Source organism: Culex pipiens, unplaced genomic scaffold (assembly GCF_016801865.2).
Source record: "Culex pipiens pallens isolate TS unplaced genomic scaffold, TS_CPP_V2 Cpp_Un0001, whole genome shotgun sequence".
In the NCBI taxonomy this organism is placed as follows: domain Eukaryota; kingdom Metazoa; phylum Arthropoda; class Insecta; order Diptera; family Culicidae; genus Culex; species Culex pipiens.
Genome location: NW_026292818.1, coordinates 1,414,465 through 1,558,643, shown reverse-complemented (window position 1 = coordinate 1,558,643; position 144,179 = coordinate 1,414,465). Strand labels below are relative to the sequence as shown.

The following is a 144,179-nucleotide window of genomic DNA, read 5'->3' as shown; positions in this document are numbered from 1 at the left end:
GAGTGTGGAAAAATCGGACAAGTGGATATTGGATTTCGCCAAGAAGGTGTGCCCGGACTCGGTGCCGACACAACCATCATTCGACGTTGTTGATGGGAGCGATTCTAATCCTCCCTTCTCGATGGTAGAGCTCTCCATAGCACTATTGACGGGCAACAACACTGCTCCTGGTCCGGACAAGATCAAGTTCAGCTTGCTGAAGAATCTTCCGGACATCGCCAAGCAGCGTCTGTTGAATCTGTTCAACACGTTCGTGGAGCAGAACGTAATTCCACACGAATGGCGACAGGTCCGGGTGGTTGCCATTCAAAAGCCCGGTAAGCCGGCGTCCGACCACAACTCGTATCGTCCAATCAGCTTGCTGTCATGTCTACGAAAGTTGCTGGAGAAGATGATCCTCGACCGCCTCGAACCATGGATGGAACGAGAGCACTTGCTGTCAGACACGCAGTATGGCTTCCGGAGAGGCAAGGGAACAAGCGACTGTCTAGCCTTGCTGGCCACAGGAATCGACATAGCCCGTGGTAAAAAACAGCAAATGGCTTCTGTCTTCCTAGACATCAAGGGTGCATTCGATTCAGTCTCCATCGAGGTGTTGGGAGTAAAGCTGCGGCGGAGCGGTCTCAATCCGACGATGTGCAACTTCCTCATCAACCTGTTGTCTGAAAAACACATGCACTTTGTGCAAGGTGATCTGGCAATCACCCGGATAAGTTACATGGGTTTGGCACAAGGCTCACGCCTTAGTCCATCCATGTATAACTTCTACGTCAGCGATATCGATGATTGCTTGACCGGAGACTGCACCCTTATACAGTACGCAGATGACGCAGTGGTTTCAATCGCTGCCAAGAAAGAAGTCGATCTGCTAGAACCCTTGCAAGATACTCTGAACAACTTGGCCCATTGGGCAGTGGGAAAGGGTATTGAATTCTCTCCGGAGAAGACGGAACTGGTCGTTTTTACGGGGAAGCATGAACCGCCGCAGCTCAATCTTTCTCTTTCGGGAAAGACTATCGAGCAGTCGGACCACTTCATGTACATGGGTACCATCTTTGATCAAAAGGGAACATGGGGGAAGCACATTAACTACCTGAAGCAAAAGTGCCTGCAAAGAACTAATTTTCTGCGCAGCGTCTCTGGCAACCGGTGGGGTGCTCATCCTTCTGACCTGCTTCGACTGTACAAGACAACGATACTCTCGGTGCTGGAATATGGCAATTTCTGCTTCCAAACAGCTGCGAAATCACGCTTGTTGGTTCTCCAGCGGATACAGTACCGAAGTCTTCGTATTGTCTTGGGATGCATGCACTCAACTCACAACATGACCCTCGAGGTCTTGGCGGGAGTGTTGCCTCTGCGAACTCGTTACTACGAACTGTCTTACCGGTTCCTGATCCGGTGTGATTACAGGAATAAACTGGTAATTGACAATTTTGAAACGTTGCTAAACCTTCACGTTGAGTCTCGGCGCATGCTTCTATATTATGACTTTATGTCATCGTGGGAGCGGAACCCGAGCACAACGGTACAGCGCACGCCTCCGTTAACCAGCAGCACCCTGATTGGCTTTGACACGTCCATGAAAGCCGATACTCGCGGTATCCCAAACCATCTTCTGCGGGGAGTTGTACCGTCGATCTTCGCATCAAAGTACAACCATGTTCCTCCAAACAACAGATTCTTCACCGATGGCTCCAAGCTTGACGGCTGTACGGGCTTCGGTGTATATCATGAATCTTATCAGCTGTTCTTTAAGCTGAAGGACCCGAGTTCGGTTTACGTCGCAGAGTTAGCCGCGGTTTACTGCGCACTGCGAATCATCGAGACCATGCCACCTGACCACTACTTCATCTTCACCGATAGCTTTAGCTCTGTTGAGGCTATCCGGTCTCTGAAGCCGACCAGGGAGTCTTCGTTTTTCCTCACGGAAATACGTAAGACTTTAAACAACCTGGCGGCTCAGTCCTTCAGCATCACGGTGGTGTGGGTCCGCGCTCATTGCTCGATTCCGGGTAATGAGAAAGCGGACTTGCTCGCTAAGAAGGGTGCTGAGAGTGGAGACATTTTTGAAAGGCCAATTAGCCTACAAGAATGCTACGGTTTTCCGAGGCAGCGTGCGCTTCTGGATTGGCAAACACAATGGGACGGCGACACCAAGGGACGTTGGATGTATTCCATACGTCCTAAGGTGCAAAGAAAAGCCTGGTTCAAGGGGATGGACTTGACGCGTGGATTCATCAGAACGATGTCCCGCCTTATGTCGAACCATTACTCGTGCAAGGCTCATCTTTACCGTATCAACATGAGTGATACGAACCTTTGCGACTGTGGGCAGGGTTATCAGGACATCGACCATCTCGTATGGGCGTGTCCAGATCACCAGGCTCACAGAATTAAGTTGAAAGATACCCTCAGGGCCCGAGGAAGACCACCAGAAATTCCGATGCGAGACGCGCTATCTCAACTAGACCTTGATGTTCTCTATCCTATCTATCAGTTCCTCTCAGATTCCAAAATATCAGTTTAGTTTTCTTCCAGTTAGTTTTCTTTCAGTTAGTTTTCCTTCAGTTAGAATAACTCGCCTTCACACAAAGCCGTCGTTTCTGGTTTGCACCGGATGCAAAGCAAGATCGCCCCAGCAGCTGGACACCGAGTTGCGGCTGAGGACAAAACGCAAAGGCCAGCAGAGCCAACCAAGACCCCTACACAATCCCCCCTCCCTTCCCACGCCTTGTCTTTAACATCAATCCCTTCCCTACTAACCCCGAGTAGGCCGCGGGTAATCGGCTCCCCTCCCACTAACATTTACACACAAGATCCTCTGTAATTATTAAGTCAAATGTAATTACAAAAGCCGACTCGGTCCTAACCAGGTCCCAGTACCGAAAAGGACCTAATAAAAATAATTTTATGAAAAAAAAAAAAAAAAAAAAAAAAAAAAAAAAAAAAAAAAAAAATATCGAAAAAATGAACCTCATATTCGTGATGGGGGCCAAAATTACCCCTTAGGACATGTTTCACACATATCAAAGAGGATTCGGAGGAACTAGGTACTGAGATTTACCCAATACGAGTTTGTATTGGATTAATTTAATTATTTATAGATAAAAGCTTTCCTAAGAATACGGCATCAAAGGAAAGCTTCATTGCTCCGGCAGAAGTCTCAGCGGTAAGTCGTGTTTTTTCGCGGTGTGTTTGGCGCGTTTTTCACGGCGATTCCGAGGCGTGTGCGAGCGGACAAGCCCGTTCCGGTGGTCAGAGAGGCCACAATCTGGTCGTCGTGGACACGGCGGCGGTGCAGCAGCGGAAGAGGAACGAGTTCCTGCATCCGAGCAGCAGCAGCAGGAGGAGTGAGCAGCAGCGGCCGCGGAGGCAGCTGAGGCGAGAGACGGTCGTTGGTCGGTGGAATCGGCCCCGGAGAGTCGACTGCGGTCGGCGGACCAGTTTTCGGCCAGGCCAGGTCGGAGACAACCCCGTTGTTTACGTGGCTGGCAGCAGGCAGCACAACAACAACAACAAGCGCGCGAAAACGAGCTTCCCGCGCATCCCGCTGCGGGCGGCAGCCAGTGCGGCCAATTCGGCGGTGAGTGCGAAAGGCGAGTTTTTTGTTAGCGTTTAGTTTTTTTTTTTTTTTTTTTTCTCATAGTTTTTTTTTTCGGTTAGTTTTTTTTTCTTTCTCCTTTTTTATTTTTGCGATTAGTTTCATCACTTTCATTTTCGTTTAGTTTATCGCGTTTCTTCGCAAACATGGATCCGACCGAGTCGGACCATGAGGAATTCGACTCCGATTCAACCCTTGAGGGTGACGAGGACGTGGAAATGGAGGACTCTGTTTTGGGAGTTCCTTCAAACACCACCAACAGGGACCTCTTCCTGAAGGATAAGGATCCTGGCGGTAAAGGGGGATCCTCGGACGGGTCTAAGAGGACGAAGCGAAAGCGTTCTAAATCAGATCCGAATCCGGTTCCCCCTCAACCACCGATTCCTCCCTTTAATCCAGACCCGATTCCTCCCAATCCAGATCCAATTCCTCCCAATCCAGATCCAATTCCTCCTAAAACACCGGTGCCGAATCCGGATCCAAATCCCCCCCCGCCCCTGAATCCTCATTCCCAAAAACCGATTCCTCGTCCTCGTCAGTATCAAGAGGGATCGCAAACGGAATGGGTGGTCTTCTTCCGGCCCAAACAGAAGCCGTTAAACTTTGTACAGATCACCAAGGATTTGCAGAAGCACTATCCTGGGGTGGTCGAATGTACCAAGCTGAACAAGAGCAAGCTCCGCGTGATCGTGAACTCCGCGGTGCAAGCTAATCAGATCGTAACTGATCTGCGGTTCAGCATTGAGTACCGTGTTTGGATTCCGGCCCACAAAGTCGAGATCGACGGCGTGGTGACCGATGACAGTCTGTCGCTTGTCGACCTCTCAAGGGCGGTGGGACGCTTCAAGAACCCTAAACTTCCAGCTGTGGAGGTACTCGAGTGCCGGCAACTGGGCAACGTCACCACCGAGGGTGGCCAGAAGAAGTTCATTCCTTCTGCCTCGTTCCGGGTGACTTTTGCAGGGTCAGCTCTGCCGGACTACATTGAGCTGTACAAGCTTCGGCTTCCAGTTCGATTGTACGTTCCGCGAGTGATGAGCTGCGAAAACTGCCAGCAGTTGGGACACACCAAGACCTACTGCAGCAACAAGAGCAAGTGCTCAAAGTGCGCCGGCCCCCACAAGGACGTGGATTGCCAAAAGCAGGCTGAAAAATGCCTGCTTTGTGGCGGGGAACCGCACAAAACTCGACAGTGCCCAAAGTACAAGGAGCGCGAGGACAAGATGAAGCGATCCTTGAGGGAACGCTCCAAGAAGTCCTTCGCGGAAATCCTTAGTCAGGTGACCCACCCCAATCGCTTCGCTCCTTTGGCGGACGAAGATTCGGGGGACGAAGATTCCGATGTGGAGGTCCTCTTCCAGAGAGACGAGGAAAGTGACTCTTCCGGGCCAAACCCGAAGCGCAACAAGGCTTCCAAGTCCAAAAAAGCCGCTGGCGTCAAGGGTAAGGAAAGTGACTCGTTGAACTTCGAGGAGGATTTTCCTTTCGGTCCGTCGGGTAAGCCCGCTCCGAAGCCGGCACCGAAGCCCGTTCCCAAGCCGCTGAAGCCCGTTCCCAAGCTGCCAAAGATCCCCCTGAAACCGGTTCCTCAACCGAATCCGATCACCGATGCCTTCAAAGGAGTCCTTCCTTTTTCCACAATCGTGGAATGGCTGTGCTCTTTTGTGAGTGAACCGACACGTTTAATCATAAAGCGGTTTGAGCCTCTCGCTAGACACATCGGGAAACAGCTTGCTAGCACGATGCCCCTCTTGTCGTTCATTTCCTTTGATGGGTAATACACCAAAAACGAAAAACGGCATCTCCTTTCTACAATGGAATTGTAGAAGTTTAACCCCCAAGTTAAACGATTTTCAACAATTCGCATTCGAACGGGACTGTGATGTGTTTGCGCTGAGCGAAACGTTTCTTATCGGAGATGAGACGCCAGCTTTCCGGGGGTACAACATCATCACAGAGAGCAGGGCAGGACCAAATAGAGGTGGAGGCGTACTGATTGGGATCAGGAAATGCCACACTTTTAGAAAGGTCACGCTCCCGAAGCTAGGAGGAATCGAAGCAGTCGCAGTACAGGCCAGGATCAGAGGACTGGACATTTGCATTGTGTCCGTCTACGTTCCTCCACAGGTGTCGTTAACTCGACAAAAGTTGTGGGGTATGCTTGAGCTGTTGCAGGCACCGCGACTGGTTCTGGGTGACTTTAATCTTCACAGCACCGAGTGGGGAAGTCACAAGACAGACCCTCAAGCATACCTGATTCATGAACTGTGCGACGACTTCCAGATGACCCTCCTAAACAGGGACAAGCAAGTTACGCGCATTGCAACACCACCAACGCCAACCACGTCCGGTACGAAGGCGAGTGCCATCGACTTGTCGCTCTGTTCCAACAGTCTGGCAGTTCTCTGTGACTGGAACGTGCTCCAAGATCCTCGTGGCAGTGATCATTTGCCGATCGCTATTCTGGTTAGCCATGGCCCACAGCATTCGACAACGGTGGAGATGCCTTACGATCTGACGCGAAATATCGACTGGAAACAGTACGCGGAGGCAGTCTCCATTGGAGTTGAGTTGCGAGCAGGGTTGGCACCGCTTGAAGAATATGCGTTTTTGGCTAATTTGATCTATGACAGTGCGTTACAAGCTCAGACAAAACCCGTCCCGGGACCATACATCCGAACGCGCCCTCCACTTCCCTGGTGGGACAAGGAGTGTACGGATCTCTCGGCGGCCAGGTCAGAAGCTTATGTGGACTTCTGCAAGTGTGGAATCCGAGCGAACTTCCAAAAGTACAGAGCTCTTGATCGCAGGTACAGTAATACTCTGAAGCGGAAGAAGCGAATGTACTGGCGGGAGTTCGTTGAAGGATTACCAGGAGATACGTCCATGAGCACTCTGTGGCGCGTTGCGAGGGCCATGCGTAGAGGTTCCGTTCCGAACGAGAGTGTGGAAAAATCGGACAAGTGGATATTGGATTTCGCCAAGAAGGTGTGCCCGGACTCGGTGCCGACACAACCATCATTCGACGTTGTTGATGGGAGCGATTCTAATCCTCCCTTCTCGATGGTAGAGCTCTCCATAGCACTATTGACGGGCAACAACACTGCTCCTGGTCCGGACAAGATCAAGTTCAGCTTGCTGAAGAATCTTCCGGACATCGCCAAGCAGCGTCTGTTGAATCTGTTCAACACGTTCGTGGAGCAGAACGTAATTCCACACGAATGGCGACAGGTCCGGGTGGTTGCCATTCAAAAGCCCGGTAAGCCGGCGTCCGACCACAACTCGTATCGTCCAATCAGCTTGCTGTCATGTCTACGAAAGTTGCTGGAGAAGATGATCCTCGACCGCCTCGAACCATGGATGGAACGAGAGCACTTGCTGTCAGACACGCAGTATGGCTTCCGGAGAGGCAAGGGAACAAGCGACTGTCTAGCCTTGCTGGCCACAGGAATCGACATAGCCCGTGGTAAAAAACAGCAAATGGCTTCTGTCTTCCTAGACATCAAGGGTGCATTCGATTCAGTCTCCATCGAGGTGTTGGGAGTAAAGCTGCGGCGGAGCGGTCTCAATCCGACGATGTGCAACTTCCTCATCAACCTGTTGTCTGAAAAACACATGCACTTTGTGCAAGGTGATCTGGCAATCACCCGGATAAGTTACATGGGTTTGGCACAAGGCTCACGCCTTAGTCCATCCATGTATAACTTCTACGTCAGCGATATCGATGATTGCTTGACCGGAGACTGCACCCTTATACAGTACGCAGATGACGCAGTGGTTTCAATCGCTGCCAAGAAGGAAGCCGATCTGCTAGAACCCTTGCAAGATACCCTGAACAACTTGGCCCATTGGGCAGTTGAAAAGGGTATTGAATTCTCTCCGGAGAAGACGGAACTGGTCGTTTTTACGGGGAAGCATGAACCGCCGCAGCTCAATCTTTCTCTTTCGGGAAAGACTATCGAGCAGTCGGACCACTTCATGTACATGGGTACCATCTTTGATCAAAAGGGAACATGGGGGAAGCACATTAACTACCTGAAGCAAAAGTGCCTGCAAAGAACTAATTTTCTGCGCAGCGTCTCTGGCAACCGGTGGGGTGCTCATCCTTCTGACCTGCTTCGACTGTACAAGACAACGATACTCTCGGTGCTGGAATATGGCAATTTCTGCTTCCAAACAGCTGCGAAATCACGCTTGTTGGTTCTCCAGCGGATACAGTACCGAAGTCTTCGCATTGTCTTGGGATGCATGCACTCAACTCACAACATGACCCTCGAGGTCTTGGCGGGAGTGTTGCCTCTGCGAACTCGTTACTACGAACTGTCTTACCGGTTCCTGATCCGGTGTGATTACAGGAATAAACTGGTAATTGACAATTTTGAAACGTTGCTAAACCTTCACGTTGAGTCTCGGCGCATGCTTCTATATTATGACTTTATGTCATCGTGGGAGCGGAACCCGAGCACAACGGTACAGCGCACGCCTCCGTTAACCAGCAGCACCCTGATTGGCTTTGACACGTCCATGAAAGCCGATACTCGCGGTATCCCAAACCATCTTCTGCGGGGAGTTGTACCGTCGATCTTCGCATCAAAGTACAACCATGTTCCTCCAAACAACAGATTCTTCACCGATGGCTCCAAGCTTGACGGCTGTACGGGCTTCGGTGTATATCATGAATCTTATCAGCTGTTCTTTAAGCTGAAGGACCCGAGTTCGGTTTACGTCGCAGAGTTAGCCGCGGTTTACTGCGCACTGCGAATCATCGAGACCATGCCACCTGACCACTACTTCATCTTCACCGATAGCTTTAGCTCTGTTGAGGCTATCCGGACTCTGAAGCCGACCAGGGAGTCTACGTTTTTCCTCACGGAAATACGCAAGACTTTAAACAACCTGGCGGCTCAGTCCTTCAGCATCACGGTGGTATGGGTCCGCGCTCATTGCTCGATTCCGGGTAATGAGAAAGCGGACTTGCTCGCTAAGAAGGGTGCTGAGAGTGGAGACATTTTTGAAAGGCCAATTAGCATACAAGAATGCTACGGTTTTCCGAGGCAGCGTGCGCTTCTGGATTGGCAAACACAATGGGACGGCGACACCAAGGGACGTTGGATGTATTCCATACGTCCTAAGGTGCAAAGAAAAGCCTGGTTCAAGGGGATGGACTTGACGCGTGGATTCATCAGAACGATGTCCCGCCTTATGTCGAACCATTACTCGTGCAAGGCTCATCTTTACCGTATCAACATGAGTGATACGAACCTTTGCGACTGTGGGCAGGGTTATCAGGACATCGACCATCTCGTATGGGCGTGTCCAGATCACCAGGCTCACAGAATTAAGTTGAAAGATACCCTCAGGGCCCGAGGAAGACCACCAGAAATCCCGATGCGAGACGCGCTATCTCAACTAGACCTTGATGTTCTCTATCCTATCTATCAGTTCCTCTCAGATTCCAAAATATCAGTTTAGTTTTCTTCCAGTTAGTTTTCTTTCAGTTAGTTTTCCTTCAGTTAGAATAACTCGCCTTCACACAAAGCCGTCGTTTCTGGTTTGCACCGGATGCAAAGCAAGATCGCCCCAGCAGCTGGACACCGAGTTGCGGCTGAGGACAAAACGCAAAGGCCAGCAGAGCCAACCAAGACCCCTACACAATCCCCCTTCCCTTCCCACGCCTTGTCTTTAACATCAATCCCTTCCCTACTAACCCCGAGTAGGCCGCGGGTAATCGGCTCCCCTCCCACTAACATTTACACACAAGATCCTCTGTAATTATTAAGTCAAATGTAATTACAAAAGCCGACTCGGTCCTAACCAGGTCCCAGTACCGAAAAGGACCTAATAAAAATAATTTTATGAAAAAAAAAAAAAAAAAAAAAGGAAAGCTTACCAAAAAAATGTGCTTATGGTAGCACGTGGACCAGATTACCTAAATGAACAGCATTAATTCAAAGATAGGTGGTCTGCCTTAAACACGTTCCGTTAGCAATACTTAAAAACTTCTTGAAAGATCGTAGGGGAATTAGGAAAACTTTTTCATATTTTAATTTTGACATCGGTATTCTTACATCAAATGAAAACTTAAAACCGATTGTGTCAACATGACATGTTAAGTTAATTTATTACATCAAAATGGACTATGGTACAAAATCAATGATTGAATGAAATTACGAAGCTCTATCAGGTATAACAATTACGAAACTGTGATTTTTTAAAATATTTTTTGATAATATGAACTGAATTAAAATCAAATTATTCTAGTAAAATGTGCACGAGTAAATAGTGTAATAATGTTACATGGATTTCCATTTTTAAAAGCATGAGTAAAACTAATAAACTTATTTCATGATGCCATTTCAAAACGGACGAACTGTAAAGCAATCAAAGCAAGCAAAACGTTCTCTTCAAACGACTTGTACTGATGCCATAAAAATTGCCATACAATTATTCTCATCAGGCAACACTTCAAACCCCGACGTCAACGCTATCGTGCAGAGAGGTAACGTCCATTGCCGACTTCTCCACAGCCGTACAGCTAGTCGTTCGTTTCAGTTCTACACCCAAACGAACGATATCGGTCGGTCAATGTGACTTCCAAATGAAAGCATTCACTGAGAGTAGGTTCGCCATTAAAGGGCTGCGTTTTGAGTCTGACATTCGATGTTTGCGGATTTCGCTCTTCTCGTTTGGGTGTACTCTTCCAGCGCCTACTAGATGTTACGAGGCGTTTGCGTAGACCACCACATGCGGGGTGGCTTTTCCTGGTCACCTTTCGCAAAGCCTACTATTTTGCACTGCGTTGCACTGTCAAAACATTTGACAGAAAGGCTGATTGTGCAGGGAAGAGCTGCTCTTTTTTCTCCAAATGATTGGATGATTGTTAATCTATCTGTGCACTTTTTCGCCCGTCGCCTTCTACGATAATTAGTAGTAGCAGTGTGATATCGTAGCAATATATCACAAAGGTGCAAACGTAGGATCAAACTCTTTTTCGCGGGTGGAGTGCGTGTTTGTGATATCTTGATTGATATTTTTTCCAGAGGCTTGAACCAGGAGGAGTTTTTTGTTTTTGCGTTTGGTTTTAGTTGGTCAGTGTCGCGTAGTTGCAGAGAGGGTAGTGGAGTGACTAGGTGTCAACGAAAGCAATCTAGTAGGCCCGCGAGCAAAAGTGAAAACCGGAAGCAGCAGCACCAGCACAGAATGGCCGCGGAGATAAAGCCAGCGCCGCGCAGTGCCAACGATCGGTTTAGTACGACGAAGAAACCGGAGTTGCTGAACAAGTTGGAGGGATGCAATGACGACGTGAACGCGGCACTTTTGATACCCGGGGAGGAAGGTGTTATCAGCGTTTGTGATGACAAGTATGTTAATTGAATTTTGCCTCTTGTTTATCGTCATAGTCTTCGCCTACTTTGGTTCATCGTTTGGAGGAGGTTACTCATTGCGCCGACGATAAAGAAATCATTGTTTCGAGAATCATTCTTTGCGTTGACCTACGCGAACTTGGTTCGCGATTTAAAAAAAAGTGAATTGAGATGTGCCAGATATCGGGACGAAATAAATGCAATAACAAGCACACACAACCTTGTGTTGTGTGAGGGTGTGTGTGCCTGTATTAAATATGATTCTTTTTGGGTGGTAGAAGCTTACTTGTCATGTCAGCAAAAGTATCTTTTCTCACTTTCTAAATATGTTGTCACGATTTTTTTGGTCTTTCATGTGACCAAACCTCGTCTGAGGATTGTTGCTCGATTTAATCAACTATGTGATTCTTCATTATTTTTAATATATTAATATTATATGTGTTTTTATATTCACTAAACTTAAATAAGTAGAATTTATGACTTGTTTGTAGTCAATAAGTACATATTAAGGCCGTTGCAAATATTTTGTGAAGTGAGGGGGAGAATACATGAAAATAGTGTTTTAAAATGCATTTCAAACCTGCCCAGTTGTTTTGCAATCAATAATTTTCAAACTATCTAAGAATTCACGATTTTTTTTCCCTCGAAATTTTTTTTAGTGGTTTTTTACAAAGGAACTTTACAAAAAATCAAAATATTTTTGATCGATGCCAGACATGCTAAATCTGATTCAAATGCAGGAAAATGCAATTCAATTTTTTTTTAAGTTGATTAGACTTCTTTTTCCATTTAAATATTAAAGTTAGTGAAAAACATATTTTTGCCCTTTGATTTTTCTGACCGATTTTAAAGTGGCGTTAACCACAATTGTTTAGTGGTTCATGAGTCTTTTGTCATCAATTTTAGAGTTCTTTTCAAAACAAACAGTGTGCCATGGATTTTTTTTTACATACGACCACTAATAAAAAATGCAATACAAATCTGAAACAAAAAAATCGGCTAAAATAATAATCCATACCGACATCTTGCAAAAGTTAATGTTTTTTTCTATCGCTCAGATCTCTTTAAAAAAATGTTAGAAAACTTATAATTAATTGCATATTTTGGAAGGTTAAAGATTAGCTAATATTGACGAGATTGTAATGGTATCATTCTATAGTATATAGTCAACAAGTCAAACTTCCAACCCCATTTTTTCAAATTATAAGAGTTCTCCTCTCCAATGGAAAAATGGTTTTAGGCAATGTTTGTGAAAAACAAGCAAAAAAAATATTAAAAAGTGAAATTGAAAAAACCAAAATGGCAAAAGGTAATGATAGGAGGAGGTAGAACAAGCCTAATAATATCAGAAACACACATAAACTAAACTTGAAAAATGCAAAAAATACTAAAATTGTAACAAGAAAGAGAAGTTTTTTTGTAGAATAAAAGTTTGCTCAAATAAACCAGAGAAAAATAAAAAAAAATCAAAACATCAAAATTGCGTCCTAAAATCAAGCTTAAATTTGTGATATCATTGCTCACAACGATAAAGCTTATTTTTCTGAGGGTCATTCCCTTTGTACGACCACAAAGAGTTTAAAATGGATTTTTAAATCAATTTTGAAAAATTAACCTCGTGGTTCTTCTTGACAGAAAAGTTCCTACTTGACAGCTCGTTCCAAGGGGACCATAGTTGATTCATCGAAAAAATGTTGTCTTGTCATTATATTTTTTTTTTGCATTAAAATGAAAAAAAGTGATCAGAAATGGTTTTTGATCGTGTTTTTTTACCGTTGTACATAAAAATTGACATAGGGCTTTAGTACCCAATTGACGTTAAGCATCAAATAACAATTTAGTGACCATGAAAGTTACTTTAGATTTAGAGAACACAGAAAAAAAGTTTAATTTTGGAATGTTGAAAATTTGGTAGGTTACCTGTTTGTTTGAATAATATTACATTAAAAATGTGTAAAAATGTGAACCTGATGAATATTTATCAAAACTGATGAAAATTCATCATTTTCTGGGGTAAAATTAATCATTTTTTGACACAAAATCTGTCACCATTTCCGGATGAATTTTACCATTTATCTTTAAATTTGATGACTTTTTATAATCAAGTATGCAAAAATGTCATAAACTATTAGAGAATTTAATTGGTTCAACAGCAGTTACCCAACTTTTCTTCAATTTTTGAAATCTTTGATCTATGGGGTAATTTTGATCACTGAACGAATCAGTGGTTCATTTTTTAAATCTCGTGAGGGTCTGTTCGGTATGACATCATTTTGCCACGAGATTAAAAAAAATGGAACTCATATTCGTGATCATGATCCAATCAAAACTAATACCTTCAAAATATTTTGACTATGATTTTATGATTTCAGAATGTTAGATTTGTTTTTTTTTACTATTTGCTCAAGTATATTTAAAGTCATACTAAAACAATTTAATTATTTTAAAATATATCAATGTCAACGTTGTTTTTGTAAATGACGTGTAATAATTTCAATCGAAACAATGACTTCTGAAGTTATACCGCACTTCATAAATAGACTTTCCTATTTATATCGATTATCTAAGAACTCGCGTCATCGCTTCTAATCAGATAACATGGACTTTTCATGCCGTCGATTCTACTTACAAGTTTGCAATTCTTTCCCCCCTCTTCTCTGCAGAACCATTCGCGTCTGGTTGCGCCGCGACTCGGGCCAGTACTGGCCGTCCATCTGTCAGTACATGCCGTCCGGGTGTACGTCGCTGTGCTACACGCCGGAAACGCGAACCCTGTTCATCGGGCAGGAAAACGGAACCATTTCGCAGTTTACCCTGTCGGACGATTGCAACCGGCTGACGCCGATTCGGGAGTACCTGGCGCATCAGGCGCGCATCACGAACGTTCACTTTGCCAAGCACACGGGATGGATACTGTCGGCGGGTCGGGACAAGTTCTTCGCGTACCACAGCACCGAAACCGGCGAACGGCTGGGCTGCTTCACGTTCGAAGCCATGTGCACCTCGATGCAGTGAGTTGTTGCTTGGTTGTAGTTTGGTTTGATTTTCGACTAATTCTTGATGGGTTTCTTCCTCAGATATGATGCCCTTTCGAAGTACGCTTTCGTGGGTGATTACAGTGGCCAAATTACGATGCTGAAGCTGAGTGCCACCGGAGCTACGGTGGTGACGACCATGAAGGGTCACGCCGGATCGGTACGGGCTCTGTATTGGGCCGAAGGGCCTCAACTGCTGTTCAGCGGATCGTACGATCAAACGGTGATCGTTTGGGACGTGGGCGGAAAACGTGGCACGACCTACGAACTCCACGGACACAAGTAAGTCATTAATAACATAATCATCTTCAAGATCATCAACTAACCACCAACTTTCAGCAACAAAGTGTCCGCGCTGGTGTACGCGAGCAACACCCAACAGCTGGTGTCCGCGGGGGAAGATTCGGTGATCGTGTTCTGGGAGATGAACGCCATGCGCAAGGTCGCTCCCGAGTGGGTCGAGTCGGACACGTGTCAGCTGTGTACGCGGGCGTTTTTCTGGAATTTGCGTGCGATGATTGACCAGAAGCAGATTGGCATCCGGCAGCACCATTGCCGTTACTGCGGCAAGGCCGTGTGCGACAAGTGCTCCACGAACCGGATCAACATCCCGATCATGGGCTTTGAGTTCGATGTGCGCGTGTGCGAGGGATGCTTCCAGCGGTTGAAGAGTGAAGAGTGAGTATTTTTTGAGAGTATTTAAATTTATGTTTTTATTGAAACATAGTGTGTGTATGCGTGTTTTTCAATCGAATGCCAGAGGGCTGGCAGCGAAAGGCATGGTTCTTTCTTATGCACAGAAAACAAAAACAAACAAAGGTTATGTCTTCTCCAGTTTTTTTCCGTGTAAAGGTGTATTTATACCTTATTGATAAGTACTTTTCAAAAAAAAAATATGCACAAGGATGTTTCTGGCGCCTTTTTTTTTTAAATTATTTTTCACAAAAAACTGTTACAAAAAATTGGATTTCATATTTTTTTTTATTTTTTTATTTTTTAGGGGACAAAAACCCGCAACTTTTGACCCACCTGAGAAGTGAAAATAACTGGATAAGTTTAAGTTTTGTTATTATCAGGAGTTTAGAACTTGTTATTAAATCACCCAAATTAGCTTTTATAATAACACAAGATAGTAATAGAGATCGAAAAATAACTCATTCTGTTATCAAAAAATATTGGAAGAAAATTCGATAACACAGAAAAAAGTTGTTCCCAATAACTAAATTTGGTATTGGTGAGATATGTGTTTTTGCGCTAGTAAATAACTGATTATGATATTGATTTTTTATTATTAGCTAATTATAAAGTTTAATATTATTGCTGACATTGGAGACAACTTACAATTTTTTTTCAACATTTGAAAAAATAAAATATTAAATAGAGAACAGACAAAATATCCAAGTGAGGATATCAATAATTAAAAATCATCTTTAAAATTTTCCAAAAAAATGTTTTGAGCCTGTTTTGGGAAGTTATAACCATTTTTAAATGCTTTTGAGCCTATTTTCAAGTTGCTATGTTTTCAAAATGGCGCATTTTGGCGCAAAACCGAACAAAGCACCTGAAAGTACACAACTATATTTCCTGAAAATATCTCCGTGTCTATCGGTGTCTATTTTCAGATATCTCAATTTGAATGTGACGGTTTCTAATCAATTTATTTATAATTTTTAAGCGGAATCTTATTGAAAACGTGGTAATGATCGGTAAATTGAAGGGTGAATTGATCAATTTTTATGAAAATAGCCCTTATCAAGTACAATGACTCATCCGAAGACAACATTTGGCTAGGACGTTAAATAAAGGAGTTATCAATTTATTCCACTTAATTTTGCCATTCCGAACACTGTGCATTGCCATTAAAAATGACAAATTGAGTTGTGGGCACATCGAAAATTTTCGAACAAATTGTTGATTTTCTTAGGAGGTATACATATCAACAATTTAGAATATCAACTATATTTTTTTTTAAATGTTTCGATATAAAGACCACATTTCATGATCAAAATAATATCCATGACAAAATTGGTACAAATTTTACCATACCTAGTTCTGGCCATATTAAGCAAAAAAAAAAAAAATAATATAAAAAATTGGGTAATGAAAAATGGTGAAAATTTCCCCATAGTTAAAGTAACATTCAACAATAAACAATAATAATGACTGATGATTGTTGATGATAATGTTTAAATATCAAATGAATAACACGATCAATGATTGAATGATTTTCCAAATTCCATACTTTGAGTTGTTATTGTCTTACTCTTTCATAAGATCTGTTCAATAACAATTTTTAGACCAAGTGTAGGGAATGTTATAATTTTTTCTTCTCACTACCGATGATCGTGACTTTCTAATGACAAAATAAGATATTTTAATAGGACTTGTTATTGAAATTACCTCCGTTTTGTTATTCCCACCTGCATACAGAGTCAGGGGCAAATTTTTTGCAAACATCGAAGATTGGCTCTCTGATTGCTGATTACAGCGGATAATAGAAAAACATCCAGCAAAATTGAATTTTTCAAAAACTTTGAAAATCCTGTTTGTTCCTTTTCGATTGCAAATACGATTTTGAATTGAAAGGTGTAGTCAAAAACGTGTTTTTCTATTTTCTCCAAAAATAATTTTAATTCCACCGAAATTTCAATCACTTGGCTCATGACTGCATTCAAATGATTGCTGTTGCCACACTTACCCACACCAGCAAGGAAAAGATAGGGAAGGGAGAAAGAAAAAGAGCATGTGTCGTCGTGTCGCCCGGCTGCTTGATTGTTGATCTCGGCATTCTCTTGTGTCAACTTCGTGTGTGTCAACAGATGGCCGCATCCAATTGAATTTGTCTATATTGAAGATGAAATATTTCTATTTTTTAATGAAGTTATTGTAATCTCTGTTTTTTTTTAATTTCAATGTTCTGAGAAATTTGGTTAAAAAAACAATCAACTTAATACCAAAATAACATGAAAACGTTTTTCCCATTCTCAGACGACCCTCGCTGGCGACCTTCCACGACGCCAAGCACAGCATCGTGGCGATGGACCTGGACGAGCCGCGGAAACGGCTGCTGACCGTCGGCCAGGACCGCATCATCAAAATCTGGGACCTGTCATCGATCTGGACGGCCTAATTTGGCGAATGGTTAGAAAAGGAGATTGTGTGTGTGTGATTGGGAGGGGGAAACGCTTCCAAGATCGAATCGGGAGTTTTACGCGTTTATTTTTTGTTGTCTTTTTGGTAGAGAAAAAGAAAAAGCAAACAACTTTGGTGGTTTCGACGGTACCGACCTAAAATCGCTGTCTCACTGTACTATTTACACACACACTGAAAAAAATAAATAAAACACACGCATATGCATTCGTTTGGGATTTCTTTGAATTCGTAATTCTGTAAACGTAACTCGCGTAGGAAGTGCTCGGCAAATAATTGACTTTTTTACAGTAACTGATTGAACTAATTGAAGTACTAAGTGAAATCGATTGGAACAATATGTTATAGGCATGATTGCATTATAAATGAATTACAAAAACAATATGTAGCTAATCAAACCTATAAAAGTAAAACAAAAAAACTCGTATTAAGGGAGAGAACGTGAGAGGTCTAAGGGTGGGTACAGTAATTATACCAAAATTTCGCAAGCAAGTTTGTTGTTTAGCCTAATCCAGCTGTAAACAGAGAAGAGTAAGTAACCTACAATTAGTACTATAGATAAGGGCTTGATTCGTAGCAGGAGATACGTATGTATGCTTAATTTACAAACGCATGCTAGCAATCGAAGTTAAGTTTATTATTTTTCCGTCTAACAAATGTTATTTTTTCCGTGAATAAAGAAAATATATGTCTATCTTGTTGAACATTTCATTTGCTTGATTTTATTACCTGTTTATGAGATTGGTTGCGATTGATTTTTTGCATTTATACACCGCAGTTTAGAGCTTCGATAATTTACTGTATAAATTTTCCAAACACGCAAAAATTTAAGCAAATTAAGAAATAACCTATGATCGGTGCTTTTAATGTTCATTGTAGAAAAAAGACGTCGTGAAATTCATACTTAGTAAAAATTACTACCAAAACTAGTAACGATCTTGCAGCAAACAAAATTGATTTATTAAGGTGTATAATAATGCAAGCTAAAAACTCCGAAAAAAGAAGAGCATGTATGATAACGAAGAATATATTGTTATTAATAACTAATAAAAATGAAACAAACCACTTTTCCGTCTTTTAGTTTATTAAATCTCCTTCATAACTAAGGCTACCAACTCTTGCTGAGCCAAAATCCGTATACTTTACCGATATGACACCATGGTATAACAAAAACGGTCAAGGAATTATGTAGATAAGTTTGGAATTTGGGAATTAAAAATATTTTTGTTAAACGTTTAAAATCTTACGAAATGTCAAGTTTGCTTTTACAAATACTATCGTTGTTAGTGTTTTCACGAAAACATTTCTAGAGGTCCTATAAATACAAGCACAACACAAGGTTTTCACAAGCCAAAATTTGATCTTTTATTTAATAAATATGTGTATGGATTTTCAAAAGAACAATCATTGACAATCATGTTTGAACTGAGGAAAACCCGGAAAATTATGCAAGTAATCCCTTTAAAATCAAACTGACAGTTAAATAAAAATATCTAATTAGAGATAGCTTTGGTCCAATCAAAAAAGCAATGAAATTTTTAAAAAGTTGTTAAAGTTCCGTACAAATCCGTATTATGCGAAAAATTCCGTACAAAAATTCCGGCCTGTTAAAAATCCACGGAGAAGGTCGAAAATCCGTACGGTAAGGAAAAAATCCGTACAGTTGGTAGCCTTATTCATAACTACTTTACAAATTCTAATTCTCCTCCTCCTCGGCAACCTTCACGACCTTCACAATCTTGGTGGTCCCGTCGAGCAGCGTCGCTTCCTTGGCCGCCAGGAACGACTTGACCTTGCGCAGTTCATCGCCCAGCTGCAGCACGGACACCTCGAGCAGGCCAATCTGCTCCTCGCATGCGCACTTGGAGTCAAGGAACGTTCGCGAATCTGCCTCCACCGGCTCAGAACGCACCTCCGAGGGATCCGACCGAGACTCCGGGAAGAACACCTGGTCCAGGACGTCCTTCACCTTGTGCACGGATTTGTCCTTGAGGGCGTGGATCGCCTCCAGTTTGTCCTGAATGAGTTCGACCTTCTTGTCCCACAGGGCCTTGTCCGGGATGAGCACCGGGTGGTGAAGAGGCTTGTGGTGCTGGAGGTGGTGGTGGTGTGGCTTTGGGGTCGTAGTTGTGGTTGTCGTGGTCGTTGGGTGGTGCTTCTTGCATGGGGGCTTCTGGTGGTAGGTTGGGGGTGGATAGTACGCCGGAGGTTGGTAGTGGTCGTAATACGCCGGCTGGATGTAGTCGTACTGGACTTCCGGCAGAGGTTGCTGGTAGTAGCCGGCTTGACGCTTCTGCTTCCGGGCGACGCCATGGTCGTGGTCTTGCTCGTAACTGTCGTGATTCTCATGACTGTCCGGGTTGTGGTGTTTGTGCACTGCAATACGATTAAATGATTAGTCAAAAATCTTCAACAAAGTTTAGTTGAACTTCAATACTCACAATCATTTGACTCCAAGCTGGCAGCGCTAATGGCTAGTGAACACACCAGAGCCACACTTAAGTTCCACATTTTGTACATTCTTTCTACCAAACAGAGAGATCCTTCTCTAAACGATGCTGCTTCAGAACTGACCTTCTGTGTGTTTCCAGGCTGACGAAGACGGTTTTCTGTGGGAACCAGGCAGCAGTGGATGTTGGTTTAGGTAGGGATTTAGAATTGGCTATCCTTCGAAAAGCGGAATTTCCAATGCAAACAGGTAAAATGATGAGGAAATACGGAATTGAATAAGAAAACACTGTGAACTAGAGCAAATTTGTACACATTCTGAATTAAATTGCTTCTAAATAGCAGCGTAAAACAATCAATGCAAATCAAATAATCTATCTCTCCAGAAAATATAATTAATTTTACATAAGATGCATATCTCGAGATATCTCGAGCCCAGGAGAACCAAATTGGATAAAATCCAAATTGAATATTACCCCAAAGCCGGATCTTATGCGCTCGTTAAATCGCACGAAGGCTTCATCCATAAAGTACGTCACGCTAAAATCAGCCAAAGAAGATACAGCGTCCTCAAAACTCGTCTAAAACGTGATTTTCGAGCAAAAAACACGTTTTAGACGAGTTTTGAACACGCTTTTTTTTATAGGAGCAAGTTAGCACCATACTCTCTTCGGGAAAGTTGTAGAGCACCTTCCAGAGCATCCGAATATGAATCCGGTTTTAGTACAGCGTGAAACGTGGATTTTATAAATATCAAAATAAAAAAAAAAAGTTTTTCCCATACAAATTTTTTATGGAAAATTGAATCGCTTTGCGCAAAGTGAGGACTAAACCAATCGTTCCCAAACTTTGGGGAGTTGTTTAGGACCCCAAAAGGAACTGAAAAATTGCTGTGTTGGAAAATCGATTTTGATATTACACCCTAATACAGCATACAACTGATACTTGATGCCACTTAAAATTTTGTTTTTTTTTCGCACCTACTTCTCCTCGATTCGCCAAGTAATAGAGGAAAAAAGTGATCCACCTAAAATAATTCTAAAATAACCATCGCAATAGCTCAATTTGTTAGAATTACATAAAATTTCAAAATGTTTATAATTTCAATAATTCAGGATACCAATTTACTATCAAAGTAAATTTTTCGAAGTAATAAGCAAAAAAGTTCAAATTCTCTTTTTCTTATTTCTTGAGCTGCTCGCTAACTTTTATTCAAGCTTTTTACTTGCGCCGCTAATTTTGTTCCCTTCAAAAAATATTACTGAAATCTCAAATTTTCATTTAAAAATCTTGTACAATTGATTGTAAACTATTTCAAATAGGGGAAATAAACCCATTTTAAGCCTAATAAGCGGTCTTGTTTGAATGATGCTGGATAATCTGGAGTGTTCCTTGAAATTCAGTAAAACCAAGTACACCAACGAGTAGAGCAACTTTTTGTGAACATTTCTGTTTATTTTCACTTTTATTAAAAGTTATGCTATTCCTTTTACAAGCATTTTAAAAAAAATATTTCAAAAACGCATTCTAATCAGTCGTGTGCATTGGGCCACGGCCATTTTTTTATTTTCAGCTTAGTTCTTTTTTTCTTCCAACGCTCGTTTGGGTCTGCTTCGTGCTGCCAAAATTGATGAAATTTTGAGCGAACACTCACGAAAAGTAGCATTTATAGAGAAAGTTTCCTGGCAACACCACAAGCGCTGCTGGTGGTGTTGGTGGCCACCCTTTGTTCTTTATTTGCCTTCGCTTCTCGCTCGGTTTTCTTCAGCCTTCGATTAGAATGGATGGTCGAAATTGAAACGTCAAAAGACTTAGCGCGTTTGTTTTTTTGATGGCGCTTGCTAATTATTTACATGTTTCGGGATTATTTTTCAAGTGAGTGACTAAGTAACGGTCAAAAGCTCATGTAGCCGGTAGTTGGAAGCAATTTTATATCTTAAGCGCTTTGAAATCGTTAGCGCAAGTGAAAAGATATTGATGGCGACTTTCGTTAACATTCCAACGCCCAAGGCTCCAAAAAAGTTGGAACGGTAACTTCAACTCAATGGATCTCGGGCATAACTCAACCAATCAAGATGATTCTTCTTTCCAGTGATTTGTTAGGATGTCTAGATGATTCTAGAACTTTGCAGAACTTAATTTGATCAAATCTGTAATTTTTGCGATCAAAAACATCGTTCCAACTTTTTTTTTCGCGTACAAAAAAAAAATCGCCAAAAATTCCGCGGAGGCAGTCGTTTTGAAAAAAGGTGGAACGATGTTTTCGGTCGCAGAAATTACAGAGTTGATCAAATTAAGTTCTGCAAAGTTCAAGGATCATCTAGACATTCTTACAAATTACTGGAAACAAGAATCGTCCCGATTGGTTGAGTTATGCCCGAGAACCAGCGAGTTGAAGTTACCGTTCCAACTTTTTTGGGAGGCTTGGGCGTCCGTGTAAGTTGGACATGCGTTGGGCGTTCCAGTGTTAAGCAGTTAACCTCTGATTTTGCGTGTGGATGTGTGTGCCACCAAAATGATGAGAAATGGTCTCGCAAAATAGAAATTATGATCAAAAGTGCATTAAATTTGATCTTTTTGGCCAGTAAGTGGCATACATTTGCGTGCTTACTCGAGGCGGTGCTGTTGCTGGTAAGTTTACAGCCTAAATAGTATTTTTGGAGCTTTAATCGAGCACCAAACTCTCCATATGACGAAGATAGGTGTTTGATTAGAAAGGGTATATTTCCCCTACATTGCCTAATTTTATTTTTGAATTTTCAATCAAATAGGACACTTTTAGACTTTTTGCAAATTTTGGGTTTTGAGACCACAAAATAGTCCGGAAAGGACACAAAACTGTGTTAAATATATTTTTTTTAATTTATTGCTATTTTGCAAATTATTGGTAGTAGCATAACTGTAATAATGTATAATAGTAGTTTATGCAACAAGTTGCAAAAAGAGGATTTCGAGTTGGATAAATACGAAGAGTGCTGAAAAAATCAAGTTTTGCAGCGAGTTCCATACAACATTTTTTGCAATTCCGAAAAACATCCATTAAGTGCAATTTTAAGTCAAATTTTCATGTATTTTGTCAATAAATCGTTTAAATCAAAAAAATGCTGAAAAGTGTTACTTTTCGAAACAAGTGCTGAAAAGTGTTTCTATTCGATTCTGTTATTTTTGGTACAAAAAAGTAGGCTATTTCGTCGTTCAAGAATGACAGGAAAAGTAAGTAGTTTAACAACGGAATTGCAAAAAGAAATTTATGATACTTTTTGCTTCAACATTTTGAAAGTTGGGCTTGAGCCGAGGGACAGAAACTTCAGATAAAATTTGTGCCAGTTTTATTTGAGACATACAAAAACACCTGTTGAAAAATATAATTCTATAATTCAAAGTGCTTATAAACCAAAAATATAAATTAAGAAACAGAAAAAAAAGAAAAGGGTAATTTTCCGATCGACTATTCTTTATATATTTTTTGAATTTGGACGGTTTTTTCATGTATTACTTTTTTGAAAAGAAGTCATTTTGAACTTTCTTAAAAAATTATACGCAAAAATAATTCTTGATTTTTAGCAATTCTAATCAAAATCAAATCAAATATCATTAAAAGTGTAAAAGTTGCTAATATTTTCCAAAATTTATGTCCCTTCCTTTTCGATACAAGCCCAACAATCAGGGGACAAAAAAAGCAAAACTTCAAAGAAAATAGAATAGCCTGCATTCCACTGAGTACTGCTTAAAATGCATTTTCCTGCGTTATTATTCATTTTTAGTTAAAACATATTTGGAGGATTTAAGAAATTTGTATCGAGGTTTCTCATAAATATATTGGCCCGCTTAACATTCCAACGCCCAAGGCTCCGAAAAAGTTGGAACGGTAACTTCAACTCAATGGTTCTCGGGCATAACTCAACCAATCAAGATGATTCTTCTTTCCAGTGATTAGTTAGAATGTCTAGATGATTTTAGAACTTTGCAGAACTTAATTTGGTCAAATCTGTAATTTTTGCGAACAGAAACATCGTTCCAACTTTTTTTTTGCGTGTAAAAAAAAATCGCCGAAAAATCCGCGGAGGCAGTCTTTTTAAAAAAGGTGGAACGCTGTTTTCGGTTGCAGAAATTACATATTTGTTCAAATCAAGTTTTGCAAAATTTTAGGATCTTCTGGACATTCTTACAAATCACTGGAAACAAGAATCGTCATGATTGGTTGAGTAATGCCCGAGAACCAGCGAGTTGAAGTTACCGTTCCACCTTTTTTGGGAGGCGTGTAAGTTGGACATGCGTTGGGCGTTCCAGTGTTAAACTTATATTTTTTAGAAAACTATTGATTATAATTTAACTTTACTGAAGTACAACAATAGTGAATTTAAATTTAATTTTTATTTGCGAAAAAATATGCTGTTTTCAAGTTTATGATTCAAATTTTCAAATATTTTTGTTTCATGAATATTAATAAAAAAAATCTAATATTTTTGAAGAGTTTAGAAAATTTAGTTACATAAATCAAAGTGGAAAGGATGTTGAATGATTTCTTTTTATTTAAAAATGTGACATAAAATCTTAAGTTTTTTTTTAAGAGGTCCAATATTTTTTTTTAATGTTTTGCTTTTAGAGTGACTTAAGGCAGTTTCAAAACACTCATAAAATAATTCCTGTAATTATCATGGGCTTAGTGTTTAGAACCCCTAATTTCTACTTCTATTTCTACGTTCCCAAAAAGGATCTGTGATTGAATTGAAAGTCAAAGCAATGTTGAATAATACGTTTGATATATTTGTTTGTCAAAAAATAAATTAAGAACATAAATTATTGCAAGCCTACTGCATACAAAACATTGATTTAGCATACCGTTTACAGATCTGGATTAATTTTCAATGTTATTTGTAATCGACTGTACGATTGATGTTTGAAAACTGGCTCTCAAAATTATTCTAAATATTAGATTACTGCCCTACAGGTATTGAGTATTGTAAATGCATCAAGTTTGAACATCATTAGGCGCACCTTCAAAGATTACTTCCCCAGCAGTATGCAACCTACCCTAGCCCCAGACCGTTAAGTTTGACGTAAAAATCGCCATTACCAACTACAATGAGCCCATGTCTCGGCTCATTTTGCTTTAACTTTTTCAGCTTCCTCAGCCTGCCTCTTCTCTCAATAAATAAATCTTAATCCGAAAAGGTTTATGAATCCAGGTAAGCACTAATTGCACGCTACCGTCGCATCGCAGTACTTTGGACATGGAAACTTGTCGGCGTGCACGCAGATTTCCCCATTGAAAACTTGGCCATCGGAGCAGGATAGCGTCGTCTTCTTGCCGTCGATGCAGAAGAAGTAATCCCGACAACCGCTGTCGTAATCGTTTTGGAAGCCATTTTTGCTGCAGTCCTGCTCGCAGGGACGCGGTATGCAGTTCAGCAGCGGGTCGGCTGCGATGGCCGCTTCGTGGGGACACGTGTACGCGTCCTGGGAGACGCAGCTGTGGCCGTTGAAGAGACGACTACCTCGGCAGGTTAGGGTTTGCAGCTTTTCCCCCTGCTGGCAGTAGAAGTAGCTGCGACAGTTGGAGGTCAGATCTTGGTAGTAGCCGTCGGATCTACCCGCACATACGAGGTCTTCACTGCAGATGTCATCGGCGAGGCGGTCTACGCAGTGACCAGCGCTGAAGATTTGACCTGCGTTGCAGAGGTAGGACGTCTTGGTGCCATCGGTGGAGCAGTAGAAGTAGGATCGACAGCCACCGCTAGGGTCGCGGTAGTATCCGCTGGGTTTGTTGACGCAAGAGTCCGATGCTGTGCTGGGACAGGAGTACGAGGAGGATGGGACGCAGTTTTCACCGTCGAAGACTTGGCCGGGTGGGCAACGGAGCGCGGTTTTGTTGCCGTTGAAGCAGTAGAAGTAGTACGAGCACTTGGACGCCTCAGAAAAGTCCTGGTAGAATCCGGCTGATCGTTGCGTGCAATCGCTGGAGTAGCCGACTTCGTGGCAGATCTCGCTGGATCGGCTACGATCTACGCACATGTTGTCCTCTGGGTTGTAGTGGAAGCTCGATCGACACGAAAAGCTGTCGATGGTTCTGTGATTGTTGCATCGAACGTAAAACGCACATCCCTTGCGGGGATCAATGTGCAGTCCGTCGAGCTTCCTCTCGCAGATATCTCCAGGCAGGGCCAACCTCGGACAATGGTACAGAAACTGAGGCACGCACTGAACTCCGTTGAAAACGCTGCCTTTTGGACAGTCGTGTTGGGACTCTAGCCTTCCGTTGGCACACTTGATGTAACTCGTGCAACTCTTTGACGTTGGATCTAGGTGAAATCCTCCTGGAAGTCTCGCACAGGCATCGTCCACTTCGTCCATGTAGTTGGTCATACATCCGGAAGATTCGATTCCACCGGTGAATACGCACCGCATGGTCAGCTCGTCGTACACGTACCCGTACGGACACTCCAACACTTCAATCACGCTGTTATCCTGACAAATCATAAACTTCTTACAGTGATCGTCGTCGATGATGTGGTTTCCGTTCTGAAGCCCGTAACACCGGTTATCTCCGTCAAACGGAATCGCTATCGCTGAAGTGGCCGGGCTGTCACAGCTTCCCGCCTCATGAGGTGGCACGCAGCTGCCTCCGCTGAACCGAAACCCGTGGGGACAATTTTCCACAGCTATCAACACACCTCCCTGGCACTCGTAGGACCTTCGACATCCCTGCGTAGTGTCGGGGTACAGCCCGTTGGTGCGTCCCGTGCAGACCGGTTCGTAGCAGGTCGCTGGAATAAAATCGTCAAATTAGTCTCAAAACCACTCAAAATTATAACATTGACCAACCTTCACTTCGGACGCACTTTTGCTGATAAAAGTCAAAGACGGACTTCTCGTTGCATCGGTGCCGGAACACGGTCCGTTGGTAGCACCGGTAATAGGACGAACAACCAGAGTTGGGGATCGCGTACAGCAGATTATCGTGATGTGAGCACCGGATCTCGGCTGGAAGGGCAGGTTCTGTAACGAATGTTGAATTCAGATATCTTGAGATCTTATTTATATATTTAAAATATTGGGATTCAATTATTCAAATTTTGAGTGCTATTGTGCAATTACTAATTGTGCAGAACGTGAGTCAGATCTTCTAATCACTCACCGTACTGTTTAGCATCTCTACGTAAGAATTTGAAAATTACTCGTCCATTAGCTTGAAGTTTGCGTTCTGAAAATCATTGTAGAATTTCATCATTTTAGTTAAAAAAAAGACATTCTACTCTAGATGACTCAATCTTAAATCCCTCCCCTGCGGGTGCATCTACCTCACTTCTAGTCGCGTGCAGCTGATGGCGATCTTAGCTTTTATTCCTTTTTTTGCGTGGCGCGTGAATATTATTTATATTCTTATCCCGGACTTGGCAGAGTCATTAACTTTTAATATGCGCTAAAACTGTGCGCGCCTCGCGTTCGATCGATCTCTATCAATATGGTCGTAAATTGAATCACAGTTATGATTATCAGATTAGGGGAAGGACTTTGAAGTCTTTGTTTGCTTTTGAGCGAAGGTTTCGACATTTTCTTATCACTTTTGAGGTTTTACACAATTCTCTTAGAACGTTTTTTTTTTCTATTTTAGATTAAGCTGTAATGTTAACAGTACTTTGTCTTTGAGAGGACATAACAAATAGGACATTTTGCATCATTAGTTTGTCCTTATTAGAGGTGGGCAAAAAAAGAGCGAGCCGCTCAAAGAGCCGGTTCACTGAAAAGAGCGAAAGAACCGTGGCTCACAAAAAAAGAACCGCGGTTCTTTTTTAAACTTCAGTTTTGTTAAAGAACTGGTCCAAGATGGCATGTTTGTTGTTATAAATATAATTTATTGAATTTCCAAAAACAATGTAGTATTAAATTTGTTTTTGAGAATTGAAAATGCAATTTCAAATATTTCAATGCTATTTAAACATGAAAAAAACTTTTCACTTTACAACTGATTGTACATTAAAGTATTACCGGAATACAAATTTAAGCATTTCAAATTGCATAATTTTTAAAACATTACCAAAAATCTTCTGAATTGTTTAGAAATTTTGGAAAAAAATCCTTTTGTCCGATTAAACTTTAACGTTTATAGACTTTATCGATTAAATCAGAATGTAGAAAAGAGTTCACAGAATGTTTTCTCCAAATAAAATATCAGCATTAGTTCAATTCTTGCAGAAATAAACGCAATTTTAAAATTAATAGCATTTTTTCCAATCCTAGATTGAAGTTCAGATGCCATTCAATTACTCTAATGTTTAGGTTCGAGTAGAAATCTTGACATTGAGACCGCCTTGACCTATGGTTTTCAAGGGCATCTTCTCGTTTTCAGTTTTAATTTTTTTTATCAAATAATTTGTAAAAGTCTTATGTGAAATAACTTTATAATCACACGATTCTTTAAAAAAAACCATTTCATCCAAATTTTGAAAAAGAGCGAAAGAGCCGTTCAAAAGAGCGGCTCTTTTTAATGAGCGAACGAAAATGAGTGGCTCCTAAAAAAGAGCGGTTTTGCCCACCTCTAGTCCTTATCGACTTCAGACAAATTTGGTAGCAAAGCAATTATCAAAGAAATCGTCCAATTTATTCGAAAATCTCAAGGAAAATCGGCATATTTTTAAATTTCGTGATCGCTAAAATTAGGTTCAAGATAAAAATGTCCAGAGATTTTGAGTTAGAGTTATAATTTTCAAAAAACACCTACTTACAGAAAGCTTGATTTTTTTTGCGAAAAAAAAAAACAGTTTTTCGATTTTTTAAGGTAGTGCCCATGAGTGACTATTTTTAGTTATTTTTAAAAAAAATTCCAAATAATTTCCTGAAATTTCCTATAAGAAACATTTAAAAATAGCCCTCTGGTTGCTGAGATCCAGCAAATAATTGAATACTAACAAGGAAATTGATGTTTTCAAAGTCCCACCCCCAAAGTGGGAAAATTTAATTTGTTCCAAAAAGTCATGACTTGGTTATTTGACCGTATTTCTCTTAACCCTCTACAACCTAACCCTTCGATCTAAAAAATCGCCAAAATCAATTTTCCAATCGATTTTTGATCTTTAAAAAGCATTGGAAAGAAGAACTCTTAAAATTTTAGAAAATTTTAGGGGTTGGAAGTTTTACTTGTTTTATGTGACTGTGCCAATGTTTATAAAAATGTAATTTTTTTTGGGTTCAACTTTGGCTGTGTTTTTTACTAACATTTCCTATATTTTCAGTAAAAAGAAGTATGTAGTATTTTTTGTAGTGTCCCAGACTATGCCTCTACGCATTTTTTTTTGCAATTTAAATGATGATGGTGCGATTCTATAGTAAAAAATGTGAAAAACATGCAAAAAATTGAAAAAGTGGCTGTAAAAACAGGAAAAAATTAGATAGGCGAAATGCAATTATATTAGGTGGTAGAGTAGGCCAAATACTACCAAAAACAAACATAAACTAAACAAGATAAATGCAAATTAAAATACTAAAAATGAAAAGAGAAAAACATAAAACAAGAGAAGTAAAGCTTTTCGTAGAACAAAAGTTGCTCAAAATGACCTCCTGAACACGGGAAAAATAAATATTTTAGAAAAAAAAATTTGGGCAGTAGAGGGTTAAGCTAAAGTTGCCAGTTTTGGTTCCCTAAAACCTATCGCAAAATTTCAAAAAATTCTCGTCAAGCAGGAGATATCTTAATCTAAAGTGCTCCGATTTGGCTCAAATTTGGCATAAGTGTTCCTTGGCCAAAATAATTGGACCCGTATTATTTTGTTTGACGATTAGAGTGCTTCAATCCAAAATAGGGTCCAAAAAATTGCCTTTTTCGTCGATTTTCGCAAAAACCACATTTTCAGAGCTCCTCGTTTTAAAAAGAAAGGCTATTAGATTTTAAGGAAAAAAATATGTTGAGGTCCAAAAACTAGCTGAATATCTGAGAAGGTCCTATGAATATTTTATTTGCTGATTTGAAGGTCTGGGACCAAAGAGCTCATGTCTAAAAAAAATGTTTTCCTGATTCCTTGTATAATTTTACATAACATTGCAGATATCCAATAACAGTAATCGGGAAAATGACAAAAGGGGAAAAAATCTACGTTTTTCACTAAAACTGCAATAACTTGAAAATTTAAGCGATGACCTATACTTTTGTGGGCACTGTATTTTCGTAATTGAAAGACGTATTTCGGACATCACTAATAAAATTTCCTATGAAACGTGGCTCTCTTAAATTGGTTCAGCAGTTCCGGAGATAAGATTTTTTTTTTAATTTGGTTTTTGCGAAAATCGGCGAAAAACGCAATTTTTTGGACAACCCTATTTCGGATCCCTAATTGCCAAACGAAAATATACAGGTCTAATTATTTCGGTCAAGGAACTTCCGTGCCAAATTTTAGCCAAATCGGAGCACTTCAGATTTGGATACACTCTGTTTGACGTGGAATGGCTGGTAAACAAAAGTTAATTAAAAAATCAGCATTTTTTCTTGAATGGTCTTTATCAAAACCGTAAATTTCATAGGAAATAGTTTTTCGAATATTTACGTACCATACGGTCATAGGGAATACCACCACAAAGTTTGAGCAAAATAAAATTAAAAATAAATCCCCTGTTCATACAAAAATATCACCAACAAGATGCCAAAGTCTGTGTCAAAGTTGCAGGTATTGTGAGAAGAAATTCACGCAAATGATAGATTTGCCGAAATAGTTAAAAAAATAACTTATGATTTTAACTGAACACAAGATGGTCAAAGGCTCAGCAATGTTCTTGGGAAAATGAATCATTTGAAATTTTCCGTTCTTTTCGATATTAAAATAACGAACTTATTGGACAAAAATGGCAAAAAATGCAAAAAAAATAAAATGTTTTGGTTCGAAGTCTCAGAAAACAGCTATCACGTTCATGATGTACATTTTTTTTAAATCGTAATCCACACTTGAAAACGGGGGAAAAATCACGTTTCCATTGATATTTCGATTAGTGAACATTTGAAGTCGTCTCCAAAAATGAAATAAATGAACTTTTATCATAACCTGTACACAATTTTTTATGCAACTTTTTGCAAAATTCTTAAAACTTGATCTTGATGAATGAATCTCTTATTCCGCTCACCTGCAGCTAGAACTCCCATCGCTGCCGTCGCTGCAGCCGCCGTGACCAGTATGAACAAGTGGTTCCTGAACTTTAGCGTCTGATGTTGCAGTTGATGCTGGCGCCGATGACGACGACGGTGACTCCTCCTATCCAGCTGTCGCTGAACTTCCGATATCTGTCTTGGCGAGCAAAGTTCAACGGTTTCCACTGGCGTCGATTCACTCTGCCTCCTCATTTTTGCTCTTCCACTAATCACGTTTTATTTGCTATAAATTCCCGCCAGCGGATTCTATAATTAGCACTACTGCTGCTGCGTGTCAAGTCTGTGCGAGTTCCTCGGGGCGATCGAAATTCTCAGATTAAATACTTCGGCCCTCTCCAGGGCAGGGGCGCACACCAACGAGAGTTGTTCCAGTTCACGAACTAATTGCAGTTTAGCATGATTTTTCTGCTACACTCCACTTTTTAATGATTATTTTGTTTTTCATCACCTTCCTGTAGTAAGAGTATTTGTTTGTGTTATCGCGCGGTTGTTGTTTTTTCACACCTGAGTGATTTAAAAGTTTAAAATTCACGTGTACTTATGTGGCAATTGCGAACGACTTGTTATTCTAACTATTTTTAGCGGAACTGAGACTTGAGCTTGAGCTTTCAATATGCCAAGGACGTTTGTACGTTCTGAAGCAAGGTAAGAGCTTCGGCGGTGGCGGATGTGACCTTTGCTGGAACGAACCGGTAAAAACCGGCAACTAACGGTCACGTTTTCTGTCCTGACACGTTTTGTTCTGAAAGATCAGCATCTCAGCTGTGAACTCTTCGGCGCACAGGACGTCAGAAGGCGGACTTGGCAGATGATTTGGGGCTATTTGTTGTGTGCGGTTTGATGATCGGCAAGGTCAACCGTCATCGGTGAAGAAGCTGCGGCGGCCCCGGCATTGATTGTCTAGTCATGTTTACTCGCATAATAACGGTGGAGCCGGATATTGGTGCTGGAAAGGCGATCGGTTTTGCTCGGGGTTGATATATAATAGAAAGGCTGCCGCCGGGTGGATTTAGGGTGTGTGCTGCGACATCCACCCAAATTTTCTTGAAATAGTTTTAAATTTAAAATAAATATAGAATTCAAATAATTTCCATAATTCAATTCAAAAATTACAATCCAACTAAACAAACAATTACTCCAACCATGCTCACTTGAAATTGTCTGCTCGACTGGAGTTTCGGTCTCGGTCATGCAAAGTCCACTCTTAGCTATGAGGCTGAGGGGGAGATTGTTTGGACCTATGACGCACAGTCGGCGGAGATTCCTGCTGGTGCAATTAGTGAGTTGAGGAATTTGAGGCAGAAACATGCCACATTTACAGTTTTTTGTTTAATTTGATTCCTGATTTAAAGAACAAAGTTTCAACCAGCAAAAAAAAAACAGTTAAAAAAGAGTTCAACACTGAAAATAAGGAACTGACTTAATAAGGAAAGGAATTTCAGTGAACATCATTTTTTTATTTTACAATAAGGCCGTTGCAAATATTTTTTGAAGTTTATGTCCCTCGACTCTGACCAAAGTCGAGAGGGGGGGGGGGGGGGGGTGGGGCAAAAAAATAAAAAAGTATTAAAATTGAAATTACGAGCCATAGTTTCAACATTTTGATGAAAAAAGTGTTTTAAAATGCATTATACACCTGTCCAGTTGTTTTGCCATCATTAGTTTCCAAAATATCTAAGTATTGACGAAAATTTTATTTTTTGCGAAAAATAAAATTTTTGCTGTGCTGTACATTGGAATTTCAAAACATTTTTAAACAAGACCAAACATGCTAAAAATGATTATCAATGCAGAAAAATGCATTTTAGATTGGTTTCAGTTGATTAGACTTCTATTTTCATGGAAATTTTGAAGTTTTTTTGAAAAATATTTTTTTTTGCCCCCTGATTTTTCAGACCAATTTTGAAGGGCGGGGCGACATAAACTTTGAAAAATCTTTGCAACGGCCTAAATTGTCAAATAAAACAATATATTCCTGAAAAACATATTTTTTAAACGTATCTTGTTTGTGAGCTTGGACAAATTGGTACATACACCCAAAGTAAAAATATATCTCAAAATCTGCAACATTGGATTTGCTGCAGAAAATGTCATATTTTATAACATTTTTTTCAGCAAGCCCGTAGATCATTTTTGCCCGCGTGTAAAAAAATCAGAGATCTGCAGTTCTTACCAACACATATAATGCTGGCCCGGCTCCGAGCAACACTCCAAAGAGAAGCATATGTTGGTGCTCTTTAACTCTATTTTCATCAAGCGTCCATGGCGCGGTGGTAGCGTGTCGGATCAATAACCAAGAAGTTGGTGGTTCAATCCTCGTTCTGCCAAGTGTTTTTTTTTTGTGAAATACAACCAAAAAGCCGTCGGTAATGTCGATAATTGTCGGTAACGGGCAAAAATGTCATACTCCTATATCGCAAAAAATGCATGAGGACAGATTTCATGCAGATTCTGATATACTTTCATGCCGCCATGCATCACAATCATGCGACTGCCAGTTGGGTGTATAACAAGAATTGCCATGAATTTTGTTTTTTTTTATGGTTCTGGTAAGAACAGATAAGATTTTTTGATTGAACCATTTGAACGTATCGAAAAACTTAATTTTATTGACTTTACTTTTTGGTATTGGTACACAAATTATTGGTAGAAATTTATCGATTCATAAATAATGATTTATAAATAATAAGATTAGGAACATTTTTTCAACAAGTTTTATGTTCAAGTTCATAAAAAATGTTTGGTAAATACTTATTTTGAATTCCAATGGCGAAATCATTCATCAATTTATAATCATTTTTTTATATATGTTCAATATTCTGGCCAAAAACAGCTATTTGTTTAAATGGATCTTCAAGAAAGTCCCAACTTTGGCAGCTATCCTTACCATATATTATGTTAATACTTTAAATTATTTTAAAATCAATACTTTAGGAAGAGTCGAGAACAGAACACTGATGAAGTCTGCAAGTAGTAGACGAAATACGTATCTGTCAAGATATTAAAATATATAGCGGAATTAAAAGGAACAACTCGTCTCTTTGTATTCATAGATTTTCGGATCGATCAATTTGTCTTCAGCAATGTTAAAATATACTCATTCTAAATAATGACTTTTTTTTTATTAAATATGTATTATTAAATGGAAAATTTCTAAATTTGATTTTTTTAAATAAAAAGAGCTTTTTTTTTCTCTGTCGTAAAAAATTGAAGTAAATTTGGAAGGTGTTATTTTGGAAGGTTGAATATTACCTTTTAAATGTTGTAATTGAGACTAAAAAAGTTGTATTACACCAGAAAAGTGGTCAAATTACACATTTTCAGAGGTAAAGTTACACATTTTTTCTGATATAAAAGATGTTTCTCTTTCTAGATGTAATATTACCATGATTTTTTTTACTGTGTAGCATTGCCAATTCACGCAAAACAATCCAATTGTTTTTAGCGATTGATAAAATTTGGAATTGAGACGGACTCATTTTAATTAATTTTAAATTAAACAATATTATGGTTAATTGATTTATTCAAAGGAAGAACATCACTTAAAGCTTACGGAAGATTCTTTAATTTTCTGATTTAGACTTTGAGAATTGGATAATTAGCTACTGTGCTCAGATTCAACCTGAAGTGAAATGTACATCTCAGCTACGATTCGTCTAATTTTCTAATGTTAAAAATATAACTTTTGAGAATTTTTAAAATTGCCTGCTAAATTGTCGACAATAGTGATATTTGCGAGCTTGTCGATTTGCATTGAATGGCAATATAATTTTTGTTTACAATCATCGTTTTCTTAAGACAAATGTACTAAAATTTCAAAGAATGCCACTTCTTTTAAATTTAAGTTTATGTTTAATTTTTAATACAAAACGAATAAACTGCTCAAATCAAAGATAAAAAGTACAAAGTTCGAATACGTCCCTGATTCATCTTCTCCACCAAAACCTTAAATAATTCCCAATTTTGGTTTTGCTTTTTTTTCATGATTTTGAAAATTACAATATTTAACAGCCATTAATTGTTAGCTACTTATTAAATAACATATTCAAATTCAAATTCGGTTTATTGGTGGATAATCAAGATACAATAAGTTCTTTTGAGATACATAACAGAGTTTTGGAGTTCTTTTCAGCTGTGTGTTACATTATAATCCATGTTGGAACAGTTATTGCTTGTAAATAAAGGTGTTACCAAGAGTAAGAAAAATGAAGAAAAAAACTTACTAAAATTGCTAGGAAATAAATAAATAACATATTTCAAATTACAAATCTCTACTTTTCAAAAAATCGTCACTCATTTTTGTGACAATTTGGAGTAAAATCTACCTTGAGAATTATTTTATATTTGTCTTGACAAATTTGGATGAAATGTATAACAAATTCAATCTTCCAAAATAATATTACCATTCACAGGAAAAGCTCCAGACAGAACTTTAAAGTAAGTTATTTTTTTCAGAAAAGAGAAACCCCTTCAGAAAAATTTCCATGCAATAAAATGTTCCTCAACACTCATCCGATCAAAGGTCAACGATGCAAATAAACTCTCCCTTCCTAGCGCCAACCTTTTGACCGACACCCAACGTGTCAGATATCCAGATCTCGCAATGTTTATCGCCGTTGCATGTACCACCACCCAGCACCTCCAGCCATAAAAGTTATTACAATCGGAAGCAAAACAAATCACTGCTCCCTTCCTCCCTCGGTTCGAATATTCTCTCAAATCGTGAGGCAAAACATCTTAATTATTCTATTCTCCTCGCGAGCGCGCGCTCATCCCAGCAGAGCAAAACAAAACTGCATTAAAAAACTGTTATTAATCGCCACATCCGCGTTGAGATGATTGACTGTTTCTTGCGGGCTCTTTCACTTTCGGGGTGATAATTTGCTATAATTTCAGCACGTGGCGAGTACCGGCTTGGAGATTAAACCATATTTACCACACATTGCGGTAGTTGATCAATTAGCACTATTTAGATCGAGATCAACACTTTAAAGTCTTCACCTAGTTAAACACTTGTTTACTTTTACACACCTCACTTAGGATATTCAAATTTTATTGCATAATCCTCGTTCAACTCCTTACACTCAACTGTAGTCCTGAATCGGAACGAGCACCGAACCCACTCGATCAAAAAAAAAACACTGAATTCGTCGAACGATTCTCGCGGAATGAAGCGGTGAGTGCAAAAAAGCTTTCCATTTATATCCCAGCAGGCCTGGCTGGTGCGTGCGCGAGCTGAGCAAAAGTGATTTGGATGAGAGAACAGACGAAGAGCGCGCGCGGATGCTGGAAACGATGTTGATGATGCTGCTGCTGCTGTGGCGAGGATGTTGGGTTCATTTGGGTGGCGCTCAGTTTTCTTGGGTGGTGGAGACGCATGGCACTTCAAGATTAGGAGAAAATTATTAGTTTTTTGACGAAGAACTTCGTCTTAGGGCTCTATACAGGGTAGCAATCCAAAATTTCGCGAAGCGAAATGAAACCGAAAAATGAAACGCCTTCCCCAAGCAGAGGGGAAAATCACAGAAGCAGCGCGGCCGACGGTTTTGATATAAATATAAACGGCACCCCCTCCACCGCATTAGTTTAGTCGGTGGTCTACCACCGAAGCGAGAGGAGCTCAGCTCTTCTCGCGAGCGCCAGCCTTCTCTCTTCCCTACAAAACCACGGGAAATTTGAAGGCTGGCTTCAGTCGGTGGTCTGCCACCGAAGCGAGAGGAGCTCAGCTCCTCTCGCAAGCGCCACTAGGTGGCGTCTTCAGGAACTAGCCTTCCCGCTTCCCTACAAAACCATGGGAAATCGGAAGGCTGGCTTCAGTCGGTGGTCTACCACCGAAGCGAGAGGAGCTCAGCTCCTCTCGCAAGCGCTTGGCAGTAATGGCCACCACCTGGAGTGGCCGGAGGCCCCGGGGATGTTCCGATAAGGGGACATTTGGGGAACCATAAAAGTTGGGGGAATATGGGTATCAAACTTAAGGGATTTTGATACTGGACATAAAATTAGACAATTTGGCAGTAGTGGCCGCAACCAAGAATGGCCGGGGATGTTCCTATAAGGGGACATTTGCGGAACCATAAAAGTTGGGGCAATATGGGTATCAAACAATAAGGATTTTGATACTGGACATGAAATTTTACATTTTGGCAGTAGTGGCCACCACCTGGAGTGGCCGGAGGCCCCGGGGATGTTCCGATAAGGGGACATTTGCGGAACCATAAGAGTTGGGGCAATATGGGTATCAAACTTTAGGGTTTTTGATATTGGACATGAAATTTGACATTTCGGCAGTAGTGGCCACGACCTGGAGTGGCCGGAGGCCCCGGGGGTGTTCCGATAGGGGGACATTTGCGGAACCATAAAAGTTGGGGGAATATGGGTATCAAACTTAAGGGATTTTGATACTGGACATGAAATTAGACAATTTGGCAGTAGTGGCCGCAACCAAGAATGGCCGGAGGCCCCGGGGATGTTCCTATAAGGGGACATTTGCGGAACCATAAAAGTTGGGGCAATATGGGTATCAAACAATAAGGATTTTGATACTGGACATGAAATTTTACATTTTGGCAGTAGTGGCCACTACCTGGAGTGGCCGGAGGCCCCGGGGATGTTCCGATAAGGGGACATTTGGGGAACCATAAGAGTTGGGGCAATATGGGTATCAAACTTTAGGATTTTTGATATTGGACATGAAATTTGACATTTCGGCAGTAGTGGCCACGACCTGGAGTGGCCGGAGGCCCCGGGGGTGTTCCGATAGGGGGACATTTGCGGAACCATAAAATTTGGGGGAATATGGGTATCAAACTTAAGGGATTTTGATACTGGACATGAAATTAGACAATTTGGCAGTAGTGGCCGCAACCTAGAGTGGCCGGAGGCCCCGGGGATGTTCCTATAAGGGGACATTTGCGGAACCATAAAAGTTGGGGCAATATGGGTATCAAACAATAAGGATTTTGATACTGGACATTAAATTTTACATTTTGACAGTAGTGGCCACTACCTGGAGTGGCCGGAGGCCCCGGGGATGTTCCGATAAGGGGACATTTGGGGAACCATAAGAGTTGGGGCAATATGGGTATCAAACTTTAGGGTTTTTGATACTGGACATGAAATTTTACATTTCGGCAGTAGTGGCCACCACCTGGAGTGGCCGGAGGCCCGGGGGTGTTCCGATAGGGGGACATTTGCGGAACCATAAAATTTGGGGGAATATGGGTATCAAACTTTAGCGTTTTTGATACTGGACATGAAATTTGACATTTCGGCAATAGTGGCCACCACCTGGAGTGGCTGGAGGCCCCGGGGGTGTTCCGATAGGGAGACATTTGCGGAACCATAAAATTTGGGGGAATATGGGTATCAAACTTAAGGGATTTGGATACTGGACATGAAATTTGACATTTTGGCAGTAGTGGCCATAACCGGGCGTGGCTGGAGGCCCCTGGGATGTTCCGATAAGGGGACATTTGCGGAACCATAAGAGTTGGGGCAATATGGGTATCAAACTTAAGGGATTTGGATACTGGACATGAAATTTGACATTTCGGCAGTAGTGGCCACCACCTGGAGTGGCCGGAGGCCTCAGGGGTGTTCCGATAGGGGGACATTTGCGGAACCATAAAATTTGGGGGAATATGGGTATCAAACTTTAGGGATTTTGATATTGGACATGAAATTTGACATTTTGGCAGTAGTGGCCATAACCGGGAGTGGCCGGAGGCCCCTGGGATGTTCCGATAAGGGGACATTTGCGGAACCATAAGAGTTGGGGCAATATGGGTATCAAACTTAAGGGATTTGGATACTGGACATGAAATTTGACATTTCGGCAATAGTGGCCACCACCTGGAGTGGCCGGAGGCCCCGGGGGTGTTCCGATAGGGGGACATTTGCGGAACCATAAAAGTTGGGGGAATATGGGTATCAAACAATAAGGATTGCTGAGGACATGCAATTTGACATTTTGACAGTAGTGGCCACCACCTGGAGTGGCCGGAGGCCCCGGGGATGTTCCGATAAGGGGACATTTGCGGAACCATAAGAGTTGGGGCAATATAAGTATCAAACTTCAGGGTTTTTGATACTGGACATGAAATTTGAAATTGGCGGAACCATAAGAGTTGGGGCAATAAAGGTATCAAAATGTAGCTGCTCTTCTGTGATGTTGCTGCACGGTTACGCAAAACGGAAATGAAATTAAATCCAGCCTCGGAATCAGAATCACCTCGAAATTTACGAGCGATTACATATGTGTGTGTGAGTGTAAGCGCGTGCAGTCCAAAAATCTCAGCCTGCTGCGCTGCCAAATTGTTGGCCGATGCGCCAAACGCAAAACAAGAATCACCGTGTTGGTGTCGTTTCGTCCGAATCCAGATGAATACAACCACATCAGCAGATTTACCCTTCGATACGAAAGCAAATACGTGTGTATGTACGAGGGCGCGCGCAGTGACAAAAATCTGCGCCTACTGCGTTGCCCAGCCGTTGTCAAAAATCCACTCCCACAGCACAAAAACAACAAACATGAAAAATGCAATGCTCATAAAGAAGAACTGAAAATTCGCAGCAAACTGCGTGGCAAAATTATTGAAATCAAGATTTTAGCAAAAATTACTCTTTCAACAGTCGTTAGCCCTGAACAGGGTTGATTAAAATTCTTGAATTTTCGCTGGACGTTTCCTGACTGTCAGCAGCTGGACCAAAAATCGTTTTTTCGCCCGAATGCGGATCATGAACCAACGCCGTGTAGGCGTCGTTCCGCTCGAATCCGGATCAGGAACAGTTGTGTTGACCACACGATGTGGCCAAGCCAAGCCAGTGGCCAAGTCCTCCTCGTCGTTGTTCGCTGCTCGAGTTGTGAAATCTTAATGAAATTGAACACAAAATTTCGCGATGCGAAATCGTTACGTGACGAATTCTCCTCTTTGCGAATTTCCCCTCTTTTCGGTGCACGCTGGTTGGTTGAATAAACGTTTCCCAATCACTCAATCAGGAGACGTGAGATTGATGTATCTAAAATCACCCCCACTTCAGCTCATAATTTTTGGATCGTCGTCGAGGCCACATCAGCTGCAGCAGAAGAGGGCGCAGAAGGCGAAAATTTCCCTAGGCAGCCCAACGGACAAACAACGAAGAACAACCGCTGCACCGCAGGAGAAGCAAACCACAGGCCAAGGTTCCGAAAAGAGAGGAAACCGGCCAAGCCCGCGGCCCGTCCGCTGGTTGACGAAACGAATCTGGCCGCCATCACCCTGAAGGATCGGAACTTCGGAACGAATCGCCACTGCAGACCATCGGGAAAGAAGAAGAGCAGCTCCTCCACCATCGCAAGTGTAACGGACAAGAAGCAAAAGCCCCGCCGCAAGTAGCACTTAGGAACGTGGTGCTGATGCAGGTTGACCCAGACCAAAGCTATGGACATCTTCCTCAACGTTGACCGGAGAAGCGGCCCGAATGAAGCACTAAACAAACGGCCCTTTTCAGGGCCACCAAATATCTCACGAAAGAGTTGTTCCTTCAAAATTTCCCTCTAAGAATGTTCCCTAAAAATTTAAAAAAAGATCGAATAAAAATCATTTCACCACAGAGTTAGCATAAAACCACTGTTTCTGTGTGGTAGAATGTCATACGCGCTTGTGTGTGTGTGTGTGTGTGTGTGTGTGTGTGTGTGTGTGTGTGTGTGTGTGTGTGTGTGAGCACGGAGAGGGAAAAATCGCCTGCTGCAAAAATGCACAAGTCAGGTATTCCCGGTTTGGTTGACTCGTCCGACTGGGAACTGCGGCCTAGCTCGAGACTACCGTGTCTGTTTCTCGCCTTCACCTTTCCTCATTTGCTGACGCGTCGTCCCTTCCTCGTTGAAAGTCGAGAGTGAAATAATTGCGAAAATGACAAATCGACCTATATTTATAGATTTTTGTTTTGGCATTTCGAGGAACGTTATTTCAAACGGTAAAATCTTTATCCAGACACATTGGAATTACATAATTTTTGGACCATTCGATACGGAAAACCTTCAGCAATTTTCTATAAAATTTTCAGTATTGGCAGAATAGCTTTTGAGGGGAAAACCGCCGCAGCAGAACTGGTCGTCGACGATCGTGAAAATAGGGGAAGTAATAGCGAAGTAGAAGTATAAAAATGCGTTCTACCCTTTCCACTCCACTTAGTTGCCACCGAGATGCTGAACAAGTCGGGTCGGCTCATAATATCTGAGCCGCAGACGGGTGAAGCAACAGCAGCAGGGAGAGAGAGAGCCCTAGCAACGCAAATTCTCTCTTCCGGAGAAGGATTTCTTCTGAAAAATTACCTTTATTTTCTAGAGAGAGATAGAGAGAGAGAGAGAGAGAGAGAGAGAGAGAGAGAGAATCGGAGAGCAGCACCGAAGAGGGAAAATTGTGTGCGAATGCCGTAGGTTGGCAGATTCAAGAAAATTGCCAAATGCGCGTTCACACACACATACACACACACTCCCGTTTCATGGTACACGCTGATTGGGTTCGATGCGTCGAGTTTCCCTTCCACGGATGTTCGATTGATGTATCTAAATTCGTCACCTGAAAAGGCCATCAAAGACTGCGACCAACTACAGATACACCCGGGGACGAGCAAAACCGCCAGCGGAGGCAACTTTTAGGCAGTGGAGTAAAATCGCTTAACCTAGTAGACTGTGTTGTAGCCCTATGGGTTAGTACAACGAATCTACTACGAGCTCGTGTAATTGGTCACGGCCCCGGGATGCACAGCCGGGTCAGAAGAAATCTAGGTGGCGAATGCCGTAGGAAGGCAGAGAGAACGCTGTAGAAATGTCAAAACGAGAAAAAAGTCTTGTAATGTGTGGGAATAAATCGTTTAATGTGATTCAAATTTGTTGTGACGCAAAGAAAATCTTTCACACATGGTTCAGACTGGCTCTTTGTAATGAACTGGAGTCCTGATAATGGCTTTTTATTATTTCAAAATATTTCTAAAAAATTGTTCAATGCCAAAAGTTTAAAAGGTAATTGATGAAATGATTTCAAATCAACTGGCACGAAAATCTTGACATTACGATTAGCTGTGAAGCGTTTCAAAACTTTAGACGTTATCCAATGTCAAAATACCATAAGATCTTAGAGCAGAAATAAATAGATCTTAAGAAATAACCGTTTCGTGATTGATTTTGTGGCCAAGAAACGCAAATAATAAAACTATAAAAAAATTCATTTAATTTTGTGTCCGAAGTTCTTCGTCATGATGGTTATGCCTGTAGCATTACCACTGCACCTTTTTTTCTCTTGATGAAGTTTTAGAAGCCAAGATATTTTAATGAAAAAATCTAAGTTGTGTGCCCAAAGTTTATTTAAATAAAATAATCGCTGCCAATTTATACTAGATGCAAGCCCTGAGTTTGAAATAATCTCAGAAAATATTAAATATTTATAATTTTACCCTTTTTAAGAATGTTATTCAATTAACGGGTCATTTCACGTGGAGTGGCACGCCACTCGAAATCGATTCATGCTCAAATTTGGTGGAGCTATTTATACTATCAAAATATGCTAACATCCTGAATGTCAGCCAAATTGGAACACCCTTATATTTTAGCACCGACCCAAAGTTTTGCAATTTTCACTATTTTTTTTTTCAAAAATCCTCTGTTTTCAAACGACCATATCATGGAAACAAAAAGTGATAAAATAAAATTTGACTGCTATTTTTAATGGAAATTGGACGCTGAATCGAATTGTGTCCACAGATTTTCGATTGTGATTTCGATCTCAAGAGATATAAATTTTCCTTAAAAGCAAATTGATGATTAACCGACATTTATAAATATACTCACTAATACCAACACACGATCTGCCGTTGGATATCACCAATACACTCACAAGGAGTAATTTAAAATCGTACCAATACTTATGCAAGTGTATGAATGTGTGTGTAAATTTGCTTTTATTCAGGTTGAAATGTTTCTGGCGGTTCTCCCTCTCAACAATCTTGAGGGACTTCTCGCCTGTCCGTGACCTGGAGTATTTCCCACTGGGTTCGGGAGGAATTCCTCTCGATTTTCAGCCGAGCTCGGTTGCGTGTAGATTATCTAAAGTTTTGTTTAAAACTCTGGTTAATCGAATCATAAATTTTTTTTTAGGTATTTTTTACTTTTAACATCAAAATCATGTTCTGTGTCTGGTAAGAGTAGTAAAATTTGGTTTTGTTTGCCTATTAGCAAACCAAATCCATTTCTGGATTTTTAAACAACATTTTCAATGTTTGCTTTCTGGGTGTTTTTGGAACCACCTTGAGAAAAAAGTATTCAAAAACACCCAAAAAGCAAAAAAAAAAATTGGATGTTTTGACCTTTTTTAAAAAACTCCAGATTTAGTAAATATTTCATCACCACCATTTCGACCGCCATCTAAAATGTTAAATAACTTATTGCGACTTCCACCACTTAAATGTTTTTTTCTATGAAACAAATCAAATCTTGACTTTTTTTTGATAAGGTCCTATAAACAAATGTAAACATTGAGTATATCCCTTTCACACCTTATGTCAAAGTCGATCGGAGTAAGCGGGATACACTCAATGTTTACATTTGTTTATAGGACCTTATCAAAAAAAAGTCAAGAAATGTTCATTGTTTTTCAGTAACTAACATTAGGACAAGGACGTGCAGATAAAGAATTTTTAAATTTGATAATTCGTAAATTGATCGAGAACCGATCTAAAAACGGCCTTGAGCTTACGACCTTTTGAAACTTACCCGAGATTTGATGAAAGTGTTTGTGTTAAATTCTCAATCATAGTAATATGTTGTTGTTTTATGAATAACCTGTCACTTTCGTTAGCATTTGTAATGAAAGTACAGTTTTTGTGTGTAATTTTCAATATATTATTTCTATTTAGTCACAAAATATTTTGAAAACAAATAGAAATAGAAAAAAATGTTATAAATTACACGAAGAAAGATAGTAATGTTATGTTAAAAATGTTTGACTGAATAAATATCTATCTATAAATCTTAATGTGAAAATATCCATACAAATTTCATATAAAAATGAAAATTAATTATAATATAAAATAAATCCAAAAAGCATGTAATTTGTCATGCTTTCACAAAGTGGCAATATTCCTTTCCTCCTCCTCAATTAACTTTTTTAATCATTTTAAATTGGAGAATAAAAAACCAGATAAATATTTCTTAAAATTTGTAAGTTTAATGTAATTGAGCTTATTCCATAAATATTAGATTTGAATTGTTTTGCGTTTAAAAGGCATAGTCTATGACAACACAAAAAATTACTGCATACTTATTTTCACATACAATGTTAATGAAAAAAACTTCCAAAGTTTACCCAAAAAATTACATTAAAAAAAAGTGGCATAAAACAAGTCAAACTTTCAACCCATAAATTTTCCAAAATTTGAATAGTTCTTTTTTAATTGCTTTTTCAGGATCAGAAATTGTTTGAAAATTTAGATCTCGAATTTTTAGACCAAAGCTGTTGTTTGTTGATCTGTAAAAATTAATTTTATTTTTTTCTCAACTTCAAATTCTCAAAATATTTATTCAAAATTTTGAGTTTAGGTTTTGTTGAAATTATAAAATTTTCGTTTCTCATCAGAGGCCAATCTGATAATTTTTTACAACTTTGTATTACTTTGAAAAACAAGAGCAGCTTGTTTAGATTAAACTAGATTAAATAAAAAGTAATATCACTTAAATCACTAGATGAGTTTTCGGGCCTGTTTATTATAATTGGTTGAACTCGATTTTTATGATTAAATAGAATAAAATCAGATCTTATCTACCCTTTCTAAACTGCTTTATTTCATTTCGATGATTATTTTTTTTTGTTTTTTTTTTGTAATTCTAGGTGGGACTCATTTGGCATCTCACGATATGCTTTCTTAAAATCTTTTAATTGACCAGAGAGTCAAGCTAAACACATTTTTTCTCACTATCAACCATGTGTTTCCACTGCTGAAGCCCCTCCAACATTATGCATGACTCATTCAACGAAGAAAACGGTTAAATCCATCAAGCTAGAAACGGTTATTTTCAGCTTCTCCATTCAGAAAAAAATATTAAATCCATTTTATTCAATTTTAATTCAATTCAGCCGATCGATTATATTACACGATCGAATAGATCATACCGCACAGATGTTGCGAGTGTGCCCCACCGATCAGGATGTCTCCGGGACGGAGAAATGCTCGTTTGGGTCGTAAATCCACCGCTACGGGTATCGTTTTCCCATGTTCAACTGACGTCCCGAACGGCTTCTGGTGATTCGCGCGCGCCACAGCTGGGCCAGGAGCTAGAATATAAATTGCAAACTTTCAGCGCGAGCAACACGATATTCATCAATGAAGTCGCGATTGCTGCCGAGTCGTTCCATTGATGTTTGGCGACATGATCTCATGGGTTGGCTTTTTGGAAAATTGAAAAATAAGATGATGATCCCACTGTGCGGTTTCTGATACGCTTGCGTAACTTGATACACCGATTTGGTTTGAAAAATCGTTGCCACCAGTTGTATTATTGATGATTCTGTTGATTTGATGCTTCCAAAAGCCATCACATGACTCATACCTCGCCGACGACTCATCTTCACACCTGTCCTGGCTAAAGTCCAGGAGGTTCATCTGCCAGTACGAGCTGGATCCTACTAGTCTTCTCCGATGGTAACATCCCTTCGGCAAGCTCTAAAATCCTACCCTGTGAGGTCCATGAACTGTGAGCGTGTGTCGTCACGGAAGCTCTGAGTTCTCTCTCTAGTAGTCTCGCGTTCAGAAGAGGAGGCACGTCCCGGCAATATCCAAGCGGATTCTGCCAGACATCGAAGCGTCAAAATACAACGTGCATAATAAAGCGCGTATGCAAATGAGCTTTTGCAGAGATTCTATCGTGGGGAGGGGGACGAGAGAGAAAGATGGGGCCTGCAATAAATGGCAATAAACATAAATTTGCTCGCGAAGAAGAAGCTCGAACTCGGCTTGTTCGCGTTCACGACGTAACCGAGAAGCTCGTGATCGTGTCCAAAGATGGATCAATTCGTACACGTGTTTTATGTGGATTAATTTGATTTGTGAGCTGCTAGAATTAGTCAGGCGAGTTGGGGAGTCGCGCGATTGGCTTGAAAAGCAGAGTTCAAGAAATGTCATGATATGCAAACCATGGGAGTGAAGAGAATTGGGTGATGAAAGAGTTGAGAAGTGGGGAAGCGTTGGCTTCGGTAAGAACATCCTGGTTCGCCCTGATTGAGATGTCGTCCGTGTCCCGGAACTGGTTCGAAGCCAGGTATGTCGGATTTGAGGGATTAGAAGGAAATATTGGGACATTTTATGCATCAATATCAGTTGAGAACGTTTTTGGTCCATAATCTCGCTTAAATGAGCTTATTAGAAGTCAATCAACCATTTTTAGGTGATTTCATTTAAGAATCCTTGGCCAATCGATGTAGAAAAGTAAAAATGATATTTGTTGAATTTCTTTTTGCAGTAAATTTCCTTAATTTATCGACTAACATTAGTTTTGTAAATGCAGTAGGTACATCTAAAGGCTACGTGCTTTATAAATTAGCCCTAGTTTTCTGATTTTAATGATCATTTAACATACTTTTTACTCTTTACTCTTTACTCTTTACTCTTTACTCTTTACTCTTTACTCTTTACTCTTTACTCTTTACTCTTTACTCTTTACTCTTTACTCTTTACTCTTTACTCTTTACTCTTTACTCTTTACTCTTTACTCTTTACTCTTTACTCTTTACTCTTTACTCTTTACTCTTTACTCTTTACTCTTTACTCTTTACTCTTTACTCTTTACTCTTTACTCTTTACTCTTTACTCTTTACTCTTTACTCTTTACTCTTTACTCTTTACTCTTTACTCTTTACTCTTTACTCTTTACTCTTTACTCTTTACTCTTTACTCTTTACTCTTTACTCTTTACTCTTTACTCTTTACTCTTTACTCTTTACTCTTTACTCTTTACTCTTTACTCTTTACTCTTTACTCTTTACTCTTTACTCTTTACTCTTTACTCTTTACTCTTTACTCTTTACTCTTTACTCTTTACTCTTTACTCTTTACTCTTTACTCTTTACTCTTTACTCTTTACTCTTTACTCTTTACTCTTTACTCTTTACTCTTTACTCTTTACTCTTTACTCTTTACTCTTTACTCTTTACTCTTTACTCTTTACTCTTTACTCTTTACTCTTTACTCTTTACTCTTTACTCTTTACTCTTTACTCTTTACTCTTTTTACTCTTTACTTTTAGTTTTTAGTTTTTAGTTTTTAGTTTTTAGTTTTTAGTTTTTAGTTTTTAGTTTTTAGTTTTTAGTTTTTAGTTTTTAGTTTTTAGTTTTTAGTTTTTAGTTTTTAGTTTTTAGTTTTTAGTTTTTAGTTTTTAGTTTTTAGTTTTTAGTTTTTAGTTTTTAGTTTTTAGTTTTTAGTTTTTAGTTTTTAGTTTTTAGTTTTTAGTTTTTAGTTTTTAGTTTTTAGTTTTTAGTTTTTAGTTTTTAGTTTTTAGTTTTTAGTTTTTAGTTTTTAGTTTTTAGTTTTTAGTTTTTAGTTTTTAGTTTTTAGTTTTTAGTTTTTAGTTTTTAGTTTTTAGTTTTTAGTTTTTAGTTTTTAGTTTTTAGTTTTTAGTTTTTAGTTTTTAGTTTTTAGTTTTTAGTTTTTAGTTTTTAGTTTTTAGTTTTTAGTTTTTAGTTTTTAGTTTTTAGTTTTTAGTTTTTTGTTTTTAGTTTTTAGTTTTTAGTTTTTAGTTTTTAGTTTTTAGTTTTTAGTTTTTAGTTTTTAGTTTTTAGTTTTTAGTTTTTAGTTTTTAGTTTTTAGTTTTTAGTTTTTAGTTTTTAGTTTTTAGTTTTTAGTTTTTAGTTTTTAGTTTTTAGTTTTTAGTTTTTAGTTTTATATTCTGTCCAACTGAATGATCCAACCTGTTTTAATTGGTGATTGATAGCTAATGTAAGTATTCGAATTGATTATGTTAATAACTATTCCAACAAGAACCAAAACACTGTTCAACTTCCAGTGCTCACCACCAGAGTTCACCCCAAGCCTCAGGTGTGCAACAGGTACGCTAAAGCATGAATCAGTGTTAGTTCAATGAACGAAAGCGGAGAAAAAGCTCGTTCTCTCAACTCTCACTGCAGACAGTCAAAGCGGCTTAACACAGACACCTGAGAGACACCTGAAGCAGCCACCATTCCAGCTCAATTCAGTTCAGCCAAAGCTGCCGTCGTGGAAAGTGGTGATTGTAAAGTGTGGGTGATCTGTACGGTCTCTAATGGACCTAACTTGGTTCGAGCATAATTAAGGTGAATTGTCACGCAACGCCCATAAAGTGCGTGGTCACACAATTGGATTAGATTCCCCTCCCACCCTTCGGGCTTTGGAGAGCACATTTTTTCACCTCGTTCTCGCTGTTTGCTGAACCTGGGCCAGTTTACGGCCGGATATGCGAAGTGACAGCCATCGCTCAACCGTGAAGGAAAAAAAATAGGGGAACCCTCCTCGCCGTATTAGCTGACGTTTTGCAGGTTCCCTCGGTAGTTTCATAAGAGAGTGTATTTTATATGGGAGAGGAGCACAATATCTATGGGTTGATAAAGAGACCTGACTGTGGAGGACTGTGAGTGTGCGAGGAAAACACCTGTGAGGACGGTTTCTTTCGTTAGTTGGTTGGGCTATCTCTTTCAATGGCACGGAGTGGTGTAACTTGTACCCGGCTTACGTTTATTACGCATAATGTGTGTGGTGGTGAGTGAGTGAGTGGAAGATGAGTTGGAAGATGTGCAACGGAATTACACTCTGAAAATTGAGCAGGTGAGAGGAAAGCTCATTTTGGGCCTTTCTGCTCTCAAGTGAGCTAATCCGGTTTGAAAGTGTTGGTTGAGTTTTAGGGTTTGTTTTCGGGTGAAATTTTACGTAATATTTTGAAAAAGAAAACAATTTTCAATGGGTAATCAACTAAAAACATTAAAAATAAAAATTAATTATGTTTATGTGCATATAATTACCGGCTTGTAATTCCATCGAGCACCTAATATCTTACTCAACAGTTCAGAAGTTTTGATTACAAATTATTAAGAGCATTTTCTTCTGAAACCAATAACAAAAGTTGATGGGTATGAAATTCTATGAATAGCTGTGCAAAATATTTTACTTACATTACAAATTTGAGTTTCTTAACCTGTCAAAGATTCGAGAATTTCCTTTAATTATCAAATTGTAATTTATGATTTTTAGTTGACTTTTTTCAGCACAGTCATACATTTATCCAAAAAGACTAAACAAAGATGATAAATACAACGAGCGTTGAGAAAATCATTTTTTTTTATTTAAACGTTTTTCCCGGAAAGCATAGATTTTCGAAACAAGTTCTGAAAAGTAGAACTTTTCAGCACTCAAATGGGTGCTCAGCTGCTAAATTCATTGCTATTTTGCAATTTTTTGGTAGAAGCATAACTGAAATAATAATGTATAGAGCGTTTTGTCATATTTTTTCAATAAAATTTGGAATTTGCGATAGTTACAGGGCACAGTAAAAAAAATCATGGTAACATTACATTTGGGAAGGGGTACATCTTGTGTGTCAGAAAAAATGTGTAATTTTACCAATTTTCTGGTGTAATGCCGCTTTTTCAGTCTAAATTGAGCTAAAATTACAACATTAAAGAGGCGATATTCAACTTTCCAAAATTACACCATCTAAATTTACACTATTTTTTACTGTGGATTTGAAACACTCGCAACGATTCCTGTATTCATGATTTTGCTTATAATTTTTATTTTAAAAAAGTTAGAAAATTTTTGTTCAATAAATGAAATACAGACCATCCGAAGAGCGACTATAAAAAAAACAAATAAATAAATTAAAAAATAAAAATAAATAAAACATTAAATAAAATTTTAAACTTCTTTATCCCGGTACGAGAATCGAACAAGCCAAAGTCTCAACATTTGAATGAAAAAAAAAATGCATTTTACACTAGTTCAGTTGTTTTGCAATCATTAGTTTTCAAAATGTAACATTTGGCGAAAACAAAAATTATAGCAAAAAAAATTGCGAAAATTCTTAAACAAAAACATTTAATAAAATTTGTAAATGTCTTAAATTAATTTTCTTTTTTTCTTTTTCTTTCTGGGTATTTTTGAAACCGCCATGAGTCAGGGGTATGAAAAAACAAAAAATAATAGTTTATGCAACAAGTTGCAAAAATAGGATTTTTTTGCAATTCCGTCGTGAAACTACTTACTTTTCCTGTCATTCTTGAACGACGAAATAGCCTACTTTTCTGTACCAAAAATAACAGAATCGAATAGCAACACTTTTCAAAATAAATGCTGAATAGTTCTACTTTTCAGCACTGAAATGGGTGCTGAAAAGTTGAACTTTTCAGCACTTGTTTCGAAAAGTAACACTTTTCAACATTTTTTTGATTTAAAAGATTTATTGACAAAATACATGAAAATTCGACTTAAAATTTCACTCAATGAGTGTTTTTCGAAATTGCAAAAAATGTTGTATGGAACTCGTTGCAAAACTTGATTTTTTCAGCACTCGTCGTATTTATCCAACTCGGTGAACCTCGTTGGATAAATGTACGACTCGTGCTGAAAAAATCCTCTTTTTGCAACTTGTTGCATAAACTACTATTTTCAGCACGAGTCGTTCACCTAGTTTGATAAATACGACGAGTGATGAAAAAATCAACTTTTGCAGCGAGTTCCATACAACGTCTTTTGCAATTCAGAAAAAACACCCTTTGAACAGAATTATAGGACAAATGTACATGCATTGAGTCAAAGAATCGTGTAACTCAATTTTTTTTGAAAAGTACAACTTTTCCAAACAAGTGCTGAAAAGTTCAACTTTTCAGCATCCATTTCAGTGCTGAAAAGTAGAACTTTTCAGCATTTGTTTTGAAAAGGGTTACTATTCCATTATATTATTTTTGGTACAGAAAGTAGGCTGTTTCGTCGTTCAAGAATGACAGGCAAAGTAAGTAGTTTCACGACGGAATTGCAAAAAATGTATATTAAATCCTTGAAAAATAGTGAAATATTTAATTATTTATTTTGCCCATATTTTATTTACAGAAAATGATTTTACTGTGATTTGATCGATTGATAGGCTAGTTTGATTAGTTTTGATTTGTTGATCATCTATAATTGATCAGGTATGAACTGGATTAAGAAGATTGCTGAATAAATAAAAAAACAGCAGGTTTTTCTTTTTTTAATGATTTAATAAAATAGAACAAATTTGTGTCAAGCAATGTTTTGAAATTTGAGATTCAGAATTTCAAAACAAATGAAAAAAGCTCCTCATCATTACGAAAGCTCTACCCTTCACGTGTATTAGTAGCAACTTCAACTCTCTCCAACTCCAACTCTCTCATCTCTCGCCAACAATTTTCCAACTAGACTCATGCAAGCCGAGTTCAGTGCGCCGTCGCACCAATGCAACCAGGTTAGTTCGAGTTGAACCGTGCTGGGCTGCGTACGCACGTAAGTTAAGCTGAGCCGAGAGTGGTTGTGTGGCGAAGAAGTAGAACAAACTCCAGGGAGCTTTTGCTGTGCTCCACATAAAGCAGTGCTGCGAAAACTTTGCAACGGGGGGGAAGCTTTATTGTTTGATTTTCATCCATTTTCTTTTTCTGGTTGAGTGAGGAAAAGTCACCGCACTTTGGGAGGGGTGTTTTTGGGGGAGACGAATGGGCTGGTTTTTGATTGTGTGATCGTCAAAGTTTGGAATGTCGTCTGCCGCTGCTTAGTGTGATATCGAAGATCGAGGAAAAAGGGCGAAAAAATATTCAAATTAGGAGAAAAAAATATTTCTCCACCCATTTTCGGATCGAAGTGTGAGTGTAATTAACGGCATTTTATCTCTTCAGAAATAACAAAATAAGGAAGGAAGAAGAAGTGAAGTGAAAGAAGAATACATACACACACACACGGGGCTCATCTGGAGAAGAGGTGCGCCGCCGCCGAGCAGTGGAGAAAGAAAAGTTAAGAAGAGTTTAAGTATAGAAAGTCAAAAGATACGCACATACATACTCACACATATACACGCGCATGTGAGGTGAGCTGAAGTTGAGAGGAAAATAAGAAAAGTTTTTTGGAAGCTGCGCCGCGCTTCTGGAACGAGTTCAAGTGTGATCTGCGTGGATCGTGTGCAGTGACTTTGCTCTGGGAGTTAATTGGATTACGCGAGAGAGAGAGAGGCAGCACAAAAAAAAGCTCTCTTAAGGGCCCCCGACTCATCATCCCAATTGGTAAGTTTTTAGCATAAATGGTGGTGCAAAAATTTATGAATTCCATCATATTTTTTTTCCTTGCTTTGCCTGCTGTACACTTATGTGGTGAGTCCACCCAACCGTACCGGAGTTCCGCAAGCGCTTCTTCCCCGGGAGTTCGGACCAGACCAAACCAGACACATACGTGGAACTTTTCTCTGTTATATTTTCGCTCTTGGGGCAGTTCTCTGGGGGTTTCGCAAAGTGAATTTTATATCATTAAGACTATAAATAAATTAAAATAAAACAATATTTTGGGATTTGTTGAAAAAATAAACTAGATGGATGTAGACCATTTATTTAAAAAAAAATGGAGAAATAAAACAAAAGAGAATAATATTTATCTAGTTTGTGTGACTGTGGCTATAAATTAATTCATATTTTTTCTGCAGAATAATGTGTTTTTACAAATAATTATCGAGAGACGCGATTTCTAGCACTAAAAAGTGAACTTAGTGGACACTGCAATTTTAATAAAATTGATACCTTATGAATTCATGAGCATAATTTCTTTCCTGCATTTTGGAAGTTTGTAGAAGAGTTCTTACAATGGAAACGTTCAAATAATTCAATATGTTTTAATTCTGGATTACGAGAATTTCCGATTTTGCTTGTAAAACGTATTAAATCAATTTTATAAGGTATTTCATTTCAATGATATATTCAATGGTTTTGCCTTCAATCATTATAAAAAAATTAAGGTCAGAAAAAAAACTAAATCTTGTGAATCATTTTTTTAGGAATAAAAAACAAATGTGTTAGACCCATTTTTTACAAAAATTTTTACGGGTAGTGAAAGTATTTGCATAAGTCATAAAATTTAAAGAAACTGCAAAAAACCTTGAAAATTAAATGTTTGACAACAGATTCAAACATTTAAAAGATTTCATCAAAATCTTATAATCACAGCATTTTATGTGACTTTGAACACAGCTTGCAAAAACCTTATCATTACAGTTAGTGATTTTTGACGATTTCGCGGACAGCGTGAAATTTAGAAATTTCCGTAAAATCCCTTCAAATTTGCCAATTGCTCAATGTTAAACAACTATTACATCTACAAAGCAGTTTTATGTAAACTAAATTAGTTTTAATTTGCATAGCGTGATAGAAACTATTTTAAAGCTCGAAGAAGAATTAAAAGGATAACAAACATTTAAATAACATTGTTATAAAAATCACTAATCATTGAATGCTAACCTGAATGAAAATAAGAATCATTCAAATCAGAAAAAAATTGGATTCATCAAATTGTCACACAGTTCGAAGGGTAGGATGATTACAATTTTAAATTGAAATAAGCAGTAGGAAGAGTTTGAAAATTTCGATGGATGAGACAAGTATAAAAATTATAAATTGCTATTTGGATCATAGATAGTAATTTATCAGTCTTTTTTCGAAAACATACTTAAACAAATCATGATTTCATAAGATGTTAAAACAATTTTAGTACATATTTTTTCTGTTATGTTTCTGCCAAAAATCAGCAAAATCTCCAAACAAAATATAAATAAAAAAAATTGTCTAAGCTTAAATGACCGATTCTAAGCGAAGCTACACCAAAATGTAACTTTTTCCAATTTTCAATGTGATTTTTAATATGAAAGATTTCATTTTTATTATGATCCAATAATTGCAATGTGCTTTAAATGCGTTTTCTTACCTCAAAAGCCAAAAGTGTTGACCAAATATGGAGTTTTTTCATAAATCTACTCTTTTCGTTGTCCCGTCACGAAAAGAAATGGCTGGCAAAAACTCAAATTTCAACCAATTCGTTCAGTTCAAGGAGCAAAAGGTTAGTTTTTTAATTTTTGATAATGTGTAGAAAAGCAAACGTTTTTAAAAATCAAACTGGCAAAACTGTAGCGATTTTGGTAGTGTGCCTTTTAAAAGTCCAGTTTTACGATGTTGTCCCGTCACGCTACATTTTTATTTCAGGGGAAGCACAGGTACTAGAAGGTTCATTCTGCATGATATTTCTGTGTAGGAAAATCAATTATCTTTCCAAATATGTAATAACATTGGGGGGTTTCTTCTTTTATTTTGCCACTACAGCCAAAACGCTGAAAAAAACTGGGATTTTTTTTGAAAAGGAGCCGAAGAATCGGTCAAATAATATTTTGAAGATTTAGTTAAAAAGTAATTTTTTGCTTCATGATTTTTTTTTATGAAAAAAGTCGAAGAAAATGTAAGTTATATTAATCATGTTGGCAGGATATGACTGAAAGCTTAGGTGTTAACATACCGATGCCAGTATACTCTCTTGTACTGTCTAAATAGGAATACGAGCATGATAAGTACAAAAAAGCACATAGTAACTTTAAATATTTGTTCATTAATGATATATTTTTAAAATCATTGAACAAGATTAAATTAGTGTTGCAATGCCTTTTATACATCAGTTTTACAAATATCACTCTAATTCTGTTCGTTAGATAACGTCAACAATCTTCCGTTATTAAAAATATCAAAGAAAAAAATAGAAAAAGATTTTCTATCATGTTAAAAATTTAGAAATATATTTGAATAAAAAGTTGATTAAAGAAAGAAATAAAATAAAGCACAAAAAGTACGCGCGTCGTTTTAACATTTTTCCGTTTAATTTTCACGTGCCGTGAAATTGTGTGTTTTGGAATTTTGTTCCTCGTAAAAATGCAGTTTTTAGCATTTAAAATCACTACTTATCAAGTAAGTTTTCGAATATACTTTTTTGCCAGAGACTTCCTCTCTTTTGCGTTTAATCCAAAGCTCTTTTGTGCAAAGTGTTACTCTTCTAGCTCAGCCCGGTTGGAAATGACTGCAGACGGAAGCGAGAAGGGGTAGGAAACGGGCTCATTATTGGCATTTTCCTTCTCTTTTCGGGATCGTCGTTTGCTAGACTCACTGGACTTGTGTGTGTGTGCTACTACTGCTGCTAGTGGAATAGATCACACATTGGGAATGTCGATTTCGAAGGGGGAATAAAACTGTTTTTTTTTGTCATTTTGGGGCTTCCTTTCCGATGTTGAGGGGGGGACCATATTTGGGATATTTCCATTTTTGGGTTTCGATTTTGCTTAGGATTTGGTTATAAATTAATTTAACTTTTTGTATATTTTATCATAAAACGAAGGAATGTTCGTAACCGGAACAAAACCTGCAGACCAAGCAAAACAGAACTGAGTGAGTGAGTTCGTTCATATGGATGTATGCCGACGCAATTATCACATTAAATTTTCCATTGGAATTGGAAGTTTGCAGTGGTGCAGTAGAAGCAGTCAGTGGTTCATATCGTGTCGGTGAGCAAACTTTGAGTGATCCCTCTCTATTGATTTGTGTAATGATTCGTGAAGAAGTTATTAGCAGAAGTTGCTGACGCAAAGGAATGTTTAATTTATTTCAATATTGTTGAAAGCTCGGAGAAGATGAAAATATTGTATCTGACTTTATCGTTGATGAGTCCCTTTCTGTATAATTTGTATAATTTCACACTAGGCAATTGGCATGACATCAGGCTGACATGATTGATGCACACCTTTTATAGCTACTAGTTAATTTGTTATAAGCTACAAAGTGATCAATCTTGAATTTGCAAGGTAAATTTTCTTTGAATATGTGCTGACCAATCCAGGATGAATGCTTTCGAAACTTGAAAAAACACTTTATTAGTTTTTTTGTTATAATTTTCAATTTAAATTTAAAAATATATTTTTCAGCATATTTACTAGGGTGTTTCATCCAAACAAAAAAGTTCTCAGAATCAGGCAAACCAAGGTTCCCCTAGTAGAGGATACCCATAGGGACTCTCATGCCAAATATCAGCCCATTTGGTTGAGAATTGGCCTGTCCCCAGCGGTTTAAAGTTTACATGTAAATTACTATGGGATTTTTATGCTTTTCGTTCAATCGTTCCTACAGGTCTGGGGACAACATGGATTCACTCGGAATAAAGACAGGTGTGTAGGGGATGGTCCAATGAACAAATTCCAGAAGGAATTCTGGTTGTCCATTCTGTCCCCAAGGTGCGCATTGGATCGACGTCCGGTGTCTCAAGAATCAACGATTCACCCTTCAAATGTACGCATTGTCCTTAGTATGCTATGACGGCTAGCTGAAAATTACGACGCCCCATGTCAGACGGTGAACACGTGGCAAAGCATTCACTCAAGTTTTGACTCAGAAACATATTTTAAAGTAATAAAATTATAATTATTGATGTTCCTGTAACAATTTGAACTATTCCAAATAACGTAACATGATGATTTTGTAATATTAATGCAATCGATTCTTCTCCACGTGGTCGCCGTCTGACATGGGGCGTCGTAATTTTCACCTAGCCGTCATAGCATACTAAGGACAATGCGTACATTTGAAGGGTGAACCGTTGATTCTGGAGACACCAGACGTCGATCCAATGCGCACCTTGGGGACAGAATGGACAGCCCTAATTCCTTCTGGAATGTGTTCATTAAACCATCCCCTACACACCTGTCTTTATTCCGAGTGAATCCATGTTGTTCCCAGACCTGTAGGAACGATTGAACGAAAAGCATAGAAATCCCATAGTAATTTACATGTAAACTTTAAACCGCTGGGGACAGGCCAATTCTCAACCAAATGGGCTGATATTTGGCATGAGAGTCACTATGGGTATCCTCTACGAGGGGAACCTCGGTTTGCCGTAATCTGAGAACTTTTTTGTTTGGATGAAACACCCTATTATTTACATTTAACAAGTATTATTATCATCATTGATTAAGCTTAGAAATTATTGCATGATTTTTGAAGATTCGAACGACTATAAAGGTTCTGTATCAATTTAATAATTGTTTAGTTTTTCACGCATTATATTGTTTTCATCACTTTTTTAGAGAAAAAATATGATTTTCTTCCAACAAACACAGTGGGGAAGGCAAATATGTAAAAAAACGATATTGAGTTGTTTGAGTAAAATTGAGTAAAACAATTGACTGTAGGCTTTATAGGCTTCATATAGGCTTGATGAAAAACTATTTTCTCTTAGTACCAGTAATCTCAAATACCCCTTGCAGTAAGCAAAAGTCCAGCTTTGACGACAGTGCAATCCCTTTTTTGGCAACATGATTTTCTCAAACATTTCTGCTTGCCAAAAATCAACATAAATTTTTGAATTAATCATTATTGTGTGAAGTTTTTGATTGGATCAATAATTTAGAAGAAAAATTAAGTTAGTCTCATGAGTAATTTTTGCCGAGAGGAAATGTGTCCAAAAGTCGTGTTTCCAAAAACGGAATGGCACTGTAGCAACGACATCAAACAAAAAATCCATTAGAAACGTTCTTTTTTATTCAAATTTGAAAGACTTTTTTTATTTTACGTAATGCCTATAAACTTTGTTGAAACTGTTTGTAATTTTATAAGTTTCCCAAATTTGACAATCGTAATGTTTGCGAAAACCTTAAAGGAAATTCCTCGATTATGATGTAGTAGAGTAAAGCTAGCCTCAAGAACATCAAATCAACCTTGAGTTTCTTAGCTAATTTTCATCAGAATGACCAAACCGTCATCATCACCTTCTATAAATTTCCTGCTGATGTCACCGAGAATACGTGGCTTGATTGTGCAACGCCGAATCACACCTCGCACAGCATCAAGTGACTTGCAGAGTGGCGGCGGCGATCTACGTCAGCAGAAAGTAACATCTTCTTCCAACTCATCACTCCCTGGCCCAACTTCGAGGCCACTCCAGAGCTCACGGACCCCGCGGTATGTGGTCTTACTGCTGCGCGGCTGTGAGCTCTTGCTGTTTTTATTTTGATTCCAGTTTGAGCACCAACCACCACCACGTCGGAATCCGGAAAACCGTTATCACACACCAAAGTGCCAGCAAACGACACTCGGCTTTCGTTTCACACAGAGAGCAAAACTCTCAGAATGATCAGATTTCTCGAAGCAAGGTCTCAATATTCAGGTTTCGCGAGGGTGACAACTTCCCTCTTTTTTTTTGCTGGCCGCTCGGAATTGGACCGAATGCTTATGCTTGGTCGTGTTTTTATTCTGTCCTTAGGGAAGCAAGAGGGAAGACCGGTTTTGTCCACCGATGAGCTGGGCACTCCAAACTAGTTCCCGAAGTACTGCTATAAAACCTTGAAACTATTCAGCCTCGCTCCTCACGTATGACACGATTTTCTCCTCTGGACTGACCTCGTTTCGCGAGCAGGGCGCGATCGATCGCTCTCGCCAGGTTCTGTTTTTAATAGACAGTTGCTCAAATTACATGGTGAGCATGAGGGGGAAATTTGAATAATTCAGCCGTCATAAGTAACGTAGCTGAAGGTCGACCAACATGTTTTTCGAAACGAGTGCTCACCACTGGCACTTTTACCCCATATTGCTTCGAATGTTCACGTACGTTTTTTCACTGTTGCTCTTTGACTCGTCACGGTAGAGAAATTTTCATGAATATATACACATCAAGCACCATCAGAACAGACACAAAAATACAGAGCTGGAAAATGCAGAACAAGTAAAAAAAGAGAATGAAAAGCCCTGTGTGGACGATTTCAACTCTTGTGCCTTTTTCAGCAGAGACAGCGAACCCACGTTTCATCTGATTCATTTTTTTATTCAGTTTATTTTGCTGTACAGCACAGTAATTCGCACGTCTGGCTGATACATTGAACTGTCTACAAGAACAGCTACAAATTTGAGTTTTGGTAGCTATCTGAAATTATCGAATTTAACAATCCCTTATTTTCCCACAGTCCCTCAAATAAAAACAAAATCAACCCCTCGGATTAGCCTCTAACCTTTATTCGCTTGTCCAGCCCGAGCTAACCTCTCCCATGGTCACTAGTGTGGTTCAGGGTTCCTTGGTCACCTAACCATGTCACCGTTACAACATATGGGCCAGAATGCCAACCCCAACAACCGGCTTAGCGGACTACAACAGCAGACGCCACTTGAAGCGTTTTGGCTTTCTCCGCACGCTGGCTGGTTTGCACCACACACAGTCCCAAAAAATACCAAATACCACCGCCACGTCCATTTTTGTGCTTTATGGGCACCTAATGAGGCTCTAGCACTAGAGCCATTGGCCGTGGGGAGGGACGGTGACGTCGAACTGGGAGTTTGATAATGTTGTTTTTGTGAGTGGTTGAGGCAAGAAGTTTCTGGAAATTCGGCAATTTAAGTTTCATTCCATTTTTACATTAGATCTTTTAATTCCTGAGAATACAAATGATGTATACCTTAATCTGGAAGCTGTAATTATGGAACGTTGAATATTACCTCTTTTATGATGTAATTTTACCTCAATTTAGACGGAAAAATGTACTATATTACTTCACAAAATTCGCTAAGAATTAAAACTTTCAGTCCTTGTTATGCAATGTGTACGAAAAGATAAAAATAAACTGTAATGCAATCTAATCTTGACCAAAGTAATTGCAAAACATTCAATTTTCGTAAACTACTTTGCATTCGTAAATGCTGATGAAGACATAAAGCTAATTCAGCATTCAATGCTAGACTCAGTGGCCGTGTAACAATCGTTTGACAACAATCGCACATAAAAAGTGTTTGCATCTGCTATTCGGCATGTCGTTCCGGTAGTCATTCCGTCCGTCCATTCCAACCCCCAGATAATGCGCAAATATGTTGAACATGCCAGCACGATTTCGGCGCAGTGAAAGTCCCTCAGTCGTCTCATGTCTTGGTGTGTCCCATGCGGATATCCACCAACCACACTCGGTGGACACAATTAAGATGGATGATAAGTTCCGTCGTCGCCGCCACGAAGGCTTAAAATTGGCACTATTCAAATTTCACACACCGGTTCGGTTGGACAACATCAAAAAGGGGTGGGGTGCAGCATAAAATGGAAATCTGCTGATCGCCCACCATTCGAAAGTGATTGTGGCCCATTGAATCTTAATCGGAAATCGATTTCGCACCCGGACTGGCAAATTTTGCGGGGTGGAAATTGTACAAACATCAGCATTGAGCCATAAATGTTGACTTAGTCGTTGCGGCAAATTATCTCACAGCTGTTACAGTTTTATGGTGTTGCATAAGGTGCTGCAAGATGAAATTGTCAAGTTTTGCGTTGTTTTTCTTTCGCTGTTGAGTAACACCCTTCTCCCAAGATATGCTCTCCCAGATTGACACAATGGAAAAGTTCCCAAATAAAGCATTTTTTTATTATAATTTGCGTGACGCACAGTCAGGGAAAATTGTGCAGCGACAAATGCCAGCTGGAACGAAAGTGAAAATTAAGCCGAGATTTTTTGGAGCGAAAATAGCACCGGAAGGGGAGGCAAAACAAAAATGAAGGTTCAATTTTGGTCTGAGCCATCTTATCTATGACATTCCTTCAAAAGTGATATGACAGATAAGTTGGATTTTGGGGCTAGAACAAAAGAAGCGAGCCTGTTGATAACAGTTAATAAATTGGATTCGTCGAATTGATAAGCCATCAAACTCGTTTTGAAGTGGACTTCATTAAATTTCCTCTTTCGGGGTTAAATCTTGGATATTCCCTCTAAAACAAATGAAATATATTTGTACTGCAAAAGTTTAACAAAAGTTAGTAAAATGTCGTACACATTTTCCATAGTCTCTCATATCAAACAAAAGTGGAGTTTTTCAATATTAGATTTTTTTCAAATCCTTCAGTTGTCAAAATCTGTTATAGTTGTGCTACTAAATCTACGGATAAATATGTCTGTTTCAATCACACTACTAACAATGATTTTTTAAAGGAACATTAAAGAAAAGAAAAAAAAATCGTTCAAAGGACTTTTTTTTTCGAGATTTTGCCGGGTCAATCGCAAATTTTTTTCGGGGGTCCAGAATATTTTTTTTAAAGATTTGTTTTATTCGAGTATTCTTTAATGTTTATTAAGGTCGTTCAGATTCGATGGATTCTGTTACATATTCATCAAATATCTTATCAATATACCTTACCAGATTTCTATATTTCTTTGAGTTTACCCCTATAAAAAGCTAGAAGTACCAAATAAACCGGATGCAAATGTTTTCTCTGTACCATTTGACATGGAAATACACCATCATATTGCCCAGATACAAATTAGAAAGCAATTAATAAGCCATGAGATTCCTATTATATTTTTTTAAATTCTCTGCCATATTACATCAAGACATTTTATAAAACTTTTGAAGCTACCAGTTTGTAGAAAACAGTTTGCAGAAAATGTTATCTAATGGAAATATCGCTAAGAAAATGATTTTCATGAATTTCATTAAATTTCGAAACAAATTTTTCAGATTTCAACAAACATTTATCATCACAAGCATCTGAGTAGGCAGTGATTATCATGCAAAATATTACTCTGACCTCCCAAAAATGACAAAATGTTCCCGGGATTTCCCGAAAAAAATATTTCCCGTTTCCCGGGAAATTTGTAAATTTCCCGGAATTCAAGTGGAAGTATACATTTTCCTAACTTTTTGTGCACCAATATTTTGAAAATATACAAGAAAAATTAATGAGAGCCTTATTTGATTTTATTCATTTCAATCGACTGTTCATATTGAACTAATAAGCTTGTCTGTAAAGTGCATGCCAAGGTTTGATTCATATATATATTTTTTTGAAGCATTCATAACTGAGAATAGATCTTGCTTACTTGTTGGGCAACAAAAATAACGCTAATTTTTTGTAATATCATTTGCAAATAAGATATTCACCTCTTCCGGAAATGATCAAAGTTGAGATTTGTTTAACATTTTCGTTTACATTGACCAAATTGGATAAAAATTGAACTGATATAATTGTTTTTTTCAAAAAGGGTTGTTCGAGAAGAATTTGTTTTAAAAGTATTCGAGAAATTACGAAAAAAAATTATGGAGAACTTGAGCGTGAGGGTCAAATATAAAAAAAATATCATTTAATTTTAACCACTTTTACACTATGAAACTTATTTCAATCTAATTAATTTATTAGGTCATACAACCATATCAATAAAATCATACAATAAATGGAACTATCTAAAATCATTATAAAACAACTTCGTATCATATGAAACTTACCCAAAGAATGCAACCATATTTCAAAAACTCGCTTCAAATATTTTAAAACTTTGAGTTGTGATTTCATGGAATAGTGTTACAAATTAAATAGCATTTTTTGAGGAAAATTCAATGATTATCTATTTATTCACAAGTTGAAAATACTTGTTCTGGAATAAGTTATTTGCCATGAAAAACATTATTTCTGCATGATTTTTTTCCATTTCAACTTTATGGTCACTGAGACAAATTTAAAAGCAATTTTATTGTTGTGGTGCATAGATTTTCCCTGTCCAAACATTTGAGTTAAAAAAAATACTTCTCAACAAAAAAATGAATAATATTTTTTTTCATTTGGTACGATTTGAAAGACAACTTAAAAAAACAAGTAAATTTGAATATTTTCTCAAAGTTGCATAATTTTTTACAAGCAGCATAATTTTTTGTAACCCCAGGAAATTGGACGCTATAGTACTGTTGCTGTGTTATCGTGAAAAATACTAGGAAACTAGTATCACAAAATACGTCAATCTGCATTTTTCTCGGAATCTGATATCAATCCACTACTTGACCTTGCACAAGGTAGACGATTGCATCAACTGGTGGCGTTATCAATCCATACCTAGCGTTATCAACCACACGCCTGAGGGGATTCCTAAGCTTATGACAAATATTTTTGTTACTGATAGTAAGCTTCCAGTACTTTATTATTACTCGTCAAGTTCAGACACTTTTTTTCTCGGTGGTCTACATCCGAATCGTGATCTGCCAAGAAGCAATGACTCAAATTAGCTCTACATCGTAAGCAGAATCATGCACACTACACATGTTGGATCCCAAAAACCGCTACTTCCTTCCAGCAGTTCACGCACTCAGCTCAAGCCCAGACAGCAGCAGCAGCGACTTAAGCGCACACGCCCGCTAGTTAATCGTACCTTCTTATACCTGCTTCGTCGTCTTCATCTTCTTCCTGGCCCATGGCTCAGCGTTATGTGTTCCGCACGTGATTAATCACTTATACTGCTCCCATCTCGTTCACCCTTCCTCTCGTGCTTCGAATCTCTTCGCCGCCAAGAAAGGCCGCTGAGCTGATACGGAAATGCATGGGGCATGCTGTTGGGTTTAAGCCGACTTGGCTGGAGATCCACCGCGGTACTAATCTACTCATAATTTGTGCACACGTGAACCAGTCGGTAAATGAATTAACTCAATCTGATAAGGCACAGTACTTTGTTGAGACAGCAATCAGAAACGTGTATTTTGGCTTTTTTTTGGTAATGAAGAACATTTTGAAGAACTTCCCTCAAACAGACTCACTGATCTCGTGACGGTAGCAATCTGCAACTCGTCATCAACGGTCGTCTTATCTCGCTGTTTTATCTTGTAACAGACGTTCAGCAACACATGTGGCCTATCATCATCCATATGATGTGATGAGTTGTCACGTGAAACAATGAACATAAATTTACGTAACAAGCAGCAGCCCCCCGGCTGAAAACATATACGCAACTGGGCATTGTTATTGAACCCTCGGCGGTGCTTCATCATCATAAAGGGCGATCAGCACACCCGCCCTTTCATCATTGACACTAATCTATGGCGTTTGATTAGAGGATGTGCTGCTGTCGATAGTGGAGTTGATTATCTGGTTTTGTTGTTTGTCGCTGGACATAGCTACTTTATTAGCATGGAATTTAATTTTTAGATGTTTGTTATTTAATTAAAATTAAATTTCTCCTAAATATGTATTCTGTCATTTTGTCTAATGATTTTTGGTCAGTGAGAAAGGCATAATCGTAAAAAAGTGCCAATAAGTAGAATAAAATTGTTCAGCACCACTTAAAAAATCTTAGAAGCTTACCCCGAACGGCATGACCAATCACAAATTATTGGCTCAACTTGTACAATTATTCGCTCAACCTACAAATAAGGTCACGACTGCGTTCGGCGTGCCGCCACAGCGCTTTTTCAAACACCCCACGGGATAAAAAATAAACTTGCCAGCGGCTGAACCACCACCCACGTGCCACCCACCAGTCTGCTCCTTCTGGGCCGTGACAAATTTCGATTTATGTCACGCGAAAACAATGCGCCCTCTCGCGCCAAAGTCAATCCACGTAACAGAAGAAGCAGAAGGCAGAAAAAAAACAGGCAGAGTCTTGAACAAAAAAAAACGAGCTGTTTTCGTCTTGCCTAATATTGTGGGCTTGGGACAGCACCATTTGAAGTCATCATCCGCGCCCGCCCGCCATGGGAGAAAAGATGAAAAACCCCATTTAATTGAAATTAAAACACCCATTTCCTATGAAAAATGATGCAATTTCGCTGACGCGGCTGTTGTTGTTTGTGGCTTGATGAAAAAAAAGCATCATTATTTCGTCAATTTATATGGGTGGCTAGTTAGTTAGTTTGTTGCTGGTTTGAGTGCCTTTTTTGCTGTACAGTAGCACAGCTAGATTTGCTTTCCCATTTTTTTGAACAATTGTTTTAATTCCATCTTTACAGATTTGAAAAGCTTCTGTTTCTGAAGAAGGTTTAATTTTTTCTAAAATTAAAAAAAAAACCCTTTTAGGTGAATCAATCGTACAATTTATATTACCTTTTTCGAAAGGGAAAGGTTACATGGTTGTTTTTCCCATCAGCTGAGTGATTGTCCATCAGCTGGAAAATTGTTGCCTCCCCCCTTCACCAACCTTCCCCCTCCTCCTAAAGTGGACAGTTTCGACAGTCCACCACGTGTGTGGTTTCTTTCACTAAATGCCCCGATGCCGTGACGCGACGATCGGGGTGTTATCGATCGAAGCTTAATGATCGCACATCAAAAAAGGGTAACCGCTCAATCGTACGGGAAAATGCTCACGTGGAAAAAGAGACTTGAACGCCGCGTTCAGCGACAAACTTTGTGATTGACGTTTAACGCGGATGGGGATTTAAGATTAAAATCCGTTTTGTGAGATGGGCGGATGCGTGCTTGTAGATGAAAAACTTGCATGATGTACACATGATTACTTTCATGACTGAGGCTCAAAAGAAATTCTTTAAAATTGTAGATAGCTCGATTAATATCAACTTAGGGTATGTTTAAAAACTAATTTTTGACAACTTTAATTATATTTTTTTCTGAAATTAAAACTCTTCAATACATTAGGCGCCCTTGTTACAATAGATCTTTTGAAATAAATTTAATATCGATACTCCTTTTTGAACGGATTTTTGTTAAATATATATATTTTTTTGGTTTTTCGATATCTAAGAATGATTTTCGAATCGCGAAAAATCACAAGCCCTTATGATGAGAAACATAAGGGCTAGTGATTTTTCGCGATTTCACGGAAGCCACGTAATCCGTGAAATTCACCACTGGTCGTGAAATTTGGGAAATACCGTGAAAAGCCGCCAAATTTGAAATATTCGTTTGATTAATCGCTACTTAGTACATTCAAGCTTTATTTTTTTAATTCAAACATTTTAAAAGATTTTTAACAAGCATTACAAGCATTAAGAGACCATCCATAAACCACGTGGACACTTTAGGGGGGAGGGGGTGTATGGTGATTGTCCACGCTCCATACAAAAACAGGTTTTTTTAGTTTACTAATTAAAAAGTATTTCATATCAGATCTACAACTATTTTTTGAAGATATTGTTCCTTACAATATTCAACAAAATGCAGATAGTTTCTTTATACCACAAAATTCCAAATAGATTTTAAAAGAACATTTATCAAGACTTTTTTAAAAGAAAATGCAAAAAAATGCTTTTTTATTTTTAAATTTTTGGAAAATTTATTTTAAATAATCAACGAAACAACGATTAACAAATGACATTTAAATATTTTGAAAATATAAATTTATGTGTTTAAATTAATTTGATTAGTAAAACAACACATATTGAAATAATATTTGTTATTTGTTTTGCAATGTACTATATTTTTTCTTGAATTATCATTATATGAAACTGTTGAATCATAAATTCTTGACTTTTTTTATTATGTCCTAAAACAAATGTTAACATTGAGTGTATCCCTTTCACACTTTATGTCAATATTCATTGGAGCAAGCGGGATACACTTAATTTTTACATTTGTTTGTAAGACCTTATGAACCTAATGATACCTTATGAACAAACAAAAAAGGACAAATACAAAAATACTGAAAATAAAATAAGAAAGACAAAAGACAGAATTGGCTCAAATTGCTGTACTGAACATAGGAAGACTTTGAAATTGTGCTATCTTGGGATTTTTGCAGGACATTTAAATTTTCTGGGTTTTCAGGTAAAAAAATATACAATCTACTAAGCATATAGAATTTTTCATCACACAACAAATTAAAACTTTTTTTTTGCTGAAAATTATTATTTTCATTGGGAAAACTCGTACAATTGATTGTCAACTATTTAAAATAAATTGTCCAACTCCAACGTTTATATTTGTTTTTAAATCAGAAAGGGACTTTTGAGTTTTTGCAACTTTTGATTTTTTGGGCCACACATAAAAAAAAATCATAAAACATTAGAATATTTTTTTTATAAATTCATAGATATTTTACAATTTTTCGGTAGTAGCATAACTATAATAATGTAAAAAAACATTTTGTGATTATTTTGTGCTTTAAAATATTGAAAAATGAGATTGAAATTTGTAATTTGGTTGATTTTTGATTCTTAGCCTCTACTTTGACCAGAGCCAAGGGACTACACTTTAAATACCGTCAACTGAGGCGAATCGGAACTATAGTCTAAATAGGGACAGCTGTTTTTAGAGCACTTGAAACTTGAAAAATTGGAAAACGATAAACTGTTTTTGTTGTTCAGTGTCTGTTCTATCCAAAACTAATCAAAAAGGCTAAAACAGCTGTCACAGTTCACCCTGTGTAGTTTATCGTAAACTGACAAGAACATGGATAAGAAAGTAATTTCCATGCTAATTTTTCCGTGCTGAAAAATCATCATTTTGCATCTAGTTGCATAAACTTCTTTCATTTGCTTTTAAACATTTCCTGTCCTTATGATGTGACGAAATAGCCTTTTATCAGCAAAAATAAGAGTGATGAAATTTCCATCGTAGCACCCCCTTGAGTTTAAACATTTCAGGACTGTTTTGAAACAGTTCTAAAAAGTTGAACATTTCCGCATTTATCTTGAAGCCTTAAAATTTGTAAAAAACTGTCTTGAAAAGCACGTTTTTATTTTATAAAACTGTATTGGTTAGCTAAAAACATGTTTTATGACAAACCAGTTTGGTTGATTTACCAGTAACACCTGATCAAAAATAGCTATTCACGTTCGGAATCCACTTTCTATAGCATTATAGAAGTGCATGTCCAAAAATAAATAATAACTCAAGTTAGTCAGCCAAAAAAAAAACAAAATCTGCGCACAACGTCCAACCCAATAAGTCATCTGACGATCCATCAGCAACAAAAAAATGGTAAGGCGGTTCACCTGCCCAACCCCTTTTTTCCCAATCTCTTCCCTGTTATTTTGATAAGCCATTCATTTACGGCATTTACCTTACCCTACCATGCCTTACCTTACACCTGAAACCAGTTTTGTTTTTCCTTCACCGGCTGTCTGTCCGGCCTGTCGGTCGATCCGTTTTGGCTCGTGTTCCATTTCGACGGCCACGGTCAACGTCACCTCTCGAACCGGTCGAAGAAGAAGAAGAAGTTATGGGTTGGCTGCGCCGCCGGTCATCGCCGGAGAGTCCCTCTCGTATAGTTATTTGTTGTATTTATTAGCTTTCTTTTCCTTTTGCTTTGCCACCTTACTTACACAGCAGCAGATTTTTCCGGGTGAGCATGAGTGGAAAAGTGTGTGATGGACACACGACCACCATGCTGGAGTGATTAATTAGGGGGAAGAACCTTTTTCTAAGTAATTTGTCATATTTTTAAATTTTTATTTCTTTTTTTTTTTGGTTTTTGTTATTTTATTGGCAGCTCAAAGTTTTGAATAAATTAGTAAGATTTTTTTTCTACTCAACATTATTCCATACTTCTTGTTAGACTTATGATCATATGAAGATCGGTACAAGACCACCAACACACTTCTGGAAAAGCTCTCTCATCTGTAAAGTTGAAGAGAGAATCTTAAAAAGCTCCAGCTCATGAGAGTAAACAGAAATGCATAAGGAAACCATACAGGCACATTCGAGAGAGTAGAAAGAGAGGTGGAGGCCCATTAAACGGCTAGCGGTACTTAGTACATATATCATTTTACATTTTAGGGGGAGAGGGGGTAATATGCACCCCCTAAGGGAAAACGGTGATTTCTCAACCATTACAGCATTACTGTGGAAGAATTTTGTTCGATGTTCTAAAACAACTATTATTCTTCGTCATCCATGTGAAAAAAGTCTTAAAAAACCTCAAAATTGTTCGAAAATATCAAATTTCTAAAAACATTTTTGATTCATTTCAAACAACCATGCGGGGCAATATGCACCGCAACATTGGGGCAAAATGCACTACAACAACGGGGCAAAATGCACCACAACATGGGGCAAAATGCACCGGGTAAAACCAGTTTCCACTAGTCACCACTAGATGACACCGCTGTTTTTACTAAGGAGCTTCACAGCGGTGCATTTTGCCCCGACTACGCTTTTTGCAAAAAATTTAAATAAAAATGCATTTTTTGATGTTTTTGGACTCATTTATCTACAGAATAATGAAGATTATGGCAAAAACTATTTACCTCAACACTTACAATATCAATAAATGCTTTTTAGATTGTCCAAAAATCATAATGAAAGTGCAAAGAAAATTAGATGAAAACACAACATTTTAAAGTTTTGCAAATAACTTGAGCTGTTTTTATACTGCGATGCTCAAATTTTTCCAGCATGGTTTAGCAATGTTAAGCTTCCAATTTCTATGATTTTTCCCCGGAAAATTCTTCCAAATACCGAGAAAAGCAGGGGGTGCATTTTGCCCCGGGGGTGCATATTACCCCTCTCCCCCTATGTTTTTACTTTGGTTTTCTTGAGGCTAAACTCGACGTGGACGATGAGTTTGCTGCTCATCCTTTTTCTGCTGAGCTGAGCTGAGAAGTTGCGTGTTTATGGCCGCTACTGGAGCGTGTTTTTCGCTATGCCATTAGTTGCGTTTATAAAATCATAACTTATTTTGATTTATCTCTTTGTTGAAGCTGGACTGAGCTTGGTTTAATGCACTTGTATTTAGTTGAATAAATATTAATGATATTAGTTTGCTTGAACATTAAAAAAAAAACTCGTTATCGTTTATGAAACAATATTTTTCAATAATTAGAACTTTTGAATATTTTCAATTTAAATATAATAATTTCGGCAATAATAGGAAACATGACAAATTTACTATTCAACAAGGTTTTACTATTCTTGAAACCTCAAGTTTTGTTATGCATGTGTGTGTTTTCAATGTGTTTTTTTTTATTTAAAGTTATGAACTGTTTTTTAAAATCATGTTTGTGTGCAAACCGTAAACAGGAAACAGGTTAAAAGGTAGAATGATTGAACTTATTTTAATTTAAAGTGTACATTGAAAGCAATAAAAAATATTTGCCAAAACAATTATTTAGAAAACGTTGCTTTGAAATGTGATATTTGAGAGGCTATTAATTCATTTTTTGAATGATTCTCTGTTTCTTTTAAACCTAAATTTTCTTGTTGTTTATTTTAAATTTCAATTAGCTATTGATTAATTTTGAGTATAATCATAAGTCACTTTAAATGTTGTTCTTTCTTTTTTTAATAAAACTATAAAACCATATTGTAAGCTGAACATTTTTGCATTGTGTCTCAAGGAAATTTTTGAAGCGACCTATGTTCTATGTGTTTTCCATGCAGATATGACAATTTATATCATAGTTTATATCAATTTAGAAATCATAGTTTTGAGAAATAGGAAAAATCTGCTGTTTAAAAACTTGCCAAAGCCCTAAAATTACATTTTACTAATCATGAAGATAGACACAAAAATGACTGGACTTATTTGTTTAAAAGTATTTTACCTAAACAAATATATTTTTGAAATCATAAGCAAACTTTTTATGCGTTCACTCTATAAACATATTTTTTGTGACTTAATTTTGATATATGAGATAAAAGATTGGAAATAGACATGAATTCTAGAATATTTTTCCTTTTTTGCAAGCAAGTCTGAGGCAATTTGTAACACATATTGAAAAAATGTTCTCCAGCCATACCCTAGAGAAAAAAAAAACATGAATAAAATTTGTAATGGCATAAATTAATAGTTCAAACTTTTATGTTTTTCTTGTTAATTAATTTAACAATATCTTTTAATTGATTTTTATATGGGCTCAAAACAATAATATTGTTGCCAAACTTTTTTATAATCAAAAATGTTTATTTATTATAGTAATTTAACAAAAAAAAAGCACTCAATCTTTTCAAAATATTCAATGTTTTTTATGTTAGTTTGCTGGAAAATTTATTAAATAGTCAACTGGGGTGAATTGGGGCAGTGATTTTGGTAACAATTTTGAGTAGATCACGTGCAAAAAAATGTGTACATCCATTTCCATTATAAAACTCCTGTCCCTTTTCAGTCTGTTATCCCGTTTTGCTCCAGTCCAGTAGCATTATAAAAAGTAAAGTAAATTTTCAAAACAACCTATAAGTCATGGGTTTCCTATGCAGATGGAATCTTTTGGAAATTTGATTTATTTAAAAAAAAATGGGTAAAGCATTTTTCTTCTTTTTTGTTATTTGAGGCCATTGCAATTTTTTCACGTTTCTGTTCGCTCCCCTGCAGGGGCCGGAAAAAATAATGAAAATAAAAAAAAATATTAAAAAAACATATCCAATCAATTGTAAACTATTAAAAAAAACATTGTATAACGTTTATTTGAGTGTTTTTCTTTTTATCAAATGGTGCTTTTAGACTTTTTGAAAATTTCTATTCTGTGACTACAGAAACAAGCAGATTTAACTTGAAATTATTTTGTTTGCCCTTCTCTCCCTCTTTGACCTTGACCAGAGCCGAGGGATGAAAACTTAAAATAAAAATTTTACCAGCCGTATATGTCCAACTTAGACCCATTATAATATTATTTCTTGTTCTTGTCTCCCCGTTTTTTTCTAGTATATATTTTTATATATTTTGTATATATTTTTAAATTCGGGAAAGCAAAAAAAACATTGTTTAACGTTTATTTATGCTTTTTAATGAAATATAGAAAAATTACATACAACTTCAAGAAAAAACACTGATATTTTGTATAATTTTGATTGTAAAATAACTGTAATTTTGTGCTTAAACATTTTGAAAACGAGGCTTAATTTTTTTTTTGCAACAAAAAAGTATTTTCATCAGCATTTTTTTAAGGGCATTATAATCCTTTTTAATTTATTTCTTAAAATATAAGAAAGAAGCATGTTGTTCTATTCAGTGCATTTTCAAAATCTGCTAATTTGATTTTAATCGGACTTTTTCGGTGAAAACTGACACAAATTTTTAGAAGAAAGATGATGAAATTTTAGGTGGAGAGTCATATGGATGACGCTGCCGGAATAAGTTTTATCTGTACATTTACTGTGTGTTTCGCTCAGTACTTGTACAGAGCCAAATTAGAAGGCTAAAAGACTTGATCACACACACATACTTCCTCAAATGGCCCTTCGCTGACTTAGTTTTCCGTCATTAATAACTTATTCTATGACTCTTAGTCGACCTATCCACCTAAAACTTCATCATCTTTCTTCTAAAAATTTGTGTCAGTTTTCACCGAAAAAGTCCGATTAAAAGTATTGCCTTTCATTTAGAACAAACACAACAATATTTTAAAATTACCTGATTTTTTTTACTAATTTTTTTTTTGAGAATGCATCCTTTAAAAAAAAATATTTTTCGAAGTTTTAAGGGTTCCAGAGATTTTGATAAGTTTTAAAAAGTCAACAACATTTATTATGATGTTTTGGGATATCTATTCCTTTATCGTCGTGAAAAGCTGCTAAGAGTGTGATGCCCTCATTTCAATTTAGTTCCAAACCATAGGTGTAAATTTTCACAACACAATTCAAAATATTTCTCTTTTTCCTTCTCGTCGTGTTCCATTGCTGCACTGTGCGCAGCACAAGTCGACCCAGCTCGATATATTTATTGTTTCGTTCTGTTATTATGATTTGTTTACATCAATCATGGTGAACAAATTTTCACACGATTTCCCCCTCTCCCCATTCTGCTCCCCAACACCCGAGCGTCAAATATCTTTGCCGGATCTACATTTCATGCAGCGCTGAATCAGCTGAAGCGTCTTTTTCCTTCTTCAATTGTTTTTATTTTTCCTCAAGAGGAAGATATCTTATGTTTCACCTCACTCCCCACCACCGCAGTTGTCTAGCCACCCCTCAGGAAAACGCAGCACGGAAAAACGCAACACAATACCTGCTCGACTATGCTGGACCTCTTACAGCTGCTTGTCTGTCTCGAGAAAAAGTTGCTTCGCTATCATTTCGACACGTTGTAAATGTATCACTTTAGTTGCAGACGCACAAGATTTAAATTATGATACTGTTTCGTTTGGTGTATTTTTTTTTTAGCTTTAGTTGTGTTTACTTTTTTTCTTTTTGGGAGGGGCCTTTCTTTTCCGTGTGAATTTTTCGTATTCTTGTAACGAGAGTTTAATTACATGGTCTTTTAATTCATCAGATTTTGGGGTTGGCTTAGTTTGTTTTACTGATGTGATCTATTAGGCTTAATTTTATTGCTGATTTATGCTAAATTTCCCTTTCTTTTTATTTCATTTTTCAGATTAAATCGGAAGTCAATGTGGCGACAAGATGGTTATTGTTACACGGGTAAGTCTAACCTTTTTTTGCAAGCTTCTAACCATAGTATTATTGTTTGCATACCGCAGCTCACCGAGGTGGTGTGTTGCGCATGTTTGGCATTCTTCTGCGAGTCTACCCCATTGTTAACGTGCTGTTCAGCAAAAAGCTTCTCAAAATGCACTTTTCTTCTTCTCGCGAGGCAAATTTCATAACACCCTCACGCGGCTGGGCTGCGTTTTAGGCGCCAACCTGCCTTGCAGTTGTACCTACGCGATGTTTACCCTTAACTTCCTCATCTACGATTTTTTTTGCCGCTGCAACATATGTGAGTTTGTGGCATAGTCAGACGAAGAGAGTCGGGCAGGTACTTCCATGTAATCACGCCTCTCAAGCTTCGAGGGTCTTCGCACGTAATCGGCTTAAGCTTGAGGCTCGAAGTCGTCGGTTGATTACCGGGAACGAAATGAACAAAAAAAAATGTGGTTAGCAAACACACTGTTTGTGCTTGGAGCCAGCATATCACACCCCGGTTGAGGGGGCCGAATCACGTGCCGAATGGTCATGAATTATGTTGGCACACATATAAATGCATTTCGCTGCGCGGCTCGCAGCTGCTCGAGTGACTTGGTTTAGATTAGCGAAGCGTTTGACTGCCTTTTTTTTGCGAATTTAAACGATTATTTATTGTTTGGTTTCCTAGACATGGAGGGTTTGCACCCAAAAGCAAATAGTTTTTGAAGGTAAACAAAATTGTACGTGACTTTTTTGGACAGTTATACAAAATTAAATTATATTTTTCAATTCAGGAGAAATTGATTTAACTTTAATTTGATTACTTGAAAAAACAACTTGATTCGCGTAAATTTTAATGTTGTCCATGTTCAGAAGGTTACTTTTATAAAAAAAACAATTAAAATCGGTTAAAGTGGCGCGGAGTTATGTTTTTTTTGTAAATGTGGATTTTGCTAAAAATTACGAAAATTGCCATTTTTGGGCCACCCTAGCACGTTGTAGGTCACCCTAATTTCCAAACAAAAAAAAATATGGGCCCAATTATGTATGCCAGGGAACCTCCAGAATAATTTTTTGTCCGATCGGAGAAATGCACTTTTCAAATGAAGTTGCTTTATATTGCTAGATTGTATTTATTGAAAATTAATTGTAAAAATCATGAGCTGTTTTGAAGCAGTATCATTTTATTTTTTAAAGATAAACTGTTCGAGTTCAAATCTTAACATTGGAGTTGTATAATAAATCCTTTGAAAGGAGCAAAGAGAAAAAGCATTAAAAAATAATTAATGAGTTCCCTAATTTTGTTTTGAAAAAAAAAAAAAGAACAGAACCTCAATTTATGCTGAAAATGGGCCAATGCAAATTTTATTTGAGGTTTTTCCATCACTTCTTATTCTTAAAAAAAACAAAAAGAAAAAAAATAACAAAAAGAATTATTGCTTCAACAATCAATTTTCATTTAAATAACTTGTTTTACTGATTGTAAACTTTTCGGATATTGTTGATAACTTAGTTTAACAGATTTGCTTGCATTTTTTAATAAAATTGTGCGCTTTCGGGTTATTTAAAAATTATGAATTTTGGGACCTCCGGTAAAAAAACAGACACAACACTTAAAGAAACAATTGATATTTTGAAAATGTTTGTCAGTAAGTAGTATAATGTAATAGCATTTTGTAATAATTTGTGTTTCAAAACATTTGTTTGTTTTTTTTGGTTTGGGCCTCTCCCCTCTAAAAGGAACAAAATAAGAGAAATGCAGACACTTTTTGCGCTTAGATAATAGTAGTATATGCAACTTTTTGCTAATTTTTTTTTTCAGCACAGGATAAATACTACACGTACTAAAAAAATCATGTTTTGCAACGAGCTGCATACAACATTTTTTGAAATTTTGAAAGAAAAAAACACGCCTTGAATTAAATTTTAGGTCAAATGGAGCCTAACATTTCAAAAGGGCCAATAACATTTGTAAACAATTGTGTATCCCTTTCACTCAAATGACAGTTTGCATAAGGTGTGAGAGGGATACACTCTTGTTGACAAAAGTTATGTGCCCTAATGAAATGGAAAGCACGAAATGTCCACGGTTCAATTCACCGTTTAAATCAAAACATTATTGAAATGTCTTATTTGTCGATACAAGTGCTGAAAAGATCAACTTTCTAGCACCCATATCAATGCTGGAAAGTCTAACTTTTTAGCCCTTGTATAAAAGTTTTATGTTTTCTGATATTTTTGGTTGAGAAAAGTAGGCCGTTTCGTCAATCAAGAATGACAAAAATGTAAATAGTTTCACGAGTGATCTCAAAAAAAAAAATCAATACAATATCTATGGGTAATTCTCTACCAACTCACACAAAATCGGGAAAAGTTGCCCCGACCCCTCTTCAATTTACGTGAAACTATGTTTCAATGGGTAACTTTCGTCCCTGATCACCAATCCATGGTTCGTTTTTTGATATCTCGTGACGGAGACGACCCCTTTCATTTTTGAACATGCGAAAAAATACATGTTTTTCAATAATTTGCAGTCTGAAAAGGTGATGAGATGGAAATTTGGGGACTGTCATGTTAATTTGTTGGTGTGCTTTAAATTCCGAAAAAACGGGTTTTTCATCGAAAAACACACTAAAAAAGTTTCAAAAACTCTGCCATATTCCGTTACTTAACTATAAAATTTTTTGGAACATGTTTGTTTTAAGGGAAATTCAATGTACTTTTCGAATCTTCATGAACCCAGAAAGGTATTTTTTTCATTTAGAACAATTTATTTTGTTTAAAAATTTCGTGTATTTTCTAACATTGCAGGGTTATTTTTTAGTGTGTAAAAATGTTCTACAAAGTTGTAGAGCAGACAATTACAAAAAAATGATACATAAACATAAGGGGTTTGCTTACAACCATAACGAGTTATCCAGATTTTTGGAAACAAAGTTTTGAAAAAGTTACTTTTTGGATTTCTCTTTGTTTCATCGTTCGTGTCTGTAGCGGGTGACGATGAACGATGAAATTTTTTTTCGAAATTTGCGATAACTCGTGATGATTATAAGCAAACCCTTTATGTTTATAAAACATTTTTTGTAATTGTCTGCTCTACAACTTTGAAGAACATTCACACTAAAAAATAACCCTGCAAAAATAGAAAAACCACGAAATCTTTAAATGAAATTTTTTATGCTAAATGAAAAAGTGATCTTTCTGGGTTAATGTAGATTCGAAAAGTACATTAAATGTCATATTTGAATAGTTATTTTAGAGAATTTTGTATAAGGGTTGAAGTTTAAACGAGTTAAAGAGAAAAAAATCAAAACGTTTTTTGTTTTGTAAGCTTTAAAATATATACGGGAAACTGAAACTAAATCTTCCCTAAAATAAAATCACCATTCCTTTCTAAATTAATTAATTTAAAAATCAATTCAACAATAACATTGAAACAAGAAAACGACATACAAGCTGCAGTCCCTTAAATTAAAGTGAAAGGATTTGATTACACCAACAAATCTCAAACTTTTTAGCTGAATACCCTCAACGACTTACACCATCAGAAAACAATACCCACTTATCTTTCCTTCAATTTCATCAATTGAGCAAAAATACCCCAAAAGAAGAGGGACTGCGCTAAACTGTTGCGGGTTGGCTCTGTAACCAGTGGCGTACTAAGGGGGGGGCGGCGGGGGCGGCCCGCCCCGGGTGTCACCCATCTTGGGGTGACACCCGAGCTGATGGGATGACACCTGACTCGGACGAAGAAAAAAATATAATTGACCTAAAACATGTTCATAAAAAAATCATCAAGTATCTAACTAATATTAACAAAACATACAAGTTAAATTTTCTGAAACATTCATTTTAGATGGGGGTGACACCCAAAAGTAACACTCATGTTTTAGAATATGTTTACATAGTATTCTTATAATGATGAAGTTAAGTATTCACAGTTAGTAAAAGTGCATGTTTATATGAAGACTGAAGACTTCAAAAATTTAATTTTCAGGGGTGACACCCGATCATCAAATAAAGAAATTTTGATAAAGATACTAATATGTAAGGGGTGTCACCCCTATATTATTAATGTACAAGCTTATAAAAAGAGTTAATTGGAAAATGTTTTCTCATAAAAATGTTCTTGTGACAAACCACTCTTGAGTTTGATTTTTTTTAATTTTCTCGGAATGTGTTGTTGTTAGTTGATTTATTTCCGGCAGTTTTAACCTTTCGGTCATTCGCTGCCCCTCGGAATGTGGGATTATTTTTGTTTTCTTCGGCAATGTATCAATTGAAAGCAAAAATAATAAAAAACACTTAGAATTGAAAAATTAATAAGACAGCTGTTTGCTATCAAAACTGTGTTTAACATTTTGAACAATATTTTATTATATTTATTATTCTTTAGTTAAACTTTACATTTAGCACAACCTTTGATATGATTTTTTGATTTAATTAAATGTTTTAAATTTTAATATTCAACAAGATTTACGTCCGTCTCAATCCCTTTTCATAAATTTCCTTCTAATAAAATTTCCTGTGCAAAAAATAATTGTTATTCAATTCGATACTTTAATTCAATTAATTTAAAGGTTTGTTTCACCGAATTTAAGATTTTTGGAAAGTTATCTATTTTTCAGTTTTACAAATATGTTTGTACAGAAATCCCTTTTGTAAAGAACCATTTTATTTACTACTCTTTTCAATTGAATGAATATTAAAACATACATTTAAACAACAAAATCTAAAAAATAAATTTAATCAAAAATTACATCAGAGAAATTTATGATTTGCAAAACAATGCATATTATGATGTTTTTCTTAATTCAGTGTTTAATTGTAGAAAAAAATCCATTTTTTTTCTAAATCTGAACGATCTGACTGGAAGAAAATACACGCTTTTTCAATAAATAAATATTCCAGCGAAATTTTTACTAGGCAATAATAAGAGATACAAAACAATCTTAACGTTACCATTGTTTTCTTTTTCATTAAATTGACAGAGAATATTTAAAATTGAAAATTCTTAAAAAAATGTATTTAATTAGATTCTTGACTATTTTTTGTACCAAATTTTATCATTTCATAATTATTAATAAAAGATAAAAAAGATAAGGAATAAACATACAAATTATATGAAATATAAATGTATCATTTTTTTTGTTATTCGGGTAGTAGAATTTAACATGAAAATAATAATTTTGATGGGAAATTTAACTACAATTTCAAATAGGTACGAAAAATCCGAATTCGTTTCCTTAACAACATTTCGTAGGATTTTGATTTGCAAAATATAGATTTAAAAATATCGCCATTTGTCAGGTTAATTTAAATTTGTTTATTGTTTATTATTTTTGTTTCAATGAAATTGTTTTATCGAACTTTCCTTTGACCGAGCACTAACGGCCATGTTTTAAATTTTTATTTTAAAAATTGTCAGGCAGATCCGAAGGGGTCCACAGAATTATGATTTTGAAATTAATAAAATTTACTTTTTAATATAGTTAGAATCTAAGTTTCAACCAAGGAAATACAATTTTTACATTATCTTCCCTTCACTTATATTTTTTAGTTTTTAACGTTTGATGAATCTTTTTGGAAAATGTGCTAATGCTTATTCAATATTTTCCGAATACTCATAAATATATTAGGTATTAAAATGCAATTCAATTAAAATACAGAATGCGCAATCTTTGCTCGTATTGTTGCCGTGCTTCTAGATTATATGAAAATCCTTGTATTCGATTTTTTTTGTTTTAGATTATAGTAAATTTAAGATAATCAAAAACACATCTTTTGATTTTATGAAAGAGATAGTCAAAAAATTTCATGGCGGTACGATACAAAATGCGGTTTTAAAATAATATTGGGTAATTTATTTTGAAAAGTGTTGCTATTCGATTCTATTATTTTTGGTACAGAAAAGTAGGCTATTTCGTCGTTCAAGAATGACAGGAAAAGTAAGTAGTTTCACGACGGAATTGCAAAATAGTAGTTTATGCAACAAGTTGCAAAAAGAGGATTTTTTCAGCACGAGTCGTACATTTATCCAACGAGGTTCACCGAGTTGGATAAATACGAAGAGTGCTGAAAAAATCAAGTTTTGCAACGAGTTCCATACAACATTTTTTGCAATTCCGAAAAACACCCATTGAGTGAAAATTTATGTCAAATTTTCATGTATTTTGTCAATAAATCGTTTGAATCAAAAAAATGTTGAAAAGTGTTACTTTTCAAAACAAGTGCTGAAAAGGTCAACTTTTCAGCACCCATTTCAGTGCTGAAAAGTAGAACTTTTCAGCATTTATTTTGAAAAGTGTTGCTATTCGATTCTGTTATTTTTGGTACAGAAAAGTAGGCTATTTCGTCGTTCAAGAATGACAGGAAAAGCAAGTAGTTTCATGACGGAATTGCAAAAATGTTTTTTTTTATCTGCAGTTCTTAGAAAAAAAAACTGAAAAGTGTCTTGTCTAAAAAAAAACAACGGGAAATTTACGTTTCAAAATATCCTACCCTTAACCGCCTAAAATATTTTGCTTAGCTTTAATATATTCTAATTCTTTTTAAGTATAAACTGACAATTATTTTAGCTTCCAAAGATTTTGGAAAATATGGAATAGATGGTTATTTAATTACGGCTATACATTATGTATATTAAATCAAATCAGTTTGCTTTATTAAATGTGTTGCCTTTGGAAAAAGATTTATAAAGCTTGAACAAATGTCATGTCTTATAATTATTTAAAAAACTATTTAGCTTAACAAAATTTCTAGAGAATACTAATACCGCGCATTTTTTTTTCAAGATAAATATTTGAATTTAAATCAGCATTCAAAATTTACGAAATTTTCAATCTCGTATCGAACAATTTTCTGAAAATAAAGGCATCATTTAAAAAACATAACGTATTACTTAAAAAATTATGAAATTCAATAATATTTTTATTGCGCGTATGAATTTTTAATCTTTCTAAATTTTAAGGAAAATGATTTTGATTTTGATTAAAAGAATATTCTGTGTAAACACTATCAAACGATAAAAATAATTTATTGTGTATTTTATGACACAACATATTTTCTGAATATTTTTCATTTAAAAAACGTGACTTAATCCACCTTAAGGTGGTTGGTGCCTTCCTCGCATTCATGTTGTATTTTAGGTTGTATTTACGAATTAATTAAAGAGATTTTTTGATTTTTTTTTTCATTTTTTTTTCGTTTTTTTTTATAATTATTGATTTTACCTGAACAGCAATTTTCAATTATTGTTTTACCAACTTTCCAAAATAAAGAGAAAAGTCTCATGAGTTATATATTTTAGTAAAAAGCTCGTGTAAATCTTTGTCGAGACAAAATGATGCAGCAACATAGTTAATACAGATTTTTTCCAGAAGAGACGCAGACACTGCTTAAGCAATGTGGCAACCGGGCGATACGCATTGAGTTATCTTAGCCCGCTCTCACGCACACTAGCACGCCATTTGTTTTGCTGGCTGGTACAAAATTTAACCTCAATCTTTTTCGTGTACAATACATGCGCATGTAGATAACTCTATGCAAGGGGGTGTGGCTGCCAATCCTCCGCGTGGTCAGACCAAAATTTCTACGCATGCTGCGCGACTCTCGCGCGTAAGCAAAAAGGCCCGGCCTTTGAGGTTATGCAAAAATCACCCTTTTTTGTAGCTACAAAAAACTTTTTCTTGGCATAACTTTAAAAGTACTTCACTAAACAGAATAAAATTTAATAGGGTCTTAGAGGACCCCAAAACGAACAGAATAAGGCGGATCCGGCCAAAATCGGTTCAGCCAGTTCTGAGATAATCGTGTGGAAAAAAAATCATGTCTACACACATCCCCACAGACATTTGTTCAGAATTTGATTCTGAGTCGATAGGTATACGTGAAGGTATATCTAGGAGTCGTATTTAAGAAGTTCATTTTTCGAGTGATTTTATAGCCTTGCCTCAGTGAGGTGAGGAAGGCAAAAATCTGTTATTTATAAGGAAAATCACCGTGCTAAATGATATGTTCCTTTTTGAAAAAGTCTTTGCTTTAATATAAAAAGTTTAATTTTCATTATTAAAAATATTTGTTTTTTTTATATTGCAAGATTTTTGCTCATTGCAGAGTATTATTTAGAATTCCAGTTTGTAAGAAGAATACCATGTGACATAAGTTTGGTGGGATTCAACCTAGAAAGAAGGGTGTGAGAAGGAGGGGGGAGGGGTGAAGGGTGACACCGGGCAGCCCGCCCCGGGTGACACCCGGCCTTAGTACGCCTCTGTCTGTAACCGATTTAAGGGGAGGAGAGGCTGCAACTGTAACAAGCCAAGGAAAATGCCAAAAATTTACCGGTTCATTAAGGGGAGCTCGTTGAGGAGGCACACCAATAAAAAGAGTGCCTCTTAAATGTTTCGGAACGGAAAGAAGACGAAGACGAAGATCCAAAACTCCGATAATGGATAATCGCGCACTTGATGGCGGCAGCGGCTTTCAACATCTGATCGTGGAAATTGTGGAAAAATCGTTGTCACTGGTGCGGCATGGTCGCCAATTACGCACGATTACGGAACATAAGCCGCGGGCGATCAGTTTTGATTGTGCGTCAATTAAACGATTAATTTTGGGAACGATCTTTATGTAATCTGAGGAAAAGTGGGTTTCTTGTACGAAATTGGTACTTTGCTTTCTGCAAAGCAGTAGACACCATGTCAATTTAGTGAAAATGAGTTTGTTGAGAACTGATATACGTTTAAAACACTCAAACTTAATTGTTTCTGACTTGTGTAATAAGCCCATTTTCGCTATCATAGACCATAAACTTTAAAGTATTATACGAAGAGAAAATAAAAGAACCACTTTGCAACATGCAACATGTGCACTCGGTAGAGCAGCTGCTGGTAAAAAGTTGATGATAATTAAATCTCTTCATGAGCCTCTCAACACGTACCTACTGTACAGAGTTGGCCACTTTACGAGCCTTTTCATTTACCATAAACTCACTCTTTCCCATCTCCTCTCAAACATTACAGGGTGACTACATATGGATCGAGCCCGTGTCCGGACGCGAATTCGATGTGGCCATCGGAGCCCGGGTCATCTCGGCCGAGGGTCGCCGCATCCAGGTCCGCGACGACGATGGGAACGAACTGTGGCTCACGCCGGAACGCCGCATCAAGGCGATGCACGCGTCCTCGGTGCAGGGCGTCGAGGATATGATCTCCCTCGGCGACCTGCACGAGGCCGGCATCCTGCGGAACCTGCTGATCCGGTACAATGACAACCTGATTTACGTTAGTACCCCTTGTTGATCGTGCTTTGAACCAAGTTATAACGTCTTCTTCCACATTTTCAGACCTACACCGGATCGATCCTGGTCGCGGTCAACCCGTACCAGATCCTGCCCATCTACACCGCGGACCAGATCAAGCTATACAAAGAGCGCAAGATTGGCGAGCTTCCGCCGCACATTTTCGCCATCGGGGACAACTCGTACGCGCACATGCGTCGCTATGGTCAGGACCAGTGTATCGTCATCTCCGGTGAGTCCGGCGCGGGCAAGACCGAGAGTACAAAGCTGATCTTGCAGTACCTGGCGGCGATCAGTGGGAAGCACTCGTGGATCGAGCAACAGATTCTCGAGGCGAACCCTATTCTGGAAGCGTTTGGTAACGCCAAAACAGTCCGTAACGACAACTCGTCCCGGTTCGGCAAGTATATCGACATCCACTTCAACAATAGTGGCGTGATCGAGGGTGCCAAGATCGAGCAGTACCTGCTGGAAAAGTCTCGAATTGTGTCGCAGAACGCGGAAGAGCGAAACTACCACATCTTCTACTGTCTACTCGCCGGGTTGTCCCACGAGGAGAAGCGCAAACTGGACCTGGGTCAAGCATCCGACTATCGGTACCTCACCGGTGGAGGTTGCATCAAGTGTGACGGTCGTAACGACGCCGCAGAGTTTGCCGATATTCGATCGGCTATGAAGGTGCTTTGCTTCTCGGACCATGAAATCTGGGAGATTCTCAAGCTTTTAGCAGCACTGCTTCACACCGGAAACATCAAGTACAGAGCCACAGTTATAGACAATCTGGATGCAACCGAAATCCCGGAACACATCAACGTAGAACGAGTAGCGAGTCTGCTCGAAGTCCCACTCCAACCATTCATCGATGCCCTCACTCGAAAGACCCTCTTCGCTCACGGAGAAACGGTAGTGTCCACCTTGTCACGCGATCAGTCCATGGACGTTCGGGATGCATTCGTCAAAGGAATCTACGGACGGTTGTTCGTTCTGATCGTGAAGAAGATCAACTCGGCGATCTACAAGCCGAAATCCACAACCAGAAGTGCGATCGGCGTTCTGGACATCTTCGGATTCGAGAACTTCAACCAGAACAGCTTCGAGCAGTTCTGCATCAACTTTGCCAACGAAAATCTGCAGCAGTTCTTCGTGCAGCACATCTTCAAGCTGGAGCAGGAGGAGTACAACCACGAGAGCATCAATTGGCAGCACATCGAGTTCGTAGACAACCAGGACGCACTGGACTTGATCGCCATCAAGCAGCTCAACATTATGGCGTTGATTGACGAGGAGTCCAAGTTCCCCAAGGGTACCGACCAAACCATGCTGGCCAAGCTGCACAAAACTCACGGCACCCACAGAAACTATCTCAAGCCCAAGTCCGACATCAACACCAGCTTCGGGTTGAACCACTTTGCCGGAGTTGTGTTCTACGATACCCGAGGTTTCCTGGAGAAGAACCGTGACACCTTCAGCGCCGATCTGCTCCAACTTATCTCCAGCTCGACCAACCGCTTCCTCCAGATGGTATTCGCCGAGGATATCGGAATGGGTGCGGAGACCCGCAAGCGCACCCCAACTCTATCCACTCAGTTCAAGAAGAGCTTGGACTCGCTGATGAAGACCCTCAGCCAGTGTCAGCCTTTCTTCATCCGGTGTATCAAGCCGAACGAGCTGAAGAAGCCGATGATGTTCGATCGAGCTCTCTGCTGTCGACAGCTACGCTACTCCGGTATGATGGAAACGATCCGCATTCGTCGAGCTGGCTACCCAATCCGACACAACTTCCGGGACTTTGTCGAACGATATCGATTCCTGATCAACGGAGTACCACCAGCTCACCGAACCGACTGCCGAATGGCGACCTCGAAGATCTGCGCCACCGTATTGGGCCGATCCGACTACCAGCTTGGTCACACCAAGGTCTTTCTTAAAGACGCACACGATCTGTTTCTGGAGCAGGAGCGTGATCGTGTGTTGACGAGGAAGATCCTGATCCTCCAGCGATCGATTCGCGGGTGGGTCTACCGTCGGCGGTTCTTGCGTATGCGCCAAGCAGCCATCACAATTCAGAAGTTCTGGAAGGGTTACGCACAGAGGCAGCGCTACAAGAAGATGAAGATCGGTTACATGCGACTGCAGGCGTTGATCCGATCGCGCGTGCTCAGCCATCGCTTCCGGCATCTGCGAGGTCACATCGTGCGACTGCAGGCTCGGATTCGAGGGTATCTGGTGCGGCGCGAGTACGGTCACAAGATGTGGGCGGTTATCAAGATCCAATCGCACGTACGGAGGATGATCGCCATGAAGCGGTATCAGAAGCTTAAGCTGGAGTATCGACGACACCACGAGGCGTTACGAATGCGCAGGATGGAGGAGGAAGAGCTGAAACATCAAGGTAACAAGCGTGCTCGGGAGATTGCCGAGCAGCACTACCGGGATCGGTTGAACGAGATCGAGCGGAAGGACATGGAGCAAGAAATGGAAGATCGTCGTCGGGTTGAGGTGAAGAAGAACATCATCAACGATGCAGCCAGGAAGGCAGACGAACCGGTAGACGATAGCAAACTGGTGGAAGCGATGTTTGACTTTCTGCCAGACTCGAGCAGTGAAGCTCCAACGCCACACGGTGGTCGCGAAACGTCGGTGTTCAACGATCTGCCAGTGAACCAAGACAACCACGAAGATATTATCGGACCCATTCACACAATCTCTGAAGACGAAGAAGACTTGTCTGAATTCAAGTTCCAAAAGTTTGCCGCCACATACTTCCAGGGCAACATTACTCATTACTATTCTCGAAAACCGCTGAAGCATCCCTTGCTGCCGTTGCACACGCAAGGCGATCAACTGGCTGCACAAGCCCTGTGGATCACGATCTTACGGTTCACTGGAGACCTGCCAGAGCCACGCTACCACACGATGGACCGTGACAATACGTCCGTCATGTCCAAGGTTACAGCCACCCTGGGTCGTAACTTTATCCGGAGTAAAGAATTTCAAGAAGCACAAATGATGGGACTCGACCCGGAAGCATTTATGAAGCAAAAGCCACGATCAATCCGACACAAGCTCGTCTCGTTGACGCTGAAGCGCAAGAACAAACTCGGTGAAGACGTGCGACGTCGTCTGCAGGACGAAGAGTACACCGCCGATAGCTACCAGTCCTGGTTAGAATCTCGCCCGACGTCCAACCTGGAAAAGCTGCACTTTATCATCGGCCATGGTATTCTGCGAGCCGAACTCCGCGATGAAATCTACTGCCAAATCTGCAAGCAGCTCACCAACAATCCGTCCAAGTCATCCCACGCTCGAGGTTGGATCCTGCTGTCCCTGTGCGTAGGTTGCTTCGCACCGTCCGAAAAGTTCGTCAACTACCTCCGATCGTTCATCCGTGAAGGTCCTCCCGGGTACGCTCCGTACTGCGAGGATCGCCTCAAGCGAACCTTCAACAACGGCACTCGAAATCAACCCCCGTCCTGGTTGGAACTTCAGGCGACCAAGTCGAAGAAACCGATTATGCTGCCGATCACTTTCATGGATGGCAATACGAAAACGCTACTCGCGGACTCCGCCACTACGGCGCGGGAGTTGTGCAATCAACTATCGGACAAGATCGCCCTGAAGGATCAGTTTGGATTCTCGCTGTACATTGCACTGTTTGACAAGGTTTCGTCGCTTGGAAGCGGTGGTGACCACGTGATGGACGCAATCTCACAGTGTGAGCAGTACGCCAAGGAGCAGGGTGCTCAGGAACGGAACGCCCCTTGGAGGTTGTTCTTCCGAAAGGAGATCTTCGCTCCGTGGCACAATCCGATCGAGGATCAGGTGGCTACGAACTTGATCTATCAGCAAGTGGTTCGCGGGGTCAAGTTTGGCGAGTACCGGTGCGACAAGGAGGAAGATCTGGCGATGATTGCCGCCCAGCAGTACTACATCGAGTACAACACGGACATGTCAATGGATCGGCTATACACGCTGCTGCCGAACTTTATCCCGGATTACTGTTTGACGGGTATTGAGAAGGCAATCGATCGTTGGGCGGCGCTGGTGTTGCAGGCATACAAGAAGAGCTACTACCTCAAGGACAAAGCACAGGCATTGAAGGTCAAGGAAGACGTCGTAAGCTACGCCAAGTACAAGTGGCCGTTGCTGTTTTCCCGGTTCTATGAAGCTTATAGGTAGGGTTATCGTGATCATTTTGAAGATCTTTACTAAGCTTTTGATTTTTTTTAGAAATTCTGGTCCAAACCTGCCCAAGAACGACGTAATAATCGCTGTCAACTGGACCGGTGTGTACGTGGTAGACGATCAGGAACAGGTGCTGTTGGAGTTGTCCTTCCCGGAGATTACGGCCGTGTCGAGCCAAAAGACGAACAAGGTCTTTACGCAAACCTTTTCGCTGTCTACGGTGCGGAACGAGGAGTTTACCTTCCAGAGTCCGAACGCCGAAGATATCAGGGATTTGGTGGTGTACTTCTTGGAGGGGTTGAAGAAACGGTGAGTTGGCTGATGATCTGTGTTTGGGACATGACTGAATGGGGAGTTTTTATTGCAGCTCAAAATATGTGATAGCACTGCAAGACTACAAGGCACCGGGAGAAGGTACAAGCTTCTTGTCGTTCCTGAAAGGTGATTTGATCATCTTGGAGGAGGAAAGTACGGGGGAGACCGTCCTGAACTCCGGTTGGTGTATAGGTGAGTTTAACAAAACCTCGAGTTAAACTGTCGGTTACTAACAAAACTCATTTTAGGATGCTGCGAGCGAACTCAGGAACGTGGCGACTTCCCTGCGGAGATCGTGTACGTGCTTCCCACACTGACCAAACCTCCGCCGGACATCTTAGCATTGTTTAGCGTAGAAGACGCTCACCACGGCAAGCGACTCAACTCGATCCATTCCAACGGGGGTACGGAAACCCGCGAGCGACCACACACATTAGCCGACTACTCGCTTGATCACTTCCGGCCACCTCCAAAGCGCACCATGTCCAAGGCACTGTCCACGTTGAGTTCGAAGCGCGGAGGAGACGAGCTGTGGCGTTACTCGAGGGATCCGTTGAAGCAACCGCTGCTGAAGAAGCTGCTGGCAAAGGAAGAGCTCGCCGAGGAAGCTTGCTTGGCGTTCATCGCCATCATGAAGTACATGGGAGATCTGCCATCGAAGCGACCTCGGATCGGGAATGAAGTGACGGACCACATCTACGATGGTCCGCTAAAGCACGAGATCCTGCGTGACGAGATCTACTGCCAGTTGATGAAGCAGCTAACGGAGAACCGGAATCGCGTGTCGGAAGAACGAGGTTGGGAGTTGATGTGGCTATCGACGGGATTGTTCGCCTGCAGTCAGCAGTTGCTCAAGGAGTTGACGCTGTTCCTGCGAAGTCGTCGCCACCCCATTTCGCAAGACTCACTGCACCGTCTGCAGAAGACCATCCGCAACGGACAGCGCAAGTACCCGCCTCACCAGGTCGAAGTCGAAGCGATTCAGCACAAAACGACCCAGATCTTCCACAAGGTGTACTTCCCGGACGACACGGACGAGGCGTTCGAGGTGGACTCGTCAACGCGGGCGAAAGATTTCTGCCAGAACATTTCACAGCGGCTCAACCTGCGGTCCAGTGAAGGTTTTAGCTTGTTTGTAAAAATAGCCGACAAGGTGATATCAGTGCCAGAAGGAGACTTCTTCTTCGACTTTGTACGCCATCTGACCGACTGGATCAAGAAGGCCCGGCCGACGCGGGACGGCACGAATCCGCAGTTTACGTACCAGGTGTTCTTCATGAAGAAGCTGTGGACGAACACGGTGCCGGGCAAGGACAAGAACGCCGATCTGATCTTCCACTACCACCAGGAGCTGCCGAAGCTGCTGCGCGGGTACCACAAGTGCTCCAAGGAGGAAGCGGTCAAGCTGGCGGCGCTGGTCTACCGGGTGCGGTTCGGCGAGAGCAAGCAGGAGTTGCAGGCGATTCCGTGAGTAGTTTTTTTTGGGTTTGTTTATTTTTGGACAAATTTATTTCTTTTTTTTATCAGAGCCGTACCTTGAATTCATAGCATTCTCGTCGTTATTATCATATATTTTTAACATTTAAAAAGCAATTCTCAAGAAATTTGGCTCCCTGTATATTTTCCCTGTATATTTTTGGTTATACGAGTAATTGTTCTACAAAATTCAAAATTTCTTTCTGGAATTTTAAAGTTCTCAATGTTTTTTTACAAATCATAGTGATTATAATTTGTTTTCCAAATTTTCACAAGGCATGGTTTTTTTTTCAAAATTTTATTCTTTGCCATATGGGTATCAAATGATTGAGGATTTTGAACATCTCGAAAGTATTTTTTTTAGATACTAGACATTCTCACATAACTACGTATTTTCAAAAAAGTACTGACCATTTTAGATTTGTTTTACAATATGGGTATCAGAAGATTAGGATTTTTTTTACAACTTTCAAAACAAAACAATTTTTTTTTTAAGTTGTTCCAAATTTCATCAAACCACTTTTAAAAAAAGAACTATTTTTTTGTTTTCGCAATATGGATTTCAATGGTCCGGAAATTTGCTCTACATTTTGAAAGTAATAATACTATTTTTGCCTTCCTCACTGAGGTAAGGCTATAATCCTGCTCTAAAAATGAACTTTGTATAAAAACGCCGTAGACCCACCTTCATGTATACATATCGACTCAGAATCAAAAACTGAACAAATGTCTGTGTGTATGTGTGTGTGTGTATGTGTGTGTGTATGTGTGTGTGTATGTATGTATGTGACCAACAAACTAGCTCATGTTTCTCAGCACTGGCTGAACCGATTTGACCCGAACCTGTTGCATTCGACTTGGTTTAGGGTCACACAGATCGAGTTTTATACAGATTGAAGTTTCGATAAGTAGTTCAAAAGTTATGTATAAAAATGTGTTTTCACATATATCCGGATCTCACTTAAATGTATGTAAACTATGTCCGGGTCCATCATCCGACCCATCGTTGGTTAGGTTATCAAAAGACCTTTCCAACGAGCCTAAAACATTGAAGATCTGGCAACCCTGTCTCGAGATATGGTCACTTAAGTGACATTTATGTACTTTTTTGAAGCTGGATCTCACTTAAATGTATGTAAACTATGTCCGGATCCACCATCCAACCCATCGTTGGTTAGGTTATCAAAAGACCTTTCCAACGAGTCCAAAACATTGATGATCTGGCAACCCTGTCTCGAGGTATGGCCACTTAAGTGATATTTATGTACTTTTTTATTCCGGATCTAAAAAATAGATGAAATTTTTGTACAATTCCATCATATCAGCCATTGTTGGTAATAAGTGAGGAAGGCTCCAACCACATAGGTGGATTAAGTTAGTTTTTTTAAATACATACGCAAAATTTTCACAAATTACTTTTTACACCTTTCGAATAAATTTCAGTTTTTCAAAATCTCCAAAATTCTATAAAAAAACTAACTTGATCCACCTATGTGGTTGGAGCCTTCCTCACTCATTACCATCAATGGCTGTACACAAATTTCATCTATTTTTCAGATCTGGATTAAAAAAAGAACATAAATATCACTTATGTGGCCATATCTCGAGACAGGGTTGCCAGATCTTCAATGTTGTGGACTTGATGGAAAGGTCTTTTGATAACCTAACCAACGATGGGTCGGATGGTGGATCTGGACATAGTTTACATACATTTAAGTGAGATCAGGCTTCCAAAAAGTACATCAATATCACTTAAGTGTCCATATCTCGAGACAGGGTTGCCAGATCCTCAATGTTTTGGACTCGTTGGAAAGGTCTTTTGATAATCTAACCAACGATGGGTCGGATGGTGGATCCGGACATAGTTTACATACATTTAAGTGAGATCCGGCTTTCAAAAAGTACATCAATATCACTTAAGTGGCCATATCTCAAGACAGGGTTGCCAGATCTTCAATGTTGTGGACTCGATGGAAAGGTCTTTTGATAACCTAACCAACGATGGGTCGGATGATGGACCCGGACATAGTTTACATACATTTAAGTGAGATCTGGCTTCCAAAAAGTACATCAATATCACTTAAGTGGCCATATCTCGAGACAGGGTTGCCAGATCTTCAATGTTGTGGACTCGATGGAAAGGTCTTTTGATAACCTAACCAACAATGGGTCGGATGGTGGATCTGGACATAGTTTACATACATTTAAGTGAGATCAGGCTTCCAAAAAGTACATCAATATCACTTAAGTGGCCATAACTCGAGACAGGGTTGCCAGATCTTCAATGTTTTGGATTCGTTGAAAAGGTCTTTTGATAACCTAACCAAAGATGGGTCGGATGGTGGATCCAAACATAGTTTACATACATTTAAGTGAGATCCGGCTTCCAAAAAGTACATCAATATCACTTAAGTGTCCATATCTCGAGACAGGGTTGCCAGATCCTCAATGTTTTGGACTCGTTAGAAAGGTCTTTTGATAATCTAACCAACGATGGGTTGGATGGTGGATCCGGACATAGTTTACATACATTTAAGTGAGATCCGGCTTCCAAAAAGTACATCAATATCACTTAAGTGGCCATATCTCGAGACAGGGTTGCCAGATCTTCAATGTTGTGGACTCGATGGAAAGGTCTTTTGATAACCTAACCAACGATGGGTCGGATGATGGACCCGGACATAGTTTACATACATTTAAGTGAGATCTGGCTTCCAAAAAGTACATCAATATCACTTAAGTGGCCATATCTCGAGACAGGGTTGCCAGATCCTCAATGTTTTGGACTCGTTGGAAAGGTCTTTTGATAACCTAACCAACGATGGGTCGGATGGTGGATCCGGACATAGTTTACATACATTTTAGTGAGATCCGGATATATGTGAAAACACATTTTTATACATAACTTTTGAACTACTTATCGAAACTTCAATCTGTATAAAACTCGATCTATGGGACCCTAAACCGAGTCGAATGTAACAAGTTCGGGTCAAATCGGTTCAGCCAGTGCCGAGAAACATGAGCTAGTTTGTTGGTCACATACATACATACACACACACATACACACACACATACACACACACATACACACACATACACACACACATACACACACACATACACACAGACATTTGTTCAGTTTTCGATTCTGAGTCGATATGTATACATGAAGGTGGGTCTTCGACGTTTTTATACAAAGTTCATTTTTAGAGCAGGATTATAGCCTTACCTCAGTGAGGAAGGCAAAAATGTTCATTCAATATTTCGATTATCCGAAGGTTTTATGGGACTTCGGGTAACTGAATCAGAAAGCAAATAATTTTCAAATTTGATTTCTGCGATCCTTTTTTAGAAAAATTTGAATTGTGAATTACCTATTGAATTACCAAATGGATTTGCCTAGTACTGTCCTGGATTATCCAAAGCCTAGATTATCCGAAGCCTAGATTATCCAAAGTTCGATTATTCCAAGGTTTGTATGGGACTTCGGATAATCAAATCACGACGAGTTTATTCGTGATTTTTATTTTCTTACTTTTAAATTTTTCAAATTTTTGTTCAGCGACCATTCTAGTAAAATTTGAATAGTTGCATTTTTTTGCAAAATTTTATCCCCACCATTTTGGCCGCCATGTAGGATTTAAAAATTCTTTATCACTTTAGAGTAGTTTTTCGATCATACATAAACCTAACCCTCAAAAATGAGACAAGAAATACTTTTTTTTCGTGATTTGATTATCCGACGAATGTATTATCCATAATGAAATTTTTCCAAGGCCTTCGGATAATCAAGTCTCAAATCTAATGAAAAAAAAAAAACTCAAAATTTGACAGTACTTTTTTTTAAATATGTAGTTTAGTGGAAATTTCAAGCATTTAATATATTACTTTTCATTCAAAACATGTACATCCTTTTGAAACTCATAATAAAAAGTTCTATTTTTTCTAACAAACGTAGTTTTGTTAAAAATTTTAGTATTTAAAGAAAATTGTGATAACTTTTGAAATGTTCAAAAAATTGATCATTTAATATCCATGTTGAAGAAAACTTAAAATTTCAGTTCAGTTTTCGAAAATACGTAGTTTTGTGTAATTTTGATTAAAAATAAATACTATTATCAAAATGTTTGAAAAAAAAGTTAATAATTTCAAAATCATATTGTAACAACTAGAATTTTCAGTATTTTTCCCAAAAATACAAAGTTTTGTGAAAATGTCAGAATATTAAAAAAAATCGAAAAGTTCCCAATGAAATAAAAAGGTTTTTGAATTGTAGAACTTTCTTTTTACATGTTGGTTTGTTTTTTTAGTTTTCTGCTTTTTAAGTCCAGTTCAGTCCAATTATCGCGGAAGGGTTGTTCTTTAAGATTGAAAGACTTTACCCATTCCATATATTATTGGACCCTTTATAAATTTGTTTATTTTTTCAACATATTCTATAATGCGAATAATTAAAATAATGTTTGCTTATTATTTTTGCATCCTTGAATTAATTCATTAAAAAAACTAACATTTTAAAAGTCAATTCAAACAAATGCATATTTTTCGTTTGTTTTTGTAAGAACTGGACTTCTCAAAGCCGTTTCAATTAACAGCTTAAATTTTAGTTATTTGCCGTTCAAATTTCGAGTTTGCAAATACAAAGGAATAATTCTAAGAAACGAAGCGCCTCCATTGAATCTTTAGAGTAAATCCATGGAGGCGCTTGGTTTCTTGTAGTTGAGCTATTTAGCAGCAGGTACTGAATTAAATAAGAAAATATATTTAGAAAATATCTTTTTTTTTTAATTTCAGTCAAATGCTGCGGGAGTTGGTCCCTTCGGATCTGATCAAGCTGCAAACGACCAACGACTGGAAGCGGTCGATTGTGGCCGCGTACAACCAGGACGCCGGAATGTCCCCAGAGGACGCCAAAATAACCTTCCTCAAGATTGTCTACAGGTGACCTTTCTTTGTTTGGTTTTAAATCTAAATTTAGATTAACTAAATTTATTTTCTTCTTATTCAGATGGCCAACATTCGGATCGGCGTTCTTCGAGGTCAAGCAGACCACGGAACCCAACTATCCGGAAATGCTCCTGATTGCCATCAACAAGCATGGCGTTAGTCTGATTCATCCAAGCTCAAAGGTATAACAATCAATAAAATTTGCTTAAGGAAAACTTTTTACTAAATTGATTTCCGTAGGACATTCTGGTCACCCACCCGTTCACGCGCATTTCCAACTGGTCCTCGGGGAACACGTACTTCCACATGACGATCGGCAACCTGGTGCGCGGATCGAAGCTGCTCTGCGAGACGTCCCTCGGCTACAAGATGGACGACCTGCTCACGTCCTACATTTCACTGATGCTGACCAACATGAACAAACAGCGAACGATTAGGATTAAGTGAGCAAGTTTAGAAGCGTTTTTTTTTCTTCGTTTGTTTTTAAAGTAACTTGGAAGAACTTTTTGTTTTTCGTTGGCTGGCTTCGAGTATTTATTTTGTTTGAGCTTTGCTTACTTTTTTTGTTTTAGCTTGCACAAGCAGCATTATTATTGTAATAGGAGCATTAGAACAAATTGTGTAATCCCAAAAAAAGGAAGCTTAGGCCAGGGATCGCACTTCGATTCTACCTTGATATTAGCGAGATCAAACATATCACCTTAATGTTAAGCCCTCTTCAAATCGTTGTATAGAAGTTAATGCTATCAAAATTGTAAAATATTCTTAATTGTATACTTTCGGCATGTTTTAACTTACTATCGGTGACCTTTTATTAGCCATTTTAGCTTACACATAATGCTGTTCGTTTTACTTCACCCTCCCCCCAAAAACAAACGCTTTTATTTATTCACACACATTCCAGCTGAGCTACCACTCAAAACTCTCCAAACACTATACTGTTAGAATTTAAGTTAAACCATTTTGCCAGCCTAGGTAACAACAAGAACAATCCGGATGAGGAAAATAAAAATCGGTGCGGATAAAAGGCAAAATAGAAAATAAACTTAGTCGTCAAAATTTCAAGCTTTCGAGCCTATATCAAGCAAAAACGGTGGCAACGCGAAACGCAAATACGTGCTCAAATTTTGGTGTGCGATCGGTGGAGTGGTTGAGGAGTTGTGCGAATGGGTCTTGGTAGTGTGATTGCGGGGTATCAGTTATTTTTTGGATGATTGCGGTTGAATGCATGGCTTGGTATAGGGAATGCTCTAGGTGGATTTATTTTTGTATGGAATAAGATTCAATATTTTTGTAATTTTATTATGACCTTGTTATGCATACCTTTATTACTATTTACTATAAATGATCGATTATACAATAAATGCTACATAGTGAAATAAATATTATGTGATTTTATTTGACTCCGAAACTTTCGCTTTGTGGAGGCCCGTATGATTAAAGGAGCCATTTTGTGTCATTGGCTCACCCATATAAGTCTCCTTACAATTGTGCAACTGTTCATACAAACATGGTACGTAAGTATTCAAAAACCTGTATCTTTTGAAGAAATCTTCTGATTGATTTGGTGTCTTCGGCAAATTGGTAAAATATCAGATTAGATCTCAGCGACTACAATCATCATGCCCAAAAATTCATCTCACAATTTTCACTGCCCTTCTTTCCATCGCGAGAACCTTATTCCTGTTATTCCTTTTAACATTCTCTTTTTCTCTCTCATTCCCACAATCACAGTTATTCCTTTTTAACAGAAAGTTCATTCATTGGTGTTTTCTAAGAAAACAAAAGAATCTTCGGCGAGTGTAAGTGCACGAGAAAAAGAGAAGGAGTGATATATAAAGAATGATATCATCAAACGATATATTTTTTTATCAATTATTTACAACACTTGTTGTAGGTACTGTTGAGGAAAAATATAAGTACGCGGAAAATGGTTTTTGTCGATTGTAAATCCATTTAGGCCGTTGCAAATATTTTTAAATGTTTATGTCGCGCCCCCCCCCCCCCTTCAAAATCGGTTCGAAAAATCAGGGGGCAAAACAAATATTTTTTTAAAAAACTTCAAAATTTTGAAAGAAATAGAAGTCTAACCAACTGGAAACGGCCTTAAATAAAAAAAATCAAAATCAAAATTTTCTGATTTAAAAAAAAAAATATGTTTTTAAAAACAAAAACTTGAAAAATTAGAGTCGGATCAGAAATATTCACAAAGGTAAAATCAAAATTTAAGTGGTCATATCTCGAATGCGGCTTTTCATATTTTTTTAAGTTTTTTTTGGGTTAAATTTCTATTTTTGCCAATAAAAGAACTTTGTTTCAAAAAATCATTACTCGGCGGCAAATTTTCGGCCGTATGTCTCTATGGCGAAAAAGTTGCTGGTTTTTGTGGAAATTGATTTTCTGTGCAAAAAGTACATAACAATCAGCAAAAAACATTTTCTCCTTGTACCTTTTTCTATCTAAAGAGTCCTTAACATTGCCCGAGCAGACGGAAATAATTTGGAAATATTTTTTTTTGATATTTGGAAATAATAGGCTGATAACATTTTATGTTATTTATAACAAGATTTGTTATTCATCATTATGATTTTTTTTATTGGATTGTTATTTTAATAACAGACTAATATCATTTTTAGTTATTCTTCGAACAAATCTCTGTTATTATTTTTTTGTTATTTTAACAACTAATCCGATTATCCCAATAACAGTTGGAGGTATTCTTCCATAACAAAATATGTTATTCCAAAGTTGTTTTGGCTTTCAACCAATATCAGACCAATAAAAAAATTTGTTATGATAACCTAAAATGTTATTAAACCTTTAGGCAAAAAACATTTTTCAAGAAGATTCCATAACATTTTCTGTTATTTTAACAGTATTTGTTATTGAAATGGCATGAATTTTGTTATTATCGTCTGCCCGGGGTGTGAACCAATGAAATAAAATGGCTTCTTTGGTCAAAAGGAAGGTCCCCACAAAGTTTGAGCCAAATAAAAAAATACATAAAATAATATGCATGAAATCAGCCTATTTCGTAAACATTTTCTCCAGCTTTCATAAATGTATGGAAAGTTGAAACCAATAAATTGACTACATGGCGAATGAAAAGCACACCCTCAAAGTTTCAGTCAAAGAAACACTATTAAATTGGGCAAGAATAATTCGCTGTCTTGGGTTTTCCAGTACTATATATTTTTTCATTGTCAAATGATTTTTATTTTTACCGAATTCAATTGATTTCAAATAGATGATTAATTTATTAAATAAAAATAAATGCTGAAAATTTTTATCAAAAATTGACAATGATGTTTCATATAATTCACCTGCCAGTGCCACCCGATTTGATGTTCCATTTGATAATTTTGGTAAATCTAAATTGTTCTAGTTCTTCAACTAATGATTTGATAACAAAATGGAATATAAAATTATTTTCATTAAATTTTATCAAAATTGTCTATTACTAAAAAACATTTCATGTATTGCAACCGTGTTGATCTAAATCTCTTAAATTTGTGGTCACTGGGCAATTTAAGAAAAAGACTTAAGAACTGGAATGTTTTCACTGAACCTTATGCAATCGATATTTTTCCTTTTTTACTGGTATGTAATTGTTTCGTTTCAAGTTGGCAGATATTTTGCAGAATTTAAATTAGCTTTTCTATTTAAAATTTAAAATAATAAAAATATTAAAAATCTATGCCTTCTCTTGTTGCCTCGTCGGTCGTTTATTAAATTTATTAAAAAATAAAAAATAAAACAAGCTGACAAAGACTGTTAATGGCTTCCCATTTCTAGTTAAAAGGCCTTTACATTCTTGTTTTACCTAAAATCATAGCTTTAAATCAAGCTTATACTCACCTGTTAAAAGCATTATTTTTTAAATTAAAAACAAAACTTGCTTTTCCTTTCCCGTAACAATAATTATTCCACAAACCAAAATAAAGACTAATTAAATTTTTATTTTGAAGGATAATTCTTAAATCGCAATCAGAACAAACATTTTGCAGCAAATTGTCTGCAACCAACTCTCTCGCCAGACACACATTGCATCTTTGTATCGTGTTGCGTGCTTCGGCTCAGTAAATTTTACAGCCACCATTTGCCGGTCTGATTTTAAAATTAGAATTGTTAAGTACACCGCGGAAAAGCCCCGATTTTCCCACCCATCTTCTTTCTCACTCACTCACGCCAGACAGTCCCCCGTCCATCATCCGAGAGGGAGGCATTGAGTAGTGGCGAGTCGTTATTGCCGCTGATTTAGAGGTTATTCAATTGCTACTACTAACTTCTGCAGCAGCACCTGAAAGAGCACCAGGTAATCTTCGCACTAATCAATGTGGGAAAATCTTGGCCGATTGTTCTGCACTCACCTGAACAATGGGGCTTTCTCATTTGGCTTCTGCTGCTGCTCGTCGAACGATTATTAAGACGTATCTTTGGGGTTGGAAATGGGCTCATGGGGCTCGAGGGGGGAAGTGTAAAATGTATGCGAACAGGTGGGAAAATCCTTCGAAGCGTGAACAGAAAGGGGGAGGAGTTTTCTTATAGCTCATGCGTAGCCACCACCAGATTATGGCAGAGAGTTATTTTTTTTAAAGACGTTGTTGTTGGTTGGGTGGGGAACAGCGTCTTCAAATGTGTTACAAGGGGACTTCAACGATGGGTTGAAGCTAGCAAATTGTTTACAAAAAAAAAGTGGAAAGAACATTCTTGTGCTCTTTCAAAAAAATCTTATAAATTTTCTAGATATTAATAATTTTATTTGTAGATTTTTTGTTCCACAGAAAATCTGGTTTTAATTAAGTAATGGCAGCAAGCAATACATATTCTTAAGTAATAATTTTAATCTTTGTTTTATTTTTGGAGTGGTTTTTAACACCATGAAACTACGAAATCAAACTATTATCTCATGGTCAAATTTAATAAATCGTTTTGGAAATTGTTCTTGTAATTGCAATGTTGAATGTTGAAACATATATCCAAGATTTAAAAAAAGATAAACTCTGGCTTTAATAGTTTAGTGCTAGACTTGAAAAAATAATCACAAGATATTTTACCCCTAAGCAATTATTTTGTTCCATAAAATAAGGGATTTTTTTTTTAATTATAACTGTTTATTGAAAAATGAGATTCGTAAGTCTTACTCAAAACAAGTAATCTAGAAAAATCAGTTCAAATATAAGGCAAAATAACTTGATAATCGTTAGCTGGGTTGAATCGGAACACATGAGGTATACAACGATATTTTGATAGTTTTGATTGCATTCGGTCTGAACAGATGCGGAGTCTGTACTACAAACTCTGTAGTCTCTTTTCACCACTTTTGACGGCACATACTTTTAAATTACTCAATCATATTTTTTTAGCTTTTTTATATTAATCTCCGTCGTCCTCAACTATGTTCTCTATAAGATAAAATATAATTATATTAAAAGAAAAATAAAGTTAACAAATTGCTTTTATATCAGTTTTTTTTTTCAAATTAACTAATTGCCGTTATTTTTCAGTCTAATGTTCTTCGCTTTTTTAAAGATTGAGTAGGTGGAAAATAGATTATTTATAAATTTCCAAACTAAAAATATTAAACCAAGTATAAAAATTATTAAGCAAGCAAATAAACTGTTGTTTTACAACAAACGTCAAAGTTATTTTTTATTTCATTTTCGGTTTAGACAAAATTACATTTTTCTATTTTTTTTTATTTTCATTTATTTATTCCAAGAAAGTGATATGGAATGGAGGCACTTGGTTTTTTTTTTAAGATTCCTAGCATTTATATCCGAAATTCGATTTATTTATTGCTAGCCAAACATTAAATAAAATGTAATTCTATTGATTAGGGCGCTCTGGAGACAAAATTTTTACATATTGTTTTAGGAAATAGACAGGAAAATTACTTTCAAAATAAAAAGTTATTTTGATTTTTTCAGAAAATATAATTTAAAAAATTTCTTAACAATATTTATTTACCATTTTATAAGACGATATTATTTAATTAAACTTGACTTGCACGTAGCAAACTGTTTTTGTAAATAGATTTTCGGGATTCAAACAATTTTGAAAGATTTATGGAAAGCTGATCTAATATTTAAATGAATGTTATTAAATCCAGCGAAACCGAAAGTGACGATAAACTTTTTGTTGCTTAAAAATCAAAATTATAAAAATGTTGTAAAATTTTACACACTCACCTTGGGATGCCAACATATTGAAAAATAAATTTATTTTCTTTGATATAAGGATACAAAGAACTACTTAATAAAAAAAAATCAATAGAAATGCATCTAATCTGCTGCATGACTGCATAAATATTTTTATTAAAGTACACATTTTATAGCTCTGAATCTGATCACGAATTGATAACAATATAAATTCATATTAAATATACATACATAACAAATAATCCGTTGTAAATTTCTAGTATTCAATTAACATTCCAACGCCCAAGGCTCCAAAAAAGTTGGAACGGTAAGTTCAACTCAATGGTTCTCGGGCATGACTCAACCAATCAAGATGATTCTTCATTCCAATGATTGTTAAGATGTCTAGATCATTCTAGAACTTTGCAGAACTTAATTTGATCAAATCTGTAATGTTTGCGATCAAAAACACCGTTCCAACTTTTTTCCGCGGTTAAAAAAAAATTCGCCGAAAATTCCACGGAGGCAGTCGTTTTAAAAAAGTTGGAAGGATGTTTTTGGTCGCAGAAATTATAGATTTGTTCAAATCAAGTTCTGCAAAATTTTAGGATCATCTAGACATTCTTACAAATCACTGGAAACAAGAATCGTCCTGATTGGTTGAGTAATGCCCGAGAACCAGCGAGTTGAAGTAACCGTTCCAGCTTTTTCGGGAGGCTTGTGCGTCCGTGTAAGTTGGACATGCGTTGGGCGTTCCAGTGTTAAAAGGATCCAAAGTATTACTGTTTGTTGAATAACCATTGCGATAAAGTATGAAGATTAGAAGCAGTGAGAGTACATCCTTGTTGAGCAGTATTTTCAGAAATTAAACACCATTTATTATTATCAGTATATCTTTATTGAGTTTACAAAAAAAGTATTCACCACGCTTTAAATCACTTATCACTTTGACACAGTATTTCTCCAACACGTTGACTCCAAGATCGCCACAACCAGACCTAATCAAAGATTTCATGACTGTTCACAACACGATTCAAGAAGTCTCCAATTAGCTCTGGCCGTAAAACGAATCCGATTTGCTCACTAATCCCACTCACTGTTCTTCACTTGCTCCTTAAATGGTTAAGTTCTTCAGCAACCAAAAAGTATCACTAAACATCACTGAACTACTCCATGTTATCACCAATTAGCACTTGGCAAAACACTTCCCCAAGTCTTGGGAGCCCCCGGAAGAAGACCCTAGAACTTACCTCGACCGGATCCGCCGATCTACTGTCATCTGTGGTCGCGCTGCGGTCGGAAGTAACTTCTTCGGCGATCATATCAGTATGCGCGAAAGGAGTGGAGAAAGAAGGAAGCGAGAAAGAAAGCACGAGCAGAAGCAGAAAAAATGAGGGGGAGAAAAGCAGAAAAAAGCGTTGAACAATGTAAAACGAAGAAATTATCATGAAACAGTGATTTACATAACGCAAATATTTTTTTCGAAAAAAAGGTTAATAAAAGCAGCAAGAAGTGAGAAAAGAACAAGCTCCCCCCTCCCCCCCTGGGAAAAGCTGTCAAGAAGGAGACTTGTGGGGTAGACTTTTTAAAGAAGAAAAGTGTAAAATTGTTGAATGAAACAGTGCAAAACGAGATCAGTTCCCACGAGTAATAAAAAAATAATTTAATCCCGAGTGCGTTTTCTTGGTCGATCCGGTTCGCCGCGTCACTCCAAGTTCCCCCCTCTCCCACCAAGAAGGTGGCTTTTGTTTTCCAATTCATTATGATTATCACCTATACCTGCGATTATGCTGTTACTTCTTAACCGGGGGAAGTGGCAAGGGAGTGAAGCTGGAAAATTCCCTCGAAAATCAGAGCAGCGTGAATGAGACATGAAGAATTGCGGCGGCTATCAACGAGCGTGTCTTCTTCAGACTGTCGGACTCCGCTGTCTGGGGTTGATTTTGGTTCCCACCGGGGTCACGATGCGTGATCTTAATCCATACTGATGAGATCCGGCAGCCACGAGGGGTAAGACGATTTAAGTTGAGTGGTGGTGGAGTTTCAGTTCATTTTTTGCTGCTGGCTTAAGAACATCTTTTTGATAAAGGGACTCTAAAGTTATGCGCATTCAAGTTTAATCATAAAACTCTACATTTTAAAATATTTTTTCTGTTGCTTTCGTCTCTCGTTCTCTACTTAGACGGATAGAAATCCTTTTAGCAAATCCTTGTTGTTGAATTTGTAAACGTCGACAACATTGTTTTGAAAATCGACAAAAATGTTGACGGTAGAAACATGTCAATGTTTAAAACTTAATATTAAAGAGTTAGCGGATTTGCGTATTTCTATCCGTGTATTTACTCACAATTTTAGGTTTTTTATTACTATTTTTAGATCTATCCAATTTCTAAAGTTTTACGGAGTTTACACAATTTAAAATTAGAAAACATATACAAATCTCAAATGTTACCACCGTACATTAAATTAAGATCACATTCTTAATTTTATAATTCTTAATAAAATAATACATCGTTCAAAGGGTAAAAGGAAATTTTTAATGAATACAGTTGATTTTTTAAATATTCAAATGATTTCTTTTTTGAGTTTATATGATACAAAAAGTACACTTATAGAGCAGATTTATTTTTTGTTTTTGAGATGATCTAAGATTAGGACCAAAAATTGTGTATTTTTAATGGCGTTAAAGCCATTGCAAGTATTATTTCAAGTTTTTTCCCCCTCTTCAAAATTTTCCCAAAAAATAGGGGGCAGCTAAAATATAAAAATCTTCAATTAAATTTTTCATTGAAAAATCGATTGTAAATAATTCAGAATACATTGTGAGACACTTATTTTTGCATTTTTGAATAAATGCAGACTTTTTATTTTTTTTTTAAATTTTGAATTTAGGGATTACAGATCGGTAAAGTCATAAAAGTTCAAACAAAAATAATAATAATGCGAAACCGTAAAACGGGGTGCCTTTGATAGCCGTGGTGACTTTGATAGGTTTGAGATTTTCTCGCAAAATTAAGAGTACAAATAAAATACGTACGGAATTGTATGGAATCATACTGACCGGGGTAGAGAAAGGTTCAAGATACTTCTAGAAGAAGTTTTCATTAAATTTGGAGAAATTTAAAAAGTTAGTTTACTATAATTAAGAAAACGTTGAAGAGTAGCATTATTTTCATATTCTCAAAGTGTCATAATTATCTCAATGAACGTGAATCGGAAAACAGAATGCATTTTCGGATTCTTCGGACAATTTTCCACTAGGAGAAGGTAAACGAAGTTAGTAAATAATAAAAATTGTGTTTTTGAAACATAATTAAAAAAAATCCAAATTTGAAGGCATTTTCAGTAGAACAAATTTTATACAAAATGTGAAAACTTTTGATTCGTGCTTCGAATTCAGTTTAAAATGCAATAAAAATCGATAATTTTGTAACCAAAAATATTTTTAACAAATTTCAGGCAAAATTCTGACCTTTTAGCAATTTTACCTGAAATTTATATGTATTTTGTTAAAAAGCTTGTAAACTTAGTTAACTAAATATAAGCATTGTTTTTTTGTCAAAAACTATATCAGCAACCTTAGCGATGATACGTTCGACGTAAAAATTAAATTTGAACACCTTTAACTTGATTTTACAACAAAAACTATGACTATCAAAGTCACCCCGGTATTTAAAATAAGAATTTTTAACGCAACTATTTTTTTAAACACTATTGAAAAAACTTTTGTAAAAAAATAGTGCATGGACCTTGTGTGGCCTACTCCAGTACATGTTTAAAAAATAATAGTCTTGAGAAAACCCTACCCAGTTGGAAAATATTCCAAAAATAAATTTATATCCTATCAATGTCACCCCGGTTTTCGGTACCTCAGGCTTCAAATTTGAAAATAGTTTTTTTTATTATTTGATTAAATGAATTTATCTTGAAGGTTGTTCTTCTGAAAACATCAAATATTGCTCAAAGGTTCAAAATTAAAAAGAAAAGATTGGATTTTTGAATGATTTCAACTTTTAACTATATTTTTTCTAATCACTCAAAGAAGGGAAAGTTAAAAAATGAGCTTAAACAAAACGCCATACAAACGCTTGAAATTTAAAATTTCAAACCTGAATTCAAAAAATGTAATGAAATGTATTAGCAATTATTGAAGAAATCATTACTGAATTCATGATTTTTTTTTATAAATCTCGTGTCTGTTTTTGATTGTGATTTTTTTATTAAAAATAAAACTCATAGTTATTATATAAAAAATAACATTTAATATTGTCTAAAACTTTACGCTGGTAACTTCCCGAAAAAAAATATGAAAAAGTGAGCGAAATCAGGAGATAATATAACTTAAATATTTGTTAAAGCTTCAGGCAAAACTTTTGTTTTGCAGCAACAAAGCAAAAATGTCGTCAACATTTTTCCATAATAATTATAATTGACATGGAGATAGGAGGATAGCAAGATATGAAAGTATATTTTTTATAGTTTTTGTGTCACCTTTTTCCCAAAAATTGTAGGCCCAAAAAAATAAAATGTCTATTTACTAAAACCCATATAATTGTTTGTAAACCATTAAGACATTCCAACACGTTTGATTTTCGATTTAAAAAAAAAAACAGAAAATTTTAAAGCATTTCAAAAATTAAAAAAAGATATTCTGCTGGATTCCAGATTCAGTTATCCTTCGTTAAGTCTGTAAGTCTTCGGAATATATTTTGCTACGGATAATCAAGTAACCATATTTTTTTTTCGTTGTAGTATTTTGGTTCGTTCAGCATAGATATGACCCCAAAAATGTTTCAATATGATCTGGAAATTTGTAATCCAAGCTGGCAGCCAATATTACGGTTAAAAATCATGAGAATATTTTTTTGGTTATTTGTATTAAAAGCATGAAATTTTTTTCTTTGAGGAAGTGTGTCTAAATCAATGTTCAAGGTTTTTCAACCCAAAATAATGTTGTTAGATAATTTTAAAAGGAGAAAAAATGTGTGTTTTTTTCTATTTTAGAGATCTTTAAATCAACTTTAATCGGTGCACCCCCCAACCACCGGCCACTACTTCCTTATCAGCGTCCACGAGCTTCCCAGCTTTCCGCACCGTTAACCCCCACGAAACAAAATTCCCAAGCCTGGAAAGGTCAACAAAACTCGCCGGGACTCCGGGAAATGACCACATTGTGTTTCCCTCCCGGGTCCGGCGTCACTGGATGTCGTGATTCTTGTCTTCGTTTTTTAATGACCGACCGCGGGGTACTTCCCCATTTTTTTGTTGTTGCTCTTCAACCTGTTGCTCAGGAATTTGCCCCGGAACAGGAGGTTTAAACTTGATTTGCAGTTCTTTTTTTTCAATGGGTGGGAAAATCTGTTCCGCTGCTTAAGATTCTTGTTCTTCTGACTCGTCAATTCTCCCAGAAATGATTGTTTCTTGATTGTTTTCAACAAAAATATAAATTATACCCGCGGTTCACTCGCGCTGAGTGCAGCGCAGTCCCCCAGATAATAGAAGGTGTATATTTACATATAATTCATTGGATTTTGCCCCGCCCCTTCTCATTAACACGCCTCCACTTTCCAGCATGACTCTTTTTTTAATTCGTCCATGCTTTTGTTGTCTTGCGAGCCAACTCGAAAGGTTTACGGTGACTGAGCATCGCACTTGTTGTGATAACTAATCTGCAATACTAATTAGATCGCACACCAGCAGCTTTTCTTTTTCTCTTCGGTGCTCATCATAATTTGGTTCACACGGGTTAAAAAACTGAGAAAAAGAGAGCATTGCTCTGCTTTTCTAAAGACACGATAATTCAATAATATTTCCATTATTTACCGTTAGTTTTGTGAAGCTACCTAATCGTTCTCACGATCCCAATGAGCGCGGAGTGTGGGAGTTTTAAGCGAATTAGATAAATCGACTGTAATTAAAAGTAAGGTTTCCTACTTGTATTTGCTGAAACATGTCTAGTTAAACAAAAATCAAGCTTTTTTTTTAATTAAAACAACACAAAAGTAAAGCGGGTCGATCTTTCTAGGAGTCATGGAAGAAATCATGAGAAATAAGAATGGTTTTTTGAATGTATTTAAAATCAAGTATTTCAAATATTAAATCAAAATCAATTTCCAAAGAAAAAATCAAAATTAAAAAGACGAATAGCTGAGTTGTAATCCAATCAATGAAAAAAAACCGGCCGTAATTTTATTTTTACTAATCAAAAATCACTTGTTTTAATTATGAATATTTTCAGTCAATTTGGCATGGCAAAATAACATTGAATTTAGCAGTAGCAATTTCAAGTCTTATCATTAAAACCTAAATAAAAAAAGTTCTATTTCAAACAGGTTAGATTTGGTTTTGAGAGCTCTTCCGTAAAATTATCAAACCCGTATTTTTTAAAATTTCACAATTGTGGCAGTAGCCGATGTAGAGTACGGTGCCCAGAAAAATGACCCCCTGCTCCACAAGCAGAAAACGGTTTTTTGGGTTATTTCATGCATCTGTGCCAATTTTGAGTGAAATTGGTTGAGAATACCCCGTTGATACCCTAGCCTGAAGTTGGTAAAAACATGTTTTTTTCACATAAAAATGACATTTTTAAATCGATAATAACTTTTCAGGATCGAATTTTACAGCTTTCGTGTGTTGTACAAAGTTGAAGAGCATTAAATTTCCAACTAGAATCTCACTTTCAGGAATATTTGGATGGAAGTAGCGTACCGTGCAGCCAAACCGTAAGAAAATTTTGGTTTTTGCATACAAACTTCACCTTCGAGTATCAATGGGGAAATATTGACCGATTTTGGAAAATATTGACAAATTTGGCCCAGGGCCCTAAAATTGCTTAATGATCAGCATTCTGCTTGTGGAGCGAGGGTTTCTTTTCAAAAAGAATCCCATATTCTGGGCACCTTAAAAAACAAGCCTCTTTTTTGGCAATTTCAACAAAAACCATCAATTAAAAAATATATATTTCACTTATATTTCAGTTTTATTTCGCAACATAAGAAAAAGTTTAAATAATCAAAGTTAATAAAAATACAGCCGTCTCTCCCATTTCTAACATCCAAGAAGCATCAATTTACAGAACAATTCAACATGAAGACTAGATTGAAAATATAGTTTTCTTGATATCCAGCTATGGAAGAGAATCATGGCAACGTTCAGCAAATAAAAACAAATGAATGTTGAACATTCTCTAAGCTACGTTTCGCAAAGAAAAATGTTTGAAAGAGAAAATATATAGAAATGAAAAAGATTTTGAAAGCAAATGAAATCCCAGGATCATTTGAGGTAAAGAGGACATTGAGGAAAGAAAAGCTAAATACTATGCTGTTTAAACGAACTGAACTGCCATAGATTTAAACATTGTATTTCAAGAAAGCAAAGCGTCTAGGAGATTTCTACAGAACATTTTAAAATTTCCTGTAGCATAAAGCAGGACAACACATTTTAAATTGTATTCAGTCAATTTTACTTCTAAATTCATTAAACATTCAAACTTAAAATCTTCCATTTAAAATTTTAAAGTAAAAAAAATGTTTTATTTTTAAATTTAAAAGTTTTCTTTTGCCACATTTTCAATCGTATTAGGCCGATGCTGTTTTTTAAAGCTTTAAACCGAAGGATATTTCTTCGGAAAAATATTTTCTTTTTAAGAATTGCAACCAACTGAAAACAATTTTGTATACTTTTCAATTACACTGCACTCTACTACTTCAGTACACAAATTTTGATTTTTATTTCAATTAGTTCAAGCCTAGAGTTTTTATAATAGGTCCTATAATCATATAAAAAACAATAGCTTTTAGAACCTTTAAAAAAACTCTAGAAATGCTTGTTGCATTCCGTCAATTAACTTTGAGATGAAAATAACAACTGCAATTTCTGCCAAAGTTAAAAATTCAGCTAGTTTTTCTGCTGATGGATATTTTTGGCAGTAATTAGCGAGACAAACCAGAAGAACTATGTTGCTGGTTTTGATTTTGCTCAGCTGCTGGTTTAGACATTTTTATCAGCGAAATCAAACAATATCAGCGAAATTAATCCAGGGAAATCTCCCTGCTGATTTGGCGATGGATCCCCTTTCCGTGTTATTGTCCTCCCCCTTCAAAATTGTTTAACCAAATAGATACCTTTTCGGCTCTCAGAAAAAAAATCATATTTATTCTATAAGTGTTTAACAGTAGCAAAATCTGTATCAATGAATACTTATGAATTCAAAATTTTGAAAATTAAGCTTGAAATATAAAAATTCAAGTATTGCTGAACCAACGATACAAAATTGCGGTTATGGTCTTAGGGAGCCGGCCAAAAAATAAAGCAAATAAACACATGAAATCCAATTCCAGTTTTCATGGAAAATTGCTCTTTGCCTAGCACCAACAAGTTTCATTATTTAAAGTTTGTTTACAGTTTTGAATCAAATAAAAAAAGACCCCATAACAGACATAGCTTAAGCTATTTAATTTCCTTAAGATTTACGATTTTGTTTAAATCATATCTCATCAATTACAAATAGGGAATTTTCAGCAAGAAATTAAATTTTGTATGATTCTTTAAAGGTCCTCAAATAAAATTCCCTGACAATTCCAAGTTTTCCCTGACTTTCCTGGAAATCAACACCATGAACGATTGTTCAAAGGGCTCTATTTCTGCGGTATCATCCCAGGTACTTCAAGTTCACTTCCCTGTTAAAGGAACAGGTCTGCACGCCACAAGTTTGTGTTGCGTAAAAGTTTCAACACAAAGTGAAGTGCAACAAAAAGCGAATAACCGGGACCAATTCCTAGCGCTTAGCGATGTTCTACAAAGGGTTTGGGAAACATTCTCAGAGAAGAGGTTAAAAAGTGAAAATTTCTCATAATAAATTTAACCACGCAAGTCTCCTTTCTAGGCCTATAAAACCCCGCTCGAACAGTCCAGGAAAGACATTCTTTTGTTGGACGTCAAGGAGTAAACACCAACCTGGACCTGGAAGTAGTTGGCCGAAAAGCAGATGGCGTGGAGGCAAGGAGCATGCCGAGACAGGTCAGCCGGAATGATTTGGAGTCCCGGGTTATTTCAACACCAGAAATTGCCACAACCTGGAGTGGCCGGTTTCCTTTGCCATATTCCGTTATGGGGGCTTTTATCGAACTGCTCGAGTTTGGGCAATATGGGTATTAAACTCCATGTTTTTTTTTGGTATGGGATATGAGATAAATTGATTGAATAATTTAATCCCGATTAAATCTTGAACTACAAACATGATCTAACTTCAAGAGCTATTTGCAAAGTCCTTTGTCAAATTGGCCATAAATGTTGGATAAAGTTTGGTTTTTTAAGTTCAAAACTGAACTGAGAATTGTCGCTAATTAAATAAATGTTCTTTTTTTTGGAAAAATTGTTGAAAATTTATGATTAGAATTAGAGTTGTCGGTAGATTTAAAATCAACCTCGATTTCCAGATAACAATATCAACCAACGAAAAAGATAGTAATATCAACTCAAATCACAGCTAATAAGACAACTCCCAATTATTATGCATCAGTTTCTGCCATCATCCCCATCAACACTGCACCGTTAACAATGAACGAGTGGGAAAATCTCAAATTGAGATCAACAACGAGACGCGACACGACACGACACGAGTGAGAATGCATCGTGTAAAGGGGATGATTGGATATTGATATGATGAGGGAGGAGGCGAAAAAACGTAAAAAACAAGCAGCATGTCAGAGTGAGCTCTCTGACCCCGTGACACCTCATTACAACTGGAGCCGAGATTAAGCCTCTCGATTGCGAGTGTTGAAACAGTAGAGGAAGCGTTGTTTTTTGATGCGGATCTCTGTTTTAATTCTGTCTGATTGTTCTTTCGGGACGTTTGAAAAGATGACTTCACTTTTTTTTCTACTTCTTTGGCAATTTTATTCCCAGTTTAAAATGCTCAGATACGCGTGTTCTTAGCTCTTTCATTCTCTGTCTTTCAGTTTCTCTCTTAAAAAGAATACGGTTCGGTAAAAGTGTCTTTTTCTTGCTTTTTTCTTAGCTTTAGCTGCTAGATCTCCTCTTAAGAACGATTTCGTTGTCAGATTTTGCCTTCGCGGGAAAATAATAGAGTCACTTTGATTCCACAGTTTTTAAATTTTAAATACTTTGTTTTTTTATTCTTTAAAACCTGCATATATCACCATTTTTTTCTTATGTTCATCTCAATGTCTGTCTGTATGTCTGTGTGTTTGTGTGATCGATGATCACGTAATCTCTCTTCTCTGCCTTAAAAATAGTAATTCTCTTACAAAAATCTGTCAAAATACGACTTTCCTTAAAAATAGAGTTTTAGGAAATGATAGTCTACAACTTTCTTCTCTGCTGCAAATAGGAGAGCGAGAAAATAAATCTTAGGAAAAATATACTCGAATGTTTGTTTTCGTTTTATTTCCCGGACATTCTTTTTTCACAAACACGCACAATTCATTGGCTTAGCGTGTGTGTTTTTTACTTGTTTAAATCTTTACTCATTTCTAGGAATTTCTTGAGATTACTTGCCCTCACGTGTATCGTTTTTGTTCTCGTTTTTTTTCTTGTTTTTTGTTTGTAAAAATACTGTATATGTATAAATTAGCAAATATGTATAGGTAGGTAATAAATATCCACATCCTCGCGAAAAAAAAAACTAAAAAAATAAAAAGTAGAACAAAAACACAGAAACACCCCCCGCCCAACGCACTTATCTTACGGAATTCCGGCCCCGCCGTGTGAGCTCCAGGCCACGTCCGAGATCGGCGGCAACGAACCACCCCCGGTGGAACCGCCCGTGCCGTTGTTGTTGTTGCCGTTTCCGTTGCCACCGTTGTTGTTGTTGGTGTTGCTATTGCTGTTTGCCCGCCGCAGCACGTCCTCGGCGGCGTTGCACGGCTGCCGCGGACCCGGTTCCGGGGTGTACGTAAAGGTCAGCCCCGTCGCGTAGATGATGCCGTCGTTGCGCACCAGCGAGATAGGCACTTGCGTTGGCTGGCGGACCTGGTTGAGGAGTGAGGAAAGGAAAGATGTTTTGTTACTTTTTGTTGATTTATTTAAAAGTATCATGCGTCTCCATTGAATTGAGCGAACGATTGGAAGCAATGGAGAAGCTTGGTTGTTTTAGTTTAATTGAACAAAATATAAACGCAATAATACAATACACACTAGAATAATTTAAAACACAGAGATCTGGAGATTTTTTGTAAACAGAACTTCTTTTTCCTAAAACAGCATCAATCGACTAGTGAAATCTAAAATTAAACTATAACTTCCTGGCAAAGTCTACTGAAAAGGTTTTCCAAATCTGTAGCAGAAATGGCAAACACAAATTAAACACTGAATAAAATTGAAAAAAAAGATCTAAAATATTGAAAGAAATTGGATATTGGAATTTTAGGGTGGTGGCTAAATTATTAAAATACTTTGGAAAATGCCAATCTGAAAATCGAGAAATTATACTTTTTATCATGAATTAGTTTATTACAATAAATTGATAAATCTCGTGCGGATTTCTTCATTGATGATTTTTTTTAGAATGTAATCAAAATACTTGTTATTATGAATTTGAAACTTAATGAAATTTTGGTCGTTAGGATTTTTTTTGATGATTTGAATTTTGGTAAACTACATTGAATTTGACATCTAGAGTTTTTTTTTGGTAGACTTAAGAATCGATTTTAATACTTATATACGGTGTGGTAATTTAACTATGTATTTTGCCTTCCTTAATGAGGAGAGGCTGAACACATGGAATTCAATTTGAATCGAAATTATTATTTTTGCAATTCCGTCGTGAAAATAGTTACTTTTCCTGTCATTTTCGAACGACAAAATAGCCTATTTTTCTCTACCAACAGAATCGAATAGTTACCCTTTGGAAACAAATGCTGAAAAGTTCTACTTTTCAGAAATGAAATGGATGCTAAAAAGTTGAAATTTTCAACACTTGTTTGGAAAAGTAATACCTTTCAAATTTATTTTTATTTCAATGATTCATTGACTAAAACATATACATTTGATTAATAATTCTGTTCAAAGGGTTTTTTTTCGGAATTGCAAAAAATGTTGTATGGAACTCGTTGCAAAACTTGATTTTTCATTACACGTCGTGTTTATCCAACTCGGTGAACCTCGATGGATAAATGTACGACTTGTGCTGAAAAAAATCCTTTTTTTGCAACTTTTTGCATAAACTACTATTTTATTTGTTATCTAATAAATCTGAAATTTTCATTTGACGATATCTCGGAAACTGTTGGTCAGTTTTTCAATATAATAAAAAGAAACTTTTGTGAATTTTTCTGATCTTTTCAATAGAATTATTTCATATTATTATAATTTGATCTAAACTATGAAATAAGAAAAATCTCAAAAATATTTGAGACCTTTTCAAAACTAAAGTTTGACTTTAAAATTGTGACTTTATTTTTTATTAAAATGATCAAAAAAATTTGCAAATGTTTCATTTTTTACAATTTAAAATCGGACCAACAGTTTTTAAGATATCGTCAGTTGATGATTAAAAAAAATCATTTTCATCGATTCGAATTCTATGTGAGGTTATATAACAGAAACTAATTGCCCGATTTTCAAAGCTCCAAAGAGAAAATTGCAAGACATTTTCTCTGCTTTTTGAAAACGTTTTTTTCAATGGTGCTTTTCTTTCATTTTTAAAATGCAAAAAAAAAAACGAAACGAAATAGAAAATGTGTACCTAAAAGTATCTATGACTTGTAAATGGTACATTTTATAAAAAATAATTGGAAAGTCCTTTTCGATAGCAAATTTGATTTTGCTTTAAAAATGCTTTTTAGTTATTTTTACCCCAGGTTTTCGATATTTTCCAAAAAAATAACACGATTTAAAAAAACATACAGTTAAACCTCGCATAGTGCGCAGGCGTTACGCTTTGTATTTCTTCGATTACTCCGAAACGACATAATATTTTTGCAATCTTCTTGAAGCTAATTGTAGATTGGTACAAGACGAATAAATATCATATCGTTTCGGAGTAATCGAAGAAAAACGAAGCGTAACGCCTGCGCTCTATGCGAGGTTTGACTGTATCTTATAAACCAGATTTTGCACCATAACTCACTATGGCTCAAAAGATGTATTTTTTGAGTACCCAAAAACATAAAAAAATCGAATTAAAAAATAAGTATTGAGGGGATTTCCCTTTAAGTCATAAAAATTGAAATAAAAAAATAATACAGTAATAAAAAAAAATCTCTTGAACCTATTAATTCTGAAAAGTCCTAATCATAACCAATAATTTTGCCGAAGACACCGAATCGATCAGATATAAAACAAAATTCGTGGCTTTCTGGAACAAAATACTGATTCAAAATTGTAGACCAACTTCAAATGTGTTGTTATACTGAATGTTTGGCACTTTTGAAATATTAGTCTTGATTTTAAAATGTTCTAATTAATTATTTTCGAGGATATCAGAAAATCTCACAAATGTTCTATTTTTTGGCGTTGAAAATATAGGAACGAAAAGACCAATCATTGTTTCTTAGAATGTGTTGAAAAATTTTCTCACCATTTTGAAATAAATTGAAAAACATGGGTGCTATTTTCAAAAATTGAAAAAATATGATTTTTTGCTGAAATCGAAAATAAATTAGAAAGCGGTGCACTATTCAAAAAAATTTAAAGTGTTTTTCAATTCAATATTTCACATTTAAACTTATGTGAAAAAGTTTTTAGGTCAGTATTTCTTCAAATAATCACATTTCGGCAGAAAAATGTATGCTCATACTCTATATGGCAAAAAAATGACTGTTTGGCCCCGTAATACATAAAAAAATGAAAAAAAAGTTTTGTCAATTTACAGATTTTTCAATAATCACATATCAACCTTCTTTCCAAAATTGTTTTGCTGCTTGTAGGGGCGAAATAATGATGCAAAGAAGCTTCTTTGGCCAAAGCAAAGCCCTCGACATTTTTTTAGTCAGTTTAAAAAAAATGTAAAAAGTAAAATTACAAAAAACGGCAGATTTGCAGAGAATTGCTCAATAGTCTTCTTCAGTTTCAAATTTAAACCTTATTTAGAAAGTTAAATCAATTCTCAACTAATTTGTGAAACTAACATATTTTCTTCTTAATGACTCCCTCACACGTAACCAGTTAATCCAAAACTCACACGCCTCCACCCACTATCGACCCCCTTAACCACGCCAGAACCACCGCCCCCTCACACCCCCGAACGTATGATCCAATTATCAGTCTGCGCCCTACACAACCCGCTAGAAAGCTCCCATCAGGTTAAAACGCACCACAGGTGAAAGCACACCCTTAAACCTCATCATCAGCCACAGTAGTGATAATAAACTCGGCGGCTTTTCCACGAGGCGAGCGAGCGTGTGTACTATAGCAACAGGTTTTCCCATTATTAAATCGATAATATCGTAGCAGTTTGCCGCATCAACAACACAATAGAAAGAAGAGCCCCCCAAAGTACGGAGAAGAGCTTCCTCCGAGGAGGTCGTCCTAAGGAGCAGTCTCAGTCACTGCAACAACTACTGCAGTAATACCCAGAAGCTATTGTTAGATCTAAGCTTATTTTTTTTCTTCTCCTTATGAATATTTAATTTCCGCAAACGTCGATTGTTACGTTTTTCCCTCTCCCCGCTCTGGTTGTAGAAAAAGAAGAAGGTAAGTCTTGGTGAGAAAAAAAATCACACAGTCAAAGGGGTTGTTTCTGACGAGATTTTCCCATCCTCAAGAAGACATCATCGCTCAGAATGGACGACCTGTTCGGCAAGAAGAAGGAGGTGGTCCCCATTCTGGACCTGTCCCGGTCGACGGCGACCACCCGGGAAGAGTTCAAGAAGATGTACGAAAAGGTGCCGGACTACAAGACGCGTCCGATAAAGGTGCGGCCGGAGGAGATTCGGTTCAAGGATAAGGACACCAGCTACAAGATGCCCAAGAAGGAGCTGAAGATGCTGCTCAAGAACGGGGGCGATCGGGACAAGCTGTACACGTACATGGATCCGATTCCGACGGAGATGCGGAATTTGGTGATTATGGAGTTGTGCAGCGTGTCGATCGACTGGAAGATGCTGACGCCGCAGCGGCCAAAAACGAAGATTGAGGAGGAGTACTTTAGCAAGTGAGTTGGAAGATCTCTTTTTTTTTGGGGAAGGAAAAGGGAATAGTACAGTGACACACATTGCCGAGAGGGTGAACTAGATTTTTGGGTCTGATGGTCGAAAGTGGGGGTGTTGAGTGCATCAACCTGCAGGTGCAGTGGATTGTGTTGTTTTGTGCAACAGTTTGAGTGCATTGCCCGGGAATTCATACATGCTGCTATATTGTAAGGGTGGAAAAGCCCTGTGGAAAAAGCATGTGTTGGATTTCCCATGATGGAAATGTGGTGCTGCGGAATGTTCGAGTTTAATAAATTTTTAAAGCTGAAATGTTTTGTTGCACATTGGTTTCATCTATTTTCTTGAAAAAAAAAAAAAACAGAAAGTTTCTTCAACCAAAAACAAAAACATGATTTTCACTTCAATCATAAAACAATATTTGGTATGAATTCGCTTTATTTTTAAATTTTTTGTCAAGAGTTGATCTTGAAACTTGCTAGACAATATCGTTTAGCAATTTATTTTTGGGTTTTTTTTGCAAAAAAGATTATTCTAAATTCCGCGCTAATATCGTCAACTGTGTTTATTAACTTTTGCCTATATATTTAAGGTTAGATTTCCAAATATAGTGGACTCTCTCAGTGTCGATTTTCAAGGGACAGTCGAGTGCGGAATTAGGTTATGAAGGTATTAGGTTATAAAAAAGATTTTTATTGGAAACAACGAGATTCATTGCCGTTCAACCCTTTCAGACCTGTTGGGTAATACATAATGCAGAGTGTAACAATAAAATAGTTTTTCCAGCACTGCAATTTTCAGTTCCTTTTTTGGTGGATAATTTTGAAATGTTCCTTAAAAAAAATTCGTTGGAACTGATAAATTGATGAACCCACAAAATTTTAACAATTTTATTTCTTTCATACAGTCTTGCCCTAATGAGTCATAATAATTTTAAAATGGCTCTAAAAATAATTTGTCGTCATTAAATAAGCACATATTTTTTAATGTCCTAGGTTGAACCAACAATCACAATTATCTATTTAAAAAAATCAAACTTTTCAATTGAAATTGCCAATCAAAGTGAAAAAATCAAATTAAAATCTGAAAAGGGACAGTAGTTTATAGATTGTATTAAATATTTAAAACTTTAAGTAAATTGTTATGCATAGGATTTTAAATTAGTTACAGTTCTTTATCCAATGTGATTCAAGTTGAATAAGTTTCGTATAAATACATTTCTTTCATTTTTAATAATTTATAAATATACAAATACATCTTCAATTCAATGTCTTTGGTAATGTCACAAAAATTAAAATTAACAGAAACAAAAATATCCCGGAAAGTTAACAATTTGTTGTTTTGTATAACAACTATTTTTCAAATTATGTTTTATCTTTATTTAAGTCACTATTACCAACTAGGACAAAAAGCATTAGAGTCTGGGTAGGGACAGTAGATTTTTACAGCATTAAATTTGGAAATCGGTGGTTATGTACACTATAATTTGAAGAGAAAAAAATCCAAAATAAGCAAGATGCATGCTGTTATAGTCCCAATAAAAACTTTAATCAATTGAAAGTACGATAGGTATTCATCTGTTCCTCTTTTTTGTACAACCAGATCTGAATTTTAAGACCAAAATATCAATAATGTTTTTAAATTTCGGAATAAAAAACCTGGAGGAAATATAAAAATAAGTTTAACCATTTTTTATTGATTCCCCTGTAGCTAAATATTTCAATAAATACAAAAAAGTCGTGCTAGATGAAATTTTGCAGATAATTTATGCAAATATTCGAATATAACTAACTTAAGATAAATTTATTTTGAATCGAAACAAAACGCACTGTGGTCCAAAAGGCTGTTTTACGAATTTAATTGATTAGAGCTAAAAGAAAGCATTTTCGTGCTTAGACATGTTCTACAACTTTGTTCAGCATTGTCATGGCCTACTTTTGGTGAAATTCGTGTTTAAAAAAAAAAACAAAAAGAAAATCATCACAGCATACCATGGAATTTCTAACTTTTGACAGTAAAGAGATAGAACTTTGGCATATGTGGCTAAATTGTAGGTTAGACAATGTCCATAAACATTGTCGAAGACGGCGAAGCTCTATATTTGCCCCCTTTTTGGACCTATTGTACAAAAAAAAACAAAAATCAGTTTTTTGTCTGAAACTATGTAAAATTTTGATTTTGGACGACAACTTTGTCAAAGACACCAAAGTGATAAGAGCTATATGTGATGAGTTATAGCAAAACGTTGTGATAAATAGCTAGTTTCCGAGTTTTTCATTCAAAGCCTCGAGCAATTTTTGGTAAAAACCAATACAATAGGTTTCGAGTATGACCAGTATACTACAAAATGTTAGGTGAATCATTTGTTCGAAGGTTTACGGTTAAATTTTTAAGCATTTTAATTTATTTTTGATGATTATTTTTATCCGTTTAGGGCACTTTTAAGCCATTTCTGTAATTTTCTCAGGCGTGTAGGCAAGACTCTCGTGGAAATTTGAAGATTTTTTTTTAAAGAAAAATCCTCTCCCAAAGTTCTAATCGGCGAATCTAGACATCTAGTCAACGACATATTGTTAGTGTTACAGAGACAGTTATTTATTTTAAAATTTATCGGGTATTAGAGTTATAAGACATCAAAATAAAAAAGGTGTAATTACTTTTATAAGCTTTGCAGCTAATCATATTTTCAATTTACATAAAATTTTACATATTTTTAAACAAATTTAATACTTGAATGGGTTCAAAATGCAATTGATGCATTTTATCGAAAATAATGTGAAGCGCCTTTGAATTGCAAATTTAATGTATAAAAACAATATTTTTTGATTTTTTGTTGTCTGGGTACATTTTAAATAATTTAAAAATATCATGTTTTTTCACAAACAAATGTATTTCTGTGATTTTTTTTACCTAATAAACTTCATTAGCAGAAATGTTGCCTTTTTCAGGTTTGTGTTTTTAAGGATTTCACATTTTATGAAAACAGCTGGTTAAAAAAACGTGCCTTATTTTCAGGCATGTCCCTATTATAACCTATAGATTTGCTGAAGACACTAAATCGATGAGAAATCCCTAATATTTACATAACATTTTTGTGTTTTGTAATTTGTATATTTTGGGACCATAAAAGGATTGAATGACTTTTGTATTTCAGGTTTTGACCTTTTGATTTTTTTTTAAGTTTGTTATACAGATATTCTTGATTTTTAAAACCGAAAAATCTGTAAAATATAGATTTAACATAGCTGGTTAGGATTCGTACCAATTTTTCTAATCTTTCTGAAAACTTTGAGAGAATATCCTGAAATTTACTTTGTTGTACTAGCACTTATATTAAACTTTGTACTGCTCTTATTTGAAATTGCTTCTAAAACCAAATGAATTTAATTTCTGTTTAAGTTTCGGGCATTCCAAACTCTTTAAGAGCTCAGGAAGGACCTTAATAATTGAGCAACATGGAGATATTTATGAATTTTAATTTAAGTGCATAAATCGAAAACCACTCAAAAATGATCATATCTAGAGTTTTTTTTAAAAGGACCTATAAACTATTGTCTTCCATATGTTTATCGGACCTATTCAAAAAAAAACTCTAGATATGTCTTGTTGCAAACTAACTCGAAAATATGTACTTATAGACAATCTTTGGAAATTTCAGGCAAAATGGTGAAGTATCCTGCTTGTGAACTAACAATAATGCAAAGGGTATTGGATTTTTTTTTGTAAATTTGTTGCAAAGTATTTTAAGTTGATATAATTACAGTGGTTTCAGCAGATAATTACTTCACATTGATCTGCTTCTGAAATCCCTCCCAATAACAACATTCCAACAACCACCGAAATGCACGATATTCAAATTACCACATTTCCCCTCCCCTCTCGTTTCATATTTCTCACATCACCAGACTGGTGGAGCTCGGCAAGCTGCAGATAAAAACCGAGCAACGCGATAAGCGTGAGAACCAGCTCTCGTCGTCGGTGCGCAAGGTGAAGAACAAATCCGGCATCATCGAGTCGCGGATCTTCACGTGCAACGAGTGCGCCGAGGAGTTTTGCAACGGCAAGGTGTGTCTGGACTTTAACTACGACCTGTACACGCGGATCGCACCGAAGGCGCCGATCGTGAAGACGAACTCGCAGCAGCAGATCAGCACCACGAAGATACTGGCAGAGCTGAACCAGAAGAGCATCGACAGCGGAAGCGGGGGGAGTACGTCGAAGAAGAGTGGAATTGGGGGTGGCGGGAGGAGGTCGATCCGGAGAAAGTCCAAGACGCGGTCCAAGTCGGCGGAGGAGGACGATGGCAATCAGAGTGGGGGTGGTGGGGGAGGAGGGGGAGCAGCTGGGGGTGGAGGGAAGAAGAAGACTAAGAAATCGTCCAGGAGTAAAAGTCCGGGGAAGTAGTGAAGAAGGACAGGGGGAGAATCAGGACCCTTTTCGAAAGTTACCTCTTTGTAGTCTCGTTTACGGTATTAAAGCTATTATGAAAAAGTGTGTGTGATCTTTTTTGTGAAAGAACTTACCCATGACCACTCGCCGCGGAACTGCGAAATGTCCGGCACGACGCAGAGCAGCGATTCCGCGCACCGGTACATGGTTTCGGCCTCGACGTCGCCGAACCACGCCTGCAACGACGGCGTAAAGTTGTCACCCGTAATCTCCAGCATGGCCACATCGGCGCCCCCGTTTAGGTGCAACGAATTGACTATTGGCACTGGCGTGACCGGCGTCCGGACCGGTCCCATCCCCTCGTAAAACTGGTACTCGGCCTTGTCGGTGGAAATGATGGTCCAGCAGGCGCCGTCGTTGATCATCTCCTTGTTGGGTTCCTTTGGACAGGGCGTGGCCTGGAACTGAATGATCTTCTCCTGCGACAGACAGAGATACATCCGCTCGGTGTCCTTCATGTAGAAGGCACACTTGTGCAGCTGTGACACCGGATCGTCCGCCTCGAGCAATGCCATCGCTTTGTCCACCTTCCGGATCACCAACCGGGGCAAGGCCATCCCCGTCACGGAGCAGACCAGCTTCACCGTGGCTCCGTAGTGCACATACCCGTCGCGAACCTGTCGAAACAATCCCCCAATTAGATCCAAATCACTTCGTCCCAAAAAAAAACGCCAAGCCCTTACCTGAAACTCCTCCGACTCGCTCTCGTTGTCGTCCAGCAGGTGTATCGTGAACGCGCCCCACTGCGTCGAACTCGCGTGAAAGTGGCCGTCCTCCACGTGCAGATACCTCGTCGAAACCGTCTGCGACCGTAACCGGTTGAACAGCGCCACCTTCGTCCCGCTCGCAATGCACAGGTCCGCATTCTTCAGCGATTGCTTCTTCTTCGACGGTTTCGAGATCACCTTGATCCGCTTCGACTGAAACACCCCGATGTCGTGCCCACTCCCGTAGAACATCTTCACCGACAGCATAAAGTGTTTCCGCTTGTCCGAGTCGCTGATGAACAGCGTCTTGGCCGCGCAGTACTGCTTCGAGTTGTTCAGATCCAGCGGTTGCATGTCCTGGTCGGAGCTGCCGATCCCGATGAAGGCACATAGTTGGGTGGACTGTTCGCTTTCGCCGCGGCGCAGCATCTGCTCCTTGCGCATCCGCCAGCCCTCGCCAAACAGGTAGATGCAGGGTGGTGGGCAGAAGAAGCGCTTCTCGTTGCCGTACGACTTTTGGGCGACCTGGGGAGAGGGTAGGAAAAGAAAAAAGAAAATTTCAGTCTAGTGTAACGTCATGATTCGAATTCCCGGACGCTTCGAAACCCGGACACTTCATTTTGTTTTATCAATTATTTGGATATAAGTTCGCATTATGAATGCCAAAACTGTGTTATTTGATGAACTCCAACATCAACTTTCATTTAAAGTTTGTTTGAACGCTGTAGTTAATGCCAACACAATTAAATACAATAAAATTATAAGTTTACCAAAAATGCGAAACATTTCACTTGAAATATTTCATAGGCGTTCGAAGCACCGGGAAGGCAAAGCAGAACACGGTGGGTAAGAAGGGGATTATTATGCAACTTGCATGCACCTCGGAAATTCCTTCTGGAGGTTGTTGGGGGGACTATTCTAAGTCAGAAAAATCGATTCCCAAAATATTCTGTCGGTGAAAACTGATTTTATCTCGATTTGAAGATAAAAAACCTAATATATCGCCTAAAACCTCGAAAATACGTCTAAAATCTTAGTCTAACTCTGGACAAAGAAGTTAATTTTCATCAAGATATCAATTCTTAGTTCCCAAAATATAATCCTGACATAGTACACCTTAAATCGGTCCATTACATGAGTCCCAGCGTCATCAGGAGGTGTAAAATAGTGTTATTTGAAAAAAAATATTTTCAATTTGCTCCGGTAAATCAACTGTCATGTCTGAATTCAAAAACTAATGTTGTAGCATTGTTGCAAACAAAATGAAGAACAATTTTGCAGAATAAAGTATGACATTTTATCCATTTTCAGTAAAGTTATGTCTATTTTAGTGGGGAAATTGCTGCCAATTTTCAAAATTCTTCGATATTTAACTCATTCCTGTTATAAACAGCTACTACGATCATACTCAGTAAGATGTAACAAAAACTACTTTTTGGCGTGCATTCAGGGGCTGGTTAAGGTGGGCGTACTGCGCTCAAATCCCAAATATGAGCTTGATTGAACTTAATAGGAGCTATGCATTTGAATTTTACATAGGATTCAACTCGTAAAAAACATGTTTTTCAAAAATGTAGATTTTTTAGGCACTTTGGCCACTGAAGCGTTTATTGTCAACATCATTGGCGTGTAGGCCAGATCCTTGCGCATGTTTTGGTATATATAACATTGAAGTTTTGAGCAAAATGGAATGGCGCGTCGCCTATCTTTTCTGCTGATCCGTTTTTTCGAAAAATTTCAAAACTTTGAAGGCCTGAGCTCCAGAGTGCGTCAATTCAATGTTATATATACCAAAACATGCGCAAGGATCTGGCCTACACGCCAATGATGTTGACAATAAACGCTTCAGTGGCCAAAGTGCCTAAAAAATCTACATTTTTGAAAAACATGTTTTTTACGAGTTGAATCCTATGAAAAATTCAAATGCATAGCGACAGCTCCTATTAAGTTCAATCAAGCTCATATTTGGGATTTGGACTCAGTATGCCCACCGTAACCAGCCCCTGAATGCCCGCCAAAATGTAATTTTTGTTACATCCTACTGAGTATGATCATAGTAGCTGTTTATAACAGGAATTGATTAAATATCGAAGAATTTTGAAAATTGGCAGCAACTTTCCCACTAAAATAGACATAACATTACCGAAAATGGATAAAATGTCATACTTTTTTCTGCAAAATTGTTCTTCATTTTGTTTGCAACAATGCTACAACATTAGTTTTCGAATTCAGACATGACAGTTGATTTACCAGAGCAAATTGAAAATATTTTTTTTTAAATAACACTATTTTACACCTCCTGATGACGCTGGGACTCAAGTAATGGACCGATTTAAGGTGTACTATGTCAGGATTATATTTTGGGAACTAAGAATTGATATCTTGATGAAAATTAACTTCTTTGTCCAGAGTTAGACCGAGATTTTAGACGTATTTTTGAGGTTTTAGGTGATATATTAGGTTTTTTATCTTCAAATCGAGATAAAATCAGTTTTCACCGACAGAATATTTTGGGAATCGGTTTTTCTGACTCAGAATAGTCCCCCCAACAAACCCCAGAAGGAATTTCCGAGGTGCATGCAAGTTGCATAATAATCCCCTTCTTACCCACCGTGAGAAATTTATGGTTTCGATTTTCCTTAAATTCTAGCAGTTTTTTATATAAACTATCGATTGTTTTGATGTTAACAGCTTGTTTGAGACCTAAAGAATGCCATTCACTAATATTTCAGTCCAAATTTGTGCGATTCATAAGTAAAATCGAGTGTCCGGAATTCGAAGCAAAAGTGTCCGGATTTCGAATCAGCTTTTATCAGTGTCCGGGATTCGAAGCACAACAAGTCATTTTAATTTTGAAATTCTGAGGAAAAATTGTTAGAAAAGACATATTTTGCATGCATTTTCTTGAAACTGACTATTTATACTACATCCTGATGATGTTTCTACATTTCCACCTTATTACATGATTTTTTGCCAGCCATAACAGAAATGATATGCTACTAAGTGTCCGGATTTCGAATCATGACGTTAATTTTGAAAACACGCTCCATTTAATTACCATGCGTCTCCTCCAAAATAGTGTCGCATGGTAGTTTAAGGATTTTAAGTTGACCTTGATGCTTTTCATTTTAAGGGTCTCAATTATTTAGTCTCTTATACTTTTAACTAGATGCATTTGCATGGCGCCATCCGTTTCTCGTTTTTTTATATCCACATTTGGTAGAATATATTTCATTTTGATGATTTCAACATCAATTTAAATCACAAAATTGTATGTTTCAAAAATCTAAGGATTAAGTTAGATCGCAATATTTAGTGGCATTGTGGTTTTCCCAAGAAATGAGCAATTCTAGAGCTCCATTTCAAAATTGGCTTAAATCCGAGTCGTATTGTAAAGAAAAGTGAAAAGTTTAAAAAAATCGTCAAAACTGTAAATTTAACAAGACGTTTGCTTTGAACAAAAATTTGAGGTCTGAAACAGGCTGCTAACAGCAAAAAATCAACATTTTTATAATAATTTGCTTAGATTAAAATATCAGAGGCATCAATTTCTGCTGAAGCTGTAAGCTGTTTTCAATTAATTTATTTTATTTATTTTGATATTGATGAGATGAAAGGTTATGAAAAGATTCATTAAATTCACAGTTTTTTTTTTATGTGAAATTATGTCCAAGTAATCGATAAAACAAGAAGAGGTGTCCGGATATCCAAGCGTCCAGGTCCGGGAAATTTAAACTTATTTAAGTTATTCTAAGGACGATTTTTAAAGGCTGACCACATAAATCCCATTTTCAAATTCCCTACTTTTCCAGAACCTCAAATAATAGGCATTTCTTTCCTAAAGAATGATTAAGAGGCAGTATTTGTAGATTCTGCTCGGTTTGTTCTAGAGGTTGTATCGAGGTGCTCCGATTTCGATGAAACTTTCAGGGTTTGTTTGTCTATACATGAGATGAACTCATGTCAAATATGAGCCTTCTACGACAAAGGGAAGTGGGTTAAAACGGGCATTGATGTTCGAGGTCCAAAACACATGAAAAATCTTAAAATTGCTCGCATTTCCGTAAAACTTCCTCAATTCCAACTCTCTTAGATGCATTCGAATGGACTTTTGAAGCCCTTCAAAATGTGCTATAGACATCCAGGATTGGTTTGACTTTTTCTCATAGCTTTTGCAAATTACTGTTAAAAATGGATTTTTTTAAAACCTTAATAACTTTTGGCAACAGCCTCCAACACCCATACTCCCATAGGTCAAAAGTTAGGGAATTTTGTGGACTATAAGCCTACGGTATTAACTTTTTGGCCAATCGCAGTTTTTCTCATAGTTTTACGGTTTTTCCAGAACAAACATTTTACAACGTTAGTTTTTGCCCTGTAGGCTAAGAAGACGGCACTTTTTGGTCTCAATTTTGTCATATTCGGAATCCTCGGGCAATTTCACGTAAGTTAGAAGTATTGGAGTTGTAATTTTGATTTAAAAAATAATTAAATAAAACATTTTTGAAAAAAGAAATCGATCTTATTTACCCTATGATCAAATAAGTCAAAAGCAGTATCAAGTAGGCGAAAACTTGTTTTACCCCTAATCCGACAAAATGCTAAATAATATTTTAATTAATTCTAAATGGCATTTTTTCCAATCAAATTCAAAATTCCAACACCTCAATATAATGTAAAATTTTCTGAGGATTCCGAATATGTCAAAATTGAGACCAAAAAGTGCCGCTATGGAGGCCTACAGGGCAAAAACTAACGTTGTAAAATGTTTGCTCTAGAAAAATCGTAAAAATATGAGAAAAACTGCGATTGGCCAAAAAGTTAAAACCGTAGGCTTATAGTCCACAAAATTCCCTAACTTTTGACCTATGGGAGTATGGGTGTTCGAGGCTGTTGCCAAAAGTTATTAAGGTTTTAAAAAAATCAATTTTTAACAGTAATTTGCAAAAGCTATGAGAAAAAGTCAAACCAATCCTGGATGTCTATAGCACATTTTGAAGGGCTTCAAAAGTCCATTCGAATGCATCTAAGAGAGTTGGAATTGAGGAAGTTTTACGGAAATGCGAGCAATTTTAAGATTTTTCATGTTTTTTGGACCTCAAATTTCAATGCCCGTTTTACCCCACTTCCCTTTGTCGTAGAGGGCTCATATTTGGCATGAGTTCATCTCATGTATAGACAAACAAACCCTGAAAGTTTCATCGAAGGAGCACCTCGATACGACCTGTTTCACATCGGTGAAAAACTCGCTCAAACAGCGGTGAAAAACTCGCTCAAACCTTTTATAAAAAAAATATGTCAATCTTCGAACAAATTTTTTATTAAAATTTTAAAAATATTGACAATCAAAGCAAAAAAGTAACTTAACATACATTTCGTAAAAAAAAAATCTTCAAAAACGGGAGCACTCAATATTTTGATGCAGAGTGAAAACAATACAATCAGTTTTCACAAAATTACTGAAAGCTTAACAAAACATATAATTTCAGTGTTAATTTTGAAACTTGCCAAACATAAAGTATTTGTAACTAGTTTTTAACTGGAAAATGGAAAAGGACAGCAAATAGTAAAAAAATACAAAATGTATTATTCTTTAAAAAGAAATATCAAAATATCTAGGAATTTGTTTAAAACATTGTGTTACTAAATTCCCTCATATTCTTTGTAAATTCAGATTTTTCTTATTTTTTTATCCAATATTGTTTTATTTGATAAGACTCCATGGTTAACAAATCATTTCAAGCGAAATGTTTTATGAGACAAATTCTCTTAACATTGTTGTAATGATTTAAACAAAAAAATCCTGATTTTTTTTTTGCTTTTTGAATGTTTTAAAATGAAAATCCATTTTTATCTATAGTCATTTACCGAAACCCACTTTTTTAGAGGAATTTAACATTTGGAATAATTATCTGAAAAGACTGATTGAATTGTTTTTAACATTACAAACATTTACCCGAAATCAAAAACTGACAAACACATGTTCAAATCTGTTTTTTTTTAATATTTGGAAAATGTGACATACCGTGACATAAACGTTGGAATAAAGTTCTATTTTCATATTAGGTTTTCATTAGGTTTGTTGTTGTTTAAAGTTGAGATGTTAACTTTTGTTTGATAAACTTTGTCAAAAATAAATTTAAATCATATAAATTATTGTGAAATTCAAGCCATCATCATCATCCAATATTTATTAGATTAGGATTATTAATTTCTCAAACAGCCTCTTCATTTTCAAATAAACTAAAATAGTGAAAAAAAAACCTTAAACTTAAGTGCTAAAGACGAATTGATTGACATCAATTTTGAATTGTACAAAATATTGCAAAATTTTTGCTGAGATGGAAAATAATTTTTAAACAAGTTCGCTTGGGATTCCCGAATATTTGACAAAATTATTCAATTACAAATACCCGAATTCTTGCAAATTCCCGCTTTTTCCCGACTTTCCCGAGTTCCAGACATGAGTGGCCTGCTTCCAGAAAGTTTTTGAGCATGTTTAACTCAAGCAAAATTAACCTAAAGCATCAGAGCAAACTTTCAAAAACCTTTTTTTACATGGAATCTCAGTGTTTACTTTCAAACGTTTTCAGAGGATACAACCCTCTACAACCCAAATCCACATCAAGACGGGTTTTAATCAAAAAAATGTCTGTTGTTGATTGCTTTTAAAAATACGTTAACCGACCCCAGAACATGTTTTAAAAATGTGATTTTTGAGACACGCCTTACTGTAAACATGAAAAATAGGTAATCAAAATTTTGACTTATTCACATGCCAGAAGTGAAAATTTTATGTTGCTTAACATAAAATTTTCACACATGATTAAAATTTCTTGAAAACTGTAAAATGAATTCAACTAGTTGTTCTTGCACAGTTTGCTTAGGCTGTTTTTTCAAGTTTATCATTTCATGTTTAACCGAATTTTATCAAGACAGTAAATGGCAAAAAAACGATTTCGCTGTGGGCAGAAAGGAATGAAATAACTACAACGATTTATTTTATAATCGGAGAATTTATTTTAAGTACATTTTTTTTGTCAATATTTTAATGTACAGTTCGTGAGAAAATTGTGCAACTTCGTTAAAATTATTCTGCAATTACAAGAAAAAGTCCCCTCTCTCATTCCGTTAATCTCTGCAAAAAACGATCAGATCGCTGATCCGGATCCGACTTTGCTCTCATCAGCACTTCTTCCCGTCGCTGAGATTGCAATTCCATCAAATGAAGCCCAAAACAGAGATCATCATCGATCATCAACGCGATATTTTATTAGCCTAGTCATAAACACTCCTCGTTTTCTCTCTACACCCTTCTCGCTCACTCTCCCACATGTGAATGAGTTTGAGTTTGTTGATGTGGCCGTATTTGGTACACCACGGTCGGCTGTTGAAGCCACACCACGTCGGCGGCCGGCGGTGGTAGATTGATTTTCCCACGGGTCTAGTAGAAGAGAGCCACCGCTCGCGCGAATCGAGCAATCAAAAATTAAGGAAAATGATCAAATAATTGAAAAATTGCCTAGAAATAACCCCAGCACCGCCGCGCTGTGTTGATGTCTTGCCAATTTGGCGGCTTTTGGGTGACCAATGGTGCCATGGGAAGAGATTGATGATGGTCGCGCAGGAAATTTAGCGGAAAATTTGGCCTTTATGGTCGAACCTTTCCGCGATAATTGCGGGAACAACAAGAAAATCACATGTGGCCGATTTGGACCACCCAGGCAATAGAAGGGGGGTAAATTGAAAATTATCCCACCAAGCTGTGCCAGCTTGACCGTTGCTAATTTCATTGAAACTTCTTTTGAAAGAGCTCTTCCGAAAGATTCCGTTGCATTCCAAAGTCACCGAAAAGAGAGCACCCAAAAATTAAACCAGAACAGAGGAAACGGTACTAGATTGGATTGATTGAATTAAATTATTATTACAATAAAAAATACGATCCACGACAGACAGCGTCCAGCCGACTGCTGCAAGCTTGCTGGGATTGTTATGAATGAAGTTGTGCTCTCCGACTGCGTTCGGTTGCTCTTTTCCTCAGTGATTCTGGGGGCCAAAGGTCGACACCGACGTCGTGTCTAGCGGAGCAGGCTTGACCCTGATGCAAGGTTCAGGGAAGTGATTGGCGAAATTGCTTTTGTACGTGATTTTCAGCATCGTTTTTTACCTGAATAGCAGAAATGCTTTCTAGTTATGGTATTCGTGAATTCAAAACTCTATTTTTTGGACAAAGAATAATGTTTTAACTTTCCGTAGCTTATTTAGTTTTAAGGTATAAGCAATTCATAGCCTCTTTAAAAATGTATCTATTTGTTTTTTTTTTATTTAGTTGAAACTTTCAGAGGGTTCACTTTGTCCAATAAGACAAGAATATTCGATTTCCGAAATTGTGGAGAGTTATTCATACCTTGTTTAATTTAATTGCAAACAATAAAACATGATTTTGTATGTTTATCTACCAGGAAATTTTGATTTTACTTCATTGATGTAATCTATCTTTGTGATTTTTTTATGAAACGATTGAAAAACCGCTAAACATATTTTTAATGTCACACTTTTTTTCACTTTACACTATAAGGTGTTGGAATGATATGAATGCTATGGATCAGGGGCGCCGACTCTGGGGGGGCACGGTACTTTTTGCCCCCCTTAAAATTGGGCAGGGGGGGCAGCCCATACATTGTGCCCCCCCAAAAATTTTGGAAGAAAAATATTCTTTATTTCAAAAATCACAGAAATAATTGAAAATAACAGGGTGGCCACTCAAGTCGGGAAATCGGGAAAGTCGGGAAAAAGTCGGGAATTCGCCAAAATCCGCCAAAAATCGGGAAAAAGTCGGGAATTTATGATTTTTTGTCAAAAAGTCGGGAAAAGTCGGGAATTCTGAGCATACTTGTTTGAATTTTTTTTTAACTCTTGAATAATTTTGTAATATTTTGTACAATTTTCAAATTGAATTCACTCATTTCTGCTTTAGTAACTTACTTTAAATTTAAGGTTCTTTTCACTATTTCAATATATTTGAGTTTAGAAAAGCTGTTTAAGACATTCAAAATCTTAATGAATATTGGAGTCAGATTTTCGTAAAATTTTTATGAATCAAATGATCGCTATTAATTTTTGTTCGTCAAACAAGAGGTAAAGTTAATGAAAAACCAATAAAAAATAGAGCCTAATGGCCAGCTTAGAATTATTATTCTATTTCATTTTGTTACATAATTGAATATTTGAAAGCAGATTCCAACTTGAGTTTAGCAATGTTTTTTTTCTTGGTGATTTTTTTTAATTGTCTAAATTCATGAAGTAATTTAAAATATGTTTTTTTCTTCCAAATGTTGCCCTTGAACTTTTTTTTGTGAGTATGGGTAAATTACCTACCATAGATAAAGCTTGATTTTCAGTTTTCAGAAAACATAAATATCGAATAAAATCCAAAATTGAAAAACTTTTTTACGTTTTGAAAATATAAAGAAAATATTGGAATTACAAAAACCATAATCCAAGAAATTTCGAGTTATTGCAAAATTGTTTAACAAAATTGTCTCTTCAAACACTTTGTTTAAAATAAGTGGGAAAACATAAAATCATATCAAACTGAACTTTCACTGAAAAAAAAAATACTGACCTCTAGATAACTTAACATTGATTCAAAAATTACAAAATTAAAAAGGGAACTTGGCAAAACATTTTTTTATCAATTTTTTTACATTTTTCTAAATCCTTTGAATGAAAAATAACAGCTATTATATTTTAATCATTCTTTGATTTAAAATTATTAAGAAGTATAACTTTTTGTCATTTCCAGCTGAAACGAAGAAACAAAAACTATACGTTTGCCAATTTAAAAAATAACATGGAAGTTATAAGTATTGTTGAACCTTCGATTATTTTTTTGAAAGACTAATTGTTTGTTTTTCTACTCTGAATCATAATAATGAAATTCCATTTTGAAGTTTTTTTATTTGTTGTTTAGTTTTTGTATTTACAAAAAATGCCTAGGTTTGGATTTTTTTAAAAATTCATTCAGATTTTTTTTTGGGTGTTAATATTGGCTGTTCTTATGGAAAGTTTTTTGTTTGAAATCATTCTTTAGATAAGAAATGCCTTTTATTTGAGCATTCTGGAAAAGTCTGGAAAAAAAGTCGGGAAAAAGTCGGGAATTTGAAAATGGAACTTGAGTGGTCACCCTGAAATAATATTTAAAACTGAATTGGAATTGGATAGAATTCTTGTAAGCGAATCTGTAAAATAGTTCAAAAACATTTGTTGTATTCGAAATCGGTGAAATTTTTTGATCAAAATCGTTTAAAATTTTCTGGATTTAGATGCAATTTATTTCTAAATCGACAACGTTTCATCTATACTACTGCGCTCTCTTATGCTAACTAGGTAGGAAAACCAGCAAGCTTAGTACAAGAGCAAACTTACGTAAACTTTTGCCAAAACAATCATCATGTTTTCAGACGCAACATTCTGCGATTTGCCATTGTAGATCAGGATTTAGCGAGAATGAACTGAAACACTTTTCAAAATGGTCATTTGTTGACAGCTTTACATTTAAAAAAAATGCTGATAAATTCGATATTTTTTTTTGGAAATTTTAGGTAATTTTTTTTCTTGAATTCATTTTAAAAAAAATTGCAAATTTTTGTTCGTATCAAATTGTCATAATGTTTTTTATTTTATTTTAGTAAACACCTATTGTGTATCTGTATTCTTAAATTCTTAAATTCTTAAATTCTTAAATTCTTAAATTCTTAAATTCTTAAATTCTTAAATTCTTAAATTCTTAAATTCTTAAATTCTTAAATTCTTAAATTCTTAAATTCTTAAATTCTTAAATTCTTAAATTCTTAAATTCTTAAATTCTTAAATTCTTAAATTCTTAAATTCTTAAATTTTTAAATTCTTCAATTCTTAAATTCTTAAATTCTTAAATTCTTAAATTCTTAAATTCTTAAATTCTTAAATTCTTAAATTCTTAAATTCTTAAATTCTTAAATTCTTAAATTCTTAAATTCTTAAATTCTTAAATTCTTAAATTCTTAAATTCTTAAATTCTTAAATTCTTAAATTCTTAAATTCTTAAATTCTTAAATTCTTAAATTCTTAAATTCTTAAATTCTTAAATTCTTAAATTCTTAAATTCTTAAATTCTTAAATTCTTAAATTCTTAAATTCTTAAATTCTTAAATTCTTAAATTCTTAAATTCTTAAATTCTTCAATTCTTCAATTCTTCAATTCTTAAATTCTTAAATTCCTAAATTCTTATATTCTTAACGGTGCACATCAACCAGAGCAGTTTTAGTATTTTCGAAACTAGGGAAACAATCGTTATATCTTTTTATTCATCCCCTAAAGTACTGTCTATTAAGCGATTTACAACAAAATTTATTTTTACAATCAGATTGTTGCAGGATTGGGTCCATAAGTTTGTCAATTTTGGAATAAGAAAACAACAACTTCCTTGGATGCTGTGCACCCTTAAATTCTTAAATTCTTAACAAATAAATAAATGTTTTAATTTTTTTGAAATTTTCGATTTTTTTAAACATTGAATTTTATTGTATTGATTTTTTTAAATTTCTGAATTTCTACTTTTGATTTCTTAAAATTTTTAAGCCATGAGTTTTTTTAACCCTAGAGTTTTTTATGCTATTTTTTTTAAATTTTGGAATATTGAATTTGGTATACTGTTATTTTTTCTAAATTGCAGATTTGAAAAATTGTTGTTTTTTTTTAATGTGTATTTTCCAATTTCTAAAGTTCTAAATTTTTGCTTTTTACTTATGTTTTCATTTGTAGAATATTTGTGTTGTTGAATTATAAATATCTGATTATTTTTATTATTGACTGTTTCTTCTGGAAAATAAGTGAGAATATGCCAATTAGAAGGAATTCGCCTTCTAAAAATATAAAAAATTTCCCCAATTATCATTCTCAATCACGTTTTAATAAATTATCTTTTTCAAAAAAAAAAAATGGATTCCGGATGAAAAAAAATCGTATCACATAGTAATATTCAAATTGGTAAAATTCGTGATATACAAGAAACATAAACATCAAATCGCCACTCTCACCTATCGATTTCGGAAAACAACCGTGCCCCCCCAACATTTTGGACTAGTCGGCGCCTCTGTATCACATAGTAATATTCAAATTGGTAAAATTCGTGATATACAAGAAACATAAACATCAAATCGCCACTCTCACCTATCGATTTCGGAAAACAACCGTGCCCCCCCAACATTTTGGACTAGTCGGCGCCTCTGCTATGGATTCTAAGTGTTAGTATAGGTATTCGGTGCCCTCTCCCCGTGCCATACCTTCACACTTAGGAGACCCGGGAGGCGGAGTCTTGTCGCAAAAAGAACGATACACGCCTGTGGATCCGTTGACGAAATCGCAAGGTTTAAGAGGGCCACATTATAAGGTGTTACGTCGATTCCGCTATGGATTGGTTTGAATGCTGATCGCTAACTGGGTTGATCGAAAAATGACGAGGGGGACGTTTTTGTTTACAAAAAATACAATTTAAAAAAAATATCAATATAAAATATAATCCGCTGAATATGACATGAAATTTAATGATAAATTGAAAATAATATCCAGTCTGATCACGACAATAATTATTTTTGCATCAACTGACCCCTCGATCATTTTGCTTTGTTATTGTTTTTTGACGATTGTCAAAACACCCAGTTACCGAACATGTACTGTATTGACAAATAAACGCTGAAAGTTTCGTCCAATTTAGCAACCTTGATACGATTTCTAGAACACGCCGACCAAAATTTACTAAAACTGCCTCTTAAGATGTGAGCTAAATTCGTCAGAAACATCTTAAAACGTGCTATAAACGTAGCCTTTGCGTTAGACATATCGCTTTTTGAAATGTTAGCGACAAATTAGTAGCAAAAATGCGAGTTAGGAAAATTATTTATATTTCACTCGACTCTATGGTTGTCAATCTTTGCTTTTCTATTGCTCCTATCCTATCATTTTTCATGTTCCCCTCAAACTTCATAAATACGTCCATGAACTAATGCTTGTGTTTTTTTCTTTAAAATTATAAGAACAAGAATAAAAACTATTTGAAATATTCCAAAATGTTACAATCTAGAGTTTTTTTTTTTCAATCCTTTAAGCTATTGTTTTTCATGTGTTTATAGGACCTTAAATAAACTCAGGAAATAAAAATGTGTAAAATACCTCTAATTTTTAAAATGATAAAGAATACACTTTTCTCTGATGAAGAGAACTAACTCCATCAACTGACTATATCCGAGACTTCCAAAACGCCACATAAATACCAAGTTGACAATATCCAAATATTTTCCCCGTAACATAATGCTGTCCGCTAGGAAGTTCCGCTTTCCAGACATAAATCGAATTCAAGTAGTTTATTGCTCTATCATCGGCCCGGATTTACACCATCACCAGCATCACCATCCTATCCAGCCAGCCTCTCGACTTGGATCAGCCGGTCAAAAAGGGCGGCCAACAAAGGCCGGCGACAAATAACAGCAGCATCAACAACAACAACCAAACTACAAAACGATCAAACATCCATCCACAGACTTCCCTCCTCGGTATCGTAAAGTGGAGTGGATTTGATCATGCGATATGCGATTTTTTAATCTTTAAAATATTTTTTTTTCATAAAATCTGTAAAAAAAAGTTTATAATGTAAGTTTTTTTTGTAGATTTTTGTTTATCAAAGTTAATAGAAAAATATGTTAAGAAAATAATTTGTGATAATATCAAGAGTTCTTTTAAACATCCTTTAAGCTATTGTCTTTCATATGTTTATAGGACCTATTAAAAAAAATCTAGATATTTAAATAAACAAAAACTGCAGTCCACGGTCCACCCAACACTTTATGTTCCGAGAGCGGTTTCGCCGCCGCCGCCACACCGAGCAAGAAGTACCGTGAGAAAATTCCTCCAAACTAATCAAGAGCGAAAGAGACAGTCAAACCGACCGACCGACGAACGGATGGACACAAGAGGAGAGAGAGAGAGATGAGTTTCGCTGGGAACCGATCTCATGTACCCGAGTGTGTGTGCGTTTGTGAGTGTGATTAAACCAAATTCAATCATTTCCCTTGCGCACATCAAAAACCTCATCTCTCTTGTCTGTTGCTGGTCTGGTGGGATGCTGCTTTTTTCCCTTCGATTCTCTCACGCGTTCATCCCAAACAGAGTATATTGGATGCTGGATGCTGGTTTGGGTTCAGCAGCAGAACCAGAACCACCAAAGTGTTGCATTTTATGGGACTTGCCAACTCTCGGTTTTCCCCTCTAAATTTGTGTACTGGATGGTTAAAGCATTACATTTTTCGACCTTTGCAATTTGCGGACTCTGTTTCTGTGGCTAAAAGTACTGATGCGCCGTCGCAGCTTCTTGACTCGATATGAGGGCTGCATTCGCTGACTGTCACAACTTGGCTGGCAGGTTGAAATAGTGCTTACGAAGAGCAAAAATATTTCAATGTCATGTTCAAGGATGGTTCTGGCTGAAGTTATGCTGGTTGAGTGGACGGTAGGGTGAGAACTTTTGGACAGTGCTTTTCTAAATTAACTGCGTTCTAAATTGTACTTTACGATTGCGTGCAAACCGGCGTAAAAACATTCGATAACAAGAAACATTTTTAAAACCATTAACATTTCTTAATATTACAAAAGTGTAGCTTACCAGCTTTATTAGTAACATAAACAGATGATTTTATTGTACCAAGGCCAATTCAAATATTTTTTTGACTTTAGGTAAGTTAAGGAAAAGATAATTAGTTTTTTTTTACTATTTTTTTAATTAAAGATTTCGTGTTTCGTTACATTTTAAGAACATGTTTAAGAGTCTTTTAAATAAGATTCATCGAAGTCAGTCTAATTAACGCTTGCAATAAGAGGGTTTTCAATCAAATCACAATGTTTTTTATGTGACCTGAGTATTAAATACTTTTAAAATGCATACTTTTGGTACATATATTACGTTTAGCACCTAATCTCCCAAACTCTGGAAAAGGTGGGAATGTTTATTTATATTCGTTTTTTTTATATGGAAAATCGCACTTTTTTCTCGAGCTTGGGAGTTTGGGTGTTAACATTTCCATTTCTCAGAATAGCTTTCAAAAAGTCGCAGGTATTAGTTGTAAACGAAACCGTGTATGGTCGGATTTGAATTCAAACCCATAATTTATCGAAACCCGTCAATTTTCCAAACTCAAAATCAATAAAACTTCGTTATGTTTAGAAAATTATGTAAATTATTATAAGACAGCAGAAAATGGCAATAAGGACGTTTTGAAAATCATTTTCATTTTAAATAATTTAACTTTAAAATTTATAATTTGGGTAAAGACGAAAAAAAATACCTGCATAATTTCCAACAATTAAATAGTTGTTTGCATAACGTTTTTTGAAAAAAAAAAAAAAGAAACTCGTTTTTAAACTAAAGAAGAGCGATTATTCCAAGAATCAGAAAATTCTTTGATTTTTTTTTTCATTTTATTAGTTGGCTGAATTTTGTGTGATACTTTGTTTTGGACCAAAAAAAAAAGACATTTTAAATCATCAGTTCGTCCGTACAAAACTAAATTCAGTTCATTTAGTATTTATACAATTTGGCAGCTGTTCATATAAAAATGCAATAAAAATGTTTAATAGTCATTACGATCAAAATTATTGATTAAAAAAAAGATATTTGATATTACCCATTTTAAAGTTTTTTTTACATAAAACGAAATTGCGCACAATAATAATATGTTGAAGTTTTTCTACTAAAATTGGTAACATGATGGTAAAAAGTATTGTATTGTATCAAATCGTAAATTTCCGTTAAAATATTACTTTACATAGTAATATTTTTTTCTAAATTTACTCAGATGAAAAAAAAATTTAAAGCCGCCCAAACCCCTATTTTTGTGTGCGTGTTGTATATTTGAGAATAAGATGTTAGACAGAAAATTTTATTTTTTTCTAAATTAAAACAAAAAATAACTCGAAAGAGAAAGAATAGAATTTAATTAATGTTTCACTTTTCCACATTGAAATCTAAACACATTATATTTTTAGTTATTTTACTGTTGAAATATACAGTCATCCCACATATTCGGAACGGTTTACAGATCGGCCGATGTTTCAAAAAGCATAGAAAATCGATAGTTGAACATAATTATTTGCTTTGACCTTCATGTGAAAGCTTTTTTTATGATCTTCCGATTGATATATTCTTACGTTTTATATCATTTTTTAAAGAAAAACATTGACCCTTGAAATCCACAAATTCGGAACACTTTTTTCTTACGGAAGTAAACAAACTTTGGATATCTCCAGGAGTACATATTTGTAACAAAATAATGACTTCATACAATGAAACCAGTGAAACTTAGTGATGTTTTATCCATGGCCTGATAACTTTTTTGTGTGAATATTTCAGTTAAATTCAGGTGTTCCACAATTGTGAGAGACACAATAACATTCCAAAATTATGGAACAGGCAATTTGGAGGCAGTTTTTGCTTCTCTGGATAAAATAGTCTTGAAATGAAGTTTTTTGTTCAAAAAGTACTATTTTTACAAGTGAAATAGCAAGAGAATGTCCAAATAAAGGTTCTACAAATAGTAGGGCCAACAGAAAAACTGCATTTTGGCATGCTATTGACAAATTATCACAAAAGTGTTCGGAATTTGTGGGTGTTCCGAATAAGTGGGATGACTGTATTTCAAAATAAAAAATGAATTCATTCGGTTATAAATTAAGTAAATTGAATTCAAAAATGGTATAAAACTTCAAAAAACAATGTGGCTATGTTAATTCTGGAATTTTTAATCCAGGCATTGATACGCAAATTTATTTGGAAAACTGAGATCCTACTGAAAATTTATTTTGAAATTTAAAAATAAGTTCACTAGAGATAATTATATCATAAGAAACGCAATGCCAAAAAAAAGTTTTGCCGAAAAATCATTTTACATAAATTAAAAATAATATTTTTAAAGAAAAATGGAGATTTATTTAAATTTATTTTTATATTTTAAATTTTAACTAAACTTATGATATTTTTCCGATTTTATAGTCTAGTGGGTTTTCCAGATTGTCTCCCAGTGGAATCAAATTCCAAACATTTTCAACATCAAAACACTTTGTGACAATTGTTTGTTCATAAATTATATTTATTCTGTAATTTTATTTTTATTTTTATGATAATAAATAGTAAAATATAGTCGGTTGAAATCACTTCTGGAAATGATATTGTTCAGATTCTTTTGATGATGATTTTTTAATAATTGTGAAGTTTAAGGATCAGAAAAACTATCTGCCCATTAAAGATAAATATTATTTGAATTCACAAGAAGACATCGTTTGCAAAGTAAGATTCAAAAAATATTTAAATTTGAATTTAAATTTTCAGTAGAGCAAATTTTGTTGCCAGGATGAGTCAATTTTTATAAAGGGGTTACGTACCAACTATTTTTAAAACAAATTTAAGGACATCAAATGTATTTTTGGAACTGCTTTGGTAAAATAATATTTAGATACGACTTTTTGAAGATTTCAGGATTAAAAACAGGTATTTTGATAATCGGCTCATATTTGGGGTTCCGTATACAAGAGAAAGGCTTATTATTGAAAAGTTTGAAAAATTCTTCGAGGAAATTTTAATTATTTTCCGTATAAAAAGCAAGTTATTGATTTTGTTTTATTTGAAACAAAAAACATTTTTTTCACACAGGATAATAGTCTTCACTCCAAACATTAGCCAATTTGGTTCATCTTATCTCGAGATATCGTTGCACCTATAAATGAACTTAGTGTTTCAAGAAAAACGCTTTGCAAGAACACAAAAAAGGAAAATTGAAATTATCAATGCAGTAAAATGTAACAATTTTGTAAAGCGATTTTTCATATAAAATACGCTTAAAATCCTATAATAATTTGTTTGGCTAGCAGGAATTTTCAAGTAGTGTTGTAATAATTTATCCATTTCCTTAATTCAAAATTCATTACTGTCTGCAAACTTTTGAAACCATCACGCAAGATGCCACGCGAAAGTCTCTCCAAAAAATCATTAAAAATAAATCTTCCAACTTTTTCTTAGTCCACATTACCACAACCCACAGGTAAATGCGCAAATGATAGCCCTTCCTTCACGCGTCTCTCTATTGTGTCTAGCTCTAGAGTTCAACACAGGAAGACACATTTCACCTCACCGCTAGCTCGCTCGCTGATGATGATTGAAAGATGAATAAATAATTACCTTCGCGTGCAGTATCACGATGATCATGTTGTTGCGATCCCGCAGGTACTTCTCCATGGCCTCGCGCGTCAACCGTCGCTCCTCGATCGGCCCCCGGTAGATCGGCGTTACGGAGTTGGGGCCCAGCATCGCGGACGGTGACTGTTGCTGCTGCTGTTGCTGTTGCTGCTGCTGGCTGGCGGAGACCGCGGCCGAGAGTCGCGGAATGAGGGCCCCACCGTGGGGATGCGTGGGCGGACTCGGCGGCGTCTGGCCGTAGCCCGGTATTCCGTACTGATGTGGCATGCTGGTTTGTGTCTGAACTAGTTTTATTCTTCTTGTTGGTGGTGATCCTGAATTTTGCTGGGTGGGGTGGGGGAGAGAGGGGCCAGGTGGGGCAAATCAAGGCCACTACCTCCTCTCAGAGCACACTCCTTGTGACTTTGCGACCGAGGTCTGCCTTTACACTCTTCTTTCACTCACTCACTCACTCACTGTCTCACTCTGGCCTGTGGCAAATCCGTGGGAATCTCTGTGTGTGGGGACTGAAAGCTCGCACTGCCTGCCTGCCTGCCTGGCGCGGTGTGAAACTATTTCATTGGAATTTCTCCAGCATCACACCATTTCTCGAGCCATCATCTTCATCACCATTTGAGACATTCGGTTCATTTTTCCTCGCGCTCTTCACTGTGATACTTTCCCCCGGGGGAACCGTCCCTCACCGTCACTCACTCACTAGGCTCGGATCATGGCCTCTGGCCTGCAGCAGCCGAATTTTCGGACCACTGCTGCGACACCATCCTCACTCAACACTACAGGACAAGTCCGGCTAAACTTCCTAACTTCATTCACAAAACCCAATTCACCAATCTTGAGCACAATTTTCTTTCCGCAAATAAAAACGCAAAAAAAACCCCGAAAAATAAGGAAAAAATATCTATCCTGGACGGAGATGGAATGGTCCAGCGGCGGCACCAGCAGCCGAGGCAGCCAGTTCTGTTGCGCAGAGAACGACGACAATGAAAATCGATGCTCTGGTCCCTTCGGCCGAAGTTGTTTGTCAAAAAAGCTCGGTGGCAAAGGTCTGGAAAGAAGAGAAACGGAGAGGGGAGTCGAAAAATATATACATGGAACGCCGATTGGGGGCCTTTTTACTGCTGAATGAAGGAAATTCATTCTCGGGCCGATTGACGACGGCTATGTGTGTGGGACGACCGACGGTAGAAAGACGACGACGACGACGGAGAACAGGGGTGCCAGGTTTTGGAAAGATTTCGACAGGTTGCTCAGAAAAATTGTGACCAAATTCACTCAATAGACAACTTATTTTATTTTTTTTTTAAATTGATACTAGGGTAAACTTCTTATGAAACTTTTAAAATGTTATTCAAAAAGACTGGCCAAAAACAAAAATCCAGCAACCGGATGATTAATTTTCGTCAAGATTGAAGATTTGGTCAAGTTACCTTATAATTTGACTAGATCAACTAAAGCTTAATTTGAATTTTGTTGAATAAGACACTCTTTAAACTGCTCGAAATAATTATTCAGGACGAAAATAAACTCTTCGATTGTTGGATTCGTCTTAGCCAGTCTCTCTGTGTAGAGTACAATGCGTCTCCATTGAAATGTAAAATGGAAACATGGAGACGCATGGTACTTTGTTACTTTACTCTACAAAGAGTCGTTCATGTCTTAATTTGGAGAAAATTTCATTTTTACGCTCGAATTCGAGAAGAATGATTAATCTTCTTTGTTTTGTAGGATATACACTTAACTGCATTTTTCTCTAATTTAAAAAAAATCTGCGAAAAATATACTTTTTGTTCAAGTACTGTTTTGTGTAAATAATTGTAAATTGTTTCCACAATTTTGAAGATTCGGAAATGTAAGTAACGAGTACCTTGGTGTAAAAAGCTCTGGTCGATGTGTACCTAATCATAGAGACAATCATATGAAAAAATTAAAACAACTAACTTTTAAAATCCCATTTTTTTATTTTTGTAAAATAATTCTCTGATGACATTTTGTAAAAGTACTTCTAGGAATGGTACTCTGAAACATAGGCAAATAATCGAATTTCGTTATTTATTTATTTATTGCAAAGAGTATTTTAAGCATAGTTTTACTATTTTGGAATGCAACACAGGGATTTTTTGTATTTTGTCCCGGGAATTCCCGAAATTGGAAAAAATAACTAATTGTTGTCTGGAAAATCAGGTTTTGTAGTGGAAACAGATGAACAACGATAAAAAAATAAGAATGAAACATTAAGCATAATCCAGGGTTTTTTTTAATGTCCTATAAGCTTTTATCTATATATATATATAAAAAATTTCGATGGTTTTGTTCGAACGCGAATCAATTCGATCGAGGTGCTCTTTGTTGCGTTGGGTTCGTATAAGTCCAAGGAAGGTTCTTACGCCAAAAAGTTACAACTTTGGCCACTCTGGAACCGATTCCGGTAAAACTTGCAGATTGTATGGGAAAAGTTGCGTAAAATCAAATTTTGATCACAGGAGGCTGATAAGGAAAAAAATTAAAAACGTCAACAAACGAAAAAAAGAAAAGACGAAGTTTTTCGGGTAAGGCTTGTGTTTTCATATGTTTGTAGGACCTATTCAAACTAGGTATCAGCATAAATTTGACTTATAAAGCAAATTTGTAAAAAAAAGTATCGATCCGTAAATTTCCCAGCCCTTTAAATATTTTTTATTAAATTGTATATATTTTTGAAAAGACTACGTATATTTATGATTTTAAATTTAATAAATAATATAATCTTAAAATATTTTCATGAAACATTTTTGGCAAATCAAGACGAATATATCGAATTAAGACAGCTGTTTTAGTCATTTTGTTTTGCATAATGTTTTGATTTTTATATTGATTTCACTTAAAACAGGAACAGAGCAAAACAATTAGTACACCTATCTCCAAATTAATTGCTCTAAAATCTCCTGTACCTATTTAGACTCTAGTGTCGATTTTCCCTAGTTGGCGGTAATGACCTCAAGAAAATTTGTAAAATATTTTTTATATAAACCATGATTGTCTAAACTTATCTAAAATTTAACTGGTATAATTTTATTTGTTGTTTTTTTATTTGTTATTTTAGACATTTGAAAAGATTTTTTTAGGCTTTTCTAGTCATGACATATGAAAAATATAAAATATGTTTTAATAAGAAACTTATTTAATTTCAATCACATTGGATTATATAATAGATAAAAAAACCAAATCACAACAAAGAACAAAAAAAATCTTTCAGGCTATCTAAAAACTGCAATTCTTGTTTAGATTGCAGTGTAGATTACCACCAATGAATAGTATTGAGCTAATTCTATGATTTTAAGCTTGAAAAACATGCAAATATAATGAAAACAAAGATTTTATTACTGTTTTTAAAATTTCCCATGAATTCCCGGGATTTCAAAAATATTTTTCCCGTTTCCCGGGAAATTCAAAACCCGGGAAAATTGGACGCCCTACAGCTGATGCTTTTGAAATAAGGGCTGATAAATTTCAAGTAAAGGTGAAACGGGACGCCAGTTTTTGAACAACTTCTGTTCAACATAAATCATTTTTTGAACTCGACCGATTGCTTGCTACCGACCTTATTATCGTCTACAAAAATGAAACTTAGTAAGTTACTGTGTTTTCTTTAAAACTTAGTTTTAAAACTCGAAAAAAATACACCTAAATATTGTTGTACAATGTTGATGGACTTGTTTTCAATAGAATGTGCTATCAATTTCGATATAGTAAAAAAAACATTATTTTGAGAAGATAAAATCAACAAAAAAAATCCAAATAAATTATAGATCATTCTGGCGTTCTATGAATGTACTGCTTGAGTTGAATTTCTCATGTTTCACTATTATTCTATCAGTTTTCAATTATTTTGTTCATGATTTTTGATGCACAGTGAAAATTAAAATTAACAACATTAGGTATATATAAAAAATTACTTTAAAAATAACAGTGTTTACTGTTATTAATGCTGAAAGAGTTTGCAAACTTATTGATTGATGTCAAGCTGCCCTTAACCCCATAACGAAAAACGAAGTTGACTTTATAGCTGTCGGCCACCATTGCTAGTACCAACCACTAGTGTCTTCCTTTTTATCTACAAGGACTTCGCTGCCCTGGGCTCCTAAGTGTATGAAAGTATGGCACGGAGCGACGGCGCCGAATACCCATATTTACACAAAGAATTTTAGAGCGCCCGCCGCGGGATTCGAACCAGCGACCTCTGGATTGTGAGTCCAGGGCGCGGTCCGATTGATCCACACGGGCGGCATGTTTAACCCCATAAATGATGTTAAATATCATACATTTTTCGTTAAAACCACTTATTGTAAAACGCCATATTAGCTGTTTGAGTTTATTCATCTGTAGTTAAATCTTTTAACAATTATTTAGTGAAAAACAAGTTTCAGAAGGACACACCCAACCAGTTGAAGAGAGAAGCTCGATTTTCAAAAGATTAATATAGACCTTTTTTAAAATAGTAGTCAAATACGACTTTCATTCGATTTTGAGCCTTGAGTCCCAAATTTTTCCTAAAAAATCATTTTTTTAAACATCCACTTTATTGCCTTATTTTATCTGCTCTTAACACAAAATGACTGAAGAATTTAAAAAAAATACACTTTCATTCAATAAATCGTTGAATGATGTTTTATATTTTTTTTAGGCAAAAGTTTTTTTCAAAATTTGTGGAGGCACATGATCGCTACAACAGTTTTTTTCAGATAATAATATCGCATTTCCATTGTACATTTTTTTTAAACTAAAGAAACTGTTTCGTAGAGATATGTTTTAAAGCAAAAACATATATTTGATTAAGTGTCATAGATGCAACAGAGTCTTCCATGCAAACATTTCCTAATCCGGAAACTCTATGTTGTCGAATTTATAAACATGGCAATGTTTCAAGATAGTCACAAAAATTTACGATTTCGCTGCGAATATTTTCAAAATCGACACCTTTTTTTTCAAAATCAGAATGTTGACGATTTTGTAAACCATTCAATGTTTAGTTCCATAGAGTTCCCGGATAAGCGTACGGGATTTCTATCCGTGAGTAATTCAATTGTTTATTTAAAATAAGAAAATAATTTTAATGTAATAAGGTTAGAACAAGTCTACACATTTTTGTACAATATGAGGCCAATTTCAATAATTTAATCAAATCAATTTATGTTTATGTTTGATAGGAAACTTTATAACTAACATCAGCTAAGCTTCAATCTCAAAATGTCAGTTGTTAAAACGGTATTACGGAAGTTTAAAGGTGCCTCTTGTTCAAACATCAAAACAAACATCAACGAAAAATTGTTAGGGACGCACTTCAGGAAACATCTGGCACCACTCCCCCTCCGGCGGCGTAGACAAGTCGGTCGGTTACCCTCACACAAACGCATTCCACCCTAGCACAAACACACACACACACACACAAACAGGAACACACATTCACAGAAAAAATATTCGCTATCGCACGGCGGTAGCCAGCAAATAAACATCTACGTACCACGGTGAACTGTCACACAACGCGCAGCAGCAGCGTTCAAGTGTCAAAAGTAACAGGAAAAAAAAAATAAACAGCAAAAAACACTGCAACATAACCTCACTCCTGGGAAGATGGTTTGTATCCTTCCCTTAAACCACCGCCGGGGGAACAACGTCGACACTAATGTTTCTTTTTCGGAATTAAGGTGACCACTTTTCGCTTATGGTTTAATCCACATAATTTAAATATCCTCTCACCAAACCGCAATTTCTTTTTGTCTAAAAATTGTTTTCGCTTGTATTTTTCACTTCATTGAGAAGAAAACAGTTTTTTTTGTGTTGTACTCCTTGTCGGTAGTTGGTTGGTTTGTGAGAGAGACACCCGCAAAAATCCGTACGCGCGACCACACTCAATGCATTCACGATAACGTTTGAACGGAGCGGTTTATGATTCCTTTGGCTGAGCCAACAAGCCGAACACAAACACACTCAAACCGGGGGGTTAATGAGAAGGGAGAGAATGTTGGCTCTCAGCTGCTCTCACCATGCTCTCAACATCACAACAAATACACATAGCAGGCGGTGATCAACAGTCTGGATTATGCTTTATGATACGTGGACAAAATAGGTAAAACAAAGTGGAATTTAATTTGAAAGCTTTACTTTTACCAAGAAATCTAAAATATATCAGAATTACGTAACTAAAAAACTGACAGAAAAAATAATGAAAAACACAATTGAAACAGAGACATAACCAAAATCAACAAAATCAACATAGAAAACAATTGTGACCAAAAACCACCCCAACCCTCAACCCACCGTGCAACTCTCGTAAACAACCCCACCATGCGTGAGTGATAGTAAAATTGCGTACACCATGTGCGCTGCACTAGTGTTGGTGTGCCGGGCTCCTCGGCGAACGAAGAATGAAACATAAATTGAGAATGAACACCTGTGACGGTTCCCATGCTTCGTGCGCT

General features: G+C 36.9%; 6 protein-coding genes across 10 annotated transcripts; 3 read left to right on the top strand and 3 right to left on the bottom strand.

Annotated features, from left to right (window-relative positions):
* Positions 1-10,416: 10,416 nt before the first annotated feature.
* On the top strand, positions 10,417-18,218 carry LOC120418181 (WD repeat and FYVE domain-containing protein 2-like). Of its 2 annotated transcripts, none has more exons than XM_039580484.2 (6): positions 10,417-10,577; positions 10,645-10,965; positions 13,632-13,979; positions 14,046-14,285; positions 14,343-14,681; positions 16,992-18,218. In XM_039580484.2, exons 2-6 carry the CDS (start codon positions 10,805-10,807, stop codon positions 17,131-17,133), a joined length of 1,230 nt encoding a protein of 409 aa, XP_039436418.1. In that variant the 5' UTR covers positions 10,417-10,577; positions 10,645-10,804; the 3' UTR covers positions 17,134-18,218. The 2 variants fall into 2 exon arrangements, with proteins under 2 accessions (XP_039436418.1, XP_039436431.1); XM_039580497.2 differs by having other exon boundaries at positions 10,423-10,569; positions 10,690-10,965.
* Positions 18,219-24,337: 6,119 nt separating this feature from the next.
* Positions 24,338-31,966, bottom strand: LOC120418434 (uncharacterized). 2 transcript variants are annotated; one of them, XM_039580843.2, is made up of 4 exons: positions 30,711-31,965; positions 26,740-26,805; positions 26,427-26,600; positions 24,338-26,368 (listed from the first exon to the last, which is right to left on the bottom strand). In XM_039580843.2, exons 1-4 carry the CDS (start codon positions 30,925-30,927, stop codon positions 24,798-24,800), a joined length of 2,028 nt encoding a protein of 675 aa, XP_039436777.1. In that variant the 5' UTR covers positions 30,928-31,965; the 3' UTR covers positions 24,338-24,797. The 2 variants fall into 2 exon arrangements, with proteins under 2 accessions (XP_039436777.1, XP_039436784.1); XM_039580850.2 differs by lacking the exon at positions 26,740-26,805 and having other exon boundaries at positions 30,711-31,966.
* A 5,428-nt stretch (positions 31,967-37,394) lies between these two features.
* Positions 37,395-40,387, bottom strand: LOC120417324 (uncharacterized). Its single transcript, XM_052711333.1, has 2 exons — positions 39,764-40,387; positions 37,395-39,040 (listed from the first exon to the last, which is right to left on the bottom strand). Exon 2 carries the CDS (start codon positions 38,778-38,780, stop codon positions 37,827-37,829), a length of 954 nt encoding a protein of 317 aa, XP_052567293.1. The 5' UTR covers positions 38,781-39,040; positions 39,764-40,387; the 3' UTR covers positions 37,395-37,826.
* A 7,578-nt stretch (positions 40,388-47,965) lies between these two features.
* Positions 47,966-93,901, top strand: LOC120417741 (myosin-VIIa). Of its 3 annotated transcripts, none has more exons than XM_052711329.1 (11): positions 47,966-48,050; positions 51,633-52,013; positions 72,785-72,831; positions 81,837-82,097; positions 82,160-86,289; positions 86,345-86,608; positions 86,667-86,806; positions 86,863-88,081; positions 92,885-93,031; positions 93,099-93,219; positions 93,278-93,901. In XM_052711329.1, the coding sequence occupies exons 3-11, from the start codon at positions 72,814-72,816 to the stop codon at positions 93,482-93,484; spliced, it is 6,507 nt and encodes a 2,168-aa protein (XP_052567289.1). In that variant the 5' UTR covers positions 47,966-48,050; positions 51,633-52,013; positions 72,785-72,813; the 3' UTR covers positions 93,485-93,901. The 3 variants fall into 3 exon arrangements, with proteins under 3 accessions (XP_052567289.1, XP_052567290.1, XP_039435836.1); XM_052711330.1 differs by having other exon boundaries at positions 47,975-47,996; XM_039579902.2 differs by lacking the exon at positions 47,966-48,050 and having other exon boundaries at positions 51,043-52,013.
* A 15,147-nt stretch (positions 93,902-109,048) lies between these two features.
* LOC120418258 (suppressor of hairless protein-like) lies at positions 109,049-143,600 on the bottom strand. The gene is made up of 5 exons (XM_039580578.2): positions 143,222-143,600; positions 137,707-138,769; positions 119,420-119,968; positions 118,811-119,353; positions 109,049-110,169 (listed from the first exon to the last, which is right to left on the bottom strand). Exons 2-5 carry the CDS (start codon positions 137,989-137,991, stop codon positions 109,882-109,884), a joined length of 1,665 nt encoding a protein of 554 aa, XP_039436512.1. The 5' UTR covers positions 137,992-138,769; positions 143,222-143,600; the 3' UTR covers positions 109,049-109,881.
* LOC120418268 (uncharacterized) lies at positions 113,922-118,804 on the top strand. The gene is made up of 2 exons (XM_039580590.2): positions 113,922-114,292; positions 118,193-118,804. Exons 1-2 carry the CDS (start codon positions 113,922-113,924, stop codon positions 118,689-118,691), a joined length of 870 nt encoding a protein of 289 aa, XP_039436524.1. The 3' UTR covers positions 118,692-118,804.
* Positions 143,601-144,179: the final 579 nt, after the last annotated feature.

What these genes read in the sequence shown, in the direction of transcription:
- LOC120418181 (XM_039580484.2), top strand. Translation starts at nt 10,805, where the DNA reads ATGGCCGCGGAGATAAAGCCAGCGCCGCGCAGTGCCAACGATCGGTTT. An exon ending in TACGAACTCCACGGACACAA is followed by an intron (nt 14,286 to 14,342) that starts GTAAGTCATTAA and finishes ACCAACTTTCAG; the next exon opens with CAACAAAGTGTCCGCGCTGG. An exon ending in CAGCGGTTGAAGAGTGAAGA is followed by an intron (nt 14,682 to 16,991) that starts GTGAGTATTTTT and finishes TCCCATTCTCAG; the next exon opens with ACGACCCTCGCTGGCGACCT.
- LOC120418434 (XM_039580843.2), bottom strand. Translation starts at nt 30,927, where the DNA reads ATGAGGAGGCAGAGTGAATCGACGCCAGTGGAAACCGTTGAACTTTGC. An exon ending in GATGGGAGTTCTAGCTGCAG is followed by an intron (nt 26,806 to 30,710) that starts GTGAGCGGAATA and finishes AATGATTTTCAG; the next exon opens with AACGCAAACTTCAAGCTAAT. An exon ending in TAGAGATGCTAAACAGTACG is followed by an intron (nt 26,601 to 26,739) that starts GTGAGTGATTAG and finishes CATTCGTTACAG; the next exon opens with AACCTGCCCTTCCAGCCGAG.
- LOC120417324 (XM_052711333.1), bottom strand. Translation starts at nt 38,780, where the DNA reads ATGGTTCCGCAAATGTCCCCTTATCGGAACATCCCCGGGGCCTCCGGC.
- LOC120417741 (XM_052711329.1), top strand. An exon ending in ACAATGACAACCTGATTTAC is followed by an intron (nt 82,098 to 82,159) that starts GTTAGTACCCCT and finishes CCACATTTTCAG; the next exon opens with ACCTACACCGGATCGATCCT. An exon ending in TTGGAGGGGTTGAAGAAACG is followed by an intron (nt 86,609 to 86,666) that starts GTGAGTTGGCTG and finishes TTTTTATTGCAG; the next exon opens with CTCAAAATATGTGATAGCAC.
- LOC120418268 (XM_039580590.2), top strand. Translation starts at nt 113,922, where the DNA reads ATGGACGACCTGTTCGGCAAGAAGAAGGAGGTGGTCCCCATTCTGGAC. An exon ending in GAGGAGGAGTACTTTAGCAA is followed by an intron (nt 114,293 to 118,192) that starts GTGAGTTGGAAG and finishes TCACATCACCAG; the next exon opens with ACTGGTGGAGCTCGGCAAGC.
- LOC120418258 (XM_039580578.2), bottom strand. Translation starts at nt 137,991, where the DNA reads ATGCCACATCAGTACGGAATACCGGGCTACGGCCAGACGCCGCCGAGT. An exon ending in TCGTGATACTGCACGCGAAG is followed by an intron (nt 119,969 to 137,706) that starts GTAATTATTTAT and finishes CCCTCTCCCCAG; the next exon opens with GTCGCCCAAAAGTCGTACGG. An exon ending in GCGAGTCGGAGGAGTTTCAG is followed by an intron (nt 119,354 to 119,419) that starts GTAAGGGCTTGG and finishes TTGTTTCGACAG; the next exon opens with GTTCGCGACGGGTATGTGCA.